Source organism: Abramis brama (genome assembly GCF_963993115.1).
Source record: "Abramis brama genome assembly, chromosome: 19".
NCBI lineage: Eukaryota > Metazoa > Chordata > Actinopteri > Cypriniformes > Leuciscidae > Abramis > Abramis brama.
This window is the reverse complement of record NC_139981.1, coordinates 5,434,058-5,578,236: the sequence shown is the minus strand read 5'-3', so window position 1 is coordinate 5,578,236 and position 144,179 is coordinate 5,434,058. Positions and strand designations below refer to the sequence as shown.

The 144,179-nt window shown below is 36.1% G+C and overlaps 4 protein-coding genes across 14 annotated transcripts; 2 read left to right on the top strand and 2 right to left on the bottom strand.

Annotated features, from left to right (window-relative positions):
* The first annotated feature begins 6,737 nt into the window (after window positions 1-6,737).
* Window positions 6,738-13,513, top strand: dact2 (dishevelled-binding antagonist of beta-catenin 2). The gene is made up of 5 exons (XM_084093660.1): window positions 6,738-7,685; window positions 7,817-8,082; window positions 10,420-10,552; window positions 10,778-11,065; window positions 11,227-13,513. The coding sequence occupies exons 2-5, from the start codon at window positions 7,828-7,830 to the stop codon at window positions 13,065-13,067; spliced, it is 2,517 nt and encodes an 838-aa protein (XP_083949786.1). The 5' UTR covers window positions 6,738-7,685; window positions 7,817-7,827; the 3' UTR covers window positions 13,068-13,513.
* Window positions 13,514-41,186: 27,673 nt separating this feature from the next.
* ablim1a (actin binding LIM protein 1a) lies at window positions 41,187-90,263 on the bottom strand. 10 transcript variants are annotated; one of them, XM_084093470.1, is made up of 25 exons: window positions 83,399-83,642; window positions 70,543-70,677; window positions 65,507-65,690; window positions 65,272-65,384; window positions 63,868-63,994; window positions 63,686-63,779; window positions 60,716-60,803; window positions 58,552-58,610; window positions 58,241-58,285; window positions 56,711-56,788; window positions 55,598-55,753; window positions 53,229-53,273; window positions 52,745-52,771; window positions 52,475-52,601; window positions 51,694-51,777; window positions 51,322-51,369; window positions 48,576-48,704; window positions 47,898-47,983; window positions 47,705-47,813; window positions 47,296-47,357; window positions 46,887-46,947; window positions 46,683-46,690; window positions 45,359-45,433; window positions 43,005-43,085; window positions 41,187-42,900 (listed from the first exon to the last, which is right to left on the bottom strand). In XM_084093470.1, the coding sequence occupies exons 1-25, from the start codon at window positions 83,625-83,627 to the stop codon at window positions 42,787-42,789; spliced, it is 2,364 nt and encodes a 787-aa protein (XP_083949596.1). In that variant the 5' UTR covers window positions 83,628-83,642; the 3' UTR covers window positions 41,187-42,786. The 10 variants fall into 10 exon arrangements, with proteins under 10 accessions (XP_083949596.1, XP_083949603.1, XP_083949604.1 ...); XM_084093477.1 differs by lacking the exons at window positions 41,187-42,900; window positions 43,005-43,085; window positions 45,359-45,433; window positions 58,241-58,285; window positions 83,399-83,642 and adding an exon at window positions 90,026-90,263 and having other exon boundaries at window positions 46,502-46,947; window positions 65,266-65,384; XM_084093478.1 differs by lacking the exons at window positions 41,187-42,900; window positions 43,005-43,085; window positions 45,359-45,433; window positions 58,241-58,285; window positions 83,399-83,642 and adding an exon at window positions 90,026-90,263 and having other exon boundaries at window positions 46,502-46,947.
* Window positions 90,264-95,137: 4,874 nt separating this feature from the next.
* On the bottom strand, window positions 95,138-108,958 carry fhip2a (FHF complex subunit HOOK interacting protein 2). The gene is made up of 17 exons (XM_084093330.1): window positions 108,615-108,958; window positions 106,954-107,032; window positions 106,694-106,863; window positions 105,604-105,708; window positions 105,399-105,521; window positions 105,023-105,265; window positions 104,743-104,939; window positions 103,662-103,776; window positions 103,406-103,482; window positions 103,069-103,261; window positions 101,896-102,068; window positions 100,733-100,876; window positions 100,546-100,636; window positions 99,790-99,933; window positions 99,367-99,507; window positions 99,027-99,130; window positions 95,138-98,206 (listed from the first exon to the last, which is right to left on the bottom strand). The coding sequence occupies exons 1-17, from the start codon at window positions 108,657-108,659 to the stop codon at window positions 98,095-98,097; spliced, it is 2,256 nt and encodes a 751-aa protein (XP_083949456.1). The 5' UTR covers window positions 108,660-108,958; the 3' UTR covers window positions 95,138-98,094.
* A 976-nt stretch (window positions 108,959-109,934) lies between these two features.
* On the top strand, window positions 109,935-119,901 carry zfyve21 (zinc finger, FYVE domain containing 21). 2 transcript variants are annotated; one of them, XM_084093112.1, is made up of 8 exons: window positions 109,935-110,102; window positions 111,802-111,852; window positions 113,376-113,544; window positions 115,074-115,149; window positions 115,477-115,568; window positions 117,860-117,910; window positions 118,284-118,414; window positions 119,192-119,901. In XM_084093112.1, the coding sequence occupies exons 1-8, from the start codon at window positions 109,977-109,979 to the stop codon at window positions 119,225-119,227; spliced, it is 732 nt and encodes a 243-aa protein (XP_083949238.1). In that variant the 5' UTR covers window positions 109,935-109,976; the 3' UTR covers window positions 119,228-119,901. The 2 variants fall into 2 exon arrangements, with proteins under 2 accessions (XP_083949238.1, XP_083949239.1); XM_084093113.1 differs by lacking the exon at window positions 117,860-117,910 and having other exon boundaries at window positions 109,937-110,102.
* The last annotated feature ends 24,278 nt before the right edge of the window (window positions 119,902-144,179 follow it).

Here is a 144,179-nt window from a genome sequence, read left to right as displayed (position 1 = left end):
ATCCTTCAGAAATCTTTCTGATATGCTGATTTCTTATTATTTTCAATGTTGGAAAACACATTTTTTGATTTTTTTGTAAAAATGTAGAAGTATTTATAGTCAGTTTTGATCAATTTATTTTTGATAAAGAAAGATGTGCTATAGTGTGGAAAGAAGTGATTTTCTGTGGGAAAGTGTTTGTGTGAGTCTCTCAGAGGTTCTGAAGGGATTCGGGAATGTTTTTAGGTAAAGAGAAAATATTCTTTGATGTCTGAAATCCCATATCTGTGGTTTTGTTAGTGAATAAAGCTTAGAGACTCAATCAGACAACCAGCATGGGAAACCCCTCATGACAGGAGACCATACACACACACACACACACACACACACACACACACACACACACACACACACATGCACATACTCACGACAACTCCCACACACATACCAATAAATATACAAATACTTTCTTTCTTTCTTTCTTTCTACAAAACTTTCAGATGATTTTTATGATTATCTGAACATGCAATATATCAAAAGAGCCTCTGCTTTTAAACAACAGCAAAGAACAACAAACATTTTGAATAAAAAGATGAGAAAATTCTATTTTTGTTAAAGACTTTTGGTATGGGATTTAGATGATCAAAACATAGCAATCAATATTAGATGATCAAAACACAGTTTGAGTAGTTCAAGTCCATCAACACCCCCAAAGATTCAGTCCTGTCCCTCTTCCTGGGTTTGACATTTCGGTAACGTTAAGATGTTTTCACTGTCTTAAGGTAGGGGTTTTATTACGCATCTTATAGAATCTCCAGAAGAAGTAAAACAAGCGAAGAAGTAGCAGAAACAAGCAATAGCGAAATAAGATTGCTTACACACATGATTATCAGACATTAAACAACATTTATATCAACATTAGGCAGAGATCTCAATATAATCTCAAATATTTCTCATTAAATTCTTCCAAGACCAAATTATCTGAGCTGCTATATACATTAAAGGGGTGGTATAATGCCCTTTTCACAAGATGTAAAATAAGTCTTTGATGTCCCCAGAGTGTGTATGTGGAGTTTTAGCTCAAAATACCCCACAGATATTTTTACATAGCATGTTAATATTGTCAATTTTTGAAGGTGAGCAAAAACGCACCGTTTTGTGTCTGTTCCTTTAAATGCAAATGAGCTGCTGCTCCCGGCACAGAGGGCGGAGCTTCAACAGCTTGCACTCACACAGACATGCACTGAAAATTTGTGACAACATGTAGAATGAATGGTTAGTTGATGAATTTATGTAGCTTATGTGTAGTTATCTTCTAGTCATTGATTAGCATATTCTTGATAATCTATAAATCGTGTTCCGGGGGCGGGTTTATGTAAATTTTAGGGTTTGTGATGTCACTAACCCCTGAGGAATGTCGTGTAGTCCCTACCAGCCGTTTGTTGTAGTCCTTATAAAGTGATTTCTTTAAAAGCAAATATCTCCCTTTGCTTTGAACTTTGAGCATTGTAACTTTGCAGATGTTGTTTATGCTCAAACAGCAACATTACACACTAACTAAAGTTAGAAAAGTGAAATCATAATCAACCACCCCTTTTAAGGGATAGTTCAACCAAAAATGAAAATTCTGTCATCATTTACTCATTCCAAACCTGTATGAATTTCTTTCTTCTGCTGAACACAAAAGAAGATATTTTGAAGAACATGGGTAACCAAACAGTTGATGGGCCCAATTGCCTTCCAATTGATTTCCAAAATATCCTAATATGAAGCAACAATAACATTTGCCCTTGGGTTACAGTAAATGTATATTTTCAGAAGAACAATCCACACTATACACCCAAACAAAACTCCATTAAAAACAAAGCACACACACACACACACACACACACACACGGTATACACATCCAGGAAAATACCTAGTGCATGATATCAGATGCTGGTGGCTTGAAGGCCGCGAGGCTTGCCAACATGTTTGTTTTCCTGTGTTCATCACTCACTGTCTCAGCTTCACATATGACAAGAGATTCCTGTTTACCTTTCTCTCCCCCTGCTGCAGTTCCTGGTGTTTGTGACCTGTCCTTTATTGTCTCACAAATACAGGTACACCTTATCACCGAACGCTCCTTTCTTCTGCCCTCTCACATTTTCCGATCCTTTAAAAGCTCTGAGCAGCATCTCTGTCTGTCGCTATGGTTGTGTTTGGAGGCCTTTGTGTCTCATTTGGATGGTTGCATTCATGAAGCTGGATGAGAGAGAATGAGAGATAAACAATGAAAAAAAAATTACATGGAAAAATTGAGAAACATATTGAAGATAAAAGCATTGCATTAAGGAGTAGAGATGAAAACAGAACTGTTATCAAGATCTGTTACTTAAAAGAACATTGCTGTACAACACGCCATGAGCAAAATCTTTTGGTGTCATTTGTTTTCACTCCTATGGCAAGCCATTTTAGCTTAAAATGTTCCCAGCATTACTTGTCGAAATTGCATGTTTACTAGTAAGAATTAAATTAGAGAGCTCTACAATTCAAAACAATTATGATTAGAGAGCTCTCTAATTCAATTATTACTATAACAATTCCCATTAGTATGGAAGCTTGTTTCTGCCAGAAAAAAAAGAAAAGAAAAGGTAATTAGGATTTTTTTATCTCACAATTCTGACTTCTTTTCTCTCGTAATTGTGAGTTATAAAGTCATAACGTAATTGTGATTTATGAAGTCAGAATTGCGAGATATAAACTCGCAATTTGGACAAAAGAGTCAGTCTTTTTTGTCCTCAGAATTGGACTTTATAACTCACAATTCCGAGTTTATATCTCACAATTCTGAGAAAAGAAGTCATTGAGTCAGACTTGCGAGAATTTTTTTTTTTTATCTTTTAGCAATTATCTTTTAAATTGTTTTAAAACAAGCTTCCATATATACATTAGGGAGCTCCACAATTGAATTTTTACTAGTCATATGTCTCCATTGAGCTCTGCAATTGCATTCTTACTAGTAACAACTGAATTAGAGAGCTCTCTAATTTTATTCTTACTTGTACAAATGCAATTACATCTACACTGCGAACATTTTAAGCTAAAACAGCTTGCCATACACTTCTGATAAAAGGCTTAAAAAAGGCTTTTGCAGTATTTATAGCAAAGCAATATGTTTCTTTATATGAAATTACATCAGAATGTAACTATTTTTTTTTTTTTTACACCCTCATTGGTATGCATAGAGGCCGTGAGGACACTGAGTGATCAAAACCATCATGACATCACTATATGGAAGTGCTTTGAAGGGGATAAGGGCACAGGGACGTCCAGAGAGGACAATGTTAGCATTATTATGTCCACTGGACCTGTATCATTCAAGATTCAAGGCAAGACAAGATAAGCATCACTTTCCTCTTACGCGCTGGTTTACAGTCCGAGACCTCCGGCTCACGCTGATCAAAGCAAACGGCTGAGACACTCACAGCACTACAGCATGACATTTTCCCTCAGCCAACGTCACACATACGAGATAAGTATTTTTGTAAACATCCTTATTACAGATCATGTATATAGTTCAAAGTCTTGGCCAGCGATTTCATATTTGCAACAATTATTTTGTTTTGATTTTGGTTGAATTATTTAAAGGTAGGGTAAGCATTTATAAACACTTTTTGTTATACTAGTTTAAACTCTCTTCACATCCTGATGGCAATCAATATTAGAAGTGGTCTAAATATTAAAACATGTGCATATATCTTCTGTGGAAGTCTCAGGACCAAAAAAATTTTGCATTTCTATACCTCTGCGCACCCTGCTCGCACAGACATCACACGTCATCAGCGCGTTCGAGGCTATGCAGAGTTGTACACAGACAGTCACCGAGAGCCATAAACAAACAGCAGCCGCCTTCTACAGTTCCTCCTGAACCAAAACAACAAGCTTATGCTGAGTTCACGCCATCCATGTCGTGACCGTAGTTACAGATTTATGTGTTCAACACTATCAACTTCGAAATGAATTGGAGCAGTCAGATGGTACAACCAGAGCTCTGTAAGTTGTTCACGTTCATTATTATTGTAATGTATGTGCTTTGAGACATGAGGTAGTTTAACGCCGTCTCTCGTCTGAAGGGAGGGTGGGATCTTATGCTTTCAAAGCTAGCTTGCTATTGTTATAGCTTCTCCGAAATTGCCTACCCTACCTTAAACATGACATTCTGAGATTTCACTCTGTGTAAGAGAGTAAATTTCATGAAACCTGTCAATAACACATCCTCATAATATTTTACTCCAAAATGAAAAGAACGTCTCATTCTTATTACTGTAATGCAATATATATATATTGATTTAAATGTACAAAATCATTGTATAATAGTACTGTAAAGCAGTTTAAAAATACTATATCTAATGAAAATCACCATTGAGAATCATAAGAATTATTATAAAATGAATTAAAAAAATAAAATAAAAATGTTACTTATAAAACAAGAAAATGGAAACAATATCAATAGGGTGACGTGTGACCATGTTGTAGTGAGATTCACACAGGGGGTCAAATACAGCACTTAATGCTTGTGTTATAGCGCCACCTGCTGGTAACATCACATCTCTTCTTTGTAACACAGGACAGTGTCTCCCTGTGGGAAGTTTATGTAAAACACAATAGCAGGTATATTAGTCATTGTCTCACATAAGATTCTGTTTCTGTTTGACTTCGGCAATGTCACTGTATGGACGAATCTTTGTGCGATTCATTTGTTTAGATGGTTGACTCAAAAACCTAATCAAACCATCTCATATTTTATAACATTGATAAAACATTGTAGGCTATTTAGGCTAATCTTGATCAGATTTTGCATTCTCTGGCTTACTCATAGAAAGGTTTGTTTGTTGTATGTATTTTTGTATCTCTCATTGTATCTCACTTCCTCTCCCACATCTTGTGGCTAACAGAGGTAAACTTATGCAAGCTGTAGGGGAAAGACAGTGTGGTACAGTCTGACTTTACCTCACAGCGCCACTGCCAGCGATGAGGGCTCGAACCCTGATGCTATCGTGCCCTGTTCTCATCAACACACGTTTCCTGTGTGTAGGCCTACATCACAAAAAATGCACATGGATTCCGGATACTCTCAACATAACTTTGCTTGATGCATGACATGGTCAACATAAAAAAAAAAATATATATATATATTAATTTTTTTTACCTTGAGCTTTTGTAAAGGAATTATGCAAAGTGATGCACTATATGCCTAAATGTCCAAAACCTCGATAATTGCATGCCAATAATGGGTATTTTATGTCGATCATTTTGAGGTTTTCAGGTTTTCTGTCAGTAATTTTACGCAAGAGGGCGCTAGTGGCTAATTGTTCAAACGCAGATGTATTTCTTTATTGGATAAGTACATGGATAAAAGTACAAACACATAAGAAAAGGTATTCAGTTTAATGCGGATTAAAAATATAACCATTTATATGTTTTGAATTGGTGTTTGATAAAAAAAACAAAAAAACAAAATAAAAAAAAAAACAGTATTTTAAGTCCTTGTATTCATATTTTTTCTAAGACACAGGGTCTTAAGTCTTAAAGGGGTGTTTGGTGTTTTTAGCCCCCAACGGCGCCTTCCAGGCAGCGAGGGGATGGGTAGGTTTAAGGTTGAGGTTAGGGTTAGCTGCCTGGAAGGGGAAGGAGCCATTAGGGGCTAAAACCACCATCGAGCTCTTAAAGGGATAGTTCACCCAAAAATGAAAATTCTTTCTTCTGTTGAACACAAAAGAAGATATTTCGAAGAATGTAGGTAGCCAAACAGTTGATGGCACCATTGACTTCCATAGTATGAATAAATAAATAAATAAATAAATAAATAAATAGGCTATCAACTGTTCGGTTACAGGCTATGAGACAGTGTGTGTTTGTGTGTGTGTGTGTGTGTGTGTGTGTGTGTTTGTTCAGCAGAAGAGAGAAATGCATACATGCAGGGCTGGACTGGGACAGAAAATCGGCCCTGGCATTTTGGCCCAGACTGGCCCACTACATATGATCATAAACACCACCCATCTTTGCACGCCTTTGAATACGTTTTTGTTCAACTCCTATTCATTAAAACCACTAATATGTAATGAGTGAGTATAAACGAGTGAGAGTTAACAGATGAAATAAGTACAAAATTGTAATTTATTAATACAATTGAACTATAAAAAAAAACAAGCTATAAGCTGCATTGGCATAGCAATACCAGTGTTTCTCACAGGAACTTTGGTAAAACTGTGGTGGTTGAACCTCAGTCCTTCTAGGGGGGTTTGGGGGCATGGTCCCCCTAAGAAAATTTTGTGCATTTTAATGTTAAATTCATCAATCTGGTGCAGTTTGAGGGTTCAAAATTAAAAGCTCCAACCCATATTCAGTGTGCAAATATAACAAAGAAAAAATCAAACCTCTTTTAGTAACAGTGTCTGTCTATATTACACTACTACATAATAAAAGTTATAATATTAATCTCATGATAGTAGCCTAATAGCCATATATTGTAAAACAAATGCACTGAAAAATAAAGAAAACTTTCATAATTAGTTTTGTACTAATTTCTATACTTGAAAGAGATGAGCACATGATCTTTTATTTTGACGGAAACTGCATCGAGCTTTTATTTTGGCGGAAAACATGGATAAAAACGCATCTCATTAAACTTCTAGTAAATTTCTGTAATCGTCAACTATGCAGATGTGTGGAAATAATCTGTAACTGGGTTATGGGTTCCTACACTCATAGCCAAAGTGTTTTGAAAGTAGTTCTGCTTACCGCGGACTCTACACTTTCTCATCTCTGTCCTTATCCTCCTCACTATCCTCATCATCAGCCACTGGAGCTGATGAAGGTCCTGCTGCTGCAGAAAACATATATATCTTGACACATTTTACAGCGTCTGCTTGAAGGGCCTGTATCTATTTTTCACGCTATTTCTCTGCACATTCCTTGCGTTTCTTCTCCATCTCTCAGACTATTTTGACAGATACACACTTGACACTGCACGCTCACTCAAAGCCCAAAGGGGGAGGTGTTTAAAGATGTGATTGGGCCAGCCCAGTGTCAATCAAGAAAACAACCAATGGGCCGCTGATCTACGCGTTTCATGGGCCGGTCTGTCAGTGGAAAAAAAACTAACGCTTACTTTTTTTTGACCAATGCATTAAACCGGCACTAACCCAGCGCCGTCAATTAAACAAAACAAAACGAATGGGCCGCCGATGTACGAGTTTTATGGGCCGTTAAAAAAAAAGAAAAAAAAAGTATGATGTATCGGCCCAAAAGCACGTCGGCCCACCGGGCATTTGCCCGGTATGCCAGATTACCAGTCCAGCCCTGCATACATGTTTTGGAACAACTTGAGGGTGAGTAAATGATGACAGAATTTTTATTTTGGGGGGGGACTATCCCTCTAAAAGAAATCTACGTGACCGCCAGCGATTTTACAAATCCTACGAGACAGAGCAATGTTAATGAATATTAATTTGTTCACTTTTTTTCTTTTTCTTGATTAACTGCTTCGAGAATTTGATCACGTAACCTCATTAAGAATAATATCCCAGACATTTACCAAAGAAGGATTGGCAAATTCACTGACCAGCCTCAGCCAATGTCCGCCCATCAGCCAGCGAGGGGCGGGGTTTTCCACGGTCAGCGCGAAAGTGGGCGGGGTTGCTTTGTACACCGCCCCGTACAGGTACTGTATACACAGTCACATGCGCTTCGTTCAAACACAATAGTTGTTTCACACTGGGACGCACTTTGGACAAGCTCGGTCACATAGCGGATCTCATTATTTCCCTCGCCTCTCTGGATATGTCTAAACAGCACGTCTGATAATGTTGGGGAGAAAAACATCTGGATCAGGTGTGCTGAGCGCAGCCGCAGGAATGGACCGGGGAAGGACAGGAGAGAGGCTGCACGCAGCGCTGGCCGGACTGCAGGAACTGCGTCTCCTCCGGGACAAACAGAGTGCCATGGTGCACTGGGCTCTGACCCTGAACAGAGAAGAGTCCGATACATCAAAACATGAGAACGTGAGCACAGAAGAGCTGAGACTGGAGGCAACACTTACTCTGCTAAAACAACAGCTGGTAAGACATCTTATTAAAGACAAGGTGACAATAATTTTGATGAAAGTATGTGGTTCATTTTGATCACAATTGTATACAGTGGGTAACTACGGAGTAAAAAATAAGCTATAACAGGCAATTGTGGGCAACAAAAATGTAGGCTATATGCAAGTATAAACACGTATTTATTTTTTACTTTTCATTTAATAATGATAATAAAAAACCACTAAAACCGGGCTTTGTGTTTTCCAGCTGGCTCACAATTGTGACCATTGACATGTTTACATGTGAGTTAAAACAAACCTTTTAATATAAAAATAATATTCAACAATTTATATAAAATATGCATCATATATTATCTGTATTATGCTTTAACAGCTTTTATTTGGCTTACTTTTATAGAGCTTTGACAAAGATATCATCTTAGAGAAGCAAACTGGATTAAACAGCTATTCTTGTCTACTCTAGTCAATTCTAGTCATATGACTATTTACACCAGCTAAGTAAAAAATGTCCAGGACATCAAGACAGTCTGCACTTTCATTTATAACTGACAAAATCATGTAAAAAACATTAACTGCTCGTTGAAAAATCTTCAGACATACATTTTAGTTACAAATGTCTGATGTGATCATTTTGGATGAATATGTAGATAGATCTACCAGATGTTTTCTGTGATTTAGTCACTTCTTTTGCATTAGTGTGTGTATTTTCTACCAGCAAATGAGAATCTTTGCATAAAGCCTACATTCCTGTGTGCTCTTACTGTAGGGGGGATTCATTGGTGTATTTTGTGCATGGTTTGGCAGTAGGCTTGATGACTGAATCCAGTGCTGAATCACAAGCTCAGCTGGGGGTCATAGTGAGGGGTCATAAATCAAGGGCTCTGAGGGGGGCCGGTCCGTTTCTGATGATTAACCCAATTTAATGAGAATGGCAACAGAGGAACTGTGGCTCGGTCGGCGACACAGATTTGACCCCACAGCCGATGCATGTTTGAACCTTTTGGACTTTTGTTGAACCCTTCTACTACTCGATAGTCCAAGTGACTCTGGTCTATAGACATATAAGAGACTGGCATTAGTGCTCTTACACCATTTCAATTAATTACGAAATGATTATTTATTTCCAAAGCACAGGGAAATTGCACAGTTGATATCATCTGCAATAAGTGCTCCGCCAATGTAGAAGCATGTGTGCAGATTCTGATATTCTGTTTGTAAATCCACTCCCTAAAATTAACAGAAAACTAAACAAAATAGCAGTTAATTTTGATTTCCAGGAAAATATATATTTTTAAAAGTCATGGAAATATTTATAGTGAATTTAATAGTGAATTCTAGTCATGCTCTGCTCTGAATTATTTCATCAGCCTATAAATTGCTTATTGTGAACACTCTAAAAAGAAAAGATTCATTAGTCAAATCTCTAGGAACCCTGAGAAAACATCTGGCGGATCTGACTTCATATTTATCCAAATGTCAGTTCCCAGATGCAACAAACCCTCTTAAGTTAAGAAAACCATTAGTTATAACATTTAGGGTATTATCACAAGGATTTTCTGAATTTTAAGTGGTGTGTTGCAACCGGTTACATTATCCACACAACTATAGTTTACGGTTATACACTCAGATAAAATTGGATTAGTGTTCCTCATTGTTCTCTTTCTAACTGGCAAGTACAAAGACGATAGATTAAAGTATGCGTTGTCAGAGTTTGGCAAAGGTGTGACCCTTTACTTTGCAAAGATGGTTTACTGTCAACCATTATAGATGTTCTGTATTTGGCATGCCATTTCCTCTTGGACCCATACATTTGGTTTACACAATAGTTTGTGCTCCTCTGCAGGAGAGAGTTTAGTAATCTTACAGCACTTCCCCCAGGCTACCCTTTATCCTTGCCTAGTTAATAGTCAACCGCTCTCCTTTTTTATTTGCTTCCTCCTTCTGTTTTTTTTTCTCCTCTTGTCTACATCGTATAACAGCAGGAGTCATATCAGCCATTAAATGTCTGGAAGCATCTAGTTTTCAATGTTCTTCTGTGGTTAGTTTGGAATGAGTATGAATAGTAGCTTAACAAAGAACACTTAAGTTAGTTCTTTTGTGCATGACTTACAGTTTATTACACTTACACTGTTCTCAAACTTTCAGCTTAGTATTTGTTACATGAAAAACTGTTGAATTTATATACAACTCTGCTCATGTGGTTCATAAATGTGCTAAAATTGCATGATGTATCAGATATCTTGTATGTAATATTGAATGATATGTGATGTATTTGCAGTTGCAGTTAGGATGCAGTTGTGTTGCATGCTAACATGTTGAGACTGATATATGTAAATGTGTGTTGTACCTGCAGACACGTCTACGCAGACAGGATGTTGGATTGAAGACTCATCTCCAGCAGCTAGACCAACAGATCAATGAGCTGAAACTGGATGTGTGTAAAGCATCCACTGAACACCTAGAGAGTGACAGCAGACCCAGTTCAGGTGACTAAACATACCCATTCACATATCACATACTTCCTTTTTCATTTGAAGGTGAAGAGTGTAATTTCTCTTCCATTTATGACACCAAACAGACATAACAAGCTTCCCCTTTAAAGACTTAAAATTTACACCAGCTTCCAACATTTCATTTCAGACGTAAATGACAACATCAAGCATTTTTTGGTACTCTGCATTGCATCTAATAGTGCTAATTTCTACTTCCAGGGTTCTACGAGCTCAGTGATGGTGGTTCAGGCTCACTGTCCAACTCTTGCACCTCTGTTTACAGCGAGAGTCTCTCCTCTTCATCTCAAACCAGTCTGCTTCCACTTCTCTCCAACTCATATGTGCCACATGGCCGTAATGGTTCTAGACAGACTGGTGTGTCTCGACGTTGTTCTGCTGATGAGAGCACTGGCCAGTCTGATGCACCACGTTCAGGAGTGAAGCTCGGTAGCAGTTGTATACGAACAGCAACCGCTCGAGCAGCAAGGCAAAGACCTGTTTCCACAGGTGAGCATGAAAATGTGTTCTTAGGGTAAAGTTTGTGCAAAGTACTACGGCATGTACTATCAGAATATGTTGTTTCTTATTGTAGTCATTATAGTCATAACCAGCTTAACTTCTGAAATGTAAAGTATCTTGATCAAATTTTTCTTGGGTTCTTCTTTCAGGGGACCTCGACCGAATGATCGCACCTGGTTTTGGCTCCTTCAAATCCACTGATGTGAAGAGCTCTAAACCCTGTGCTAGCCTCCAAAACCCCTCAGTAGACCCCAAATACCAGAGTAACCTGGTGTCTAGCAATGGGACAGAAGTGTACTGTTACCCCAGTCCACTGCATGCTGTGGCCTTACAAAGCCCCATCTTCAGTTGCACCGGTGATCAGGGAAGTGCATTAGCACTTGATGGAACGCGTGAAGTGAGTCTTGAAGAAGAAACCCAAAACCCAATCGAAGGGTTCACAAACTCCAGGTCTGCTGGATACATTAACAAAATACTACAGCGAAGCTCCAGTAAGATAAACCTGTTAAACGGCATAAGAAGAAATGATACTGTTAGCAGTACACAGGAGCAAAGACCCAGATCCCAGGAAATGACCTATGGACAGCTCAACGTTCCTCAACTGCTGGGATCCCTTCAACAAACAACAATGCCCTTAGAAAATGCACCGGAGACTGGAAAAAAATCTTCAGCACTAAATCAGCAACAGAGGAACGCACCTGGTTTGGAGCCCAATTTCAAAGCAATTGTGGTCCAGACGTCGTGCCATGGCACACACTCAGCACCTTCCATGGATCTCCAAAATAATTACTTACCCATAAGGAATGCTACAGGCAAGACTGGTGCCGAGTCTGACAATGGACATTCAGAAAAGGGGAATGGACATTTTCCCAAGGAGTCATCTATGGTCCCAAAGCTAGTAGAGAGGAGATCAAGTTTTACCTTCAGAAGAGAGGACGGTAGAGTTTCTTTTGATGATAAGGGTGGTACACCTCCATCAGAGTTTGTCCATGCACAGTTTGTTCCTGCAGGGTCTCAGAGGGTGAAAGTGCGTCAGGCAGACAAGAAAACTAAATCTGTAAAACTGAAAAAGAAGAGCTCAGAAAAATCTTCAAAGAAACAGCAGCAAAAACACTTGTCTAGAGAGTTCTGCACCAAAACCCGAGCTGACTTAAAGCAGTCCAGCACATGCAAAGGGAAAATGACAAATCTGGAAGAGTCCCAGATAAATTCTTGCTCAGATTGCAGTTGTAATGGACATTTCAACTCACACCACATCCAAAACAACCCTCACCTTCAACAGAGTCAAACCTCCAAGTCCACAAAGTCCCGTAAAGCCCCTGAACCTGTGCACCTTCCTCTGGATCAAGCCAAAAAGAAACAGAGTTCTCGGAAATGGCCTTCCGCTTCTGAGATCCCGTTGCCCCCAACTCTCCACACCCAGAGATCCAAAGAAGTCTTGAACTCTCGAAAGGTGTCCATGGTAAGGAGTGTTAGTGCCAGACCTCGCTCAGGTCATTGGGGCTGTCCTCCACGGGCCCTTCCTCACTCGCTCTCCACCTCCTCTTACTTCAGTTACTTAGAATCTAGATATCCCGCAGCGCCGATCTCTAGCCGCTATCCTCCTCGTTGTGAGTCAGAGTTCTCTGAGTATTCTGCCGAGTGTGCGTCACTCTTTCACTCTACTATCGCAGCAAGCAGTGATGGAGAGATGAGCAACTACACCACAAACCGTTTTGGGGACAGCGAGTCCAGCCAGGGCTCTCAGACGGCCTCAGACTCGGACAGCAGTCTCTCGGTGGATGAGGAGGACCTGTTGGAGGAAGAAGAGGAAGATGAAGGGGGGTTAGTGTGGGCTCAGGCAGCGATGGGGACCACGGCAGCAGGGTTTTCTCTTCAGCAACAGCATCGCTCAGAACCAGCGGCCTGCCGCATCAAAGCTTCCAGAGCACTGAAGAAGAAGATCCGCCGCTTTCAGCCAGCGTCACTCAAGGTTATGACTTTGGTGTAGCTTCACTAAGGTTTCAGGTGGATTTTGTCAAGTAAACCTTTAGCTTCACCTGAAATTTGGGACTCACTTGGAGCCCTTTTTACCAATCTTAAAACTGGTCATGGTTCATTTACACCTGTAATCCAAACAACCTGTAACTTGTAAAAGTATTTGGAGGGTTGAAATCCAATATGTCATATGTTGTAATTTCCACAACTGATCACTGAGGTCCAGCTAACTTAAACCCAAAACACTATCACCACTATCACAAGACTTGAGCGATTCAGTCATATTTTTTGCTGAAAAAATTTAGCTTCTCGACAACACTAACATCCTCTGTTGATATGTATATGTATACACTGTAAATAAGGTCTTTGAATATCTTGTAATCAAATGTGAAAACTGCTTTTGGGACAAAACTGTACTTTATGTAATTCAATAAAAATCTGTTGCTTTTTCCACGTTAATTTCAGCTATGCATATTATTTTTGAATGGAGTTTCCCTTTACTTTCTTATTCATATTGTCTATGTTAAAATTATAGCGCAGGTAAAACGAACATAACTTTCAGTATTAAGTGGTCATACCAGATAAGCATTCAAGAGTCCATTGTCCCACCTCAGAGTGTGCTTGTATCTGTGCAAGCTTTTTATCCATGCAAGATCAGATCCATATACACCAGCCAGGAGTTCTATTGCTTTCAATTAATCTCTGATTGCTATGGCTTTATCTGAAAAAGGTGAGAGCTTTGAGGCTGCAAGTCTGTTAAGGAGGTGAAAAAATAGTTAAAGCAACAATCAATGAAAGATGAGCATTAAAACCAAGAGAAGAATAGATGTCAGACATCAAAGAGTAGACAAAATCTCTAAATCTCATTCTTTTACTCTGTCTTAGAATCTATTAAAATTCCTGTAGTGTCACAGAGGTTGGAATGGGGTTTTTGGTTTCTGAATAGACTCAACACAGGTGAAGACCAGATGGTCCTCGGGCCCCTGGATGCGTTTTATCTTTGCTAGTCTGGGTTGAAAGGAGCTTAACTCTCTTAACAGACTCTAGAATGTCATCAACTTTTACTTACAATTTACTACACTGCTTGGTCTTATCACCATGACAATGCACACACACACACCCCTTCAACACAATTGACCATGTATTTTAAGACTGTTTCTGGCTCTGGGAAGGGGATTTATATAAGAAGCATAATTTACAGTGCCTGTTAAGCGAGCACTGCATTGAAATTCCTCTTTATCCAACTTTAATCAAGTTCAACTATTAACTTGCCTTAAAATGCAACACTTATGGCACAAAATATTGAAACATTAATGATAGTTCTTGCAAAAAAAAGTAATTTCTTCTAAGTGCATAGCATCATAAAACCCCAAAATCATGTGTAATAATCGTGATTGTGTCAGACAGAGTTGCATCTGTGTCTGAGAACATCAAGCAAATCACGAGATTATAGAGAGCATAGGTCACTCTGCTTTTCTTTGGCGCTGGGTCAAGGCCAGCAAGCCTGACCCTGTGTTTGCATTCACCTTCACCAGCTGTCTAGCTGGATCATCCCACACTCCCTGATGCCTAGTCAACAGGTTCAACATAGAGGTCATGACCACACACTCCCAAACCTTTCTTTCCCAGCTTGGCCTCAAGCCTTGACCTTCCTTTGCTTTTAGTTGACTAAATTAATTGCATTGAAATGGCTGCATTTACCCCTTGTTTTAAATTACTGCATGATTTGTTAAAACATTTTACACAAGTTAAACTGTCAAATGATTCAGATATGTTATAATCATTGGCCCAAAAAGTATTTAGCTTGTCCAAATATTTTTGGGGCCATTGTATGTGACAAACCCTAATTCACTGCTTACTTCTGTGTTTGCGTGTTGTAAAATTAAGCATATTAGTTCTATTTAAAAATTATTTAAAAACATTATGTTTGCAAGTTTTCTATCTGGGGAAGTTTGAATAAATCATGCCATGATAGCACACCTTGACCCAGTTCTCAAATATGAAGAAGTCCACAAATTCGAGAACAGCTACTATCCCTGCATGCCTTTTTCATTGCGCTGTTCACCTTTAACATGCCCATTTAATCACATAAGATCTTATGAAACAGTCCTATTCAACACTAAAGCATGGATAAACAGCTTTGAACATCTTGTTGTTTCAGAATATTTTTAAATGCATGACATTAAACCAATTAAGTTTAATTACTTGAGAATTAATGTGAAGGTCATGTTAACGCCTTAAACATTGTTCTTTTATCGGATAAAAGTTAAATGGTCTAAGCAAAACCTGACTGACACACCTAGATTTTTGTGTATTACCGCAATGTCGCTCTGCATACTTGTGAGCGTTTTGACATCAAAACTGGAGAGAAATGAACCTCAAATTCAGCTTGCTTCTGACATAATAAAACAATCATCAAAAGAATGCTTAATGTAGTAAACTTGGATGAATATCAATAAAAACCCAACATATGACCACTCTAATGTTAATGAGTATAACCTGGGGATTTCACACTCTTCTATAGCGTAAAATTAACTCAGAGGATGGGAGAGAAGGGAAGGGAAGGAGAAACAGAGAGGATCAATACACATCAGGAAGATGCTTGGTAGAGAGAGAGAAGCCAGAATAAAGACAGGTGTATGGCATGAAAAACAAACCTAAAGGAAGTTAGACATGCAGGACAAAAGATGAAGAAACAGACAGACGGCTGGAGTAGTTGTGAATTTTGGTTATCCACAGGAGGCATATTACTCTGAAGGGTTACTGCTGTTATTAGGGATCTCATTATGGCTCAAGTCTTCCATGCACAGTCAACACCCACTGGGACTCCAGCCTCCTCTGACCTGGACAGCCTTTGAAAGATTTATCCACATGGATGACTCGGTGGTTTCAACATGAAGAATGATTCCTTAGAGGTGATTTTGATACTCATGTTTAAATAAACTGATACCATACAAGAGTTGGATATTTAAAGATGCACAATGCTTAAACAACTGCCAAAGTATTATATAGTATAGTATAGTATAGTATAGTATAGTATAGTATAGTATAGTATAGTATAGTATAGTATAGTAGTAGTATTAGTAATAGTATATGGTAATAGCATTAGTATGGTATTATATAGTATATAAACCAAAACAACATGTAACACAAAACGGTTTCCTGTAAACTGTACCACTGTATTTGGCATCACTATTTGCTGATACTACTGTGTTGTGTTTAGTTTAAAAGTGTGCTTCTAACTGCTCTTTGTCAATGTCACATCTCTAATGCAATGTTAACGTGACAGACAAGTGAAACAGGGTTTTTAATGGGGGATGAGAGATAGAGAGAAACCACAAAGGAACAGTGGCCATCCAACAGACGGGTGATAATTAAAGCCAGGATGGAGGGAGGGAGAAAAGCAGAGAGGATAGGGGGGGATGCAAGGGTCTCTGCTTTCTTTTAGTGATGAGGTAATCCTCAGTCCAAACACATGGCTGCCCACTGTCATCTGTGTCACAATTCACTGAGCTGTCCCCCTGTTCAACAGATGTCCCCCTCTAGCAATGCTACAAGTCTCTCTCCATTCACTCGGCCTGTAATTTGGTGCATGCACAGAGCATGAAACTTGGTCATTGTTGTTTTGCAGCAAAGCTTAACAAGAAGACATTTTCATACAGTTCTGAAAACCTTTTCATACGTAGATGCATTTCCAGGAATAGGGGTCTGAAATAAGGTTTGTATTGAATGTGTTGACAATGAGAACGCTTTAGGTTACTTCTCAGAAAACCAACACGCATGCTACACATGCTAAACCTGCCAAACATGTCACGTTTTAAACCTAATAATTTAGCCAAACATATCATGGATTCAATATCTCAAGGATGCAAGATCTTGTGAATAAAACTGATTGCATTTCCTCAAATAACATTACATTCCCGTACACCTCAAGTCAAAAAGTTTGGACGCACCTTTATGCATTCACAAGTCTACATTATATCCTCTCATGCATTGCCTGGGATTCAAACCTATGACTGTTAGCATTTCTAGCACCATGTCCATTTTTCACATAGAATAATACTAGGCTAAAGTCATCAAAACTATGAAATTGTTTTGAAATAGTTTCTGAGGGATCATGTGACACTGAAGACTGGAGTAATGGCTGCTGAAAAATCTGTGTTTTCTGGTGTTTTTTAAACACACACACACACACACACACACACACACACACACACACACACACACATATATATATATATAGCATATATATGCAGCTTTGTTGAGCATAAGAGACTTATTTCCCCAAAATTTAAAACATCTTATTGACCCGATAAATTTGAATGGTAGTGTAGGTGTTATGTAGTGATCAAAAATCGTACACAAACAAACATGATCATGAAACATAAATTCAGTCAAGTGTGTTCAAGCTTTTGACTGGGAGTGTTTATGGCCGCAAAGTAATGCAATGTAATCACTGTAGAAAGCTGACCACAGAGTGCTCATTTCCTTACTACACAGATGCACATACACACTTCTAATAGCCAGACCTGCTCATCAGGCTGGTGTCCTGACTCCATTCACATTCATGAGTTCAGGGGTTCCTGTCCCTGCCTGCATCCATTCATATGTACAGTAAACAGAAGGACAAAGGGTACGACTGCCCCTCCCCCCCCGATTGTGTGTGGGATTGTGTGATGCCAGAGAATGGGGGCTGAGGTTAGGGAGACACAAGACACAAGAAAGGACATTGTGAGAAAAATTATGTGGTCTGTGTTTGTGTATGAAGAGCAATGATGGTAAATGTAACTAAATACACTGCTTGTTGTTCTCTCAGGCTCTTATAGGATTGATGCAAGTACAAGTTAAGCTCTAATTACAGCATTTGATCAATTCCCATAAAAAATGCATCTTTTAAAGCAAAAATCAAGGCTATATTTACGTACAATGGAAGTTAACAGGGACCAGCATTCCAGTGGGTTCAAAATGAGAAATGTGAAGTTTATTTGTTTGAGCTGCAACGTTGTCTAAATCTCATTTTGAAATGTGGCTTCTTTTCTGAGCAGATACTTAAATTTTTTTGGCCATGTAAATAGTCTTGTTCTACACTCTTATAAGGCTACATCTACATTAATCCAGAAATATTTAAAAACAGTGTTTTTGTTTCAAAATGCTAACCGTCTGCTCTAGCATTTTCAAGTGTTTTCCAAAAGTTGCTCATCCACACTGAAACTGAAGATGCTTTAATGCATAAAACATAATAAAAACTCATGAGATGATACCGAGAGAGCAGACATAATAAACTTCTCACGCTATTCTTCTGGCATGATTGTTTTATTAGCAAAATATCCCACCGCTAACTGTTGCGTCCAGGTTGCATTCAAAACCGTATTGTCTAAAATGCAATTTTGCTGTAGGATAGCAATTGCAAGTAAACTTTCTGTCATCTTTTCAGGAATGCAAAATGAAGAATCTAAAAAGGAACATTTATCTTTAATGAATGTAAATAGTACACTCTCAGAAAAAAAGGTACGAAAGCTGTCACTGGGGCTGTACCTTTTTAAAAGGTACATTTTTGTACCTAAAGGGTGCATATTGGTACATTAATGGTACATATTAGTACCTAAAAGGGACAAATTAGTACCTAAAAGGAACAAAAGTGTACCTTTTGAAAAGGTACAGCCCCAGTGACAGCTTTCGTACCTTTTTTTCTGAGAGTGTAGGTACAACAATGCCAGTATAACCATAGATATCTATTGGTACAATATGTGTCACATGACTAAACGTGTCATCGTTTTCGAATACCCCAATGTTGCCGTTTTCAAATTTATCCACTTTGCAGAGCGTTTTCAAAAAGCTCCGTCTTTGTTGACAAAAATGCCATCTACATGTGGACGGAAGGCCAAAACGGAGAGAAAAAGATGTTTTTTCAATTCCATTTGTCCGGAATGGGATGAATCTGCGGATGTTGAAAGAGTGTGATTCTCTATAGTCTCAAAACACATTTAACGTTTAATCATAATGTCTGCACTTTTGAAACCGTGAATATTTCAGAGTTCATTGTGGCCATGTACATTATTACAACATTTTTTTTTTTGGTAATCATTATTACAACACAAATGCCACCGGTTACACGCGGAACACAAACACATCAACAGTGACTCTCACCAACAGGATATTGTTTAAATAAAGATGCAATGTTTGCATGTTGTCTTCCTCTTTCCTTGCCTGTAAATATGGCGTTTAGTAGTGAGGAAGTTGAGTATTATGTCAGAGCACATCCTCCGTTGTCAACAGCTCCAGACAGGTGGTGTTCTCCCCCCGACAGCAGCCGTCCCAGGCTCCTAACCCTCTTACTGCCCTGGAAGGAGCTCCAAACAACCTCCAGATGTTTCTCCACCACTTCCTTTAAGCCTTTTAAGAATAACAGGAAATGGATTAACTAACCAGCTCTATTCTCATGCCAATGTTCAGTAGTGGTCAGACTACTTCCCAGGATCACCCATAATCCCAGCTCACTCCCTGGGAACTGTCTAGTCAGGAATCCATATATGTAACATATACAATTATAAATGTTATACTCTCACAATTGTCTAGTTAAGCTTAAAAACTACAGGATACAAGACTGGTGTGCTTGCATTTTCCCTTATAAACAAATAAAACTTCAAAATGTCTTAAATGTTAGACTTGTTAGAATAACATTTCATGTATTAAAAGCGAATATAGCATCTGAGCATTTAATTCTGCATATTTTATAAATGGCAGATAGACTAAGGAAAACAAAATTCTTTAGAGAGCATTTGATTGGACAGAAATGTAAATGCCCATGAGTGCAACATGAGTCATCATTATCTGTCAGTAATTACTCACCCTCATGTTGTTCCAACCCCATAAGACTTTCGTTCATCTTCGGAACACAAATGAAGATATTTTTGATGAAATCTGAGAGCTGGCTCACTGCTTCATAGGCTTCTCTGTAATTTCATCTGCCAGCCCAAGTTAGTAAAGACATCGTTAAAATAGTCCAAGTGACTACAGTGGCTCAACCTTAAGTTTATTAATGGACGAGAATACTTTTTGTGCGCAAACCCCCCCCAAAATAATGACTTTATTCAACTATTCATTCCGTGTGGCCCTCTGACGTGAAATGAATGGCTTACCTTTCACGCTTTCCCATCAAATGATCGTGAGCGTCGTCTTCTCAGTTCTCGCGCATGCGTCGTGGCGCTCTCGTGAACTCACTCAGAGGCCCACACGGAAGAAAATGAATAGTTGAATAAAGTCGTTATTTTTGGGGTTTTTTTGCACAGTATTCTCGTCGCTTGATAAACTTAAGGTTGAGCAACTGTAGTCACTTGGACTATTTTAACGCTGTCTTTACTAACTTGGGCTGGCAGTCAGATAACGATTACCTAGCAGCCTATGGAGGAGTGAGACAGCTCTCAGATTTCATCAAAAATATCTTAATTTGTGTTCCGAAGATGAACGAAAGTCTTACAGGGTTGGTACAACATGAGGGTGAGTAATTACTGACAGAATTTTCATTTTTGGGTGAACTAACCCTTTAAGTAGAAAATTGTGTTTATCTGATAAAAATCTACTTTGTGGCTTACTTTTCAAAATGCACCTATAACATTACACTATACCGTTCTACAAAGATGCATTAAATTGATCAAAAGCAACAGTAAAGACATGCATAATGTTACAAAAGATTTCTATTTCAAATAAATGATGTTCTTTTGAATCTATTCATCAAAGAATCTTGAAAACTGTAAATGAACTCAAAACTAATAGACATGGACTAGAAGCCACAAAACTCCAATTTTGATATCATGGGGTCTTGAAATAACGACATATTTACATTTTCTGAAAAGAATGCGATTGGTGCGCTGCGCATGCCATGATGCTAAGGAGGTTGTTGGCTGTTCCTATATCTTCTGTGGGATGAGTTACACACCTAAGTTTAATACATAGAGTTAGACATGTTTTAATCCTTATCCTTGAGTATGTGCAATAATAATAGTGATTCTTGCCTCGAGTTCAGAAAGCCTTTTCCACAGCTGTTGTGGGAAACAGATAAGGCTCATCTCCTAGTGTTAAAATGAGGTTTATGTGCTGGTGTTGACCACATCAAAGACCCTGCAGAAGAACAGATGGTCTTTCCTGTCATCCTAACCACGTAAGGTCTCAAGATACCAGAATACTCAGAGGAAATAAAGGATATGCCCCAGAGAGCTGTGGTTTAACAAAATCATTCTGCTCCACACCGCTTGATGAATTCGAACTGTCTCTGAGGTAATATGGAGAACTGAAGAAAAACAATTAGGATTTCCTCCCAAGCTTCAGTCAGGATTTCCTCTGAAACTTCCCACCACTAATGAACGTGCCACAGAAGTAGCAACAGTTCAGGTAAGGTCATTGCTCTGTCAGGAGTGATAACTAAGGAGATTTTTCTTTTAAAAGCATCTTTAAAGTCATGCCCGACAAAGAGAGACACTGTTTTTACTGAAGCTTCAACACTCCCGGTTACATCCACAACACTTCAGCAGACAATAAGCTCAGACTCAGCAGGAGGTGTCTTTTCATCTCTCTTGAGGAGAAGTGCCTCAGTCAGACACCTCTCTCCTCCCTTCCTGTATCTCCTCCTGCACGTGTGAGAGCGTTTGCCAGGGCACAAGTCATAAAACCATTGGAAGTGCTGTTATGATGACCGCATGAAAGCCAACTCGAGTCCTAATGGACTTTGGGGCTTGTCACCTATGAACAATGCTTTTCTGGTGAAAATAAAGTGTCGGAATTAAAATTTGACATATTTGTCATTCCTACTTTGAAAAAACAAAAAACAAACCTTTCACAAAATAATGTGAATTTGGAACGACTGCAAAGGTGACTGCGTGGAATAAATCATTCTTTATCACAAAATAAATAATTTAAGACTCCTGCACCTTTTTTAGGGTCTTTATCGCCCTGTTTGGGTTAAAAACATTTATTTTCTTTTTTTTAAATGAAAGGAAGGAGTGTATAGCAATACAAGCACAGTTTAAAGGTCCTAGATAATGTAATTTTCACAACTTTCAACTTTGTTGTTAACTTGACTAAGGTCTATTGGGGTTGGATGGCACAGACATGCCTCTACAAATCCCAAGAAGTCCTTACTTTTGTCCCTTTCAATGGAACATTACCACTCAATATCTTATGGCTTGTCTCTGTTTAATATATGGAGAAAGCAAATCTTAATTCATATGCATTCTAGACAAGCTGTTGAGAGTTTAAAATGCCAGTGAGGTGAATGACCGATAACAGGAATCTTATCACTCTAGATCATCTGAGAAACCAGGCTACTTAAAGATCATAAGCAACATTTACAGATAAGCCTCATAATCACCGACACATTATGTTTGATGATTATACTGATATCACCAGATGTACTTGTAAGGGATGCCAAAGTGACAGGATCATGCGCGGTGCTATTCAACATAAAATACAATGTACGTGACAAACCTGAGGCCAATAAAACATAGACAGATATACACTAAAGAACCACATTTATAAACATATTTAATTTAAATGGAATGAAACAACATCTTACTGTTAAAAATTTGTTCAACAATAATAATAATAATAATAAGAAATGTTTCTTCAGCAACAATTCAGCATATGAAAATGATTTCTGAAGGATCATGTGACACTGAAGACTGGAGTAATGATGCTGAAAATTCAGCTTTATTATCACGGAAATAAATTACATTTTAAAATATATTAAAGTTGAAAATTGCTATTTAAAATTGTAATATTTTACAATATTACAATTTTCACTGTGTTTTTGATTTTAAGAAAAATCAGCCGTGGTGAGCATAAGAGATTTCTTTCAATAAAAAAAACATATGTAATATGTAAAACACAGTACAGTGTATATGTATGTGAAACAATTTTTAGCATCATACTTCCGTTGTTTATTTGCAGACACTTTATGGAGTTTAGAGGATACAAAAATGGTTAAGGGTAAAAAACAAACAAAAAAACATGGCAACAACAAAAGAAGTTTGTGAAACAAAACTTCATCCCTACCAATGATAAAATTGAACTTATGCCATCCTCACAAGCTCTCAGAGCAAATACCGTTTCACTGCCGTCTCAGTTTGAGATGAATCTGAGTTCTCCTCCCACTCCTCCAGACACCACTGAGCATCATTACTCTGTTTACTCGAAGGGGAAAAAAGAGTAAATTCTATTTATCACCTTCAAGGAATAAGTGAACCAAAACAGCTTGACCTACAAGCTCATTGCTCAAACTTTAGGGAATATCCAATTAGATGTTATATGTAGTGTTCTGTGTTTAGTGCTTGTTATAGAGGAAAACATCATCTCCTCTGGGTCCCAGATCTCTCTCTAGAATTGGTTTTCAGTGTCTCACTGGAGGAGTGCAGCATGAGTGGGCATCTTCTTACCCAGACTGGAACGTGTTGGTACATGCCCTGATTTTGGGCTCTTGCTCGCTGTTTAGGATCCCACTCCTGTCAATACCTCACCTCCCAAAAATAGAAGCACTGTGAAAGGCACAACTTTGCACATTCACGGGGAATATAACGGGGAGGAAATGGCTGCTGTTCATCCTGTTAGCAATCATGCTGTGACATGACTTTCCCCTGTTAATTGAATATTTTTAAATATTTTCCCCTGTTAATTGTAGATGACAATTGGACTTGACAAACAAATTATATTATGCTAATGTGAACTTGTTAAGGATGTCACTTCCTTTTCAATGTGTCATTTAAAATGTCATTTCACTATTGTTATAAGGTAGGCTACAGTAAATAAGTGGTGTGACAGGGAAATAAAATAAATTCAGGAATCTATCATTATTTTTGAGAAATGTGATCGATCTTGCAAAAAAATATCTTTGCACAATTTTGGAGGTGTTTCTATACTGTTTTAAAGAAATATTTTAAATTGAATTTCTATGACTGATTATACAGAAATGCATAGTCTTATATTTTACTTCATATTTTATTTCAATAAGTTTTTAGTTCATTTTGAGTTAATACATTATTTAAGCTTGCAAAAAAATACTACCCCCTTCATATGCAGTAGTGGTCCAAAGTTATGTCTTTTCACATTTTCACCCTTTATTCAAATATTAAATTTTCTTTTTTTACGATTTTGTATCGTGTTGTGCTTGGAGGCAGTTGTTTTAGTTGCAACACAATGAAACATGCCAAATTGTGCGGGAATTTTTGGACAAGGTATCATACAAAGAAATTATAAACATGCAAAAACACGAGAGAACCAACTCAATATTAATAACTGATTGTGTTGTTATAGTCAATGTATGCCTTTTCCTGTGAGCCTTTTATTTTTATGCATATTTAAATAGAACCTGTAGCTGCAGTTTGCCTTATTTTTTGCCCAATAATTTTGACAGATAAATACCATAACCAAGTTTAGTGTTTTGTTCTTCCCTCATATTTAAAATAATAAAAAAATTCCTCATATTTTGATGGTTTAATCGAACTTGTATGGTCATTAAAAACAAATATCCCCTTCCGGACATCACTCTAGGCCACTATATTCACTATGGCTGTCTATATGTAATGTCAAAATATTTAAATATTTAAAGCAATTATGTTTTGACGATGATAAAATCCTGATCTAAATAGAAAACACTGCAGAAGTCTTACAGTATATGGTCACTCACCCGCAAACAAAATTTCTGTTTGCAAGTGGCAAAAGAAATACACCCAGACCAAAGCATTGCACCCGGGAACAATACAAGTGGACACCATAATGACTAAAAGTTTGCTAAGTAGTATTTCCTACAAAAACAAGGCGTTGACTCTGGTAACCATATTTATAGCAGACTGGTGGTGCATTATGGGTGTTGAAGTTTTTTTGCTCCAAAATAATGAATCAACAATAATAATATTTTGAAAATAAATATTCAACACAGCTTGTTTTCCATATAACGACAATTAGTTATTGTAGTGACCATGGCAGCATACTGATTTGGAGCAACATGAGGGTGAATAAATGATTTTTTATTTTGCCTAAAAAATTCCTTATGAAGACACAAATTCAAAAACTGCAGGTATGATAGACAGCTCAGAGACTAGCTAGCTTAATGAGTTTATTGCATGTGTTTTTATCCTCCACTAGCCTATCTGTTCATCTTTTTCTCTGCTAATGTCATTTTGCACTAAAGTGAGTGTTTGAAGACAGATTGATAAGTTTGTATTTGACTTTTTCATTATGTCTCATAAATTCCTGAGGAGATAGCATTTTGTGGATACTTTGCTCCGGCCATAAAATCCCAAAAGACATTGCCATTAGCAAAGTGTTGGTTGACATGAGGCATGTGACAGCTGATGGATGGATGTTAAAAACACGACACGCTGGAGCAGTTGCAAAATGAGAACGGCGAGAAAAAGAGAGACAGAGAGAGTTAAATAAAGACAATCCACACTCTCTTAGCAGCGGATAAGACGTCTTTGTTCTCTGTTGACAGTAAAACACGTGAAAGACTTGAAGAGCTGCATGGGTGGGAGATTCAAAACATGCCGGCAAATCTCCCATCATCCCCTCAAAACAAAACCTCATTAGAATTACGCATCACATCTGCTGCTACACATTAATCCAGCTCAGATGGGATTCTCTCACAAAACTCTGTTGTGATTTGAAGACAATTTTGTGGTATTATGATAATTACCAGACTTTTGTTTTATCTGAGTTATATGCGAGTGTTGCTTGCCTGTGCAAAACCCGCAGCCATGATTTTGAGGTGCTCTGAGTTGTTGTTAACTTGTTGAGAGGTTGTTGCTAGGCAGTTTGTGGTTTCTAGGTGCATGTTTTACTGTCTTCCAGGCAAAAATTGTAAGTTCGATCACTTATAGAGTTGTAGCAACCTTCCACACAAGCCACAATTTGAGGAATCTATCAGATTATCGAATAGATAATATTTATCTAACAAAATTATATGACAAACTACAGCTACAGGTTTTATTTTACCATGCAAAAATTGCATAGAAAAACAAAAAGGTCACGGGGAAAGCATACATTGACTATAACAACATAATCAGTTTTTAATATTTCGTTGGTTCTCTCCATTTTTATTTTGGGAAATATTTATTTTTACTTCACTGCATTCCAATATCTTACTTTTTATTCCACTACATTTCACAAAAAAATATTCCTCATTATTACAAACTAAAGAAATCGACATCCAATACCCAACCTGAGACAAAATAGCAATGTCCGATTCGTGAATGAGACAATTCTTTCCAAAGAACCTGTTGAATTGGTTCACAAATCACGAATCTGACTGATCCGATTGCAGTAAATGATCTGGTCAAAATGAACTCGGAATAGAGCAAGAATGACGTAAAAAGTAAGTTAATAATGCTGATTTTTAGTATTGATTATTACAATTGAAAATCATGACCGTCTGTTATATGTGGACTGTGTAAATATGCTGTGAAAGTGTATAATCAATATAATAATAAGTAATGTATGATAAGTTTTGGTAATAAAATGAATAAATTAAAATTAAAAGACTTTTTGTACTTTTACTCAAGTAATATCAAAAATAAATACTTTTACTGGAGTTACATGTACTCAAGTACCTGCTCCTCATAGTCAATAATGGAACCGATGCTCCCAAGGGAACATTTATTCACGACTTCCCTTTTCCGATCGTTTGGTTTCATGTAGCTTTCTATGCGTGCACGTTGACTTCCCGTATCATATGTCTTTAAGGGTGGTTAAACGTTTTATTGCTCTATGATACAGTGAAATGAATCCTCAAAGGTTATAATAAAGGTTTATTGAGGAACATGAACAGGTGCAGAACAGCTGTGGAATAGGTTCTCTAGACTCAGAAAAGGTTCTAAAACACATAAGGACATGCAATGAAATTAGCAGACTATAAAACATACAAGACAATACCCTCAGCTAAGACATTCATGGACAAGACCTTCATTATCATAGACATTTCCATATGCATTTACGTTTGTATAAATATTAGCAATGGTATAAAACATACACTAGTTTGATTAGAAGGCTTGTGCTCAATGTATTTATGACTTTAGAAACTATGCACTTAAAGGTATAATTCACAGTAAAACACACACACGTTGAGTTTAAATGTTTTATGGAGACTTAGACATACTGATTTTTGTACTGTACAAACTGCATATTCTTTGCATATTGCATATCTTATGCATATTTTTATTTTAGGGACAAAAAAACACTTTTCATAATATCTTCTTTTGTTTTCCACGGATGAGAGAAAATGTGTTTTGTTGTTGTTGTTGTTTGTGGATTTTGAAGTCATACTTGAAAATGTCTGGCATCTTATGAATATTTAGAAAATGTTCTTTATATAATTTTAAACCTAATATTTTAATATTAAATGTTTTACTAAGTCTAATCGTGTTATATTTCATTCTAAAATTCCACTTATTTTGACATTTTGTTATGTAATGCAATGACATTTAAAAACTTTTGAATAATACCATCGCGTACAAGAGCTTTTTGTGGCCACTGTATTGTAACTAATATTAACATTCTGCATAAAAAGGTTGATTTGAATATCCTGCACTTGATTAATGTTAACTCAGGTGTTATCAAAATGATTATGCAACAATGTCTTCAATCTACCAAGAATGCACCAGAAGCTTTATTGCCATTGTTCTTTGTGTATTGCTGTTTGTGTGAGTGAGCAGTTAGTAAACACACCGGGTGAGTCACACATCTGGAGTCAATTATGCTCATTAGACAGAGTCTATCCATCATCACATGCAGTGGTTAATGGCTCTTGGATTACAGTGTGTGTGTATGACTTAGCACTGTAGCACACACACCCTCAATGAAAGCCATTTCCCATGGAGCTCAATGTAAACAGTAATCCTACCGGATCTCAGCAGGACGGCGTCAGAGCGTCTCCCCAGCATGACCTGGCATCAGGCCAGCGGCCTCCTCTAAACTCTACCAGTCTGCTAGAGTAATCGAAAGATAAATATCAATGGGCATGATCAATAGCATTGACAATAAATCAGGCATTTAAAATATATGTTGCTATTCATATGAGCTCATCATCCAACAAATGGAAATTCACCCAACATTGATCTCATCTCCATGTGGAGACACCGATTCATACGAACCACATGTAGTTCTGCTTACAGGCACTTAATCATTAAGATTCAACATTGAACACATTGCACAAATGTATTATTACTCTTATCATGTGGTCTTTAATGGACAGAATAGCAAATTATTGACATGTTCAGTTGTTATACATTGTTTGGATTTACACGGTTTGGATTTAAATAGGCAAATGCTTAAGAGTCTATGATTGGATCATTATTGCAGTGATTATTATGTTTCTAGCATGTTGTTTGGCAACAGTTCTTCTAACCCTAATTGATGGAGTGTGTAGCTTTCATCATGGCCATATTCCAGCATGACAATGTCAAGATTCATCAGGCTCAAACTGTGAAAGAATGGTTGCGAGGAGCATGAAGAATTATTTCCACACATGAACTGATGCTCCTCTGAGTCCAGACCTTAAATTCATTGAAAGTCTTTGGGATGTGCTGGAGGAGACTTTACAGAGTCCTCGACTCTTGCATTGTCAATACAAGATCTTGAGCAAAAATGTATGCACCTCTTGATGCCAATAACATCACAACATTTAACAATTTCAGCAAAAGTAGCAGGGTTACTACAGTTATTTTTACTCTTGAAAAATGAATTTCACAAACCAATCAGCTGTTAGTTTAAGTAGACGTCAACTACATTTGAAAACTAGTCAACTAATCATCTTAAGGGAGCCCTGTATAATTACGCTTCAAAAACAGCTTAATGGAGCACAAAGAAATGGATCAGAATGCAAGGGATTGTTAAAGTCCCCCTGTGGTGAAAATCAAGCTTTATATGTCTATGTGGTGTTTTTAATATGCTTTAAGACAAACCATATGCAAATTCATGTCAACACCATTGCCATTTTCTATTTTTTCTCTATACTTCTAGTATTTTCTCCATAAAACTGCAGTGAACTAAGGACAGACTCAAAAACATGGTTTGAAATCGCTGGTGTTTCTGAAGTCACAAACTACCTTGTAACCAATCAGGTCCACATGATGCGAGTGGAGGCGAGGCTAATTTCCATATTCATAGAACTGCGAATACTAAATGAGGCAAGGGTGAAGAGTTACATTCAAGCTACTTTAAGGCATAAAGAAAAAAATTTTCAAGGAAAAAACTTTAAATATGTAATTTTGGTGATAAAAGATGAGTTTTAAGGGATACAATTATTGACTACAGTGGGACTTTAAACGTTAGAGTGTTTTCAACTTGACTTTTTAAAGCCATCTTAACACAACGCTCCTGAAGGCGCTAGATACATTTTTTAACATGGAGGTTTTCAGAGAAGGAAAGTAAAATGAAAATAGATTTATTTAAACAACCAGTTTACCTTACTAATTGACTATTCGGTTGTTGGACAACTATAACAGATTAGTCGACCATTATGACCCATCCCTAATTGGTATAAAAATGGACTTTGCAGGTTATTTCAGAAAACCAAAATATGTTAACATAATTTGTAAAAAAAAAAAAAAAAAAAAAAAAAATTTTTTAAATCAAATGAGAAACAACATATCCAAAATAAAGTCGTAGCCAAAACAAAAAGAATTGCATGTATGGTATTTGTATATAAAATAATTATATTTCACTTGAATGTGGAAAATATAGTTCAGTAGCACATCAAAAAAAAGTAAAGCACCCCAGGTATTTTTCTGAACACTAGCGTTATCATGTAAAATGCTGGTAAGAGTAGTAATTTCCTCCACAGCATTACCGCATTTCCTGTTCTCACCTGTACTCACCCTCCATTAGTCTTTAGTGGTCAGGCAGACTACGGTCCAGACAGCAGGTGACTCATCTGAGGAAACTATCTCAGAGAGTAATAGAAACCAGACAGAGGTCAAAACTCTGGTACATCCTGAGGGCGAAGGGCACGTCAGGTCAGTTATACTTCAGTGTTTCAGAACCATGTCAGTCTGGCTGATGGACATCTTTACTTACAACACAGCACAGCACAGCACGCACGCACGTATACACACACGTATATATCCTATTTATTTTATCCTTTAATAGACTTCAGTCAGGGTATATGCCTATTTAATGCATATTTAATTTGAGTAATATATATTAAGCTTCTAGGTCAAATTTAGCCTACTTTATTTTTGTACGTTTTTTTTTTTTTTTTTTTTTTTTTGAGTGTTTTTATTTCGTTTAGAAATATCCTTAAAACAAGATCAATAATAAAAAAAGGTTTTTTTCATAGTGTATGTTTGTAAGTGTAAGTTATATTTTTCTTACCACACTGGCAAATAGTTTTTTCTTGTCCTAAGCAAAAAAAAGTAAAAAAAAATTGTTTTGATTTTCTTACAAAAAGAGAAAACAAAATTGTGAATTGAGTATGAAAAATACTACTGGCCTCCAACTTAATTTAAGAAATGCATACCTTCTGAATATTTGATTTTGTTAAAACTGATTGAAAAAAGTTTGTTATAAACTTCATCAATACTCAGTGAACAGCCTCAAAGCCTCATGTGCTTGAAATGAAACATGGTATCTACCCTGACTGAAGTCTATAGAGAGGCGCGAGCAGGTTTGAGCATTTCATCCGTCAGCATGTGAAGTTCCACATCAAGTGCATTTCAGACTCGTTCTACACCTGTCCTGCGGGAGGGAACTTTGTCGAGGGTAAAGACCACTGACCTCATAGGGTGGGGTTTGGCTGTAAAATCCTGTGATGACCTCAGACTAGTACCTGCAGGGTGTAGTGGGAGTTCAGGTCACAGGGTCATGAGGGAAGAGCTCTCATCCATCAACTTCCTGCAGTCTTTCTCAACATGGGTTTCCATTAGGGTCACTGCCTATCACACACACACGTGGATACAAGCACTCAAGCACTGATGGATGGATAACAAAAATGATTTGATTGATAAGGCAGACGTTTGCTGTTTAATGTATCAGTCAATGAAAATTGATGTCTACAGCTATGTACAACATAAAACCTCTCTGTACTTGTAGACAATGTCTATGAGATGGAAGTTGTGTGCAGCCGACAGAAAAAGTCTTGCTTGACTGAAGTGGAGTGTAAAGACAGGTGTGTGACAACTGCGCTAGAAGCAAATATATAATGCAGAAATTCAATGTTTTATGATGGTAATCAGACATTTAAATCTTAACTACAGCATTCTGCCTATTACCTGCAACAATACATTACTTTTGGCCCTGTGACTTAAACTCTGCTCTCAACACTTTTCACACTAAATAGTTTTTTTTTTTTTTTTTTTTTTTTCACTAATATCGTCTAATTTGTTTAATTTTTGTCAAACACATTTTTGCTGCGTTTTCCCCTAAACCATCATGAACAAATGTTCAGCCACATCTCAAATCAACTTTTATTTTGTGATGGACATGACCACATTTTAAACATTAAATTAAAAAGGTCAACTTCTTGTCTTGCTAAGGCTATTTCAAAGCTAGTATTTTTTTATGTACACTATAAATACAATTAAACAAAATTAATTTGAACAAATTATTTTAACATTCTAAATATTGATGTTTTTTTTAGATGAAAGATGATGATTTTCATATTTTAAGTTAGAAAAGGGTCTGAGTCAAGGGTAAAATAATAAAATCTACACATAAAGCATTTGAAAAATATCAAAAATAAATGATGAGACATGATTAAAAAAATCTGCTTAATCAAACATAAATAAAAGTGCACAATAGTAATAATAAATACAATGTATATTAAACAAATACAAAATATTTTTTTTTTTTATCATTTCTTGTGCAGAGTTTTGCATGATTTACTTGATTTTACAAAATTATGGTTACCGTTTAGATCATCAACATCCATATTATTATAAGAGATTTTCATATTTTAAGCTAAAAAAAAAAAAAAAAAATATATATATATATATATATATATATTATCAATCTACACATAAAAGGCATTGGAAAAATAGCAAAAAAAGTTCAAATATTTTTGTTCAAATAAAAATCAACTACTGTTACATAAAAGTGCCTAATATATGCCTTTTATATTTTATATAATATTTCCCCAAACTGTTATGTCCATGCATGAATGTCCCATTCACTTTTCATACATCTGGCATATTCTTTCATCACATATATAAGCAGGTACAGTCAAAATGTTGACAGCGTTGCATGCAATTGGATTTGGGAGAACACAGTTCTTACTGTGAAAGTCATTAGAGCTAGAGTAAAAACAGGCCAGAAAGAGACTGACAGCTGATTAACCTCGACTCACCCGCTGTTATTGCAATTCCATCTGCTGGATGTTGGTGTATAAGGGAAACCGTGATGCTAAAATCCCACTATTCCTTTCTGTAATATTCAAAGGAGATTTAAATAAGCCAGAGACCTTGTAAGAAGGGAGACATAAAGGAACCAATACAGTATTTTGTTCATCCAGACAGTTTGTGTAGACATCCGTATTCATGAACAGCTTTGTTCTCGCATGCGTATGAAGCGCAGTAGTTCACATTAGGTTACAAAGTCGTTCACAGAGACATTTGGCATTCATACATTTCTACTGAACAAAGAACTTGGTTTTCCTCAAATTGTAGGCGCTGCATTTACATGTTACAGTGAATCTAAGCATGGCACTACGCTTCAACTCTCGCCTTTGTAAGTGCACTGAAGCTTTTATTCAAAAGGTGTTTGGAATCACAGCTTGTCCCCTCAGCGGGAACCCCTGTCCAAACAGTCAGAGGACAAATCCCCTCACTTCCTGCACCATAAGGCACATTCTCCACGGTAACCCACAATGGAGGCTTTAGAGGAGCACATTTACAGAGTGCTAAAGGCTAATACAGTCTAGCCTAAAAGTATAAAGAATGCTGAGAATTAGGTGTGAGCAGACCAAAATCTAGATCAAGGAATTTGAATTTTATGACATGTTAACATTTAGGACACATTTTGCTCTATATTGTCTCATTAATGTATATCTTCACTCTCACATCAGTAAAGCAATCGATAAAGCAGAATGTCTACCAGTTTTGACCAACTTTTAAAAATCATATATATATATATATATATATATATAAATCATTGCAACAAAATACATTTACTTGAAAAGAAACATTGCATAGGATATAAGGACTTTAAAATAAATGTAATTTTATTTCATTCAAATTTAACTTTATTTAATTAATTCTCATTTATTTAAATATGAGTGTACACTGAAAAAAATTGTGTAAGATTCACTTTGAAACAATTTTCACTTTGAAACATTTGTAACACAAATAATTACAAAGAAACAGCATGTAACACTGAATTAAATGTGTCATTTTAAAGTAGAAAGACTGAAAGTACTTCCTTGTAAAATGTACTCCAACTCCAACCCTGACCCTAACCCTTTCCAACTTTGAATTTTTTTTTACAGTGTATTTTGTCTTACTGCAATAGCATAAAATTATAAAAAATGAGTTAAGTTAAAATGGTTAAAAGTTAAGTTAAAACTACACAATAAAATCATAAAATGCAGTGTTGCCTCTAAAGTATATTTATCTTGTTTTAACTGAAAAAAAAGTCTAAAATTGTTAGTATTTTAAGGTTTGATTTTACTTTTTCTACAATGAAAAGGTTTGCATAGTAATCAGTTCACCAAACTCTCATTAGTCTAGCTTAACTAGTAGCCTAATAGTTTAAGTGGATTTGGTCACTATAGTACAGTTTATTTATATCCGACTATGCACAATCCTGTACATGCTTGCCTTAATCTGGCCTGATTTAGAATAAATGCTCAGCTTGAGGTGAGATATCCTGTAGCCCAACATGTCAGGAGCATTAGCTACCATACATAGGTAACAAACCGTTAATGAGATCAGTTTTAAATGGCAACAGGAGGTCAGTGTTGTAGACACAAGCAAAAACACTCATTAAATCATCCACAGCTCTTTACAGCATACACCTCTCACCTGGCTATAAACTGGGCGCTAACTGGCTGCTAACATTTTCTTCCAGGAAAGATAAACAGAGATGATTGCAGAGGTGAATACCATTCTAAGTGGAAACAGCAAGGGTTCAGTCACTGGTGGACATGTTGAATGGGTATTTTGTATATATTTCTCAGTTGATTGATTCTTCAGAGTTTTTAAGTGACCTCTTCAATCTGATTATGTGAAAACTACTGTATCTGTCTTCATGCACAGATGAGTTTGTGTACAGCTGCCATAATAATCTGCAATAGTTGTCCTGCTAAATACCAGAAGATGGTAAATGGTGCCTGTTGAGCCCCCGTGGCTTATACCATCGGCCACTTTATTAGCTACACCTGTTCAACTGCTCGTTAATGCAAATATCTAACCTGCCAATCACATGGCAGCAACTCAATGCATTTAGACATGTAGCCATGGTCAAGACGATCAGCTGAAGTTCAAAAGGAGCATCAGATTGAGGAAGATGCCTTGTTGATGCCAGAGTTCAGAGAAGGTATATGTCTGATGAAGGTCATGAGACCAAAACATTGCTAATAAAATTTTGTTTTTTTGGGGGTTTTTTTATAGTTCAAAGAAGAAAAGCCAGACTGGTTCAGCTGATAGAAAGGCAACAGTAACTCAAATATACACTCGTTACAACCGAGGTCTGCAGAAGAGCATCTCTGAACACTCAACACATCAAACCTTGATACAGAAGCAGAAAACACACTTGTGCCACTCCTGTCAGATAAGACCAGGAAACTGAAGCCACAGTTCACACAGGCTCACCAAAACTGGACAATAGAAGATTGGAAAAACTTTGCCTGGTCTGATGAGTCTCGATTTCTGCTGCAACATTCAGATGGTAGGGTCAGAATGAAAGCATGGACCCATCCTGCCTTGTATCAATGGTTCAAGCTGCTGCTGGTGTAATGGTGTGGTGGACTTTTTTTGGCACACTTTTGGCCCCTTAGAACCAGTTGAGGACCGTTTCAACGCCACAGCCTGAGTATTGTTGCTGAACATGTCCATCTCTTTATGACCTCAGTGTGTGCTCATCTTCTGATGGCTACTTCCAGCAGGATAACACACCATGTCACAAAGCTCAAATCATCTCAAACTGGTTTCTCAAACATAACAGTGAGACTATTCTCAAATGGCCTCCACAGTCACCAGATCTCAGTCCAATAGAGCACCATTGGGATGTGGTGGAACGGGAGATTCGCATCATGAATGTGCAGCCGTCAAATCTGCAGCAACTGTGATGCTATCATGTCAATATGGACCAAAATCTCTGAGAAATGTTTCCAGCACCTTGTTGAATCTATGCCATGAAGAATTAGGGCAGTTCTGAAAGCAAAAGTGGGTCCAACCCACTAGCAAAACTCAAATAAAGTGAACTCAGATTATCTGTGTGACTATTTGTATTGGTGCTGGCCTCGTGCTAGTATATGCTGGCCTTTTTAGCAGGGAAATATCAATCCCAAAATGCTAAGTGGCAAGGACTGAGTAGCTCAAGTAGGCTTGAGATATGGACCCAGAGAAGTGACCGACCCCATCTGGCTGAAGGATATATTATTGTCAGCTGTCTTAGTCATGTATAGAGGCTTAACCATGTTTGTGTTACTAGGGAAATGAACTCTCGTGTCATAACGTAAAAGCCTCTTGTTTTACAGGTGACCCTTGGTTCAGTCTCACTAATTAAAGATGCCGTAATTTAAAACAGCAATAAAAGTCCGATCATGGACATCAGATAAAATCAATACAAGAACCAATTGCGTCTCAACTATATCCGTTTCTTTTTCCTTTGTGACTCTACAAGCTTTTCTGTTACAAGACGAGCTGCACGTCAGTTCTGCTTTATGGAAGTGACGAAGTGACTATTTCTGTGTTTATGTGTTTGAGTTTAATTTGTGTAAGCAGCTGTTTGCATCTTCCACATCCAGAATAATCAATAGCACTCAAAAGACTTCATGAGTACTTCAGTGAAAAGTGCAGTCTAATATTTTATTATGTGTTCAGCAACTATATATTTAAGTGTTGTTTCCATATTTCAATATGCTGCACAGCAAAACCTGCAATCATCCAGTGAACACAGTATACCTCTCTTCGTTATCTGTACAACTACTGTATTTTTTTTTTTATATGAAACAATTTATTGCCTTATTCACAGTAATTGTTAAATGTTATTGCCAGTGTGGACTGCAAAAAAAAAAAAAAAAAAAAAAATAGTAGTATGAAAGCCTATTTCAAAGCCACATTATGGGAAAGAAAATGTAAAGCAGAAAGTTTATATATATATATTTATTTATTTATTTTAAATGTGTAATTTTTTTAAATGTGAAAGACGTCTTTCATGCCCTCCAAGGCTACATATTTGATTAAAAAAATTAAAAAAAAACAGTGAAAAAAATACTATTGTGAAATATAATCAAAATGTAAAATTACCGTTTTCTATTTGAATATATTTTAAAATTAGATTTTTAAATATAATATATATATCTTATTCCTGTGATGCAAAGCTGAATTTTAGAATATAATTCTTTTGTAACAGTATACATGTCTTTACTAGCACTTTTGATCAATTTAGGGTGTCCTTGTTGATTACAAAATATTAATGGGACTGGATTTAAAAAAAAAAATTGAGTGGAAACAGGACTGGAAAATCACATTTGTTCCTGTTTACAAGTGCAAATCTGCAATCTTCTCATCGAATTACAATTCACAGAAATAACTAGACTTTTAGATCACCGTCAGAAGGATCTCTCCTGCAGTGCCACATTATTATCATCTGCTCCTTAAACACACAGCCACATACCAAAGCAGTGTTATCAGATGACCCCACACTGAGGTGCAAAGGACAAACATGACAGCTCTTCACCCCCTCAGAGAGAAAACAAGCCAACTGACAAACCAGAAACCTGCGTTAGGGATTCTGGAGATAATCAGCTCTGCAAGCGGTTTGAGTGAGTCACAAAACGTTTTGGACCCTGTTTACACACGTATTTAAAGTGAAGTGGGATATTTCTGCATCACTAGCGCTACCAAACAGAATAAAAAAACAATAAACCCAACACGTAGTCCTGCTCCAAATTCAGGCTATAGGTTTATTATATTCTAAATTTAATTTAGCAACATCGACACTGTTATTGAACTGAACTGAATCAACATTGAACTGACTCAAAGTGAATACAGAAGACACTGTTGTCTTCTGTAGAGCTGCTTATATGAATTGAACTAATTTCATAATTGATGAGCTTCACGGTTATTGAACTGAACTGAATCAACACTGAACTGAATTGAGCTGAATATAATGACACTATTGGTCTTTTTTAGAGCTGCAGAACTGAATTCTGCTTGCATCATTGATCATTTGTTCCTGTTTATTACTGTGAAGCTGCTTCAAAACAATCTGTGCTGTATAAAAACAAGATGACATAGATATATTGCACACTTTACCTTTAACCGCAGGCCTGTGCGTGACACTGTATCACTTCTTCTATGGGTTTCAGACAGAAATAATTTCTGGACTCTTACCTCAGTACTGGAAACAAGTCAACAAGTAGAAACAGGACATAAAGTCATCAGTCAAAGGAGAACATGTTAAAAACACATAACAGATCATCTGTGTTGAGGTTAAGACCCATTCAGTGAGACGATAGGATCCTCGTCCGGTTATACAGTTATCATTCACAGACTTGAGTTATGAATATTATAGAGAATAGAGGAGTTTGGGAACGTGGGTTATGCTCCATGAGTTCTGTCTCGAACGGGAGGAAACTCTTTCTGCCTCGCTGACTGTGAAAAGCTCACATGACGCACTGACATTTCATTGGCATGGCCCTTTTTGTCTCTTATGAATCGTGTGGATTTGTGATGTTGCGTAAACCTGTTGTTGATTTCTCAGCCAGTTCTTCCGAAACTAACAATGAAACTAACTAACAGAAACTAACAATGCAGTGATGAATGTCTAATGATGGTATATGACACAAAACCAGTTTAAAAAAATATCTCTGATGTCTAAACTAAATCTAAACATTTTAAACATATATGCTGTGATGTTATTTTGCATTTAATCCAATTTTGCATAACATTTTAACACCAGTCAGTCAGTCTGATCAAATAATGAGGAACTTAAAAAAACGTAATATCTCAATCATTACATCTGTTCTTACTGTAGATTTCAAGCACATTGCATAGCCAATGTCTGATTGAAGCTCATGTTTATTGCACCTCTGTCACCAGATCACACCTGAACTACGGTCAATGTAGGTTCACAATTCACTGCATACGAAAGAGCTGGAAAGAGACTCAGAGATAGATGTGTATTAATAAATATAGAGGAATTCTACAGTAGGGCATCTGCATCTGCATCTGCATCTGCATATCCATATATATATATAAAGCAACACATAAGCAGATATTCAGACGGATACAGACAGAAACACAACAGAATGAGTGCACATGAGAGAGCGGTGTCTGTTGAGCTGGTTTGCTCTGGACAATAAACTCCACCTTTATGACTTTTTATGATCTGTTTGCTCTGTCCTGCTAATCCAGGTCAACATTTGACAGATAACACACAACACATACATACCTTCCAGCTATCAAGACAGACAGACAGACAGACAGACAAACGCACGCACGCACGCACGCACGCACACACACACACACACACGTTGTGTTTTCATGTTTTATGGGGACTTTCCATAGATATAATGTTTATACTGTACAAACTGTATATTCTATCCCCATACACTAACCCTACCCTAAACCTACCCATCACAGAAATTTCACTGCAATTTTACATTTTCAAAAAACATCACTTAGTATGATTTATAAGCTGTTTTCTTCATTAGGACCAAAACATTTCCCCACAAGGAGACACACACACACACACACACACACACACATACACACATAAGTGATCAATCTGGAACACTTTACATTGGCAGCAAAGTGCTTGAGACTCATCAAAAATCACAGTTGATTACAATAGTTGCTAAGCTATTTCTCTAACATTTACAGAGAACAAAAAAAATTAAATAAAAAAATTAAATAAAAAATAATTTTATTTATAGGCTAATCAACATTTTCTCGTTTCATCTGTCATCGTGGATGGAGTGTGTTCACTTTAGGTAAAAGAGAGAGAGAAAACAAAAGTAGGCTGTATTTGCTAAGGGTTATTACATTCCCTGCTGGTCAGCATGAGTTTAATTAAAGACAGGACTGTTTATAGCCCAACCTACAAAGACACACAGGAGGCACAGAATTGATCGCTGTCTGGCACCACACACACACTACATGCACTCTAATGTCATCAATACACAGCATCGACAGGAGAGAGCGTCTCTGCGTCCGGTTTTGCCTACATTATGGAAAATAAATGTGCACAAAAGTAGGCCCAATAGTAAGTAACCTGAAATTTGCTTAAAATACATGGCTAATTTTTGCGTTTTTTGTGTGGGTTTAATCCCTAGCTCATTGTTAAAACAACTGAAGTCGATGGAAATTCCCCACCATGACAGAAAAACACGTGTGTTTATGGTCTGGAAAGCTGTGAAGCTGCCAAGTTTCTCCCATCATAATGCTTTGCTTGCTAAACATCTATTAGCACGAACCGTCATTCGCTGGTAATATTGCAAAATATAATCCAAGATAAATATATGGGTCGGACTGTTTGCTGAAACATCATCACAAGATCCCATTGTGATGGGGGTTTTGAAAGTGAAATCCGTCTGTTTTAAAATACATAGGCTAATTCTATTTTAATGTCACAATTTAGCTAATGGTGATTTATACTTTTTTTTCTAATTACATCAGTGTCTCTGCTGACCTTTATGGCAGTTTTATGAGTTGTGATTTACCATCCTCATTCATGCATTATTGAATTTTTATTTTATATCATGGTCAAAGGATAGGTCATAGGCAGATCCATTGATTTAAGACAGAAAGGTACAATCATTCTAGTGGATTCTTATTTGCACACTATAATACAGAGCTTTATGTGTAGTGACACCAGCAAATACACACAATGCGACACTGTGGCCCTCTAGAGGAGAAATACAGTATCACAATCAATCCTATAAACAGTATGTAGCCTACTACCATTTGAAGCTTTGAAAAAAAATCTATGCTTATGTTGTAATTTTAGGAATTGTTTCGCTAAAGTTATTCAGACCTAACTTTGCAAAAATATTTCCATCATGCCTGACAGAATGGGAATAAACAGCTGAAGTCAGCCACTGCTCCATGAGGGAGTAAATGTTTGGTTAGGCTACATGAAACTGGAGGTTAATTTTGAGATTTTTTTACCATCTGTCATTTTATCAGAGCGGATTGAATGTTTTAGAATGAGACAAATCAACTTAATACTGCAAAACATCACAGAGCTGATCAAATCCATCACCAATACTTACTGAGGTTTGTGCTGTGAAATTCCCTTCAAAATTATGTCACTTCCTGTTGGATGATGCCATCGAGTAACTAGCCTTTTAAAAATGATATTACAAAAGACTTACCAGGATGGAAAGTGATATTAAGGACACAGAAAAAACCTGGTTAAATTGTAATATTTCAGTGCATCATGTCATCCAAAATGACATCTGCTCAAAACTAAATTATTAAAAAATTCACCTGTCTTCAATTTATTGTGATTTTATGATGAAAGTAAACTAATATGATTTTCACCTTTTAAAATGATGAGTGTAATATTTTTGCATTTTATCAGCAAATAGTGGTGGTTACATATTCAGTTTGTCTCTTAGTTATTATACTGAATGGTCATTAAAACGACTATTCTATATTCTGTTACACAAAATAAAAGTATTGTTTACAATAATGCTGGATAATAAAAGCTGCAGTTCGGCACTCTTCCCATATTCATGGGAAAGCTGGAAATCTAAGGTCATTTTAATATGCTTTCCAGCCATAGAGAAAAATCATGGAAATGACAAATGAAAAAATGTAAAGATGTGGAAATTTATATAAATATCAGTAAAACGATAAATGGTCAAAAAGTGTCAACCCTGTATCTAGTTGAAGGACCATTAACTATATATATATATATATATATATATATATATATATATATATAAAGAAATCTGGTTCATAAACATTGACAGCCACTCCTAATATGAGAGAGAAACAGAGGAAGTAGACAATGTATTTCCTCATCTTTTATTCAAACCTGTTGCTGTAGTTGATCATGGTGTTTCATGAGAATGTTTTCATCTGAATTCGTCTTGATTTGGTCCAGCTAATACCGTAATCCTAGTGTACTGTAGTGTGCATTAAGAAATATGTTACACAATAAGACATCAGATTTGATTAATGAGGATGAAATAAAATAAAAACAGCTGTAGACTACAACTCTTTTAGAGCCCGTTCTCTTGTAATGCCTTTGGTTTTACTGAGAGCTGCTCATTGAAACATTTTCATTTACTGTAGAAATACAATTGAAATACAATAAATTGGCAGTGTGAGTATCAGCCCTTTAAAAAAAAAGTCAAATGCAGTTCATTTTTACCTTAAATTTGTATTCTATTATTTAAATGTACAATATACTAGGGACATCAGCATTCTTTCAACAGTTAAATTAGCTTCAGAAAGCTTAAAGGTGAAATGTGTCAGTTCTGCACCACTAGTGGTCTCAAATGAAAAAGATGTAGGTTTGAGAAGCCATACTTTGGCTCAACCAACCCAGCCAATACAAATATGTTCTAAGAATGTTTTGCTAACGTTCCGATTAAGTTATGAAAGCGTTATTTCTGAATGCTCTCAAAACATTTAAAACGCTCAGTTTTTTTTTTTTTAAAAAGAGAACTTTAGAGAAAACATTAAAGTTTTATAATGTTTTATCATTTTACAAGTATTATGTGAACGTTAATTTTGCATGTTTTTAAGTAGCAATGTTTGAAAGATAATGTTTCAGAAAACCAGTCCATGCATGATGTATAAATATTTTTTTGTGCTAATGTTTTAATAGCATTATTAAAGACTAGATAACTTCGAAAGAACATTCTATTAACGTTCTCAGAAGAACGTTTGTTCATAACTTTGAGAGAACCTTGCCAGAACATTCTGAGAACATTCCCTGTTAGCTGGGAATGATATCTGGAGTGTTTTACACCAGTCAATTTTGTATTTTTTTTTTCAATTATGTTTGTTGCTGCTATTGGCCCAGAAATTACACGCTTCACCTTTAATTTTACAGATGCTTTAGAGGCTGGTACAGTAGTAAAGGGTGAATACATGGATATGCTATGGATTACATTTCTTTGAACGCATTCAAAACTTAGATGAACAGGTACAAAGACACAGACACCCACACAGTGTAGCAATCCCTCCCTGAACAAAAGTGACGCAAACAGAGGAGTCTTTACTGGAACACTGAATTAAACGGATTATGACTGCAAATGTACAAAGGTTCAGATGATCAGACCTGCATGAACATGATTTTCCAAGGTATGCAAGAAGAACAAAGAACAAAAAGACAAAGACTCATTTCTGGAAGAGGGAAAATTAAAACAACAGAGACAAAGAGAACAAAGTGTTGCGAATTTTGGAGATATATCTGAAATGCTTGGACCCTCCGTTTATTACAAACTGACATCGTACGATAATATTGCAGCATGGTACTTTCTTCTGGCTATAGTTTTAGCAAGAAACGACAGAAGATTAGCAAACAGCTGTATGATACATCATGTGAGTGTGTGTAGATGTTGAACATCCTGGTTAGAAGAGTTTGGCTTTCTTCTTCAGTTCATTGCGTTTCCACAGAGGTAACCTGTCGAATTCCTTAATTTCCATCCCAAAGATTTCAAAGAACATCTCTGGAGACAGGTGGCGCTAGAAATGCAGGTGAAAATGTATAAAAAGTATAAAAATCACCTAGAGCATCTTGATTATATCATAATGCAGTGTTTTGTGATACATATGCTGTGAGCAGTTACCTCTAGTCGGGTTCTGTCCACATCTCTGGGCAGTTTGGAGCGACCGCGGCTGGTTATCTTCAGCATTTCATATGGATATACCTTTAAAGGACACATATCAATCAGTACAAAAATGCACAAACTCGTTTTAATTGTTTGAAATGTAGTCTAGGGTCAAATAAATCAGGAAAGCATAAAGGCCCGTTCACACCAAGAATGATATCTATAAAGATAACTCTATTAGCGTCCACACCAGCGGACAATATCGTTCTGTTTATTTTAATCACGTTCTGCAGTTTTGCCTACTGCCGCTTTAAATGCTCAATGGATTCTGATTGGCTGTCATGTTTTTAGCGTTTTTTTCAGCAAGAAAAAATCGTTCTGAAAAACGAAATCATCGGTGTCCCAATTCAGAGGCTGCATACCTACGTTTAAAAGTGTAATTTGGCAATTTCTCTGTCAAAAAAATAAAATCCTGTCATCACTGGCAAGCAATGAATTCTGGGGTAGGCAAGGTCGCGAAGGATCCATCTGTTGTATCCTTCATGTCACAGGAAACGAAAAAACGCATATTGAAGCCGCATTTGAAGGAGTCTTCAAACTGGGACAGCCTTCGTCGTGCAGCGGTGACGCAATCCGCCTTCGAATGCGCCCTTCAAAGGATACAGACTCTGAATTGGGACGCAGCTACAGTTTCTCTGTGCCATTATAGTTGTGGTGTCTATTCTTTTAGATTTAGAACTATAGACCTTATGCGCCACAAAAATTCTTTAGAATTTTGTCTTTGACCTTCCGTTTTTGCGGTTTCTCTATATATTTATGTCGAAGAACAATTAGCTGGAATTACTTACTGTTGTGGTCAGAATTATTGGCACCCCTGGTAAATATGACCAAAGATGGCTATACAAACAAATATGCATTGTTGCTAATTTTTTTCTTTTTTATCTCACCTTTCATTGAAGTAAAAGAATTGAAAGTTGGGGGGAAATCACATTATGAAATAAATGTTTTTCTCCAAAACACGTTGGCCACAATTATTGGCACCCCTAGAATGATTTTATGAGTAAAATATCTAAGTATATTCCAATTAATATTAAAAAATGTTAGCACACCAGGGTGACTACTAGGAACATGAAATTGTCTAGCTATGACTTCTTGCACATCAGACTTCATATAGTTCTGATGTGCAGCAAAAGATTGTTGAGCTTCACAAAAAAAAAAAAAAAGTGGCTGTAAGAAAATGGCTAAAGCATTGAAAATTCACATTTCCACCATCAGGGCAATATTTAAGAAGTTCCAGTCAACTAAAGATGTTACTTAGTTTTGTGTCTATATTGTCTAAATTGGTGGAAACAGGGATAAAAAGCACCCCATGCCCCACGGTTAAATATACCGCTGGATCTTTAATGCTGTGGGACTTTTTTTTTTTGCTGGAGGTCCTGGACATCTTGTTCAGATACATGCAGGTATCATAGATTCTAGCAAGTACCAACAGATAAAAAAAAAAATCAAAACCTGACAACCTCGGCTAGAAATGCTATAATGGGCCGTGGATGGATCTTCCATCAGGACAATGATCCAAAATCAACACAAAAATGGGTAACTGTAGACCTGAACCCTGTAGAAGATGAGTGGGGTGAACTGAAGAGAAGCACCACCAACATGAACTTGTGAATCTGAAGGATCTGGAGAGATTCGGTATGGAGGAATGGTCTCTGATCTCTTGTCAGTTATTCTCCAAACTCATCAGGCATTATAGAAGAAAGCTGTTATCTTGGCAAAAGGAGGTTGCAAAAAGTATTTAATTAAAGGGTGCCAATAATTATGGCATTAACATGTTTTGGAGAAAAACATTCATTTCATAATGTGATATTCCCCCCATTTTCATTTTTACTTCAATGAAAGGTTTGATTTTTGCAAACTTTTTTGAATGAAAGATGAACAATGCAGATTTATTTTTACAGCCATCTTTGATCATATTTACCAAGGGTGCCAATAATTCTGACCACAACTGTATTGTAGAGTTAACGAAAGATATCCTGAGCATTGTAATGTTTGAAGCGGATGTCATAACAAATGCCAGTAGACCGGAAAGATTTTAAAACGAGCGGTTCATTCTTAAATCCATAAGATCTTAGCTTCATGAAATACAAACTGGAAGACAGAACACAATGAGGCCAAAGCTGAAAAGGGGCGGGACTACATAAGGTCTATATCTTTATCGTTATAGCTATCGTTCTTGGTGTGAACGGGCCTTAAATCTGGCTGTAGAGTACCATTACATCCAAGTACTTCCTTGGATGTTAAGCAGCCTAATAATTGAACTCGTATTCAATACCAGATAATGTTTTGCTAGTTTAATATGTTACACTTGCTTTTGGTTCCAGCATGTTAGGCATAGACACTCCTCTGTCCATTCTAGTGGCTGTACGGTGGCCATCATGCATGGCCTAGAAACAAATCATAGACAAGAGTGAGAACATGAAGCTACTTTAATGAGCCATGACAGCTGTTTCTTTCAATTTTAATTCACATAATGTTGTTTGAATGAGTATGAGCATGTAGAAGATATTATTAGATTTTTTTTAAAGAATAGGGTACAACTGGGCTAAAGGCGCCTTTGATTTTATTTTCCTCTAAACCACTAAATTGCACAAAAACTTGCCGCAGCATTTTCTACTTTTCTGAAACTTCTGCTTTTCAAAATGCAAGTGGATTTTTGGCTGATCCTTGATGGCATCTACCTATTCTTTGAACTAATATTTGATGTTTTGTACAATGTTGTAGATTTAAGTAGAAAATGAGAATTGCTAAAATCATTGAATATATTTTGAGACAAAGGTCTTCAGTTTTGTTCAAGGTAATTAAACAACAGTTTTTCAATAACGGAAGAATGTGTAAAAGTATGATATTTGGGGTAAAATGCGCCACCTGCTGTTGGGGTGAAAGGCACAATAATTAACATGATAATAAACAGCTAGTTGACACATCCATTCGTTGACATGACATGGTTAGATTCAGATGGTAAATATCATATATTAGGTTGGCTGTCCACCTTAGAGATAATCAACATATTTATAATGAAACCATCATATTTAAAAAAAAAAAAGATATTAATCATATCATATAATATAATTTATTGTTACCACTGTAAATCTATATTAAATTATTATGGGATCTCCTTCAATGCTTTCAGAATTTTACTTTTTAAAATAATTTTGTTCATTTCTATAATTTTAAAATATATTTCCAAATTATTCAATTATTTATTGAACACAAATGAATTCTTTAATTTATCAAAATAAACAGAAAATAGTGCAAACTTTGCTAAAGTGATCATTTTGAACAAGTATTAACTTAGAAATAATTAAAAACATTATTTTAGCTAAAGTACTTGTATAAATAATACAAATGTGGGGTGTGTGGGGTAAAAGGCCCACCTTGCCACCTCATACATTTATAAGGTTTTTAAACTAAATAAACCACTTTTATGATGTATTTCACACAAAATCTGCTGCTCCATAAATGTTCAATACAAACACATCTTTTTTCTGCAATCATACACTATGAGAGTAGTGAAAAGCAATTTTTTCTGCGCCTTTGGCCCCGCTGTACCCGATTTTACATATCAGTTATAAGAAAGCAATAAGTATAAATGAAAACACTGAGTGATTCCAAGAGGTAATCATATCTACGTACCTGAAACTCTGTTAAGAAGAAAATAAAAAAAGATGTTTTTATTTTCATTCATTAAAATTACCAATATGAGAAAAACTTTATTATCCATATGCATTTATACTTCCATAATACATAGACCAATACAGTTTTAACTATTATTTGCTCTCATTACATGTTCCTATATGTAATTTAAGTTAAATGAAATAAAGAGACAGATAAACTAACCTCTCATCCCACCGCACACGTCCCCATAACTGTTGTACTGTGTAAAATCAGTCGACTGAGGCTGGAGGGGAAAAACAACATTAGAAACAGACAAAATGGGTTGAAAACACTAAAAAATCTATATATAATAAAAGTAAATAATAACTGGTGTGGAATTTAGTTTGACAAAATTTCAACTCAGAAATGGCTAATAAATTTCTCAAACGGAGAGTAACACAATTAAACTGAAATAGTATTTTCTTGTAAAAACTACTCCAATAATCTTTGTTTTATTAACAACTTTAAATATAATTTAACAGTTAATAATTTTACAGTGTAATATCTCTTTAATCAATATATTATATTACATTATATTATATTAGGATTAATAAGTAATGTCCCACGGATTCCTCAAAAGAAAGGATCTTACCCGATGCAGTCCATTCCGCCCGTATCCAGGCAGTGAGCCGGATTTAGACGGTGAACTTTGATCTGCAATTGTAATAACACAGTATACATTCACCATGAAAAAATTGGGTCCAATAATATATAATGTATATAATGTATAATATGTACATACTGCATATATATTATTCTTTTTAAAATGTATTTTTAAATATATGTAGTATAAATTTCATTCCATTAATCCTGATTCCATAAATTCAAATTCTGCATCCTATTTACTACCCTCAATAAAAATTCAGTAATTCAGTTGGAATTGTAAATTAATTTTCAGTTCAATTCTGAATGGCTCGCAACCCTGTTTGTCAATCATGAAGAATGTCAAGATCCAGAACATGAATGTCTAGTTTGCAATCTATTGTACTGAGGAGCATTACTGCTTCCATGCTCGTAGCGTTGTGCCGATTGACTCCGTTCATAACTCTCTCGGATCTTCTCTTTCTCCATCTCCTCTTTAAGGATCATTTTCCCCAAACCAGACTGGATCTGGAATCAGAAACATGAAGCCATTTAGACAGGAACAAGTTCTAGAGCTGCTCTTTGTGTTGCATCCTTCTTTCAGTTCCTGACCTTGTTGAGATGTTCCTCCTGAATCTGTCTGCGTTTCTGAAGCTCCTCCTCATCCTCCTCTCTTGACCTTCTCCACCCGTCTGTTCCTGAGCAGCACAACGACAATAAAAACACCTTAGTCAGTCACAAACACCTGAAATCAAGGATGGAGGAGAGAGCTAATGAAAAAGAAAGCCAGTCTATGCTATGCGAAATTCTGCATTCATTAATCTGTTTTCATTTTAAGGAAACACATTTTACATGAGGTATTTAAACCTACTGATACCTACAGAACAGAAATGAAATGATCACTTGTGTATTACATCAAGACAGACGATTACACAGTAACACATGGACAGAAAGACAACACAAACGTTTGAAGTCAATCTCAGTATTCGGTTTTTAAACTTTTTAACGTTGCACTATTTTTTTTTTATGCCAATCCAGCACCACAAGCTGTTTTAATGCAATAATACAATAATTTGAAACACAATGAACAATAAACAAACTTTACAGTACTGCAAGAAAAAAGTACTCTATATAAGATTTCAATTTGATGTTGAATATTAAACTATTACTCAGGAAGAAGCAACTTGCTACTTACTAGCATTAACTGCATCTACGTCTACATCTGCATATATCTATATGTTAATAAATCTGCTTTAAATCTTGAGGGCAAGGTTGTAGTTCCCACAGTACCTAGGGCAGCATGGGAGATCGGCAAGGACCAGCAGTCTGTCTCTATCATTGCTGGGTAGTCTGGACCAGGGGCGTACGCTGAGGGGAATTTGGCCGATTTGATGATGTCATCAGCAGACTTGCTCTGGGCTGCAAAGGCAGCTGAATCTAGATCAATAAACCAGGGGAGCTGGACCATCAGTGTGGCTAGACCAATATCTAACCAACAGATAGCAGAAAAACCACCTGCTGCAAGCCATATGTGGCATAAGAGTTTAAGGCCTCTCCTCATTCACATTCACAATGCTACTATAGAGACTACTGGTTGTTTGCTTGCATGCTAAACATGCACATCTATATCATAAATCGCTCAGCCCAAATAAGCCATGCAGGAATCTGACAAACAAGCACTGGCTTCAGAACACATTGCATGAAGGCAGCGGGATCTGACCTGCTGAATCTATGTCCGAATGACTATACTTTAAAGGGGTCATATCACGAACAGTAATAATCCGGTACAGTAATAGTCAGAAGTAAAAACGTCCTCCCTGATGGAAAAAAAGACAACTGAAACAAATTAAAGGGGCAGTAAGCGATTTCTGAGAAACGCTGTTGAAAGTGGATCGGACCGAGCACCAAGACACATTTGTAGCCAATCAGCAGTAAGGGGCGTGTCCTGTCTGTCTGTCTGTGTGTAGCACCTGCCGCTCTGCATGTGACTCCAAATGATCCTAACATTAGAAACAAGTTTATTTTTAACAAGATCCCTGATCATTTTATGCTGATCTTAATATAATTTAGACACACTTTTCAGTGCAGATTGTCTTGGGATGGAGAAAAACAAACTACATTGAACTCCACAGAAAACCTGCACGTGCAAAAGCATTTGATCTCATTTCACATGCGAAAAGGGCATTTGCATACAAGAACAACAGCAAAAAATAAAAATAAATTGTCAACTTATTTTTTGGCACCGATATTATATACAGTACTAGTATTATAATTGGACCTCAGAGAGAGAAAAAAACAATATTGTGTGATATGACCCATTTAAATACCAATAAACTTTTTTCAATGCTTGGTGAAAAACAATAACAATAATAAACAAGAGTATCAGCAACAAGCTGTCAATGTAATCATTATTTTAAAAAATAACAGATGTTACTTACATGACTTTACATGTTTGGTAATACGGGGTCACTAAATAAATTAGCAGATCTAACTTAAAAATCGTGCAAAATTTATTTATTTTTTTGCAAGTTTTGTTATTGATGAATATGAATGAAAGCTCATCAGGCACTCATCAGAAGACGCTTTAATGATGATTGATTGATCGGTTGGTTGATTGATATTTATAGTGAAATGAGCTCAGTTGAGAAGACTTCAAACAATACTTACATGTTAACATTGAGGTGGTGTTAAATGGCACACAAGCAGATATTAATGAGGTGGAGGGACTCACAGTTTCCAAACAAAAACAGACAAACAAAACACAGAATTATGGAAAAGTGACATACAAACCATACACAGTCACGGCGTGAAATATTCTGAAATTCCATGACCTTAAGATTTTTTCTCAATAAGAATTTTCGACCCTAGCTGAGGTCACCACTGAACTGTTAAGATTTGTTTCTTCATCGATAAGGCCGTAGAAATGCCCTGCTGTTGCGAGGCAAGCAGCGTTAAAGGGAACATGAACGTGCCTGTATCTTCAGTATGCTGTTTTTAATGTCATGCAGATGCTGAATAGGATTGTGTAAACTGACTTGAACAGTAAACAGAACAGCTAGTTGCTCCGCATAAGTGCTTTAAAGCTTGCAATGATAGAACTGTCTAGCCATTTTAAAAAAGTAAAGTAATTAAGTAAAAATAGGCAAGCATTTTAAGAACTAGTTCACTCAGATGCAATCTTCACAATGCAATGCTTAAAAACAGTGATTCCCAACCACCTTATATACACATTCTTCAGCGGGTGCTTAAACATTGCCATTTTGCTGTGTTAAACTTGTAAGTCTTCATCCTATAAGTTACATCTTCTCATAAAAAATGTACCAATGACAGTGTATTTTCCCATGTGTGATATTTTCTACTTGAGCTTCAATAGCATTTCAATTTCAACATACAAAGAGTGCATATTACTTTAAATTTGTTAAATGTTCTACCTAAAGTTTCACTTTATCATAAGGTCTTTCTCAGATAATCTTTTTCTTATCTTCTCAAACTCCTCTTCAAAACTTTACAAATTAGCTCAGGAGTCTTGCTTGGAGAAAAAAAAAAAAAAAAAAAAAGGATAGGAAGGTGATAATTAAGGCCATTTTAAAATGAGTTAAAAGGTTACCCAGAAAGGTAGGAAAGACAAGAACGCCAGTCAGAAATGTATTCTCGTCGCTTCATAAAATTAAGGTTGAACCACTGTTGTCACATGGACTATTTTAATGATGTCTTTCCTACCTTTCTGGGCCTTCAAAGTGTTAATTAAATAGCTGTCAGTGGAGCCCCCCTGGAGCCATCGGATTTCATCAAAAATATCTTAATTCTTAATTATCTTACGGGTTTGGAAAGACATGAGGGTGAGTAATTACTGACAGAATTTTCATTTTTGGGTGAACTATCCCTTTAAGATGGGGCTGTGTGAGTCCATATATCACAAATTGGTTGGGAAACACTGCTTTAGTATTATAAATCAATAGGCATGTGTCCAAATCTAATTTCCTATCATTCATCATTGTAAAAGTTAATGTGTATCAAAGATTCTGAATGACTATACCATGCTGTTTGTAGATAGGGGGTTTTCTGTAGATGTTTACTCCTTGATCTGAAAGAAAGGAAAAAGTAAATGTTTTACATTTTAATTCTTGATATCAGAGTTACTGGGTTTTAAAAAGAATAAACAAAAGCAATAACACATACAAAATGCACCAACGATCAATAAACCAAATTAACATATGATATAAGATCTTTATATTTTCTGAACAAAAATGTGAGTGCTGTTAGCTTGTGCAGAATTTTCGTTTCTAGTTGAACTGGCACTTTAAGATAACCAGATATAGAAAATGCAATGAATTGTGAAAGTGTGCTTAAACACAGGGGCATGCTGGGATTGACACACAGAGGGCCGCTGGAAGAATCCCAACAGTACCTGGCAGGTGAAAATGTTTAGGGGTCAGAGGGAGAGGAGGGGTGCTGGACCCTGGGGAACTCCGACCACTGGACGGCTCAGTGCCTCCAATCAGAAACAGGGTCAGAGGTCAATAGGGAGAATAGCTCAAATTAGGGCTGGGCGAAATAGCTAAAAACAACATTCTTTAATAATCAATATTTAATGTGTATGTGTGTGTGTGTGTGTGTGTGTATATGTACTGTATATAGCCTCAATTTGACTCAAAATGTTTAATGAACAAAGTAAAACGCAGTATTTAAAAATAAATAATTAAGTTAAAAACTAAATGAAGGCATGTTTACACACTCTTTTTTTAATAAATATAAGAAAGATGATTTGATCATTTATATGCACAATATATACACTTATAAATTATATGCACAAATGTAACAATGTCTAGTGATAAATAACAACATTTACATATTATACACTAATGGTAAAAAGCTTGGAATAATAAAGATTGCTTTGTCCTTGCAGGATAAAAAGTGTTAATTTTTATTTTTTTATTTTTACAACTTTTTTAAATTCCCCAAATGTTTGAATAGTAGTGCATCACGGTTTCTACAAGTCCTAGTTTTTAGAGGGGATTTGGAAAGGTTTTCTCTATTCTAAAACTAAATTTGGACACTGAGGGGGTGGGAGCTGTAAATTAGAAAGCTGTAAATAACCCATAAAATATAATTTGATTTGATGAAATATTAAATTGAGTCTTATGAAGACAGCAGACTGATGGTCACTCCAGACAGGGTTCATAGCTCACCGGGTCTGTGGAAGTGCTGTGGTGAGCGGGACATGGGTGTGTAACTGTGGCGGCTGTAAATGGGAGAGCCGATGGAGCCCTGACTCGTCGACCTGTGGAGGATACGTTCTCTCATGTCATAATAACCCTGAAAAAAACATGCAGGAAACAAACACTGTTAAAAAAAATGCCATTCTTACAATTGAAAATATAAATATTCTGCACAATTTATTATGATGTAATAATTTTATTTTTGCCTGCATGCCAAATAAAACTCAAAATCTGACTTACCTCAGCAGTCGGTGTGGGTGACCTGGTCTGAAACAACAGGGCAAAAATAAATAAATGCATACAATGAAACTTTTGTGAAGAAATTCACATTGTAACTGGGACACTATTAAAACTGTGGGGGCAAATCTTAAAAAAATAAATAAACACCTGTCAGGAACAAGAATTTTATCCCAAAGTCAAAAGAAAGAAAAGAGAAGTTATATTTTGCTTTAAAAATATATCTATCTATCTATCTATCTATCTATCTATCTATCTATCTATCTATCTATCTATCTATCTATAAATCCATCTATCTATCCATCCATCCATCCATCCATAATAGGACTTATAAAAAAGTAAAGTAAAACATGGATGCACAGCAGAGAATTTGTGTGGCTTAGTGACTCTTGAGAACCCGTCTGAATCATTAAATCAGAAATGGGACTGCTAGTCCACATACAGTGTGTCATGAGAATGAGTGGAACAGGTCATGTGAATAACTTACTCTGTCGTCTGGCATGGGTGAACACTCTCTCCTGGAGCTCTGCAGCTGTCAACAGAGAGGTGTTGTGTTGGGATAATAAACTCCGGGTGAATGTCAAATAAAGGACTACTGTAAGTGACTTTTACACAAAAAATGTATTAGTCTGTGTTCAATACTGAACTCTGAGAGCTCTGTTTCAAACCCTAGTGAGCTGCATCACTATTTACTACCTACAAATGTACCTTCTTAGGCAGTATCCTATAATATCCTATGATAATTTAATCTGCTGAATGCCCTTCTACGTAGTGATTTTGTTTTTGGGCTCTATAAGAATAGGTTTTAATGCCTTCATGCTTTTCATACTGCATATGCCTTGGGTGGGAATTATTTAAAAGAGGAATATTGTGACTTGTTCGTTCCCAGAAAAAAAACACAAGACTACAATGGAGGCATTTCAGGGAGGCATTGAACCAAACCCATATTAAGTGTTTGCTGCCATAAAGCTATTTTTTTTGTTTCATCTGTCCATAGAACATTTGAAGAGTAACGGGACAGGTTCTATGGTCAGATAAAACAAACAAAAAAAAAGCTTTTTTGGCAGCAAACACTTAAGATGGGTTTGGTGCACACAGGGATAAAAAAAGTACCACATGTGTAAAATGAAATACTCTGCTGTATCTTTAATGCTGTGGGCCTAATTTTCTGCTGGAGGTGCTGGACATCTTGTTCAGATACATGGCATCATGGATTCGATCAAATACCAACAGATAAAAAATCAAAACCTGACGGCCTGTGCTAGAAATCTTATAACGGGTCATGTTTGGATCTTCCATCAGGACAGTGATCCAAAAACAAACATCAAAATCAAAACAAAAATGGGTCACTGAGCACAAAACCAAGCATCTGCAATGACCATCCCAGTCCCCAGACCTGGGCCCGTATCCCTAAAGATTCTGAGAATCCTCTCAGAGAGCTCCTAACTTAACCTAAAAATTCCTTGCCAGGAGTTTTAGCTTAGAAGTGATTCCAGAACATTTTCAGTGAACTCTGAGCAAGGAATGGATGGAAAATCCTATCTTAGTGAGGAGGTGTGGTTGACCCCGTTGCTAGGTATGAGTCATCATTTCAAAAGCTGTGATTGGTTGATCCTACAAGTTTGATGAAAATGAACTTTTGGTGATAATGAGCAAAGGATGTACCCTCAAATCAATAAACATAATTATACACTCTAATCTTATGCAGACTGTAATTGTAAATAATATTTCACATTCAAGAAAATATCTGGAAAATGAATAGTAAGCTGTAGGGGTTATAGCCTAACATTAGAATCTAAAATATGTGAAAACTTAAGCTCATTACACCCTGTTCAAATAATGATTTGTGTCTTATTTGCTCATATTAATATCCTAGCTGGCATATTTTGTACTTTCACTCCCATATGGACCCCATTGAAAACAAGATGGCCTATCTCAAGGGGCTGTCCTTAATGAAGTAGAAATTGCAACGTTACAACTCAGTGTGGTCTTAACGAGGGTAACACGGCTCAGCTTTTATCAATGTCTGTGATTGCTGGCTGGTCTATTTATGAAGGCTTGTTAACAAATATCCTACAAACACATTTTGTGCAGCTGCATAGGGGAACTCCTAAGCCACTAAAAGTCCTCTTCCCTGCTCTTAGCAGATCTCGCCTTAGGAGCCCTTTTAAGCGCTAGGAATCTTGAGGAATAGCTTTTATATTAACTGGGATTTTCGTGTCACTTTTAGGGGAAATTCTAAGAAAACGTCATGACTCTGAGAATTTTCTTAAAATTTGGCCGCTAGGAGCCACTTTTTGCACAAAAATTCTTTAGGGATACGGGCCCTGAACCCTAGAAAAGCGCCAACAGGGGTCTGGGAATCTGAAGGATCTGGAGAGATTCTGTATGGAGAAATGGTCTCTGATCTCTTGTCAGGTGTTCTCCAAACTCATCAGGCATTATAGGAGAAAACTCAGAGCTGTTATCTTGGAAAAAGGAGGTTGCAAAAAGTATTTAATAAAAGGGGGCAAATAATTGTTCCCAACGTGTTTTGGAGAAAAACATTTATTTCATAATGTGATTTTTCCCCCACTTTCAATTATTTTACTTCAATGAAAGGTTAGATTTTTGCTATTTTTGCTATTTTTTTAATAAAATATCAAAAGGATTAACAATGCAGATTTATTTTTTACAGCCATCTTTGATCATATTTACCAAGGGGGCAAATAATTCTGACCAGCACTGTATATATATATATACATACATGCAATGCTGCTGTAATTTGCCTAAACTTCTCATCAGGAGCATGTCACCTATGATGCTGTCTAGACAGAATATGGTTTGGAACAGAGCTTCTTTTTGACGACTTTTTACCTCTCCCACACTCTCTCCCTCCTCTGACTCCTCCAGTGTGGTGGTGTAAAGTGGCTCATAGTGGATTAAATCTGGACGCTCAATGTCATAAATGGCTTTGACTTTGGGAATGGCTGCTAAATCCCTGTAATCAAGGATCTCATTGTCTACTTTTGCCTAGAGAGAAACACAAGCACACACAGGGAGTCACACACATATATGAATTCCGACATGACAGCAGTGAAAATATTAAATTCTACAAACAGCGTCTCCCAGGCTAATCAAAGGCCAAAATCATGAGAATTTAAATAATAAAAAAAAGAAGCAATAATCCATGAGGTTGTATGTTATAGTGATTTTATCATGGTTATTGCTTTAATAAGTTAACTGTTATTTATATTTCAACACTGCTGTCAGAATTCACAATGACAGAAAAGAAAGCTATCTATCAGGACTTCTATTTTAACATCCAGAAAACTACATGACAACACAAATAAGCCAATTTATAATATTGTAAAGTCCAATAAAATGCACAATAATTATAGATATTTGTTGAGTAATCAGCATTAAAAGTACTTACTCTACCTCTTCAAAAGTTTGAGGACGGTATATTTTTTTAATGATTTTGAAAGAAGTCTCTTATGCTCACCCCGGCTGCATTTATTTGTTCAAAACTACAGTGAAACATTATTACAATATATATATTTTAATATATTTTATATGTAATTTATTCCTGTGATGCAAAGCTGAATTTTCAGCATCATTACTCCAGTCTTCAGTGTCACATGATCCTTCAGAAATCATTCTAATATGCTGATTTGCTGCTCAAGAAACATTTATAATTATTATCAATGTTGTGCTGCTTCATATTTTTGTGAAATTTTTCCCCCCAGGATTCTTTAATAAATAGAAAATTCAAAAGAACAGAATTTATTTGAAAGAGAACTCTTTTGTAACACACGTTGTTACGGTCAATTTTGAGCTTTTGATGTAAAATAATTACTTTTGATATATATATATTAGAAAAAACTTTGGGGTCAACATAAATAGCTTTATAGAAAAAATAAACTATGGTATGCATGTATGATACATGCACATATATCAACTCACACAATGATGAACTAATGCACTTACATATATGGTGTGACCCGGTGAGCTAGGTATGCTTGAACCAGGTCTGGAACATATACTCTCGGTCGACGAGCGCATCGGCTGTGGAGCAAACCAAAAAAAAAAAAAAAAAAAAGCTATATTCAACATAAGCTTTAAATAAAAACAACAGCAGAGAAATTATAAAAAAATAAATAATTCATTTGCATCTAAACACCTAATCAGAAGTTCATAATGATTAGTATGATCCATGATTACTCACTAAACTTCCCTTTAGCAGAAGATTTACCTATATTTGCTTTATTGCACATAATCTTGGCCTATATTCTTTCTGACTTGGACTTACTTACATTACATTACACATTAACACATTTTGTAACTGTTGCACATTGTAAAGAGATACACTATAGTGTACAGTAAAATATATAAGGCCAATCAGGGTGCAGAAAGTCAGTCAGCTGATCAATGCTATGACTCACTTATTGTGAGACATAACCAACAAGGCATCCACAACAAATCTGAAATGAGTGCAACATAAATATATTATAAATGCATTTATCCAAATTTTTCAAATGTTCTAAGAAAACCCTTAACTAAAACTAAAACTTTGACCCTTAACTAAAAAAAACCCCAAAACATTTATGTTAATTGAAATAAAGCTGAAATAAAATCAAATATAAATACTAGTTGAAAACAAAAATTATTAATATAGCACTAAAATTATTAACTGGAAATATATCAAAACTAAAACCAACTAAAATAAAACTGAAATAAATATCTAATAAACCTAAATAGCAATATTTAAAAATAAATTAATAAATAAATTAAAATTATTAATATAGCACTAAAATTATTAACTGGAAATAAATCAAAAGTAAAACCAACTAAAACTAAAACTGAAATAAATATCTAATAAACCTAAATAGCAATATTTAAAAATAAATTAATAAATTAATTAAAATTAAAATGACAAAAGCACATAACAATATTACTAAAAGTTAAACTAAAAAAGTCGAGACCAGTGTGTTTTGACCTATATATAATGAAGGCCAGAACTAAATGATGACAGAACCTTTAAAACAAATCTTAAACAAATGAAATCATTCATTTGCTGTCCACACAATGAATGTCAATGGCGATTTCATGTTTCCAATGGCGGGAAATGTAAGGGAATCTGATATTACTCAGCATACTGAAATGCAGCAAGCGTGATTACAGCTGCTTGTCTTGATCTGAGGCCTATGTGGTAATACTGGAGCACAACAACAAGACCGAAGGAATGCGATGCGAGTCAGGGTTTCCTTAAGGTTACACCAATATCCAACTTTTAACTTACTAATCGACTAAACAGAGTAACTGGGATGTTGATTACTATCTGTTCTGTGGAATCAGCGTCTATGAGATGGAATAAACCAGATGTTAATGATGGTTTATGTCTAAAACAGAGCAGGCGGCTTGAGTGTACTGCCAGTGAGGAGCACTGCAACTCTCCACCTGCAGGGGGCAGCACATGGTCATGCGATGCCATGCCGCAGCTGACAGAGAGTACAGTACCTGCCTTTCTGTTTTGCTGAGTAGAGCTAGAGATGCAGGCAATAGCTGTGGAGGAAGACACAGGGGTTTGGTTGGACATCAAACAAGATTCTGAATCACCTAGCCTATAGCGGGGTTCCCGGAGCGATTGTTTGAGCGACACAAGTCTACTAGAGCAGCCAGAAAGAGAAAGTACAACCTCAAAGCTAGCAATGAGATATTATCTGCTTACTTTCTGAAAAGAGTCAGCAGAGAAGAACACACAGACAACAACTATACAGGACAAACATGTAAATACCGGATACAAAAGTGACATGGACAAAGGGCCGTACCCGCTGTCTCTCCTCGCCTCTAGTTGAATGTTTACAGCCTGGATGCCAAACTGTTGATCCTGCATAAACAATGAAACAGAAGGCAAATAAACCAAAGACTACCAGGCTAAGAGCCCACATTTAGAGTGAAGTCATGTGATTTGGATAAATTATTGACAACGCATATAAAGAAGAATTAAAATTAATATGTACATGATTTTGAGGTGAGGTGACCTTTACTATTGGTCAACTACTCATTTTTTAATGAACAATGATAATCTCAATTTCTAGAGCATGGTGGACATATATTATTATTATTTATTTTTTTATAAGTTAATACTTTTATTAAATTTATCAAACGTGACAAAGACACTTATAATGTCACAAAAGATTTCTATTTCAAATAAATGCATATCTTTTTAACTTTCTATTCATCAAAGAATAAAAGAAACAAAAATATTAAGCTGCACAACTGTTTTCAACATTGACATTAATAATAATAATAATACATGTTTCTTGAGAAGCAAATTTGCATTTTAGAAAGATTTCTGAAGGATCATGTGACACTGAAGACAGAAGTAATGATGCTGAAAATTCAGATTTGCATCACATGGATAAATTATATTTTAAAATATATTCAAACAGAAAACTGTTATTTTGAATTGTAATCATATTTAATAATATTACAGTTTTATTGTATTTTTGACCAAATAAATGAAGCCTTGGTGACAAGAGATCAAAAATCAACCCCACACTATTAAATGGTATTGCATTTTGTAGTGCATCATTATCTGCCACCATATACTATACATAAGACAATACAATATAAATAAAAAATACAGATATCATCAAACTAAAAATAACTATTTAGGCCCAAGAGGCATCCAAGTCCGATTTACCCTTCAAAATCAATGTGCTCAACTAAAATGAAAACAAAAGCATCATTGTACACCAAAATAACATACTATTTTAATTTATCTGGCGTTATATTAAGTATAATTATAATAAATACATTTGGTTAAACATAGTCCAGCAATTAAGTAGCCTATCACATTGATGCTTCAAAAAGTTCATAAAAAGATTGTAAAACTAATCCATATGAATTGAGCAGCTTAGTCAAAAATTTCTGAAGAGCTTTATATGATGAACATATTTAATTTAAGCTTTTATTCACATATAAACATTAATCAGCGAACATAAACAGAAGCTCAACCGAACCTGCTTGACGCGCGAGAACAAATCTCATTGGTTCATGCTGAAGCTCAAACCTGCTGCGTAGCACGAGAATGAACCTCATTGGTTCTCGCACGTCAAGAGAACATGATGTGTGAACTGATGAATGTTTATATGTGAATAAAGTCTAAATTAAATATGTTCATCATATAAAGCGATCTTGTCTCTTCAGAAAATTTGGACTAAACCTCTCAATATGGATTCGTTTTATGATCTCTTTATGAACTTTTTGAAGCGTCAAAGTGGTAGTTGCGTAGCTGTCAATGGAGGGACAGAAATCACTCAGATTTCATCAAAAAGATCTTCATTTGTGTTCCAAAGATGAACAAAAGTCTTACGGGTTTGGAACGGCATGAGGGCGAGTAATTAATGACAGAATTTTCATTTCTGGGTATAAAATAAATAAATAAAAAATACAGATATCAAACTAAAAATAACTCTTTAGTCCAAAGAGGCATCCAAGTCCGATTTACCCTTCAAAATCAATGTGCTCAGCTAAAATGAAAACAAAAGCATCATGAAAATGAAAACAAAAGCACCCTTAAATCTTATTTTCTGAGAAATTAATTAAAATTAAGTGTGTTTTGCTGAAAACAAGAAAAAAATATCTACCAGTGGATTAAGAAAAATAATTAAGCTGTATTTCTTCTTACCCCACTGGCAGATTTTTTGTTTTGTTTTAACTCACTTAATTTTGAAGCAATAAAAAAAAAACATACTTAATATCTAAGTAATGTTGCTTCTCAAAAATGTTTAGATATTTGTACTGGGGGAAAAAAGACAAAAATAATGAGGAAGAACATACATTTTTTTTACAGTGTAGTTGAACCAGACAAGTCAAATCATAAAAAAAGAAACAGGGTTTTAACATACAATTTTACTCAATTGACAAAGGTTCCTCCTGCAGAACAAATACATATTATATGTGCTGTCTGTAAAGGCTCAGACTCACCTTGCAGGTACATCTCCTCTCCCTCTGTAAACATCTGGTTACACCTGCTACAGCGAGCACAGCTGGGGTGGTAGTGCTTGTCCCCTGCCTGTGGAGGAACACACACATCACTATATCGATTCGCTTAAAGTTGAACTGTACTAACAACCATAAAGTCAGATAACTCAAACAGACTGTTACAGAGAAACTGATGCTTTGCATGTGTATCATGTGAGACGACATGTTTTATTCAAATGACCAGAACCAATGAGCTTATCAAATATAATACAGAAAGGTTCTGTGTTCTCTCTTTACAGCGCAGAAATCATCTCAAAACCTTTGAACAATATTCATACGCAAAAATCAGTCTTAAGAGAGACTTACAGGCCCTGCGTAGTATTTTGTGATCTCAAACTACTCAAAGTCCTTCATATAGAGTGTGTTATACTCCAGAGCGGCGATGCACAAACACATCCCATTATAACGAACAGGAAAAGCTTAAAGAGTGAAAAGAAAAGGCAAGTGTCTCTCCAACAGCCAATCAGATTCAATTAGCCGGATGAGACTTCCTGTTGCAATCGTCTGCTCTGAGACTGTTGTGAAACTGTAAACGGTTATCTGTGAGAGATCGGATGTGTGTAACGTGCTTTTGTGCTGCAGGTCTGTGTCACAATCAGTGTTTTTGGGTGACACTTCAATTTGATGGACCCCTTTAGGTATTCTGTTGAATATAAGGGTGTGTTCACACTTGCTTGGTTCGTTTGGTCCTGGTCCGCTTAGCGTTCAGATTGGCATTTTTACACCGAACCTAAAAGCATACAAGGCTAAATGCACAAGTTGTATGTGCGTAGCCTATATATGATGGAATTTTGACCAGCTGAGAACTCGTGAAGAGCTTATAAAATGTGTAAAGGAGTCAAAACAGCGCTAGGAAATCTAGGCGCCTCGGTCTGTTTGTTTGGCACGCACCAAGGTTCAGCGTTCACACTTATTCAAATTAACCGTACTAACAGAGCAATTGCACCAGCAAACCTTCCAAGTGTGAACACACCTTCTCATTACAGTATTAGTAGACTGTCTGCTGAATATCTGCTAACTCTTTATTTTGATGCTCCCCAACAGACACTGCACTGACTATAAAGCCCCTTTCACACTGTGCATTGATCCCGGGAAATTGCCGTAAAATTGCTAGAGTGCCTTCTGTGTGAACGCAAACACTTCCCAGGATTGATGCCGGGATGGGGACCTAGTAACATTGCCGGGATCAGTCCCGGAACGCGCCCTGTGTGAACAAAAACCAGGACCAACCTACCAACCCAGGCCTTTCTACAACCTATGCTACAGCATATGGGAAACGAGCCACTCGGCAAACCAAGTGCCGCTACTTGGGAGTATGGACTTGTCTTCGTGTAGAAATGACGAAGAGGAGTTATCAGCAGAACTGATATCTGACAGGAGTTATCACATCCTGACGTCACATGTCTTTATGGGATATTTACAGCATGTGTGTGAACGCACTCACAGATTCCGGAAAGTCACTGGCAGTGTGAATGAACCAAAATGCAAACGATCCCGGCACATTATCCGTGTATTTTCCGGAATCTCTGTGTGAAAGGGGCTTAAGTAACTTTACAAGTACATGTCAACTTATTCTAATATCACTAATCCAACCCCTAACAGCCTAATAATAATCAAACAATTCTCTATTGAGAGTTATTTGACATGTAAGGTGCAACGTTACTTCTAGTCTAACAGTCTAAAGGAGAACATCAGAATAAAGTGTAACCATCTTTTGTTGTGGGACATACAAATGTGTGCTGTCAAGTGATAAATATACTGTTCATGTTGCGTAAGATCTAAAAGAGTGAAACTCAAATGGTGGGTTAGGACACCAAAATGGGTCACAGGTCTGCTCTGAAAAACATTTAATAGAAAATATGACCTAGACTATATTAAATACTTGCAGCACAGATACGGTTTGTGCTGATCAGAAAGTGTTTCATATTGGCTGATGACTGTGTGAAACAACTGAATACAACAAACAAAACAATTCTAGCACTGTGTTGGTTTGCCTGTTTGATGAACGCAATATCCTTTTGCTGTGTTGACATCTTTCCTGTTCAAACAGGAAGTTGGACATATTCTGAGGGCGTTATTTGCTTAAGATTTTACTGTTGAAGCATTTAATCGGTGGTAGGTGATTATAAATCAACAGGACCTTCTCATTCTAGAGGACATTTTATTGAAGAAAAATTGTATATGTCTCTACAAAAAAGATGAGGCATTAATATTTTTGCTGTATTTTCTTGGAATAGAAAGACTGTTAGTTTTTAATGTGAATATCTGTGAATGTTGTTATAAATCACCTCAAAGCCAGTGTTCTTTAAGTATTATTTATATACTATTATAGTATATATTTAATATTTTGAATCAGCTTTTATATTTATAGTTTTAGGAATTTTGCTATGTGCTTTTGTCATTTTTATTAGTTTTTATTGATTTTAAATAATTATATACAGCTTTAATTATTTTTACCCCAGATAGTTTTAGTAATTTTAGTACTTTAACTTTAGTACTTCAAGGTAACATTTCAAATTTTCTTTTAAGTTTTATTTCAGCTTTATTACAACATTTTTTGTTAACAATAACAACATTTCTCAAATGATTTCAAAGGGTCAGTTTATTACCAGTCCAGAAGTTCAAAACTGAGCGTGTGTCTGTTTCGGGTATCCCTATGTTGTGAGGACATGGATACTACAAGGATAGTAAGGATAGTAATGCCAGAAATATTTGATCTTGTGGGGATATTTTTTGGTCCCCAAGAGAAAAACAATACATAATGAATGAATCATACATAATGATGTTTTTTGAAAATATAAAAATGCAGAAGGTTTTCAGCGATGTGTAGGTTTCGGGGTAGGTGTGGAACATGGAACATAAACATGGAAACCCAACGTGTGGGTGTGTGTGTGTGTGTGGGTGTTTTCGTACCTCCAGGACTTTCCCTGTGATGAACTGCTGACACGCCTCACATTGCACTCCAAACTGAACCTGATAATCTTGCTCACAGTAGGGGGCGCCGTCTCTGTGCACATACAGAGAACCAACCAATGCATGCAGTCACCCAACATTTTGGATGGATTGGATGGATTTTGTGTATGAATGTGTCTTACTTGCTGATGTATTCTCCAGTCAATACTTTTGCACAGGCTTTACATTTAAAACAGCCCAAATGCCACTGATTCTCGAGAGCCAACAGAGCCTGACCATTCTTAATATCTCTGCCACAGCCTGCACAACCTGAAACACAAACACAAGAAAAAATGATATGCCAAAAAAAACCCACAAACAGCTCTGGATGTGGTTGTATGCTTCTCAAAGCCTGAGCTTGATAAATATATAAACCAATTTTTTTGACTAGCTTGGGCCATTATTCTTGAGGCAAAATATTTTTATACTTTAAATTATTCCACTGTCTTGATCACCATGTTGTAAATCAGCATTTTCTAAACACACATTTATATGTCTGCTATTGTTTTCTTCTTCACATTTTACTATAAAAGAAGATATTTGGCTTTAGTAGCCAAGCTTATAGACTTAAGAGAAAATAATAGTTAATTATTTATCATAGTAGGTGGATCCTGGCCAAAAAGCCCCCAAACACTCAGAATCAGGGAGGGTCTGAATAATTTATTGTTTCACGTGTAAATTCATGTCAGTGCATCTCTAAGTGGTTTTACAATCACTTTCTTTCCCATTAAAGTTATAGGCTACTGTTGTGTGGATGCAATGTCTCTGTGTGGCAGTTTGTACTCTTACTATAGTTAATTTACACTGATGGTATTTTTATTTCTTTCATAAGTTTAAATGTTTGACCATTAAAGAGGTTGCGATTAAATAAACTGCTTTATAAAGTTTATGCAAGTTAATTATTACAAATTATTCTCTATGGTGATTTACAGATTTTTACTTAAATGTAGCAGAATGTTGGAATAAATGAATTAAAAAATAATGCAAAAATTCAAGTTAACATAACAAATACTACCAATAATATATAATAAATAAAAATAAAGTGTCTAGCGCGTGTTTAACAATAAAGTGTTTATCGGTTAGGGTTAGGGTTAGGTGTAGGGAGGGCGGCATCCATTTAATCATTTTAATAAATATAATCATTTACACTATGCTATTAATGCATACTGTTTAATGTACAACAACACTGAGGTGCAAATAGTATCTTCCACTATTTATAAGTATCTAACTACTATTTACACTTATTGCAAAGAAAATAGGCCTACTTCTATTTTTACATAGTGTAAATAAAATCTATCGCTACAGTATTTTCACTTAGAATCTATTGCTAATTAAACTTAGTGTAAATAGCATCTATCGCTAAGAAAATGCTGCTATTTTCACTTAGTGTAAGAAGAATCGAGTTGCTTTTTACACTTAGTTTAAATAACATCTGTCGCTATTTGCACTGAGTAAATAGCCGCTGCCTAAATAATTTGACTTCAAATGTGTTCATATTTTGTGTCATTGACTCATATGGATGCTGTAGCTTCAGGTCCTACACTCACTGCTGGGTCCGACGGCGTCTTTGGTGTGTCCTGGAGACATGGGCTCTGCACAGTACTGACACAGACAGTCCTTGCCATTGAATGTCACTCTGTCTCCAGCAGGAAATGGTCTCCTGTAGGTCACGAAATATATGATCCCTGTTAAAACTCCTGCCAGTGTTGGGCTTACCATAAACCACAATGTCAGTGACAGCATAATCTCTAGTGTGTGAGTGGGTTTTTCTTCGGCTCTTACTTGCAGATTGTGCACACAAAGCATGTTGGGTGATAGGTCTTTCCGAGTGCGGTCACCACCTCCCCCTCCACAAACTCTCCACAGATGTTACAGCGGGTGCCGTGGATGCGCTGGTAGTCCAGAGTGCACAGATAATCTCCATTCTTCATGAAGAATCCTCCCTGAGCCAGATCGCAGCCACATACTACAGAAAAACACACACAACCGTTTAAATGATGGTTTTTAGAATCAAATTATTATGGCGTGTAATATACATGCATGTACTAAAAATAATAATGCATTTTTCTTGAGCAGTAAATCAGCAATTAGAATGATTTCTGAAGGATCATGTGACACTGAAGACTGGAGTAATGATGCTGGAAATTCATGTCATCACAGGATATATAAATATATATATATATATTTTTGGAACAATAGTTGGTGAGTGAAATTTTTAGGTTGAACCTTGATTTTTTTCAAGGGTTATAATGGCTTCTTTGTGATACATTTCTCTTCTTGTAACATGAAGAGCATGATTGGCACACTAGGAATAGAAGTGTAAAAATAAACCTCAGTGGAGGACAATGGCCAAACCATGATCTTGAGAAAACACAATAGTCAGAAACCTTGAAATGTCTAATCTGAAACACATTTAGAGCTCATTGTGTTTCATTTTAAGCTCTTAAGAGCTCCTTCAGCCACTTTCTGTTTTGGAGTCTTATTGTCCATCTTTCATGGCTTTCCGCACCTCATCCTGGGTTCCCGCGGGGTGAACCGAGGCCGTGACTAATGCAGGATGTGCGTTTACTGAGAGAATACATGAGTGGAAGTATAATAGATGTGTACAATGTGTACGTAGTGCACAGTAAGGCTCCGCAGTGCTGTTGTGTAACAGACTTCAGTGATTCTCACAGCCTTCTTCACGATCCGCTCCGATAAAATGAGTTTATGCACTGAGAAACTTCTGCAGGGGCCGTATGAGGACAACACCACCCTACGCTAGTCTCGTGGATAAAGCGAGAGAAATTTTCATTATAAATATGCAAATTATTCTATTAATAATGAAAAATATTCATAAAAAATACTTTTTACTGTAAAAAAAGTTAGGTGCAACTTTAACATTTAAAACGGTGCAAAAAAGTACACATTTATTTAAAAAAAAATATATTCATCCCAGTATCCTTAAATTAAGCTGCAGCTCAACAACACAACCAATATCAATCAATGGGGAATAAGCAATATTACCACGTCTGCTTTGAAAATGTGGAAATCAGCACTGAATCATTTGATCTGATGAATAAATGAATAAATAATGGACTTGGCAACAACGTCCTTTGACACATTTCCCACAATCTGACTTTCATCTCTGGACGACCTAGACACAAAAGAATTCATTAACTCTCATTCAATGTTATGAGCTGAGCTCTCTATGTCGTAATAGGCATCCTCTTTTTGATAAATTTGAGAGATTGTGTTTACATGCCTTTAAGAAGTAGGCCTATAAGAACGATTATCAAGAAATTTGCTAAATATAAACACCAAAAATAGATATGCAATTGGAAAACTCCAAAACTTTTAATGCATGAACTTAACTTTCTGTGATTTTATTTATTATTTATTTATAAGTTAAAAATGTCCTAAAATGTACATTTTATTTTTCAAAAAACACTTTCTTAATACATGTTGGTCTTACTGTTGTGTGCAGTTTGCCTATAAATGAAGAATATAATGATCTAGTTGTCTGTATGCTGCTCTGGACTGATTAGATTAGATGAACTGATTATAATTACACAGATTTACAGTAAGAATGACATAATCCCTGCAGGGTGGTGAACACAAAGTAGATGATTAGCTCTTAAACTGATTATCTGCCCAGATCACTACAGGTCATGTGCAAATTCAACTCAAATATCTGTGAGGTTCGATCCAAAGTCGTTCGAAAAGAGTTTAATCTCTCATGTTCATTCTCACCTTTCATATTTAAAATTCATAATCTGTAAAACCACTAGTCTAAAAGAGTATTACTCATAGAGTCTCTGTCTGTGATGTATTAAGTCAGTAAGGTCAGAGAATGACATGAACTCAGAATGACATGAACTCAGATATTAAATATTAAAAATATATTTGAGATGTTTCTACGGTTGATGATGAGGGAATCTGTTCTCAACTGAAAACAATACGTGAAATTATGCAATTATGCAAAAGTAACATACAAGTAATGCTACTTTTTAAGTGAAACAATTAGTATTTAATAATGTTAATGTTAATAATTGTAATATTTTTAAAAGTATTCCCCAACCAACATTGCCAACTGCTTCATGGTAACAGAAATAAAGCATTTCATAAATTAAAAATAATCTTTCATTTCATTTCATTCATGCGTTTGCACCATGTCGCAATTACTGTGATACGAGATGACAACCTGTGACGTTCTGCTGTTCATGTCCTTAAACTCGGAATTATGATTTTCTATGGAAACACTATCAATGCCAGAATGAATCTGCACTGGTCAAGTAGTATAAGTCAGAGCTGTACATCTAGTTTTGTAGAATTGATTTATTCATTAAAAATAATCTATGAGTTGGAACAGTAAAAAACAGCTGCCAGCAACTGTCCAGCATACAACATTTGGTCACACTTTAGATTAGGGTCCAATTCTCACTATTAACTATGACTTTTGCCTCAATAAACTCCTAATTACTGCTTATTAAGTTTAAGTTTAGGCATTGGGTGGATTAAGGGATGTAGAATATAGTCATGAAGAATAAGTCATTGATATGTGCTTTATAAGTACTAATAAACAGCCAATATCCTAGTAATATACATGCTAATAAACAACTAGTTAATAGTGAGAATTGTGTTACCCAATATTTATATCACGTTTTGGTCACTACATAATTCCCATACTTCTGAATTGTGAAAAATAGTAATTCTAAAGAATAAGTATGTCCAAATCTTTGACTGGAAGTCTATATAGGGACAAGGCTACTTCCATGAATGAATCCCCAAAATTGTCATGTGCAACATACTACATGTCACTGTCACTTAGATTCACACTGCATTCACACAGCAGATCTGACATCATCATAAATGCTGATTTCCCTAACTGAAGTGGTACAGCAGGACAGAGAGAAAGTCTCTGGGTTAATTGGATCAAAGCTGAGCTCAGTCATGACAGGATTTACTTCGTAGTGTAGGACTCTTATTATATCCAGGTCTGCATCAAGTGCTACTGACAAAATAGTCCACATAATCTTGAGTGTTTTGCTAAAAGCTGATAGATTTGGTGGGCTTTTTAAACAATGGCCCTGAAGTGACATGGTAAATCTGGATATGTCGGTATAAGTTATAAGCAGTGAGAGAATTAAAAAAGGCAGTCTGGGGCTCTGGGCATCACCCAATGGTCTCAAAAGAAACTTTGAATGCAACAAATCTCTGAAAAAAAGGCTTATATTACACAATATCCATAGTCTATAACGGAATATAGCAAACCAAGTTCATAAAAAAGTATTTATTATATATATTTTTTATATATTTTTTTTTAAGGTTACCATTTATGAATTAGAGCATGGCATACCGCAGGACACTACTGAAATCGCTGAAAATCTCATGTTAACTACTGCCATGTCAACAGTGACCAACACTGACCTCACCTGTCCCTATAGAGTTAATGCTATTTAGACTACACACACAAGTGGGTAGAGTTTGTTCTGAAAAACACATGCTAAATAGGTCAAGCCGGAACTCATCTATAACACCCTTAACAATTACTCAGTGATCCTGAATTCTGACTGGAGAGGTGAGTCATAGAAGACTCACACAAGAGGTGATTTATAGGAAACATTCAGCAAACCAGAACGGCAGCATCTCAGACAGAGAGGATTTGACTATGAATATGCAACCAAAAGCTCAAAATCTGTCAAACATGTCAATCTCATAAAAAATGATTGTACCAATGAGATTTTCTGCATTGTGACATTACTTTCATGACAGTTAAGCACATTTCCCCCATATAGCATATTAACTGTATATACTGTATGTATCATATGTATGTATGAATTTATTATGCCCCATTTATGCCAGGTATTAATGCGTTTTGGTTGATCGGATCACAAGTAGACGAGGGAGACTCAAAATGCATCTTAACTCTTTCCCCGCCGTTGACGGAAATTTGCGTTATTTATGAGACAACGCTTCCCTGCCATTGAAGGAAATTTCAGGCTTTCCGTGTTTTCACTGTTATACTGTAGGGGGCGCTATGACAACTTCTGAAAGAGTACTGAATCTCCTGATCAAAAGACATGTGAAGAAGAAGCAGAAACATGCGATTACGTAAAAGTAAGAGCAAGTTATGTAAAATAATGTGATCATCAACATTAAACAGCATAAAATCAAAACTGCCTAATGTTACCGAATGACATGTCGACCCAGGACGAGGTTTAGGACTGTGAAGCTTTGGTGGTGTTGATAGACTCGATCTACTCCATCTATGTTTCGATCATCATTCTAAATCTGATCCGGACGCAGTCTTTGACAAAAACACGTTTTTCTCAGCTATTTGCTCAAAATGTTGCTTTTTTTTATGAAACTTGTCCACATTCAAGTGTTGATAAAAAAAAGACTGCTTTTAAGCAAACAAACAACAAAAAAATAAACTTTATTATAGCTTAATGCAGAGGCCCTGTCATATTGCATGTTCAGCTGGTGGGGAAAGAGTTAAAACCAGGTGTAAACAGGGCCTTAGTCATATTTCAAAAAACATTCTTTTTTTATGCTTTTCTTTTGATGACGTGTTTTTAGATTTATCGCTTTTTTTTTTATTTGCTCTCAGTTCAAAAGCTAAACCAAACAGACAACAGTAAAAGCACAGTATACACCTCTCCTTTCCCAAAGACTAATAGATTATATCTCTGAAGATTGCATACATATCATAATTCGAATGTACAGTAGACATCCATTCCTCATTCAGAACTGGTCTTCACGACACTGAATGTCTTGTATGTAACAGATATCATGGTTTGTATATGTGCATAAGTGACACTGATTCACTCACTCACCTTTGCACGTGAAGCACTTGATGTGGAAGTGTTTGGCCTGCACTCGTAACACCTCTCCCTTGCACACCTCTCCACATTTAGCACAGCGTATCAGAGGCTTCTCCGTCTGGTGGTGAGATTCCTGTGTATGGGCCACTGCATTGAAGAAAAAAAAAAAAAAGTTTTATCATGGGCTGTAACAGTAACAGACAGTGTAAAATTATGGGATTAGTAAATATTCCATTCATCAAGGATGCATTAAATTGATTAAAGGTGACAGTAAAGACATTTATAATGTAACAAAAATATTATATTTTAAAATAATGCTGACATTTCTATTCATCAAAACATCCTGGAAAAAAAGTATCACAGTTTCCAACATTGATAATAATCAGAAATGTTTCTTGAGCAGCAAATCATCATTATTAGAATGATTTCTGAAGGATCATATGACAATGAAGACTGGAGTAATGATGCTGAAAAAACAGCTTTGCATCACAGGAATAAATTACATTTTAAAATATATTCAAATAGAAAACAGTTATTTTAAATTGTAATAATATTTCACAATATTACTGTTTTTACTGTATTTTTGATCAAATAAATGCAGCCTTGGTGAGCAAAAGTAGACTTCCTTCAAAAACACGAATAAATCTTACTGACCCCAAACCTTTGAACGGTAGTGTACATCAAAAAACAACGATCACTGCACCTTAAGTCATCATGAAATGGCATATAAAAAAGGATATTCAGCAAGAAATCAAATTGCAATCAGTGCCGAAATGTGAAAGTCAGACTGTATAGATGCACGTCTCTAGTTCGTTTAGTATTCGTACAGCAGATCATGTACTTTAAAATATCCCTTATAAAAACATCAGCACCTCACCTCAGATGTCCTCGAAACCTGATTATCAATTCAGCACTGAGCAATACGGCACGAACGAGCATTTCTCATTCCTTTAGAAACACACAAAGCTTTTACTATTATTGATCTGCATTTGTTTTCCATTAATCTTGCATTAGTTTTGAGCTTCACTTTACCCAAAATATCCTCTACAATTGTGAGTGTTTGTAAAATGGGACAGCGGCGGCTTTAAAGGAATAGATCATACAAAAAAATATAGAATAATGACTTAACATTATTTACTGTCATTTTAAACACATTTGAACTGCCATCCATCCATCCATCCATCCATCCATCCATCCATCCATCCATCCATCCATCCATCCATCCATCCATCCATATATGTGACCCTGGACCACAAAACTAGTCATAAGTCGCACAAGTATATTTGTGGCAATAGCCAACAATACATTGTATGGGTCAAAATTATCGATTTTTATTTTATGCCAAAAATCATTAGGTTATTAGGTAAAGATCATGTTCCATGAAGATATTTTGTACATTTCCTTCCATAAATCTATCAAAGTTATTTTTGTGAGAGGATGCAGCAACATCGAGGACTTCATTTGGACAACTTTAAAGGAGATTTTCTAAATATTTACCTTTTTTGCACCCTCAGATTCCAGATTTTCATATAGTTGTATCTCTGCCAAATATTGTCCTATCCTAACAAATTATACATCAATGGAAAGCTTATTCAGCTTTCAGATGATCATCTCAATACATTTTTTTTTAAATACATTTATACCCACAAAACAGAATGTGAGCCAAGTAGTATGTCTGAATACAGTATTCATAAAACAGGCGAAAAGTCCCTGGATGACCTACTACTTCAAATAATGATTTAAATAAAAATTTGGACGATCTGTTTCTTTAAAGTCACGATGAAACAAAAGCAGCTTTTTCTTTTGTATTGTGACAGATCTGAATGTGAGCTTGCAGTCGATTGTAAGAAAGGGACGGGGTTTACAAATGATTGTTCAGTATACGAATTAGAATTATTTTGTCATTATGTCAAATTATGACATATAGATGAAAAATCACCAGGTAAAAACCATGACGGATGGATGAGTTGTAAGATCAATAACATGCATTTCGAAAACAGATGTGAATTTTCATTTCATACTGACAAAGACTTTTTTTTGCCAGTGGTACTGCAGCTGCAAATGAAGAATATCATATCCACTACAGAGCAGTGCACCCAAAAACCTTCTCAAAATCTCTGAATTAAGGCAGCATCTCTTAAGATTCCAACCCATCATTCCCTCTCTCCACGGTGTCTACACTAATCCAGAAGGAGCGACTCATTCTGTCTGGAAGTGTTGAAGATCAAACACAGACAGTCCCTGCGCTATTGAATCAGCATCACAGGGAAGGGCCGGGTGTGTGTGCATGCGTGTTGGATTGTACGAGTCTCGAGGGACATTCATTTCGCAGACGTAGACTTTTTTCATACATATTTATGCGTCGACTCTCTTCCCCTGCCCCCTTTCCAAACCCTCTTCACCCTCACGTCCCAGGCTAAACAAAGCACTGTAAAGTGGGATCAGAGCCGTATCTCTCACTGCCAGAGCTGAAGCATCATTATCCATTATAAATATATTCAGCATATCAGTGAAAGTATATTTAAAAACATTAAAAAGTGGAAGAAGTACAGTGAAATAAAATGTAAATGAACTGTCTAAAATGTTTCCTCGCTTTTATATGATGAAAAATGTCTTCATACATGGATAGTTCACCCAAAGATGAAAATTGTGTCATGATTTACTCACCCTCAAGTTGTTCCAAAGCTGTTTGAATTTCTTTCTTCTGCTGAATATAAAAGATATTTTGAAAAATATGGGTAATCAAACAGTTGATGGGCCCCATTGATTTCATAGTATGGAGAGAACAAATAAATAGAAAATAATACGGAAGTCAATGGCTTTCTCAATGGTTTGGTTACTGATGTTCTTCAAAATATATTTTTTTGTGTGTTCAAGAAGAAAGAAATTCATACAGGTTTGGAACAAGTTGAGGGTTGAGTAAATGATGACAGAATTTTCTTCTTTGGGTGAACTATCCCTTTAAGATATGATATGAAGTCGTGTTTTCTGGAAAAAAAAAAAGATCAAAATTAAGTGAGTTCATGCTTAAAACAAGAAAATATATGTAATGGAGTAAGAAAAATTAATATCTTAAGTCATTTTCAAGTAAATGCATCTTGATTTCAAGTCACCATAAAATCAAAATGGACAGTTCTTTTTTTTTAATGGAATATTGCAGTATTTTTTATAAATGATTTATCTGTGCACATATGTTCTTCTTTCATGTGCTCTAACTTGATCTAATAATCTTCAATCAAAATAAATTCCCCTCCCTCTTGCAGTGACATCTCTTCTCTTCTCTGATGACGTGTTTACTGGCGTGAGGGCGGGGCAACCTGTCACTCACATGAGATCCCACCAATAGCAAACCACAACCATCCAACCATCCAATCAATACCTGATGGACAAAATTAAATCCCGCCTGTCAATTTTCTTATTCGAGAAAGTGTTTCACTTGGATTTACAGTATAACTCTCATATAACGGTTCTCTGTCTACATGGCATATTAATCACTCACTGATGAAAAAAAAACTTTACTGAGGGATCTTACATACACAGAAAAAGAGAATGAGAGTTGTAATAATGTGGGAGACTAGATGACAGCTACCGTACTTCAAACTCTTTGTGAAGCTTTATAAAACACTTCCTCCAGGCATTTGCTGATTAAGCTCTGAAGTGGCACAACAAGATTAAGTGGGCCGGTCAGAACAGTTAACCTCCAGCTCTGAGAGCCCAGCATTACTCATATTACTTCAGCTCGATGGACTCGCTCTACTGTCTATAGACAGCTGCCTTTACTGCGGTGAAGCGTGATTAGTGTATGTATGGAATGCAATTCATTTCAATAGAGTTTTGCATTGCCAGACTGCTAAGCTAATGGCACAATACTCTAATAAACACACAAAGATAGGGTAAAATATAGATTGAACTATTTTTACCAATACTTACAAAATTTGCTTGGATTCATCTATAATTTTGGATTTGTATTTTCTCAATTGCATTATATGATTGGCTTCTCTATAACGGGTACATGCAATGCCGCCTTTGGACAAGAAATACCACGGTATTAACATTAAATATACCATGTTTTTTGGACACTAGAATTATGGTAATTCCATGGTATTCTTTGAAGAACTTAAATTCCAAGTTACACTATACTGTTTTTAATTTTTTATTTAATTAAATTTTTTATTATTTTAATGTTTTTGAAAAGTCTCTTATGCTCACCAAGGCTGCATTTATTTGATAAAAAATACAGTAAAAACTAGATTTTTGTGAAATATTATTAGAATTTAAAATAAAGTTTTCTATTTAAATATATATTAAAATGTAATTTATTCCTGTGATGCAAAGCTGAATTTTTTAGCATCATTACTCCAGTCTTCAGTGTCACATGATCCTTCAGAAATCATTCTAATATGATGCTCAAGAAACATTCCTGATTATTATCAATGTTGAAAACAGTTATGCTGCTTCATATTTTTGTGGAAACCATGATACATTTTTTTCAGGATTCTTTGATGAATAGAACGTTCAAAAGAACAACTTTGCTGAATATAAGTATTAATTTCTTTAAAACAAATCTTTGAAATGTAATATATATGAATAATGTAATGAAAGAGCAGTGCCATCTGTTCTCACAACGTCGGCTTTATGGGAGTGCAAGGACCAAACAATGAAAAATGTGAATAATAAAATGCAACTAACCATATAATCATTCATATAAATGATAGCAAAATAAATAAGTGGGGGGATGTTTTGCTGATTGTGTGTCAAATCAAACATTGGTGTAAATTCATCCGTCACTTGGTAGAAACTGGCCAAATTAGACCGATGCCACCATGGGCAAGTTGTGTAACATGAATAAAAGTGCACAAGGTAAAATAATTATGGGTAACACTTTACTTTACAGTGTCATTGTTCCATATGTTACATGTAGTTACTATAGTAATAACTATAAATTATGCATAATAACATGTAACTAACCCTAAACCAAACCCTAATCCTCCTAACCCTTATAGTAAGTACATGTAGTTCTTTAATATTACTCAGTACTTAAATGTATAATTACAGTGTAACATGGACACCTTAAAAATAAAGTGTAACCGAATAATGAATCGTTCCTTTGAAGGACATTTTTGTTTACTTTTACATGATGATTTTATTTCAACAACTTTAGAAAAGTTGCCACTTGATGTCTACAGTAAAATATGGGTCCTGAAGCATAAGCAGTTGAGAAATACTAGTATAAAGTCACAGTGACATCGCCATAAGATAGTACCTACTACAAAAGTACTTTTTGTAAGAGCATGTATATTTCCGGCATTTTTATGGAACATCCCAAGGTATCACTTTATTTCTGTGGTTCAGTATAGATATTCTACTAACTATAAGTAAGTTTGCAACTACATTGCTACTAGCAGTCATTACAGTATTAGTAGACTGACTGCATAACACTTTATTTTGATGCTCCCAACAGACATTCTACAAACTATAAGTAACTTTGCAACTACATATCAAATTATTCTACTAACCCAAACCCTAACCTAACAGTCTAATAATAGTCTACTAATACTCTAATGAGAGTTAGCTGACATGTAGTTGCAAAGTTACTTATAGTTAGTAGAATGTCTAAAGAGGACCGTCAAAATAAAGTAACCCAATACTGTAGTTTCATAATATTGCATATTCTCAAATGACTGTAAATCAATATTGAAAGTCTATAAGGATTTAAATCAGAGAACACATCTTAAAATACTTAATGTGGTTCAATTGCATGTAAATGTTTGTGCTAACAAAGATGCATTTTACATTTTACACCCTCTGTAGTGTTGGAAAAAGACCTTAATAAATGTCCCATTCTTGATTAGTCAAAGACACAATGCAGGAAATGAGCAGAAACTGTGCGTCTCTGCAGATGAACTGCAGCAGGGATGAGACATCTTTAAACCGAAAGAGGCCACTGCAGGCGAGACACAACAATGGACCCTACCTTCCTGTCAGCGTTGCTATGGCGACGGCTGCGGGCTTCGCGTGTGTACCTCACGGTTCTGCATCCCATTTAAAACTGCAACACAGCCGAAACAACGGCGATGACAGGAGACATGCCGCTAACTCAACCCCACAATGAAAAGACCGACGGCTCTGATCCAATAACCTGAGGACTTGAGAGGTACGACTGCAGCACAAAGGACGCTTTCAATTATATAACAGTTCCTGTGATTCAAATAGCACAAACACAACGGCTAAATCCAAACAACCTGGACATAAACAAAGATTATCAACCTATGTTTAACAAATGAACCACAAAATACCATGTCAGAATCACCTTAAAAAAAGAGGTGAGATCCAACCTGCACCTCTGCAGATAAAGCATTATGGGACTCGGTGAAAGAACAGAATGTAATGAACAAATTCACACGTATTATAAACCTCTCGAAAGGCATAAAAGTGACTTTTCTGAGATTATAATGGACTATTTACTCTTAAAAGTGTGCAACGAGACCACACTAAGATATAAAGATGGTCAGTAACTCTCACTAACACACACACACACAATTACCTTTCTTCTTGACCATGACCATCAGTGATAAGTGGATATGAATCAATAACCAGCCCTGGTGGAGTCGTATCCAGTGAGATTCAACGCCGCATTCAAAAAGCTATAAGCAAAAAATCCAGTGAACTAATACACATGAATATAAGAGGAAAATGTGAGTAAGAGAAAGCTTAAATGTCTCCTAAAACAACAGAGGCAGTCCGGCGTGTGCCTGCTCCCCTGTACCCCTCTGTTCTCTTCTCCTCCTCCTTCTGCCCCCACCCCTCGTCCCATCCCCCTTTTCTGTCTCATTAATCCGAGGACTCGCCCATCTTCCTCTGCAGTCTGGAAGTTCCCGGCTCTGCCAAGCCGAATTTATGATTGTAGTGGCCAATTTGGCTTGATTAAGCTAGAACAAGCATTAAAAAGGTTCATATCAAACGGGTAAAAAACTTTTTTTAAGGTAATGAGGTTCATATGTATTAAAATATATAAAAAGGGAATATTCAAACAAATACTAAATGATTCAGAACGCTGCAGCTTGTCTCGTCTTCAACGAGCCGATAAGGGCCCACGTCACTCCTCTGTTCATCTCTCTGCACTGGCTACCACTCGCTGCTCGCATCAAGTTCAAGGCATTACAGATCTATCACAGGGTCAGCTCCCTCCGACTTTCACTCACTCCTACGAGTCTACATCCCTACCAGAAGCCTACGATCAGTCAATGAGCGACGTCTCGTGGTTCCATCACAGAGAGCCACAAAATCACTTTCCAGAACATTCTCATTCACGGTTCCATGCTGGTGGAATGATCTCCCCACCCTCATCCGGAATGCAGAATCCCTGACAACATTACAAAAAAAAATCCTTTCTTTTTCCCTTAATCCTCCCTTGTCTGGCTTATGCTACTCTGAGCAATGCCTGCACTTTGTATTTTGAGCACTTCTTGCATTGTTTTTGCCTCTTCACGATGACTCGCTTATTTTAGTCCTAATTTGTAAGCCACTTTGGATAAAAGCGTCTGCTAAATGACTAAATGTAAATATAAATGTATTGGTTGAACAAACTCACACCTTAGGATGCTCACACAGAGCTGTCAGTACTTTTACAAGCACACCAGAAAACTGCTGCTTTCTGCTAAAACCCTGGAATAAGTAGTTTTCTGAAATGCGTGAAAACATCAGTTATCACAGTGTTGACATTTTTCAGAGGATTCAATATGAAAATGGTTTCCGCATTTAAAAATTTGATTTGATTTTTTAAATGTCATACATTTCACTGAAAAGTCTGAAAAAAAAAAAAAAAAAAAAAAAACAATTCGCCGATACGCTGCGTGAGTATGTAAGACATGCTGCACAAATAGCATTTATCAATCATCCCTAGCAGATTTATACAGGTGGTGCTGGGGAAGATGGAGGGTTTTAGATGAATTTTGAAAGCGTGTGCAAACTGCTATAATGAATGGTAACCAGCCATTTAAAGGAGCTGTATGTAAGAAATGTATTTCAATTAATCATAAAATGGCCCTGATATGTCACTAGACATTAAGAAATCATGTTCATTTCAAATACTTATATCACTGACAACAACAGTAGTCCGGCCAGGATATTGTCATTTAAAAAGTGAAGTTGCAGCCCTCAACTGATGTTGATGTTGTCATGTTGTGTTTTAGCCTGAAGCTCCACCCTCCACCTATCTGCCAATCACGAAGTCAGTAGTGTTTCGGCATCCGGGTTGCCAGCTCTGCTCTAGTTACCACAGCTGCCGCTACAAACGTTCGTGCTGGATCCTGCAGCATATCTGGCAACCTTGAGTCAGGGGGGAGGGGGAGGGGATACACCACTCTACAGCAATTTGAAAGTGATTGCAGTACCAGTTTTGGCCACAATCTTACATACGGCTCCTTTAAATATTGAGCAGAAAGCTCATTGGCTGCAGATGCGATGTAAACCAATCAGCTTGTGCCAAGAAGTTAACGCTGTAAATATCGTCAGTTTGTGCCATCTAGAGGCATATATACTACAAAACTCATGTGCTCCGCCCGTCCTGCTACTCATAAAATAACTAAACTGCAATGTCAGCATCTTTGCTGAGAAAGGCCAGCCGTGCCGCCTTCACCTGTTATATATCATTACATCACACAGGTTTGTCTGGGATCATGACAGCAGACAGGACATGATCTTGTTTAATCCACTATAAATATCCCTGTGATTAAGCTCTGACAATCCTATTAATAGACACAACAGAGACTAGTCACAAAGAACTACATGAGCAGAAAGTCTTCTATACTATTCTGTGGACAGAAACACTCCACCGAGTTAACTCTACTCAAAAATAGCTGTAAATTCTGACAAAATACATCAATAAACAAATTGCAAGCAACATATAAATTCCAAATATTTCAGTATTGTGAAGTTTTACCAGTGACTGATTCTTTTTAGACAGATCTTAAAGGACTTCTCTGCCTTTCATTTTGTTCATTCATACATGCAGTTTTGAAGGGTTTTATCAGAAATAGCTGACACCACAATAACAGAACAGCAAAAACCACTCAAACATAGCAGTATGATTCACAACCACCTATACACAAAATAAAGAAGAAATGAGCCGAAATGTGTGTACTTTCTGATCACAATTTCTCTCAGTAAAAAATTAGCATGTACAAAATATTTCACAAGCTCAAAAACAAAGCAGAATGCACATTTCTGCTTGTCAATATCTAGTTAAGTGACACTGTAAACAAATCTAATCAAATCCTAACCCTATAATTAAAATAATTAATTGGTTTGAGTGAACTTAAATTAAACAAATTAGTTCAATTAGAGTATTTAGAACTTTCTCAAAACAAATGGGTCTCAAAAGTGAAAAAAAGTTCAAGACACATCTTAAGTAATCTAAATTGTTTCATTGTTTTAAATTCATGAACTCGTTTCTTTAAATTTTAAACAAACTTAAATTGAACTGAAACTTGGCTGGGATTTCCATTTCCCAGCATGCTTTGCCATGACACCTGAAAGGGAGAGTAGAAATCCCAGCCCAGTTTCAGTAAAATTTAAGTTTGTTTAAATTAAAAGAAACAAGTTCATAAAACTCAAAACAATGAAACAATTCAGATTTGCTGCTTAATATTTTTGTGGAAACTGATATTTTGGATATAGTCGGGATCAGAGGTAACCTGAGGATCATCAACCTGAGGTGGCAGCGTGACCTCACAACACATTGGAGAATGGGAGATCTGTTGTTGAGGCATCTAAGGTTGAGTCTGGATCGGCGGTAAACTGAGGATCATCAACCTGAGGTGGCAGCGTGACCTCACAACACATCCTTGAATGGGAAATCTGTTGTTGTGGTCTCTTGAGTCTGGATCAGAGGTAACCTGAGGATCATCAACCTGATGTGGGAGCGTGACCTCACAACACATCCTTGACATGCCTATAGCATCAATGGACACTTTTCCATATGCAAAAACTTACTTTACCTAATCATAGACTGGTTTAGTGCATTGCGGACACATTTCTAAACACTTCTGGAGAACTAAATGTATGCGACTGGTGCTAATGTGTCACTCAAATGGTTAAGTTTTGCTTTAGCAATGCCATGGGCTTGATTCCCAGAGAACAGGAGGTCAAGTTTTGGGGTAAAAGCATCAGCCAAATGCATAAATGTAATGGAAGATGTATAGTTATATTAATAATCTCTGCTGTAGATTCAACTTGCATGATGTCAACATAACATTCAGAATCAGACAGGATGGGCTAAAACATTCAGCATATTATTTTCATTATATTGATCATCATATTTAAATTTGTGCAAAAAATAGTTATTTTTTTTCAACAATAGATGACTAAATCTATTAGCCAGGGGCCTATTCTGAGGTCCTGGGGCATCTGCTCCGTTCATAATCCAGCCCTGCATCTAATTTCGATTTTAAAATAGTTTCACATGCATCAAACTCGGTGCAATTTGTTTTAATCACTGTGCAATAGCACTGCACTGCAAAATTATTACACCCCTTTGTTATTTACATAAGAGCATTTTCATTGATTTGTCATGCCATTATCTTTTCCAATAACACTGCTCCACAGTTACTGACTCTCTGCCTTTCTCAGATGACCTTGTAAAAGCTCTTAGTTCTCCACAGTAATGTCCGGAAGTAAACGCTTCCAAGCAGATCTATATGGTACATTATGGAATTCCAGGATGAGGGAAATGCAACTTAAAAAAGAAATCAACACATATGCAGTTAAACAGAACACAGACATTTCGAGAGTTGCTTTACTTTTAAATTGATACGGTGTCCTAAAACATTAATGTACATTTAGCTGTGCACCTGGTTGTGTCCTTTTTACTATATTTTCTACAAGCGACATAAACACAATTGAAACATCTAATTTTGGGGTTGATAAAAGATTTTTAAATGAGGTCTCTTACGCTCACCAAGACTGCATCAAAAATACAGTAAAAAAATAAATAAAATGATGTGAAATATTATTACCATTTAAAATAACCGTTTTCTATTTGAATCTATATAAACATGTCATTTATTCCTGAGATCAAAGCTGAATTTTCAGCATCATTACTCCAGTCTTCAGTGTCACATGATCCTTCAGAAATCATTATAATATGCTGATTTGCTGCTCAAGAAACATTTCTCATGTTGAAAACAGCTGTGCTGCTTAAGATTTTTGTATACATTTTTATCAGGATTCTTTTATTTAGGCATTTATTAATCTCAGTTAATGCTAATTTCAAAATTTACAAATACAATTTGTTAATATTAGTAATTTCACTGTGAACTAACATGAACTAACAATGAACGAAATACTCTAACAAATGTATTGCTCATTGATAGTTCATTTTAGTTAATAAATTAACTAATTTTAACAAATGAGACCTTATTGTAATGTTAAAAAAAACGTTTTTATTTTTTTTAAAACACCACCACAAAATCTTACTGACCCCCCAAATTTTAAACGGCAATGCACGTAAAAGCTTCTTCTTTCAAGCCAAATTAAGTTCCTTTCCCACAAAACCGCTGTAATCTGTTTGTGTAAATCTTTACCAAAACAAGAGTTTACAAGCAAATCCCAAGAAATCTGAAGACTGCTGATGGAGGAAATCTGACATGCTGGATCTGTCCGATGGTCTAATACGAGTAAAGCCCTTTTGGTAGATTCAAGCATCCTTGTAGAAGTTTACAGTTACATAAAACTCATTTTCGAAAAGCAGCAACCATCATTTTTTGACATTAGTGTACTGATTAATAAATTGCATAATGCTCTTTCCTCCTCATATACACACACACACTCACTTAAATGAGCACTACCTCTTGATTAACATAATTAATTGCTTCCATACCATTAAAAGCATGTAATCCCTTTTTAGCAACTGATATATACGTAAAAGGATTCATGTTTTGGAAGCTGTTGGAATATTCATAAAAAATATTTTCCATATGAAATTATATGAATACTAATGAGATCATGTTGGCGACAAAGACTCAACATTACTAGGACCAGTGTTGGGTAAGTTACACTAAAAAAGTAATTAAATACTATTACATCTTAATTAGTGTAATAAGATTACTGTACTTAATCCCTCTCTTTAAAAAGTATTGCATTATATATTACAAATTACGGTTGAACAATACAAGTATACACATGAAGCTGCTCTTTTAATTCTTTCAAATAAATATTATTTAATTGCATAAATTATTCTTGAACTGACTAGTGTTTAAAGGGAGGTGATATTAAAAACATACATTTTAACATTAGACGTTCAATTCTGATGTTAACTCCACTATTGTTTTATATACGTTTATATATGTTTATTTGGTACTTTATTTTACAGTCCTTTTTCCGCATGTACTTACTATGCAGGCTACTTATTACAGTGATTACAATAACCGGGTAATAACTAGGTACTAACCTAAACCTAACCTTAACCGATGTAGTTGCCTTATATAAGTACACTGTAAGCACGCATACTGTAAAATAAAGTGCAATCAATTGTTCCATAGACTATACAGTATTTATAAGTAGTAACTAATTAAATAACAGAAAAATTAAAGAGTAATCCCTAACTTTATTTCGAGGGAAAAGTAACTAAATTACAGTAATTAAATTACTTGGTAATGCATTACACCTAGTACACTAGAACAATGCTGACTAAAGTTTCCTAAAAATGAACAATTGAACTTTACAATTACCATTGCTCAGTTGACCATGGGTCTAAATTTGAAAACTAATCTAATAGTGTCTCTTTTGTAACAGTATTATGCAATGAACAAGAGGTGTGCAATGCTAGGTCTGAAGCACAATATAAAGCACAACCCACTACTGTTCGTACCGGGTGTCAGGCTCTCGCTCAGGTAGTAGTCGTCCGGGTTGATAAACGGCAGCTGTTCCTTCATGGACTGTTTGGGAATGAGGTACAGCACTTCTGCCACACGTCCATCCTCTATGACAGACATGCGTTTGACGGAGTTTGTGCGTTTGATCCGGGTGCGATCCACCTGCTGACTGCGTCCAGAGCCGCACAGTTTCCCCAGGCTGTTCAAAGTGGGAAGGGAAGGCATGGCTGTGGTGCACAATAAGTCCTTAAAAACACACAAACTTGGCCAAAAATGCTTTAGGAATAAGTCTTCTCCACAACTGACTCAATATCCAGATGGTGACCGGTGATCCGGTTCCACGTTCCAGCAGGTGAGTCTGCAGAGAGCACCAAACTCCAACCAAAACTCTCTGGTCTTCAGATTAACAAATCATAAATCTTAAATTAAATGCTTACTCGTCACAATTTAGTGGTTGCCAGATGCAATGTTTCTACTTCTGTCTCAGGTGAAGACCACAGGTTAACCCCAATCCAGAGTGGAAAGTAAGAAGTGGCTCGAATAGCTCCTTTCCTTCCCCTAAGCGGATTAACCCTGACGTCTGCCCCCCGATTATCTCTTGGACGGGGTTTGGCGACGCCACCAGAGCTGCTGCACAAGCTCCTTGCTCAGAGCAGTTTAACGACACAACTAAAAATACCCTGATCTTGATCTAAATCAAGTATGGTCATCTTTGAGACAATTGGCAAGCCTTTATTTGAACAGTTCGATTCTGTTTTTAGAAACTGCAGTCCATTTTCTATTATTGAAATGTAATGTACGAGATTAGCTGAAAACAGATACTCAGAGATATAGATTAGTTATAATCCAACAAACTCCTTTAAATCTTTAATCACAGGATTTTCTAATTCAGCCAAAGAAAAGCGCCGTCAGAATGAAACAATCTGATGTAACAACGATAAAAAAAGGATTATGATCATGGCAGCAATAATCACAATGTTAATTCTTCATATATGCTCGCAGAGTCTGTAATCTTGAGCAACACATTTTGTGATATGCTATTATTAATATAAAGGCAGCTGTCTGGCACAACTAAAATAATCAAACTGTTGTGGTTTAATTAATGTCTTATGAAGATTAAATTAGAGGTGTAATAACCGTAACAAGTTCATTAATCCACCCAAACCTCTCTATTTGTTCCCTAACCTCTGGAGGAAATAGGTAGGCCTAATATCAAATGGGCATAAATAAGCACAGGGACATTTTCTAATTAAAATCAATAAATAAATAAATAAAATAAAAGAGGAAAAAAGAAACAGCAGTTATTTATATAATTTTCTAGAGAATGTATTTAAAATGTCCAGATAAGAATATATGGGATTGCCGAGTTTCACACCGCTTTTCATTTATTTTGACCTTCATCAAATATTGTAACTACAGCTAAATCCTCCATTGTGCTGCCTGGTGAAACCTCATTATGGGTTTTTGGGCTTTCTGCCAATTTTCTGGGTGGTTAGTAGAGTTGGCATCCAGCCAATGGAAAAAAAGAAAATATAATAATTAAACAAATTACATAAATGATAAAAAAAATAAAAATTAAAAGAAGAGTAAATAAAATGTATTATAATATTAAGATAGATTGACATTATGAAATTAGCATTAAGATATAATGATAATATAATGATATTCAAATATAATTATAAAATAATAAATTGTAATACATATTCAGTAAACTACATGACAGAGTCCAGTAAACTACATGACAGAAATTAGTAATTATAAATCAAACATTGTTTAGTAATCTAATGCTGTTTGAAGAGCAGTGTTGGGGAAGTTACTTTTAAAAGCAATTCATGACAATATTGTGTTACTCCCTAAAAAAGTAACTAATCGCTTTACTTAGTTACTTTTTATGTAAAGTAATCCATTACTTTTGAATTACTTTTGCTCACCTGGACTGGCCTTGCTTGTTTGTTTTTTAATAAAAAAATAAAATAAAATAAAAGGTTCTATTTTGGCAAATGTAAAGGCCCTTTCACACCAAGGGCCCTATTTTAACGATCTGAAACGCAAGATTCAAGCGCAAAACGCAAGTAACTTTGTGGGCGGATTTCAGGCACTGTTGCTATTATACTGGCGGGATAAATCACTCTTGCACCCGACGCAAATCTAAAATGGGTTGGTCTGAAGTAGCTTCATTATTCATAGGTGTGGTTTGGGCGTAACGTGAAATAAACCAATCAGAGCGTCATCTATCTATCCATCTATCTATCGTAATAATGTATGATTTGCAAAAATGATAACTGCTGCGTCTGTGTGTAGATGAGGGAATCAAAGTGTGCACACGCTACATTGATTATGGCCCTTAAAATAGCATATGAATAACATGCGCAACGCGCCACTGACTTTAAACTGTTTTTTTTTGGTCAGTGGCGGAATTGTTTTCTAAACCTGTAAAATAGCATGAGGGAACGTTTGCGCCGGAACACGCCTCCTCTTTGCGCTGAACCGCCCCCGGGAGCGCAAGTGTATTTCTTAGTTAACCGACGTGCGTCTGTGGAGGGAAAAGTCCGCTTTGCGCGGGTGCAAAATAGGAATGATACATGCGTCGGTGTACAAAGTCAATTGCGCTGGGTGCAAGATAGGGCCCCAAAAGTGAAATGAATGACCCTCGGGATGAAGAAAATGAAAACTCACACCTGTACAGTAGAGGGCGCAGCTCAAACAAACCTTTCAGATATTTTCTAGCAAATTTAAAAGTAATGCATTACTTTATCAATTACTTGAAAAAGGTAATCTGATTACGTAACTTGTAATGTCAAGGAGTGCTTTAGTCGCTGTCATTGACTGACCGAGATAATTCACCAAATGATGACAAATCGTGGAGAAAAGCACTAACCTACTGCCGTTATGAAATTACAGAGTAAAGAACGAGATTTAAGAGACATGTGATGCTCTGCAGACCCCACAGAGGGTCTTTCTGCACTCAGATGCATTAGAGAGACCGTGGCTCAGCAGTTTATACTTATTAAAGGAGAACTCCGGTCAATTTTAACATTGAGCTCATTTTTTTGTAAATTTGGAGTGCTGTAAATACAGAGAACAACGACAAAAATCGGTGTTGCCTACACCATGTTATCCTCTTTTTAAAATTTGCACCCAGTTGACTTCAATGGGGCAAGTTTTAAACCTGCTTTTAGCCTCTTAACATCCTTGATGTGTCATTACAAGTGCCCAGCCAATGTGAGTGATTCCTTCAGAGTGAACACGGGTGAATCTGACTGCAGTAGATGTGAAAGATATGAATAAAAATGATGTTATTTCAGCCAGCGCACCTACCTATATTTACATCCTTTTTTTGGTCGAAGTCCACAGTAGTCGATTGTCGAGTTCACGCGCATAGGTTTAGTTACCTATGATCACGCGCGTGAACTCGACAATCGACTACTGTGGACTTCGACCAAAAAAAGGATGTAAATATAGGTAGGTGCGCTGGCTGAAATAACATCATTTTTATTCATATCTTTCACATCTACTGCAGTCAGATTCACCCGTGTTCACTCTGAAGGAATCACTCACATTGGCTGTGCACTTGTAATGACACATCAAGGATGTTAAGAGGCTAAAAGCAGGTTTAAAACTTGCCCCATTGAAGTCAACAGGGTGCACATTTTAAAAAGAGGATAATATGGTGTAGGCAACACCGATTTTTGTCGTTGTTCTCTGTATTGACAGCACTCCAAATTTACAAAAAAATGTTCTCCTTTAAACACACAAAGGCTCTGTTCCAAAACCTTCAAAGATGTATATGCTAGCAATATTTTAAGAAAGGTTGTACAGAAAGGTAATTATCTTTCATTTCTAAGATAACTTATTTTGGACAAACTGCTGCATCATACTTATCCTTTACAGTGAAGGTTATAAGATAATGCAAAAAATCTGGACACATACACATACACATACACACACATACACACACACACACACACACACACACACACACACACACACACACACACACACACTCTATTTAATAGAGTTATTTAAAAACTTCTATTGAAGTTTTTTTTATTTAATTCAATATTTGATAGAATATGGACTTTGATAGAATTTATAACAGACTGAGGCAGATTATAATTATGCATGTAATCTTTAAACTGTCAAATGCTGAACATAATTTACATGTTAACTGAAAATGAGATTTTAAAGGGAGGGGTGAAGAGAGTTGTAAAGAGATGGGTTTAGAGTGACAGAGAGATGAACTTGTGTTCTCATGATCTTCCTCTGCTTCTGAGTGATATAGGGCTTCATGAATAATAGAGCTCTGCTGTCTCCGTTAAATGAAGCTCTCTTCCGATCTCTCTCAAGGCCCTTTCACGTGACTCATGCACTGCTTTGACCTCAACATGAAAAGTTGAAGATGACACAAAAAGGGCAATTTTACAAGATTGTTAGGTAGAAAGATAGTGGGAAATGTACCATAAATGCTAAAAAACATTTGTGCTTAGAACAGAAAAGGTCCCTGTATAACTGCTTTGATACATTGCAGAAAGGAAAAAAAAAAACTTGCTGAACATTGAACTTTACTGACCGGGTGATCTTGGTGAATTTAAATTAGTTCAAGAAAGAGTTTCAATGCATTGGACTATGTTGACGTGAAACAGTGAAAGGGCCTTCAGGCTAAGTGGTTGACCGATATGGGTTTTCAGAAGCATTAGACAATATACAGAGCTTATTTAGCCAATCTGAAACTATGTACGTCTATGGTTTTGTGTATTTGGGACTGCTGGCATAAGATTTGACGTGTCTTTGGAGAGCGAAGTTTTGGAAATAGGTTAGAAAAATTTCTAAATCACTTACAACACCTGTAATTACCGCAAATTAAACTAGACATTGTAGGATTTAACACTATTTTAGACCATTTACATAACAGTCACTATAAATATGCATTACTTATTATCGTTTATTATTATCAGTGTTGAAAATTATTTTTTCAGGATTATGTGATGAACAGAAAGTTCAAAAGAACAGTATTTATTTGAAATAGAAATCTTTTGTATTATACACTACTGTTCAAAAGTTTGGGGTCAGTAAGATTTTTTTTTGGAAAGAAATTAATACTTATTTAGCAAGGATGCATTAAATTGATCAGAAGTGAAAAAGTAAAGACATTGCTAATGTTACAAAAGCTTTATATTTATATAAGCTTTATAAAAAAAAAAAAAAAAATGAACAACTGTTTTCAACATTGATAATCAGAAATGTTACTTGAGCAGCAAATATTTTTATAATTGCATTATATAATATATACATATACATATATATATATATATATATATACACATATATATATATACACATATATATATATATATATATATATATATATATATAAACAGTTATTTTTAAATTGAAAAAATAATTCACAATATTACTGTTTTTACTGTATTTTGAATCAAATAAATGCAGCTTTGGTGAGCAGAAGAGATTTATTTTTAAACAAAAAAAAAAAAAAATCTTACCGATCTAAGACTTCTGAACGATGGTGTATATATAGAGTGCAAAATATATTAAAAATAATATAAATAGATATGCATATAACACACACACAATTTTTGATCAGTGCAGTATTACAACTCCAAACCCGCTGTGATCCTAAAAATCGGCAAGTGACTTCCACCTGTTTTTGTTTGTGGTCTCCGAAGATGCCAAAAACTGCTGCATCATCTTAGACTCTACTCCACTGAAACTCAAACTCTGAAAACATCTTAAACATGCCTCAAACTTGACATGAACTTGGCATAGAAACCGCAAAAGACTGAAGAGTTTAACATGCTCTTGTGCGCTGAAATCATTCATCCACTGATATCAGTTAAAGGGATAGTTCACCCAAAAAATGAAAATTGTCATCATCATTTACTCATCCTCAAGTGGCTCCAAACCTGTATGAATCTCTTTTTTCTGCTGAACACAAAAGAAGATATTTTGAAGAATCTCATAAACCAGACAGTTCATTGACTATTTATTTTCCATACTATGGAAGTCAATGAAGCCCATTAACTGTTTGTTCACCCATATTCTTCAAAATATCTTATTTTGTGTTCAGCAGAATACATAAATTCAAACAGGTTTGGAACAACTTGAGGGTGAGTAAATTATGACAAAATTTTAATTTTTAAGTGACACCCTAAAAGCATCTCCTGTGATATAAAAAGACCACAGTGAATGAATGAGCAGGACAACATGTCCTCTTCATATATGTTTTAGATACCATCGACGTTAATGTTTTATCATTCAGATTTGCATTTTTCCTTTCACTCACTCCCATTGAATTTAATGTTCTCTACACACATGGGACAGACGAGTTTGCTGTTTCTTATGTGAAGTGAACCATACAGCAAATTAGCTTAGCACAAACTAACACAAGTTACAGTGGGAATAAATCTCTCTGCTGCAGAGCAAACCTCCCCGGTTCACCTCGCGAAAACTGATCCAGCTCCAGCGCACATATCAGAGACAACTCCCTTACAAAGGAAAACAATGAACACAAATCAAGCGTAAACACAAAGCCCCCCAGCCTCCTATAGAGATAAACCCATAAATCACATAGAACAAGACACTGGGAAGTCTGAGACAGTGCTTACCATCAAGTCCGAAGCAGGAGGTAATTTTTTGGGCGTAGTTGCACAGTCCATCGTAAGGAGGCTGTTTTTGCTGGTGCACTGCACTCTTATCCCCCATCTCTACTGACAAGCATATACACACTCTCACCCTTTCAACCTCACACACTCACAGGACGGCCCCGGCAGGACATTCTGAAGCTGCGTCCTAATCAATTATTCACATTCGCACAGGGCCACATGCGCACACACGCACACACCAGACTCGCTCCCCCTCGCACACACACACTCACGAAAGTGCTGAGGCGGTGTGTCCTCACTGCATGCGTTCTGGTGTCCGGACTGGGAGGAAGTGGAGGAGGAGACTCAGGTTACCGCGGTACCGGTTGCCAAGGATAGGCCGGTGATGCCGCAGTCTAACAGGTAGAAGTCTGATGCCCTGGTGCAGAGGCAGGGCGGGGCATTTACGGGATGCTGTCGGACACATGCAAGAACACACACACACACACACACACACACACACACACACACACACACACACATCCAGTACGTTGTTTAAAAAATACTCTTCCCTAGTTGTCCTGTATTATTCAGCTAGGTTTGTCAATCACTGTCTGATATGGAAGTAGATTTCTGTCACAGGTGATTAAAAATTGTGATTCTGTTTTAATAATGAGATATTAAGTCATTATTGTGAGTTATGTCTTGTAGTATTTTTGAGAAATCATTATTATGAGGTTTCTCATTATTAGCAGATATGAAGTCATAACAGGAATGTTTCTCATTATCATAAAATATTAAGGTTTAATATCCCATTATTATTTTCTACAGAACCACAGATTTTTTCAGCTGGGATGAAAAACAGCTTCCATAGCCTGCAATAGCGATCAGCTGATATTGTTTTTTTCTCATGGCTGATGCTGTTATCTAGGGTGGAAGGTTGACGATTTAATGCTAATAACGCGGATCAGTAAGATTTTTACTCTCTTCTTTTATTAAGAAAGGATGGATTTAATTGTTATCATTGTTAGAAAAGATTTCCATTTCAAATAAAAGCTGACTTTCTATTCATCAAAAAATCCTGAAAAGAAACATAATTACAGTTTACACCAAAGGATTAAGCAGCACAAGTGTTTTCAACATTGATAATAATAAGAAATGTTTCTTGTGCATATTAGAATGACTACTTAAGTTATTTTAAATTGTAATAATATTTCATTGTTTTTACTGTATTTTTGTTCAAATAAATGCAGCCTTGGTGAGCATAAGAGACTTCTTTCAAAAATATTTAAAACAAATCTTACAACCCCAAACGTTTTTTTTTTTTTTCAAAACGGCTTCCAGTGAAGATGTGAAACGAACAGCAGGATTAGATTAAAGCTTAAACCACTCTTTTAAATAAGATCACAAAAAAGGTTTTGGTTCATTTGAAAATTTGTAAAAATGGGCATCTGTGTACATATTTTATGTCACCTTTAATAAAAGTGGTAACACTTTAGTTTAGGGTCCAATTCTCAATATTAACTTTTTATTTACATGCATATAGGATATTGGCTGTTTATTAGTACTTATAAAGCTCATATTAATTCCTTATTCTGCATTACCATATTCTACATCCCTTAATCCTCCTCAATACCTAAACTTAAACACTACAAAAACTACCTTACTATTAATAAGCAATAAATTAGGAGTTTATTGAGGCAAAAGTTGTAGTTAGTGAATGTGTTCCCGATACTAATGTTACCATAAAAGTGAACATTTTCTCAATTCTAAAGTGAACATTTCATGTTTTAAGAATGTTTCGATATTTTTTTACTAAAAAAATAACTACTGATTTATCAATACTAGAGTTTTTGCAGTCAGGCTCTTTGCCAGTTTGATTATGGTTTCCCATAGGAGGAGATGCTAATAAAGTACGGTAAGAAAGTGATTGCTCGGGCGTGGAATGGTGGTAAGCTGCTTCACTCCTTCACGCTCTTCACTTGGGAACATGGCCAATGCTCAATAACACACTGTTATATTGATTTACATGAGAGCCACAGCATTAAAACGACAAAATTCTGATATGTGGGAAATGAAACCACTTGGACATTCTGCAGACCTCAGATCCATTAAACACTGCATCATTAATATGTTATTATGTGTATTTAATGGTTAAGTGTTTTTCTTAGTGTCCGTGCAGAGATCGAATCCATGACTTTAGGCTTGGTTGCACAATGCAACAGAAAACATAGAAAATACACTTATTTTAGGCCAGAACTACACAGATATGCTAATCCTCATCTAGACAACTTTCTCAGATAATGACCACCATTTAGTGTCCAATATCAGGAAAAAAAACGAAAAAAAAAAAAAAAACACCACATTAACACTATTTTGCAGCCAAGGCTACACCATCTGCTTCTACAGCAACTGTCTTTTAAATCCTCCCCACAAATTCCATTTCATCTTGTATTGATGATGCTTAGAATGACCAGTCATTTTCTCAAACTCAACACTGATAAAACAGATTTACTTATTTTGGTTCACCTCAAATTACATCCAGTTTCTGTGTTGACAATGTTAATATTGCTGGAGTTTTGGTTCAACCTTCCACCACTGTCAAAAACCTTGGTATAATCTTTGATTCCTCTCTTTTCTTCCTTCCACACATCTCCTCGCTCACTAAGGGCGGGCGTACACGGTGCGAGTTCGGACACTCGGGAGGTCGTGAGATATTGCACACGTTGCGAGTCAGTTTAACTGATAATCGCGTCAAAGCGGCTGGTACACGGCACGACTGTCCTGCACGAATTTTATCCCGAGCCGGCAGCAATCACGTGAGCTTTCGCGCTAAACACAGAGACCGTCAATGTTGAATGCAGGCAACGCTTCAGATAGAAAAATGACAGAAATGTGTGTGCAAATGATTTGTTGAAAAGCAGAGAACAGTAGCCATTCTCTCATTATGCTATACAAATGGTGCCATCTGTTGGTTAACTAAAGAAAGTTTTGTTTTTTCTCTTCCTACATGCAGTATTTGTGTTATACTTTTTGAATCCATGCAATTCATTGTTTTTTTACATCTTCACAAAGAAAAAAAAAAAACATTTTGTCATTAAATTATGACAGACTTTCAGTTCCTTATCGAGTTGCAGCAATTATTATACTGTATATTATGGATGAGACAGTTCTCTTGAAGATGGAAACAGATTTTCACACTGCATATTAACAAAAAAGTCTGATAATAAGTGCTTAAAGGTTAGTTCACCCATAAATAAAAATTCTATAATTATTTACTCCCCCCTCATGTTGTTCCAAACCCGTAAGACTTTCGGAACACAAATGAAGATCTTTTTGATGAAATCTGAGCGATTTCTGTCCCTCCGTTGATATCTCCCTCCGTTAATAAAGAGATCGTAAAACTAATCCATATGAATTGAGCGAAGAAGAGACTCAATTGCTTTATATGATTAACAGATAGAATTTAGGCTTTTATTCACATATTGAATATTCAACCCAGCACAATGTAGATTGGTATTTGATTTTATTTGTCATAAATTGATTGGATTTTGAAAAGTAGTATGAAGTGTGATTCATCAGCTCACACATCAGTTGTGGTAAACTGAAGCTCAAGCATGTTCACTTGACGTGCGAGAACCAATGAGATTCATTCTTGTGTTACGCAGCACTTTTGAGCTTCAGCAAGAACCAATGAGGTTTGTTCTCACGCGTCAAGCAGGTTCGGTTGAGCTTCTGTTTGTGTTCGCTGATCAATGTTTATTTGTGAATAAAAGCCTAAATTCAATCTATTCATCACATAAAGCGATTGAGTCTCTTCAGAAATTTTGGACGAAACCACTCAATTCATATGGATTAGTTTTACAATCTCTTTATGAACTGTTTGAAGTGTCAAAGTGCTAATTGCGTAGCTTCCAATGGCTACTCTTCATCAAAAAGATGAACATGGTCCTGCAGGAAAGACACTTCACATGTCTCTTTAAGAGGCTAAGCTTGATTGCAATTAGTAATTATAATGATGCCATTTTTAAGCACTGTAGTTTTTATATTATAAAGTTATTACATAGGCTATTACACATATTAGGCCTAATGTCAAACTTAAAATATCAAAACATGTCAGCAACTAAAAACCTAACTTTTACAGTAAGACAAGTAGAAGGCAACATGAATTAAAGTTAATCGAAATGGAACAATATACAAATATGTTCCAATTTTTTTTTTTTTTTTTATCATTTGATTACATGGTCAACATGGAATTAAAATTAACTAAATACATCAGTGCACATTAATGTTTTCCTTCATAATCATTTTTTTTTTCTTCAAACTCTTTTAATTGTGAAACATCTTTTTTTTTTTGTGGCTGTTGTGAAGATAACCCCTCTTCCTTTTCAATTTTCATTTTCACTGGCCACAGACACAATCTATAGTGTTGAGAGTGAAAATTTGCAGGAATAAAGGTCTAAACTCGGCCCATGGGTCATCTGTAGCAGCCTGAGAGATTTTTAAAAGAGAACTGGCAAGCCAGTGAGAAGTGAAGTTCATAGTTTGAACTGACCGGGTGTTGCCATCTTGTAACAGCTAAATACACCAGCTCCACTACCTTCTTTTCTTCAGTCACCACGAACTTCATCCACTGTCAGAGTTAAACAAGAGTTCAGAAAACATTAGGGCTGCATTCAAAATCACACTTCCCTACTATATATAGTAGACGAAAAACAGTATGTGTCAAAATAAGTATGTCTGAATTCACAGTACTCATAAGAAAGTAAGCAAAAAGTACTCGGATGACCTACTACTTCTGGTGAGATTCTGAAGTGTGCATACGATGAACACTTTACTATCCCATGAGGCCACAGGAGAGGATTTTCTGAATGGCAGTGAAGCGAAGTAACTGATGCTGGCAGGTCACATCATAATGAGTGCTTCCAGATTACATTCATACTATATGGAATGTACTTTAAGTAATTAATATTCAAAATACATACCTACTCAAGTATGCGATTTCGGATGCAGCCTAGATTTCCACTGGAAGACACACACATCTCATCCTGAAATGAAATATTAGCAATATGCAATAATCCAAAAACATTCTATTTAGTCAGAATAAACTGCACTGCAAAACTAATTCAAAACAAATTTGAAGAAAGCAAAATGTTTTAATTGGGACGGAGTTGAATGAATTAAAGTAAGCCACAGGACAGAGCAAACCTCATTACAGAGATTTCCTGGCAACGGAGATCACATGACATTGCATCCCGAAAATGGTAACCGGTTAACAACTTTGTTCTCCTAAAAAGTGTCACACATTGTGACACCATGGCAGTGACACTCAAATTCAACAGAAGATATGTCCTGACACGTCTGACATTTGAGCTACATCTGTACAAGAAATGGGAATAAATCAGTCAAGCAGAACAGTGAGAGGGTCTAAGCAGATGAATTACATATTTAGAGAGAGAGAGAGAGAGATAGAGAGAGAAGAAAACTTTACAGGAGAAAGCCGAGAATCTTTTTTTAACCGATGGAATACATTGCTTTACAACTTTTAAAATAGACACCATTAAAACAAAGACCAATTTATCTTAGGCATTTAACTCAAAACCAAGACCGCAGAGGTTATAGGCTATAACCGATTACTGCATTTAAAATAAGGCATTACAAATATCACCATAAATAAGCAAAAGTATAGAGAAAAACCTGAATGGAAGGGTAGTTAGGGAGGTGATTTGCTTTCCTTTGCTGCATATTATCAAATATGACCTTGCATGCATTTCACACCAGACTTCACTACTGTTATAACTGTACATTTGTATATACACAGTTCAGAACTTGGTATAAAATGTGCATGATCAAGAAAAAAAAAAAAAAAAAGCAAAGCATTATTTTTTTCTTTCTCTCTGAAACAGACACGCTGCTCCTATACGACGATACATCCTTTGGTTTTTAAAGAAAATTAAATTAAAAAGACAGACATTTAGCTTTTCTGCACATGTAAATTGGATAAATAGACACTAGTGTGCAATTCTTCAAAATAAATGCAAACCTTGACGTGACACAGCTTTAAACATACACTTGTATTATGGATGGAAAAATGCAAGGTAACGATTGAGATACATAAATCTGAACCCTGTAAAGATAGTTAAACAAAGCCACGAAGCCAAGGCATCCAGCTCTCCAAAAATAAAATAAAAAACCCAACCCTATTTCAAGCTGTGCCCCTTCTTTGCCAAATGTACACAGTGTGCATTAAGCTCAGAATGTCCTTTACAAAGAGCAGGAGCAGATGAAGAGAGCAGCCTGATGAATAACACTATTGCTGGTATAATTACACAATGTCACATATTGCAAAAGTATAATTTTAAAGATCCCTTATGAGGAAGCAGATAAACTCTAAAGTAGTTTTAAAAGGAATTGTTCACCTAAAAACCAACATTTTGTCATCATTTACTCACCCTAATGTTGTTCCGTTACATTTCCCACTTTTCCAGTATTATAAAAGTGATCCATATGACTTGTGCCCTATGTTCCAAGCCTTTCAAAACCATACAATATCTTTGTGCCAGAACATATCGAAATTTGAAATTCCATTCACTGAAATCCTTTTGACTTAAACGGATAGTTCACCCAAAAATAAATATTCTGTCATTTATTCTCACCCTAAAGTTGCTCCAAACCTGCATGAGTTACTTTGTTCTGTTGAACACAAAAGATGATATGTTGAAGAATAGCAGTAACCAAACAGTTGCTGGTCCCCATTGACTTCCATAGTATGAAAAAAAATAAAAAATAAATAAATACTATGGAAGTCAATGGGGGCAATCAACTGTCTGGTTATCAACATTCTTCAAAAAAATATATATTTTGTGTTCAACAGAACAAAGAAATTCATACAGGTTTAGAACAACTTGAGGGTGAGTAAATGATGACAGAATTTTTATTTTTGGTTGAACTATCCCTTTAAGACTTAAATGTTTCCCTCTTAGTTCACACAAATCTATCGCAATGGCTTCAGCCGACTGTCTGCACAAGTTATATGCACCGCTTTTATGGTACTCTTTGCATAAATCCTCATTCATATTTACTGCACGGAAAATTATGTGATCGAACATTCTGCCTTTTCAAGGAACAAAAACACTTTTTTGAGTTTTTAGGTGTATTTTAGGTGAACTACTCATTTAAAACTATTTTTTAAATCAATAATAAATACATGATGATACAGGATGAAGGACACAGCCACTGTCTAGCTGGCACCAAGGCACACACACATAACATGTCAAGTTAAACAACTTAAAATGGTTTAGGAACACTGTCGGGAACACAAATGATGAACAGCTCTCTGGAAATGCACCAGTGAAAACTGGTTTGAGTGCAAAATGTGCCCAGTCTCAAATCAATCCAGTCCAGTTCCGGTTCGCTTTAAAAGAAAAGTGTCGGCAAACACTACCGGAAAGAAAAAGAAAAAGAGAGGATTTTTTTTTTTTAAAAACGCTGCTCGTTGTCTAGTTCTCCAATTATTTAAAAACAGCTAGACTTTGAATCCTGAGTTATTGCAATGTTTCATTACAAATTAACTTATGTTGCATTTGACATTTGTATTCACACTATTTTTCCTCAAAAGAACAGAGAACAGATGACAGTATCTTTGATACTGCAAATGACAAACACTAATCAATAATTAAATATTTAATTGAATTTGAATTGCACTATTTGAATCAAATTTAAGTCAATTTCCTTTTTTCTACATTTGAACATAATTTTTTGGCATTACCATTCTTTCGTTTGGAAGTTATAGTTTATTTTCTTTACATATGAATGCTACAAAATCCTCTCTCTCCTTTCCATATGGGCTGTTCTACGAAAGTCAAAATCCCTTATCAAAATTCTCCTCTCCGGTGCCTTTAAAACAGTACGCTCAGTCATAGTTATGGAAACATCCCAGAGACAACACGAATGAAGCATCCTTGAATGCGAGTCCTGCCGCAGGCAGCAGTCTGTGCCGAGGGATGAGTACAGTTGGGTTTGTCGTTCCTATGTCATCCGCCCCCTTTCGTCTGTTTATTCATCTGTTTGTGTCCGGTGCACAACTGAGATAATCAGGGGGAAGTGGAGGCGGACGCATGGAACTTCACAAAAGCGATAGCCGCGAGCTCTTTGCAGAATTCCTCCAGAACAATAACCCCCTCGAGCAAAGTCACGTGATCAACGCTGTAAGACAAAGTTGAACCTCTTTATCACAGAAAAACAGACACACAGTAAAGAAACAAGTCTCTGATCAGGCTGCACGACAGGGCTAGGCATTGCCACACATTTCAAAATTCACATTCACAAGCTTGTGTTTCGATTAATTTCAGATCTCGATTTGATTCAATATTTATTCATTTGGATATATACAGTATCAGGTAAAGTACATGTAAATGTTCTCAAGGGGGAAAAAAACCTCTCTGAACTGACACTGGAGACACTGGAGGCAGGTTAAAAATAATGTTTAGTGTTCATGAATCAACTAAAAAAAGACCACAAATATAGATTCTTGGGTTTTAAGAATCGATATCAGTTCATCAAAATGGGAATTGATTAAAATCAAGAAATCGATATTTTTTTACCCAGTGCTACTGTACGATATAATATATATATATATATTATATATTACAATTATTGGCAAAAGGAATGTTTGGAAATGTAAACTGATATTTCCTACTGACACACTACCGCAAAAGATATAAATAACTTGTTTAAAGCCATTTTTTCTGGTGAAAATACTAACGTGCCTAAGTTTTTGCACAGAACTGTATATACTATATATAAATATTTATATATGCTGGATATAAATTGTATATTAAACATGACACAATCGATTTATAAATGGTCTGCTTCAATGATTTAACAAAAAAAAAAAAAAAAAAAAAAAAAAAAACACTTTCACTGTAGGGCCCTCTATGGCATTTTATGCATTCATGTTGGAAAATTTAATCTTTGCTCATGATTTTTGAGCAAATACACATACATAAATACATCCAAGCCTTACCTCATCCCCTCTGGCTCTAGTCCCAGCAGTCTCTTCCTCACCAGGAGGAGTTTAGGGGTGAACTCAGGGATGCGGTGAGTTCGCAACATCAGATCGCCAACCACCTGATCAAACCATCAATACAAACAGTGGGTTAAACAGTCTTTGAGGTGTCTGAATTTAAAAAATAAATAAATAAAATCGAACACTTATCCAGTCATTCAAACTATCCAACAAAAATGCCAGTCATATAGCGCTACACTAAATGACACATACAGTCTAACAGACTATATGAAGATGTCCATTAAAATGGCTAATAGTGTTTAAAATAGGGATTCAGTGTGGAGAACAGCAGACGCACCCTGACGATGACTGAGAAGAGAGACCTGCAGCCCGGCGCCAGGTTAATGTACGGGTCCAGCAGGAACTCATGAAGATGAGCATGAGGCAGCAGAGACAGTTTAGACAACACAGACGTCACCTGCAGGTTTACATCATACGGCTGGATGGAGACAGTGAAACAAGGAGAGACATCAGGAGGACATCCATCATCCAAAGATGGTTTTAATAAAAATGTAAAAAAAAAAATATTATCTATGTAAAGAAAGTGAATGAGCAATCTAAAATGACAAAAACACCATTCAAGTGTTATAGAAGCACTAAATAGAAGTCTTCTGAAGAAATACGAATGTATCTAGATTTGGGTTATAGTGCATAAGTCGTATGTTCAACTTTTGTGGTGTTTTTTGTCACGTTGAGAGCTATCACACATCAGTTCACATACCTGATCGAGGATTCGCCCCATTCTGTCAAACAACACTTTGAGGAAGTGTCCTTCGAAAAAAGGACTGTCCAGATTACACTTCTCAAAGGGTTTCGGACTGCTGCGCCAGTCCCACTTCTGACAAACTCCACAATAGTCCCGAAACTGTCAACATGCAACCAAATATGATGAGAATCACTCCAATGGTTGTGTCAATGCTAGTATGTTGTACTGCATGCTCAAATAAACAGAGCAATTTACACATTTTATTCTATAATTTATTATTATAAATCTTATAATAATTGTAATGCACTTTTTGCCAATTTCATAATTCGGTAATTATTTTATTTATTTAAAAATAAACCTTATTTATATAACACCTTTCAGACAAAGTTCTTTACACAATCAAAAAATTACAATCAAATATCAATTGCAACATCCCATCCAATAAAAACAAATACATCAAACATCAAAAAGGAAATCAAATATCAAATGCAATCAAAGGAATCAAACACAACGTCTGTAAACTGTCAAATAAATCCCATAAATGAATAAAACAAAATATATACACAACTCAAAAAAATACAAATACAAATCAAGTAAAAAAATTAATAATAAAAATATATGCTGTATTAGCAACGCCAGTGTGTCACTTCAAACGTGTTTGGGTTATGCAATTAAATAAATGTACTTAATTTAATGCATCTGTCAACTAAAGCTATGGAATACATTGAATATTCACTACATTTTGTTCTATTTATTTTATTTCTTCCTTACCTGTCTGTGTGCATCTCTCAAGTAGGTGTCATAGCCTGTGCCCTCAACCTGATTGGATGATTTTGCCTCATCAGGCACCAAACACAGGAAACTACAGGGGGAGAACGCAGAATTATTATATGGGAAGTTAATATTTATCACAAAATGATGAATCTGGCATATCACAACAGAGGGTATCCTGCGGTACCTGTTAACTATTTTGTGAACCTCCGTCTTCCCATCAGGCTTTGCATGTTCTGTGCTTGGTGGCGGAGAGCAGCTTAACCAATCAGGGCTGGAGAGTCTGTTATCGGGTGAAAGATCTGAGAACAGCGGGTCTTCTTCCAGATCTCTGGGGAAACAATACAAATCAATGTAATTAGACTATTACATGTATACTACATCTCGCAGAAATATCTGTTATGATCTCTGAAGATTCACAAGAGATGACCCAAGAACAAAAAACTACAGTATAAAGCATCACTACAGCAAAATTTTTAAAGGAACAAATGTGTATAACTACAGTAGTGCAACACCACCATTATATAGTCCCATTTATTAGAACGAGTGATTATGGATTTGTCTGGCACATTTTTTATTACTCAGACCCATTACTTAAAATGCCTCATTAACGGATAGTGAGGCAAACAGTAAGGCTTACGACCAATATTATTTGGTGGAAGAATTGTTTATTCAGATTATTACTATGAATAAATGGAACTATTTATTGAACATTGCTGTTGTCAGTGTTTTATAAGTGCAATAAGCAACATTCCTCTGCACTTGTGCACTCTGTGATTCAGCACAATATCTGAATCAGTTTAATTGTATTAATGTGTGTCCATTTGTTTAACATAGGAATGAAATGTTGTTGTATGAGGCATTTATTTAAAGGTGGTGTGTGTAATTTGTCTGTTGTCAGACAGGTTTCCCCACTCCCCTTGTTTGCCATTGATCACCAAACAGACAGTGCTGTCCTAAATTCAATGCATTGGTTGTGAAAATGTTGCACTGCAAGCTAAAACAAACAGAGCAATTTTTTTTATTGCCACAGATACCGACCCAGTGTTTCACTTTTTCAGGGGAAGTCACCCTAAATTATGTTTTCTGCATATTAAGATCAAAAAGTATTTGTAACATAAAAAATTATAATAATAATCACATTTCACCTTTAATTACTAATTAATTAGTATCATTATACAGCAACCAAACCAAACACATTTAAAAAATATTACTTTGGTTGACTTGCATTTAAGTTTTATTCATTCACAAATTGCAGTGCATTTATGATTTTGCATGTTCTAGAAGCATGCAGACGCATTGATCAGAATGATCTGGAAGTTTAGCAGCAGTGGAGACAGCAGCTCTTACACGGCATCATGTGGTTGGCCGTTCTCCATGTGCTCGCGCTCCTCTCGTTCCTCCTGCTGTTTGTTCTCCATGTAGTTGCGCTCTTCCAAGCAGCGCAGCACCAGGTTCTGCAAAATGTGCTGACATGGTTTCTGCAGCAGATGCTCAAAGAGCCGTAGAGTCATGATGCTTATCTAGAACCAGACACAGAACCAGAACTTCATGAACATAAACCTTAAGAATTGCTGCAGTAAATCTAGAATGCATTAACATCCAATGACTGTGTACGACACTCGTCTTTTATTCTAAATGTAGATCACAGTACAATTAACATATGGAACCACAGAAGCTTTGCTAGATCAGGGGTTCCCAACTTTTTCATCAGCTCTAAACCTCTATAATATATTTCTCATACTTTTTAACACAAATTTCCAAGACTTCACTATAGAATTTAGTATTTCCAGTTACTTTGTTTTCCATGATTTTTGCAGTTCTGGAAATCACCATTTTAAAAATCCAAATTGGTAGGAACATGATTTAGAATTAAAGAGGCGTTCTAACCATTCAATAAATAAATTAAGGATGCACCGATATAAAATTTTTGCCAGATACTGAAAACCGATAATTCTTGATATTTGAAAGCCGAAAACCGATATATTGGCCGATAAATCTACATCCAAATTTTTATATAATTTTTGAGAGCTAATAACAAAAACAAAAGTCTCATCATTAAAAGCCATGTCCCAAGCACACAATTATAATGTTCTCATTATAATTTTATATAGTCTATATGACAGCAGTGAAGTTTGAAGTGATTCCAATCATATTTCAAGCAGTTCAAAACCATCATGGCGAACAGTGCGCATCTGAAGAGTCTCAGCTGAAGGAAATAATCCATTGTTTATTGGCTTTAATATATCGGCCAAATTTTCTTATTAGGCCGAAAACATTATAAATGAACATATACCGGCCGATACCGATATGGTGGATGATATATTGTGCATTCCTAAAATAAATAAAAGCTGTATTGAATATACAATATACTGGATTCTAATTTAATAATAACAATAAATGCATAAATATTTTGTATGTTAATGTTTGACCCTGCCTTTAGGAGCTCACAAAACCTTTAGATCATCTGGTCAAAGAAGGATGAAATGCATTGATTAATGCAGTCATGGCAGCCAGGGTTACCTCATCTGACAAGTGGTCACAATGTTCTATGAGTCTGTGTCTCAGGGGATGCTGGGTAATGCCAGCAAGTGTCTCTGGCCCCGTTCCCTCTCCCAACAGGAAGTAAATGGTCTCCTGAAGTAGGGCTTCTGACGTCACCTGTCTGATGATCCTGTTTAACAGGGCTGTGGAAGTCAGAATTCCAACCTCTGAGCTGGAATGAGACAAACATGAAAAGAATGAGAAAGCGTGAGAAAGAAAACTCATATTTTCTGTTCAATTCATAGCTTTGGGTTGTAGGTGCAGTTTCAAAGTCTGTGAGACTGGTAAACAAACCCGAGATAGCTTACATACTTACGTTTGCATCAGCTGAGGCTCCATTACAGTAACAAAGAAGCGCTCTCTCACGGTCCGGGCCAGAACTGCAGCAGCCGTCTGACGTTACAGAGGAGCAAAACACAAATATTTTACCAAACACACACCTCAATATGTGAAACTGCCCATCTGATATGGACAAAAATGTTTATATTTTTATATATTTTCTTGTAATTTGTAGATTTTGAGCATGATTCAGTATTTACCCATCTTCTGGTTTTTGATTAAATTGTCTTTACCTTCTGAGCCTCTTTGATGAGCTGATCACAATAGTCCAGCCATGACAGGAAGGAAATGAGGGCACGTTTGCCCACAAAAGCAGCAGCATCCTCCTTTAGATTATACACATCCAGCCTACAAATACACACGCTCTCAATAAACATTCAAAACAGTTTCACGTATCTCTGGGCAATAGAGTGAATGTTCACGATATATTTGTGATGATTTTACTGGTAATAAAAAATATTTTTTTTAATTTAAATTAAATGTATAAAAATATAGAAAATAAACAAAATTTTGTAATATATATATATATATATATATATATATATATATATATATATATATATATATATAAAATAAGTCACTGTCAGGAGGAAACCTTGTATGTCCACAACCGCTACTTTTCAGAAAATGGAAGAAAAAAAAAAGCTGTATTTTTTAAATAATTAAACTGTGTTGCAAAGTTGATATGTGGCTTTATATATCACTTGCATGCACCATAATATTATTTAATACCTAAACTGAGTTACGAGGTTTATGACCAGCGAATGTTGGACATACGCATTTTGTTCATCATTAGAACTGCAAGTCATGGTCTGAGGTAGTCATCTGAGGTAGTAAGTGCATCGCATTCAACTTACAGAAAATAAAGTTTACTGTAGCTATGTGTATATATATATATATATATATATATATATATATTATATATATATAGTGTTTCTAGAGTAAAGAAAATGCTGTCTTTATTTACCCTTGCATTACAAAAAAGCTGAGACTGTCCAAACTGGTTGTGGCACTTCATTCACGATAGAGGCGGGTGGAATTACAAGGTTTGACTGACAGTTTGAGGAATCAATGGAGTTACGAGGTTTAATCCCAAGCTCTTTTTCATTATTTTCATTGGTTAAATATTTGCAAAACCCACAGATGGACATAAAGGGTGACCAATAGAAAAAATATGGAAATGGCAATATGGAAATATGAGGTTTCTGCCTGACAACAACGATATTTATAAATGTAAAAAATTCCATTCATTTTGGTATTCATTTTGCAAGTGTTAGCAATATAATATAGGTACTGGATTAGATAGTCATGTACCCCCAGTTTACGGACTCCACAGTTTCAATATCTAGAGGGTCCATGGACTGGGGAAGGGCCCGGTAGAACTGCGCCAGCCGGTCCGTGAGGAGTTGACTGAGCTCAGTGTTCTCTGTGAGGCATTTGGCTGCAGCTGGCTCAGGCAAACTGACTATCAGCATGAGACCTTCACATGCCTTCACCACAATACGCCCATCCTGAGAAAGAGAAAAGATCAGTTAACACGCAAACAATCAAATTCATCAGGATGGCGAGTTTAGAGACAGAGAGACGCACTTACTGGACTCTTAGTGAGGTTAAGCAGGGAACTGACTAGGTTGTAGTTGTCATTGTTTGGCAGTGTAGTGTGGACTGAGGACGGACTTGCTTCCCCTGGGCTTGTGGCTTGACTTGCTGCACCTTCCTGTGCGGATGTGACCAGATTGGGATTTTGGTTTTGATTCTGTCCTGTATCTGGAGAAGACGGATCTTTCACCAAATCAGCTCCACCACCTTTAGCAGCATCCAACTTTTTATTCTTATTCTGCAGAAACACAGGGAGAAATTCAAATGTTAGATATAGCCATGTGTGTTAGAAGCATGTCTTAATATGCTTTCTACACAGACGGAGCCCATCTTAAAAAGTCAAACTACTACACACATCCTCCAACACTCACTTCCAGGAAGAAGTTGACGAGGTATGGGTCCTGCTTAAGTTTGGCACAGACGGTACACAGAAACTGGATCTCTTCGTTCTCTGTAGGAGCAGCTAGAACTTCCCCGCAAAGGCGGACCAGTTTCTGAGGATACATCATGGATGGTCGGTTAAAGATTGAAAGGATTTTTCTCTGTTTAAAGTGTGAAGACAGTAATTCTTATCACCTGTACAGGTCTGTGCACGTTGATGTGAGGCAGGAGTGGTTGCCGAATTCGACCCAACAATTTGGTGTAGAAACTCAAAACCTGCTGTTTCATTCCAGGAGGGCACTAGGGAAGAGCATACAGGAGGAAAAAAGACAGATAGAATGTACTGGTATATTGATTAAGATCAAAGAATCACAGGTATTAAATTAATAATAGTTTAACTCACACTACCGTTCAAAAGTTTGGGGTCTTTTTTAATGTTTGAAGGAAGTTTCTTACGCTCATTAAGACTGCATTTATTTGGTCAAAAAAACAGTACAATTGTGAAATAGTAATACTATTTAAATACAATTTAATATTGTATTCCTGTCATTTATTACTGTGATGCAAAGCTGAATTTTCAGCATCATTACTCCAGTCTTCAGTGTCACATGATCCTTCAGAAATCATTCTAATATGATGATTTGATGCTCAAGAAATAATTCTTATTATCAATGTTGAAAACAGTTGCGCTACTTAAAAATTAACATTAAATTGGAAATATTAATCTTTTTAAACATAATAAATGTCTTTACTGTCACTTTTGAATAATTTAATGCATCCTTGTTGAATAAAAGTAATAATGTCTTTCTTTCTTTCAAAAGAAAAAAAAGTGAATCAACCCAAACTTTTGAACAGTAGTGCGTGTCAAAACATTAATCATTATATATACAGTCTCTCTTACTAAACATGACTCACAGTAAATGAGCAGGTCTCTACTGGCCACAAATCATTTTTACTCTTAGCTTTCTTCCCAAATCCAGTGCACTGGCTGTATAGGCAGCAATTTTAGGCATTATAAGCACACAGGCAGTTCTAAACGTTAGCCATAATTATGCTAATCGAAAACTCTTCTGAAACAAACTGTTGAGTGTGTGAGCATTACAAATCTGTCACTGAGATTTAATTTGAGTTAAGATGCTGCCTAAGAAAGTTTTGAAACAGAGCCTTATTCTAAACATAAAAACATTCAAATAACATTCCTACAATGTACAAGTCATACTTTAAAACTTTGATTATGCAATTGACATAACCAGTGGAAAGCACTACTTGTAACTAAAACACTGACATCTGCTTTGCCTAGGGTGTAGAGCGTCTCCAGGATCTTGTGGTGGAGAAGATACTCCATACAGGGTCCCGTCTCTCCTGACTCTCTCTCCCTCTCCTCCTGGGTCAGAATATCCAGCATCTGCTCCAGATGGGAGGGAATGTTGGTGTCTGTCACTGGGGCTTTGTCATCTACAAAAACATGAACAGAATATGACGTTTGGTTCTTTGGTAATAAAGCACAACAAGCGAGATTGACTATCACTGCAGGTGATCTCTTACCTGAGGTTTCTATGTAATAATGTGTGATAGCCTTCCAATGATAGACAAAGTCTTCTTGCAATGGCAGTGATGGTGCAAGCTGAAAAATAGAACGAACTATCATAAAAATGAAATGCCTAGTTCCTACTATATGATTTATGCACTTTACAGCAACATAATGCATGTAACACATCACACCATTACAATCCAAAAGTAATTGGACACTTAAGTTAAAAACAAAAATCAACTGTCCTCTGCAAACAAAGAAAGAAAATGCATGTGTAACTGTATAATGGATATGTACATTAGCTCTTAAAGTGACAGCAGCCTAATAAACCTGTTGTAGTCATTAATGATAGTCAAACAACAAATGACAAAGGAAAATCACTCACTGGTCTTGACTGAATAACTTAAGTAGCCTTAATAGGATTAATCTATATTTAATGTGTACACTGTACAATAAGACTATGCAGTGTTATTTTACATTTGATTATTTGTTTTTTGTTGTTGTAAGCTATTCCTTATCTGAATATCACCATTAGTACACCTTCCTGAAAAACTTAAAACACTGTTAAACACTTGTTCTTGCATTATTTTGCTGACTGTTTACTTGTATTGTGTAATTATTTTGAGGACCTTTTTCTTACATTAGATAACCTAGTATTCATTTTTGCTGAAGTATTGATAATTGTGACATTTCACTGAAATGAGACTTTAATCCTATTGCCCACCAAAAAATGTTAAATACTCGAGATTTCAACATTGACCAAAAAGAACTGTGATTATATATCTATTGTTCAAAACTTTTGTGTGAAAAATGTTGCATGTAAAGAGGGTTTGTGATATCCAACTTTAAAATAAGTGCTAATTCAATTGACATTTTGTCATTATTTTAATTTGATATTAATGTATTGAATGACATAAAAAAAAAAAAAAAAAATTGTGAATGTGAATTAAGGGTTTAAATGCTTTTTTTAATGTATGTAACGTTACATTAATACAATGGAATGCACGCAAGTTATATACGTTATGACTGTAAACAAAACGGCTGTCACTATGACACGCGTACGAATCAAAACTAATGTACGATTGTCTTAATATTATTTTATTATACACACACATGCATTTAGATACTACCATGTAAAAATGTTAAGAAAATCGTACATTAGTTTGGATTTGAACGCGTGTCCTAGTAACAGCCGTCTTGTTTACATCCTGCAAATGAGCCGCTAGCATGCTAACTGGCTATCACGGATTCACCTAATGTACATTTAACATTATACAGGCAGTATCTCTCCTAAAATGTGATAACTGTTACTTTGCATTGATTACAATCCCGAGAGGCTCGCGTACATGAAGACCTTTAACCGAACAATCCACGAATTGCGCAAGATTTAGCACAGCTGCTAAAATACTCAGCAAACAAAGGCTTATAATGTCCAGACCAATAATAAAAACGCAATAAACCACAATCGAGCGGATTCACACCCTTAAACACGCATGGGGAGATTGTTAAAGAATCAGAGGTTTTGTCTGTCATGTGTTATTTACTACATAAGCTGTTAGCTGTTAGCTAGCAGGCCTTCAGCACATCAACACTGACCGACTCTCACTTTCCCATTTCTAATTTCCATAGTCAAGCAGTCATATAAATGTGGTCAGATAGTTTAAAAAGCTCTCACCGCCTCGACGGCGTGCTGCAGGATGGAGGTAAATTTGGAGAACATGTTGTTTTTGGACAGGAGGAGTTTTCTGGAGATCTCCTCTCTCTTCCCTCCTTTGCTACTCCTTCTGCGGTGATCCAGATTGAACACTTACACTAAAACACACTGGACTACATATATACCGATAACGCGATAGTGTGTGTTTACATGTCAACACACACTGTAACGTAGGTGAAGCAAATCAAGCACAGCTACAGTGAGAGAATAATGTAGGGTTGTCTTTTTAAGGCCACGGTGGCACTTTCATTGCGCTAGAAGAAACTGAACACAGATTCTGAGATCACTGGTCGCTCTCTTCTGCTAACGCACATCAGACGCCGGCAAAACTGAAATACTGAAAGAAAGAAAAAAAGAAAAAGAAAAATGATCAGCCGATATTCAATTAAATGTTGTACTGACATTGTGTTTTATATGGTGATTTAAAAGCTTTGATGATCTTTCAAAAAAGCTGAAACAAATTAAATTGTAAATATAAGCCGATCGAGGCATTGCACAGTTCTCTGAAAATATCACATACATTTCAAAACTGTGTATTTTGCTGTTATAATAATATTCATATTATTATTATTAATAATTATTATCAAGAGGATAACATAAAATCAAAAGGACTCTTATTGTAAAACCAAGGACTCATACGTTTGTACTTTCTGTAAATCTTAAACGAGATTATTTTATATATATATATATATATATATATATATATATATATATATATATATATATATATATATATATATATATATATATATATATATATATATATATATATATATATTATTATTATTATTATTTGAAAGGCTCGCTTAAACAAAACATTAGTATGAAGTATTGGTTTATTTTAGTTTTGCAATTGACAGGAATACGTTGGAATGCATGCATTTTAATTGTGCCCTAAGTGCCCAAATACTTTTTTTTTTTTCTTTTTTTTTTAAAAATCCATGGTTAGACAATACAATACTCTGTGAGTATTTGGGAAAATGTTAACATTTAAGGTAGTGTAATGACTAACATTTGTAATAATAATAATAAAATCCAAAGGACTCTTATTTTAAAATCTGTAAATCAAAGATAACGATTATTTATATATATATAAAAAAATAAATAAATAAAATAAAGGCTCGTTTAAAATAAAACATTTGCAATTGCTTAATTTGCAGTTGGCAGGAAAACTTTGGAATTCATGCATTTTAATGGTGCCATAGGTGCCCAAATGGTGAAAGGAAGGACTCTTATGCTGAAGGTGTGCCTGTGTGAGTGTTGTGCTGCTGATGTCTGTGCTGTTCTTCTCAGAGCAGCAGCTGCGCACTCATAAACACAAATATGTCCGCGGTGCCTGACGGCAAAAAGCTGGTCCGGAGCCCGAGCGGACTCCGTATGGTACCGGAAAACGGCGCTTTCAACAGTCCGTTTTCCCTGGATGAGCCGCAGTGGGTTCCGGATAAAGAGGTAATGAATCTTGATCACAGATGAAGATGATGCTGATGCTGTGGTGGTTGGTCAATGGTCTGTCTCTGTCTTTGGGCGTTGTTTACTCAAGGCAACAAGATCCAGTAGGAAATAGTTTGCAAGTTTCCCAGATGGTGTTACAAAGAAAAAAGATGGCTAGTCTTGGATCATTTGAACAGATATTATCTCAGATGCATGGACATCAATGCATCTCTGTGCTTTAGAGTGTGTATGCGAGCAAACATCCACGACTGTGGACCAAAACACTGGACAGCAACAACTCTTCATGTGTGTTATTGATTGATTTTTGGGGCATGTGCTATGAAACAAACTTTCTTCAATGATTCTGTATGGCGTAAACGCAAGAGACTGTCAAATGTTTAGCCACGCCCATTCATTATATTATGCTGAGGCATGCAGAAACAACTGCATAATCTTATATCTGTACGACACATTCCGTGTTATTCTCGCATGAAATTTAAAGGAAGAAACAACTGTCGAAGAAATTCCCTGCATATTTAACCCGTTAACAGGAATGTTTTACAATACTTTGAACAAATAGATTAGTTAAAAGGATTTGTTTTTGGGAGGAGTAGATATTATCGAAACTGTACTATATTATGTAAACATGTTAATAAATTATACAGCTGAGCTCATGATATTTAGAGCTTTGTTGGTAAGATTATATATTAAAGGGATAGTTCAACTATTAATTACTCACCCTCATGTCCCCATAAGACTTTCAACTACCACTTTGATGCTTCAAAAAGTTCATAAAGAGATCATAAAACTAATCCATATGAATTGAGTGATTTTGTCCAAATTTTCTGAAGAGACACGATCGCTTTATATGATGAACAGATTCAATTTAGGCTTTTATTCACATAAACATTCATCAACTCACACATCAGTTGTGGTAAATGGAAGCTCAAGCATGATCACTTGACTTGCAAGAACCAATGAGATTCATTCTCGTGTTACGCAGCAGGTTTGAGCTTCAGCAAGAACCAATGAGGTTTGTTCTAACGCATCAAGCATGTTCGGTTGAGCTTCTGTTTATGTTCGCTAATCAATGTTGAAAATGTGAATAAAAGCCTAATTTCAATCTGTTCATCATATATAAAGCGACGAGTCTCTTCAGAAAATTTGGACTAAACTGCTCCATTCATATGAATTAGATTTACGATCTCTTTATAAACTACGAAGTGTCAAAGTGTCAGTTGCGTAGCTGTCAATGGAGGGACAGAAATCTCTCAGATTTCATCAAAAAGATCTTTATTTGTGTTCCGAAGGTGAATGAAAGTCTTACGGGTTTGGAGCGACATGAGGGTGAGTAATTAATGACAGAATTTTCATTTTTGGGTGAACTAACCTTTAAGTGTTTACATGAAACTGTGGTCAGACCTGAACTGTTTTATTTGACTCAAACAGGCTGTTTCTGGTTTACTGTGGCCGCTGTCAGATAACATTACCATAAATTTTGCCTTAAAGGTTTTGGCCTTGATTGTATTGCTGCTACGCACAGATATGAGAACTAAATTCAGCTAAAGTGAGTCTCTAGGGCGTTCTGCCACACTTTCCTAATGAAATGTCATCGACTCTTGCAGCAGATAGAGTTATACAGGTGTCTGTTCTTCACTATATTTGTGTTTTAATAAAGAGCCTTTAAAATTCATGTTTCATTTGTGTCCTCTCTTAGTGCCCCAGATGTATGCAGTGTGACACTAAGTTTGACTTCATCACCAGGAAGGTAAGCATGTGGACTCAATTTCGTACAGAGTTATGAATGTTCGCACACACAGGACAATAGAGGTTGCTGTATTGTTGCTAATAGAGATACCCTTTATGAATGTCTTCCTTTCAGTTTGATTTGTTCCTAAGTGTTTTTGTGTTTAGTTTTGCAATAGGATGTCATTGCAAGTTTCCCTTCCTGTTTCCATTTTTCTTTTTGCTTTCCTGTTACTGACTGTTCTTTTAGTGTGTTTATATCTCTGTCTTTGTGGTTATGTGATGATATAGAATTTTAAGCCCTAACAGAAAACTTTTTTTGTAAATTAAAAACAATGTTTTGTTTTTTTTAATATCTTTTAGTTCACATCCATTATGTTGTAAAACTCCTTCCCCTGAAATTAAAACGAATAACTATTGTAATATACTGTTACCATGATATAAAATTACTCATACCATGATTTTGGTCATAACACTTACCTTAGCTTGTGTGCATGTACACTGCCGTTTAAAAGTTTTGTTTTATTTTTGTTCTTTTTTTTTTTGTCAACAATTATTTTTATTGAATAATCGGGTCTCTTATGATCACCAAGGCTGCATTTATTTGATTAAAAATATTGAAAAACAGTAATATATTTTAAATATTATTTCAATTTAATATCACTGTTTTCTATTTGGATATATTTAAAAATGTAATTTATTCCTGTGATCAAAGCTGAATTTTCAGCATCATTACTCCAGTCTTCAGTGTCACATGATCCTTCACAAATCATTATAATATGATGATTTGCTGCTCAAGAAACATTTATTATTATTATCAATGTTGAAAACAGTTGTGTACAATTGTTTTTCAGGATTCTTTGATGAATAGAAAGTTCAAAAGTACATCATTATTGAAATATAATCTTTTGTAACATTATAAATGTCTTTACTGTCACTTCTTTGTCCTTACTTAATAAAAGTATTAGTTTCTTTCCAAAAAAAAAAAAAAAACAGTTACTGACCCCAAACATTTGAACAGTAGTGCATAATGTTATAAAAGCTTTCTATTTCAGATAAAAAAAAAATTAAATTTTTTTTTTTTTTTTTTTTTACTTTCTATTCATCAAAGAATCCTGAAAAAAAACTATTTTCAACATTGATAATAATAAATGTTTCTTGAGCAGCAAAGCATCATATTAGAATGATTTCTGAAGGATCATGTGACTCTGGACACTGGAGTAATGATCCTAAAAATATAGCTTTGACATCACAGAAATAAATTACATTTCATAATAGAAAACTGGTATATATATATATATATATTTTTTTTTTAATCAAATAAATACAGCCTTGGTGAGCATAAGAAACTTCTTTTAAACATTAAAAAAATCTTACCGATCTCAAAATTTTGAATGACAGTGTATATTTGTTAATTTGACATTTAACAATATTGATATAAATAATATATTGTATTGTGTATATATATATATATTTGCTTTCACTATTTTGTAGCTATTGTGTGTTTGATGTAATTGCAATAAGTGTTTCCTCTTTGTATGTCAGCATCACTGCCGGCGCTGCGGTCGGTGTTTCTGCGATAAATGCTGCAGTCAGAAAGTGTCTCTGCCCAGGATGTGTTTTGTGGATCCGGTGAGGCAGTGTGCGGAGTGCAGCCTCATTTCACAGAAAGAGGTGGAGTTTTACGACAAACAGCTTAAAGTGCTCACTGCCGGTGGGTTGAACAAACATGCACTCAAATGCTTTTAGCTTGAGACCACTGACACGATTATTCCCACTTTTGCATTCATAGACTCTGTTCAAAGTTTATGATGTTGCTATTATAGGCCATGGAGAGCGAATGTATGTTACATAACTCCTGTAGGTTACTTCAGTGACTTAATGAGTTATCCTTTACCTGACACTCAACTTTACTGCTGCTGGAAATATCACTTAGCTACTCTGTGTTTGCATGAGTGTGTGTTTGGCAAATACTATTTTGATGGAATCAGGAAAAATACACAGTTCTGTGATCACAACTAAGGATGCAGTACTGTATATCAATTATATATGGGCCGAGCCTATATTGAATATGTAATTTTGCATGCTCATTTGGCCTATTTTAATATTTGGATCACCTTTGTTTTTATCTAAAACACACTTAAAGTTCATGTTTAAAAACACAAATAATTCAGCAACATTGTTAAATATTAATATTCAGCAATATTACTGTTTTGACCGCACTGACACTGTTAGATGAAAACTCATCTTAGCTGAGTGATGTCATCACTGTTTTCTGCAGAGCTGCTTTTTAGCTGAATTGAACTCATTACTCATACAAAACAATCTGTATTGTATAAAGCTCTATCTATCTATCTATCTATCTATCTATCTATCTATCTATCTATCTATCTATCTATCTATCTAAATAAATAAAGGTGACTTGACTTGAAATGGAATCTTTAGCACATCTCAAAATGATAATGCAGTTTCATACTGTATATTATAATATTGTCATACCCAAGTTCACTTGAAGCATGTAAAACAATTGATTTATTTGATTTATTCACCCTGAAAATAATTCGCTTAGCAGTATCAGCCAGAATTTTAATATCGGTGCTTTCCTAAAATGTTTCCTTAATAGCACTCGTTCAAAAGTTTGGGGTCAGTAAGAATTTTCTTTTGAAAAGAATAAATACTTTTATTCAGCAGGGATGGAATCCCACAAAAATATTAAGCAGCAGCACAACCTCAACACTGATAATAATAAGAAATGTTTCTTGAGCATCAAATCTGTTACTAGATTTCTGAAGGATCATGTGACACTGAAGACTGGAGTAATGATGCTGAAAATTCAGCTTTGCATCACCGGAATAAATGACATTTTAAAATAAATTCAAATAGAAAATGGCTATTTTAAATTGTAATATTATTTTACAATATTACTGTTTTTAATGTATTTTTGTATCAAATAAATGCAGTCTAGGTGAGAATAAGGGACTTCTCTTATGCTTGTGTTCAAGATTTTTCATCTGGATGTAATTGACTTTAGAGCTGTCTCATAATGCAAGTCTAACAGTCTGTTTTGAATCTGAAAACACTGATGTTTGAAGATGTTTATTGTTGCAGTGTGACTAAAGAAAATGGCTACTTGGAATTTTGGTACTGTAAACACTGAGATCTTTTATTTATGTGGAAAATGTTGTCAAATACACCAATAAGTATTTACACTGACAACCTTACAGCCTTTTTCCTGTATTGTAGGAGGAACTTTCGGGGTCAAAGTGGGTTCCTCAGAGAAATCAGAGACCATGGTCTGCCGCTTGTCCAATAATCACAGGTATGCGTGTAGGCACCCACAAAATTGACTTCTTTAGATGTGAAGTAGCATATCTTAAAGGGATAGTTCACACAAAAACTAAAATTCTGTCATCATTTACTCACCCTCAAGTTGTTACAAACCTTTCTTTGTTCTGTTTTTGTTCCTACGATGGTAGTCAATGGGGGGCGAGAATTGCTTGGTTACAAACATTCTTCCAAATATCTTCCTTTGTATTCAGCAGAACAAAGAAATGTATACAGGTTTGTAACAACTTGAAGGTGATGACAGAATTTTCATTTTTGGGTGAACTATCCCTTTAAAGTCTATCTTGTATTGCTCTTTTAGATATCTCTTCCTAGACGGTGACAGTCATTTTGAGGTGGAGCTGTCTCGCATTTCCAGTATGCAGGTGTTGACTGAGGGCTCGACTCCGGGAGGTGAGGCTTTGAGGAGAAACCTGTCAGAGCAATATAAACAATTATTGATTTTTGAGACTAATCACTGGACACTAGGTTAATGTAATGACTGTAAAGAAGAGCAGAGCTTTGTGATCTTCATTGAGGACAGCCTTTGAGGATGCTAAAACCTCTTTGTTTTTAAATATTAAAGGTCCCGTTCTTCGTGATCCCATGTTTCAAACTTTAATTAGTGTGTAATGTTGTTGTTAGAGTATAAATAATATCTGTAAAATTATAAAGCTCAAAGTTCAATGCCAAGCGAGATATTTTATTTAACAGAAGTCGCCTACATCGAACGGCCCGTTTGGACTACATCCCTCTACTTCCTTCTTTAATGACGTCACTAGACCAGATTTTTGACTAACCTCCGCCCACAGGAATGCTCCCTCAACTCTACCGAAATTCGTTTATACTTGCGCACTTCTTATAACTTACTGTGTTTACTCAGCTCTTTCTGAAGTAAAACTGACGCTTCATCTTTTGTGTGATGTACAATAAACTTTATTAAACTCATCAGTATATGTTTTATCATCATTCGGACCTGGTCCGAAACAGCAGACTTGTAGGCTATTAATAATGGATACATACAAGCAGATGACAAATACGTTATAATAACCGTAATTAAACTACTAAACTATACCTGTTCCATCTCTATACAGCACTCTGACACTGTAGGCATTATTGTCCGACTCGAAATGAACACCGTTACTGAGAGTTTCTGATATTATCATCATTCCGTGAGATGAAATTGACCTGAGAGACTGAGCGCGAGCTCATGAAGCTCCGCCCCCTGGGCCGCCCAGCAGCAGCTTATTTGCATTTAAAGGGCACACACTAAAACAGCGCGTTTTTCTGAGCCCCAAAAAATGACAATTTAAACATGCTGTAAAAAATTATCTGTTGGGTATTTTGAGCTGAAACTTCACATACACACTCTGGGGACATCAGAGACTTATTTTATATCTTGTGAAAAGGGGCATAATACGGGACCTTTAATTCTTGCATGTATATAAAAGGATATGATTATGAGCTGAGATTTATTCTATCACGTCATACAGACGGGAAGCATGGCCTTATCTGATAATGGGATATACAGAGATTTCTTTGAAAGCTTCACATATTATGACACAGGAAGCTTCAAATAGTCACATGACTACATGAATGCTGGATTGATTTCTGCTTTAACTGAATGCTGATGGCTATTAACATCGCACTGTAGTACTGAGTGAAATTAACTCTATACAACGGACATATACACACTATACAGTTGCCCCAAGTAGTTTTTGGACACTTAAATCACACTTAAAAATGTCATTGCATTAGTTATAAAGTATCAAACCTTTTCTGCTCAAGCTTTTCTTTTGACTAACTTCACATTTCCGAGACATTCTTTTTTGCCATCATTGGCTTCACTGTATTGGCTGCACTATCATACAACCAGGCGCGATGCAAGTGTGTTTTGCTAGTTTCAGCCCGACGCAGTTATCATTTTCACGTCCTGCGCCACGTTGTTTAAATAGCAAATGCATTTGTGCGCCCATGGGCTGCTCGTCTGAAAACGAGGTGTGTTCTGGCGCGTACATAACAACTAGGGGGGTACACAACGCACGTACACTCTGCTTATTACACACACAGGGACGCGCAGCATCACTCAAACATGCCAAATATTAAAAATAAAAGGATTACAATGTAAAAGATTAATATTGTGTACATAAATATATGGTTTAATCCGGCTTGTCCATTAGATGTTCTACTTGCGTGCTTTAACCTTGTGCACAAGCAGATCCGTTTCTTCTCTGGTGACGCGTTACGTCTTTCCACTTGCAAATTTCACCATGTAAATAGCAATCCACCATGGCGCGAGCGCAACTGGCTTTTAAAGGGAATGGGAGATGAGACTCTGATTGGTTTATTTCACGTTACGCCCAAAACACACCCATTACTCATTAAGAGAATAGGGACAACCCTTTTAGACCATGAGCCTGGTGCACCAACCATTTATCCCATCATTAAACTAGCAAAAGTGGATTCGGACACACCCTGAATGCACTTGTGCCGGGCGCTTTAGACCATGCGCTTAGATCGTTAAAATAGGGCCGTTAAAATATAGACATTTAAAGCATGACTTGCATGTTCAAATACTTGTTGGGGCCAATTTATGTGCATCTAATTGCAGTGTGATGCATACCTAAATCTTTTTCTGTTGGTTTATATTTCTTTCCTTTTAACTTTCTCTTCTTTTCTTTAATTTCCTTGTTCTCTGCATTAAGAGAAAGATATATGCTCGTACACGAGCTTGCTGGACAATCAAATATCTGAAGGTCAGCGTCCCTCTATCTCTCCTTGCTGTCTATTTTGTTTTTCCTTGTCTAAAATGTGTGCCATTTAGTTTGTTTTCCTTGTTGTTACCGTCATATGATAAGTGACCTTGCATGACCTCATTTCCTGTGACCTCGATGTCAAAGCAAGGCAGTCTCATGAAAGGCTGCATGTGCATGTTTATTGTGACGCTGTGATAGACCCTCAGACTTCAGCACCATTTTGCTGTCGTATTATGCGAGTCACACATCTAATTTGTGCATGTACAAATTACAACGATTAACTACATAAGGAACATTTGTCATGGCAAACTCTGAAAGTTGCCTTGACAAAGAATTGTGTTGAATACCACCACTGACCTTTGACCTGTTTTAGGGGGTTCTCTCCGTGCCAATGGCATGGTGCTTCAGTACAAGCCACCAGGATCTCAGAACCTTCAGGATCTCTACATGGACACTGCTGATGACAAGCGCGTTGCATCTGCCTGGCTTGTAGCCATGCACAAAGTAGGTGTGAGTGGAAGCATACATTGTAAAAAAAAAATATATATATATATATAATTATATATATTTATATTTATTAGTATTATTATTTTTATTATAATGTTTTATTAATTTTAGGGTTATTTTAAGGTATATTTTTTTAATTTGTTCTGAAATGGGTGGCATGGGTACATTATATGTATATAATATATATAAATATAAATATAAAAAAAAATAAAATAAATAAATAAATATATACACACACACACACACACTCATATATTTTATATTATATTACATTAGATTGTGTGTGTGTGTGTGTGTGTGTGTGTGTATATATATATATATATATATATATATATATATATACATATATACACATTATATACATTTCTTAATTCAGTGAATACTTTTTTATGATGGAAATAGTTTTTTTATCAATTATTTGAAAGGGACAGTTTAAACTGATATAAGAACCTACTAATCATTTTTAACTGGAGTCTAAATGAGAGGTGCTTTTGAAATTATTAATCACAATTTTGTTTAATTTTATATTGCTTGCAAAATCATTAAGTACTCTGTAAGGCAAGCCTAAAATATATTTTGAGTGGGAACAAAATACTTATGTTTTAATAACATATTTTAACTAATAATAATGTCATCATAGCAGGACTTCCAGTCCTACAGCTAAGCACCACAATTTCACCCAGCCATAGTCGTTACTATGATTCTGTGTTTTCTGAACTTCAGGACTCCTCTATATTATAGTAATATTATGTTTGCTGTTCCCTGCTTGTCTAGGCTGCCAAACTGTTGTATGAGTCAAAGGACCAGTAAAGTGACAAAGGAAACAGCACGGAGAGGGTTGGACGGAATAAAAACAAGGAGAGAGAGGGAGAGAGAGAGAGAGTGTGAGAAAGAGAGATCAAAACCAAGTACTATATGTCATTCATTTTTACATGTACTCTAAGATGCTTGTATGATTTCTATTCAATATTTTACTTCTACTCCGTTGAGACAGACCAGATTTACTTACAACTTCTCCGTCTGTGCCAAGGGGAGGACCAAGTTTTCCAACGATTCTCGTGCAATATGGACATGTATGATAATATATAAACGCACCATTTAACAGATGCTTTAAGTGTAGTCTCGCGTATCAAAGTTTTGTAAACAAAATATATTTTGTCAGATATTCTTATTTTAACACAAAATGCTGTGTATCTACTTTTTACTGCCCGAGTATTTACAATATGTAGTGTCTTTTTTTTTCTTTCTTAACATATTTGAAACACTTTTTGGAATTGTTTTTCCTACACTACAGAATGATGTTTGAGGTCTTCATTTGTTGTAACGTGTTTGCGTCTGCAGAGCAAGATTTCTCTTTTTTTTTAGAAAACTGAAATTAGATCAGCCAGATTGCCTGGACTAATTTTAAACTTTGTTCTAGGACATCAGGTTTCGTTTGCTAATTTTCAATGTACACCAAATAAACATCTTCAGTCCACAACTGACCAATTAATGTCTGTGCTAATTTACTTTCCAGAACACAAACACATTTCAAATTTTGACCTTTTTTAGGGATAGTCACCAAAAAGATCTTAATTTGTGCTCCTAAGATGAACGAAAGTCTTACGGGTTTGGAACGACATGAGAGTGAATAATTAATGACAGAATTCTCATTTTTGGGTGAACTATCTCTTTAATTCTGATGCAGAATCTTCCTTTTTACTGACAGGTTGCACGTTTCATTCCTCCTCACAGGGCTTAAGTAATTTTCGTAACTCTTTCTTTACTCATTTGAGCGGAACGCATTTTGGACAAAATGGATTAGAAATGCAAATAAATAACCTTCCAAGATAAACTGGACACCAGTCACTGAATTGTCATTCTTGCTGAAACATGTTGCAAAATGCATTCTGCTTCACACACTATTCAAAAATGGTGTCAGCTTACAGTAAGCTAGTATCCATTTCTGTACAGCCATGATCTTTGTTCTGATGATGAGCTGCTGCCCTCTTGTGTTCAGTACACAGCTGAACAAGACATTGATTATATCACTTTTCTAACTTTAGTTAGTGTGTAATGTTGCTGTTTGAGCATAAACAACATCTGCAAAGTTACAATGCTCAAAGTTCAAAGCAAAGGGAGATATTTGCTTTTAAAGAAATTGTTTTTTAAGGACTACAACAAACAGGCTGGTAGGGACTACACGACATTCCTCCCGGGTTAGTGACATCACCAACCCTAAAATTTACATAAACCCACCCCCGGAACATGATTTATAGATTATCATGACAGAATATGCTAATCAATGACTAGAAGATAACTACACATAAGCTACATAAATTAATCAACTAACCATTCAGAAATGTCCTGTTGCATTCTACATGTTGTCACTTCTTCTTGAGTCTCTCCATCTTTGTCTGAATCCGATTTGAACATAAAAGGCTAAAAGTTTTTGAAATTTTCAGTGCATGTCTGTGTTGAGTGCAAGCTGTTGAAGCTCCGCCCCCTGTGCCAGGAGCAGCAGCTCATTTGCATTTAAAGGAACAGACACAAAACAGTGCGTTTTTGCTTACCCTAAAAAAATTAAAATATTAACATGCTATATAAAAATATCTGTGGGGTATTTTGGGCTATAACTTCACATACACACTCTGAGGACATCAAATACTTATTTTACATCTTGTGAAAAGGGCATTATACCACCCCTTTAATCTGCCATTAGAAACCAAACAATGAGTAAGCTAAGCATTATCAAGCCATTACACTATTAGAGCTCTTCTAACACAGATATTGTATGTGAAAGAGGATTTGCTGAATAAATTAATTTGGTTGTCATAAAATGATAAAATGGAACACCATGTGGTCTTGTGGACAGACATGCAGTGGAATATTTGGGACAAGGCCTATCAACCTTTTTATAATCATCACTCATGGTCTAAACCAATTTTCCACATTGTAAATTCATTTCTGTTCATTTGCAGTTTTTCGAACTAAACTAAATTAAACCAATCTCTCTTTTTGTTGTTGGTTATTGCCAGGTGCAGCACAGCGAGGCTAATGTTTGAAGTTTATGTTGATGCTGTTTTGAGCTGTTAATGGATGTTAATCACTTTTTACGTCCCTCACATGTGATCTTATTGAGTTTGTCCACATGGAAACAGCAGTAAATAGCTGTTTATGAGTCAGTTGTCAGCAGGTTTCTACAATACGGATATGATGTTGGGGCTGTATAATAGCATGTTATTATCTATAGGAGAATTGATGAGCAAAACTCACAAACTGTGGGGCCAAACTGTGTAGTTTTTTTTTTTTTTTTTTGCATCTTGTATTTCAGTGGAAGCTACAAATCTGACTAGTGGGCCTTTTTTGACCTTTTTTCTCGTTTTCATTATTTTCTATTTAAAAGAAATAATTTTATTGAAATTTACTCTATTTGACTTATCAGACTACAAGAATTTCAGATAGCATTATTTTTAATAAATAGCATATTTATTTAACTGATAACTGGTTCAACTCGCATGCAACTTTATGAGGTCATGCGACATACTGTTTGTGCAGAATGCTTGTATACTGTGCAGCATTCAGTGAGCTAGTTTGCGAACATAGCCAATAATATAGCATCTTAAATCATAATCATAAGGAAACAACTTAAACTTCAAAATCAAATCTTTCTGAAGGGCACTGTTGTGTCTTGTTTATGAGAAATATTAAGAAATAAAAACATCTGCATCTCTGTGCACTGTAATAAGAAAATGCATTTGATTGGCTGCACTGTATTCATCAAACACATTCATGCACGGACCTGCAGAATATCTTTAGATCAAATTTAAATTACATTTTTATGTTAAGGTAAAAAAAAAAAAAAAAATCCAGCTGTAATGGAAAATTGTTTTTCAAATGAACAGTAGAGGAGAGTCAAGTTCCATGAAATCCAGCAGTATGCAGTGTGCATCTCTGCTGCCCTCTTCAGGAATATAACAAGGCAAGCCTCATATGAAATCACAAATATGGTTTGTATAATCATAGATTCATAAAATATGCATTTTTAACATACAGTTACTTTTAAATATCAATAAATGGATATCTTTACTGTACCTGATTCTTCACAGAGGGTAGTGTGTTGCCTCTCTTTTCCTCCACTATCCTGTTCCAAAAAAACCCCTAGATTTTCTAAAAACCCTTTTCTTCCTTCTACTTCTCATCAGCTTCTAATTCTCTCTCTCTGGTCTGTATTCTACCTCTCTCTATGGCTGTTTGTTCCTCAAGGGATCTTATTAGAAAACACAAATGTTTTATAGCACCTGTTTAAATCCTCACTGTGATCTCTCATAACCTTGGCACTGCTGTGGAAATGGCCTGTACTTTCATCAGCTTAATGTTAAACAGCAGGGCAAGGAGTTAAACAAACACACACAAAAACACACTTGAACTGGTGGGCCATTTTTTTAGTAAACACTTTTTGTTATACTGGTTGAAACTCTTTTTTCACATCATGATAGCGATCAATGATAGAAGTGGTCTAAATATTAAAATATGTACATATATCTTCTGTGGAAGTCTCAGGACCCAACAATGCTCGTCCAATCATTGCATTCGACCCAAATGCAATTATACGCTGTCCTACTTGCCTGTCAACATATATTTCCATACCTTCGTGCAAACAACAAGCTTATGCTGCTTCACGCCATGTCGTAACCGCAATTACGAGATGGCAAGCCGTGACGTTCTGCCCGGAGCTGTTCACATCCTCAGACTCAGATTTATGTGTTCAACACTATCAATGCCAAAATAAATCTGCAGCAGTCAGGTGGTACAAGTAAGAGCTCAAGTTGTTTATGTTCATTATTATTGTAATGTTACGGAGCCCCTAAAGGGACATGGTGAAGAAAAAAGTATGAGATGGGAGAAAAAATTATTTGCCAATGCTTTTGCATTCTCTTGCAAATGTTTTGCGATCCCCGAGAAACTTTGCATTCACTCGCAAAGAACACAAAAGTTTTGTGAGGGAACGCTAACGTTTTTGCAAGGGAAGGCAAAGGTTTTGCGAGTAAACGCAAAGTTTCTCAGGAGAACGCAAAAGCATTGACTTATTATTTTTCCTCCTCCCATCTCATATTTTTTTTCCACCAACATGTCCCCTTAGGGGCTCCGTATAATGTGCTTTGAGACATGAGGTCAATTTTTCTCGTCTCGTGACGCTTTGCAGACTCTGACTTTGGAGACGCTCTGGAGACGTTCTCATGCTATCAAAGCTAGCTTGCTATTGCTAGCCTCTCCATAATTGCCTACCCTACCTTTAAAGTCGCACCTAGTGTCACAATCCTGCTTTCCATTACAACAGTCCACCTAGATGCAGAGTCGTGTTTATGCAATGTGCAAGTTAAATTTCTTGTTTGAAATTCCACCTTGTTTTCTGAGCATTATTTTTTTCCATGACTGACAGAAAGCGGTGATAGTGCTGATTCTTTCAAATATATGCCATTGGATATTTTCTCATGAAATTACTTTTTTTTTTTTTTTTTTAAATGTGACTTAAGTGTCTCAAAACTATTTTGGGGGGCTGACAGTGTACTCGATCTACCCACTAAAAACCCTTCCCCCTTATTACTTTAAACATAGCCAGACCACTTTTCATCCCTAATCTGGCTTTGTGCAGCGACTGCTGTATTGTTTATAGACATAATTCCTTCTCTACTTGGGAGAAATAAATGATATTGATGGTGAAAGGCCACCAAGGCCCCCACCTCCGCTCAATGAGGGGGGTGGCTGTTCCACACCTCTCATTTTGATGTATATTGCCCCAGCTTCAAATAAGCGCCTGGGCGATGTTTTATCTCCTGGAAATGTTCCATAATTTATCATTATCAGATCCAATTATGGGCAGCAAAGCACAATGCAATATCTCTCTACCTAAGCTAGAACAAATAAACACCCCCATCAACTCATATTCTCATCCTCACTGTATTTTTTTCTTCTTCCTCTCTCTCTCTCCAGCACTTTTGCACTCTAGCACTGATTAATAAATGTAATTAAATTAAGGCATGAAACACATTCATAATGGGAGTCTAGTTGTAATTACCACAACCAGTATTCAATCTGTGCAATAAAGTAGAACCCATGAAGACTTAATTAGGCAGTGTGTTTACAAGCAGCCATTTTCAGGGTGAAAGGCCCGCCCACTCAGTCACATGAGATTTTGGTAATAGTAGAAACAAGATAAAGATGAGATGCAATGAACTACGCGTGGGCGATAGATTAACCTGTAGAAATTTGTCAACCGGTAGAGGACTATTGTCTCTATTGCGGTTACACTCATGTGACGTTGCCGTACTGCGCTTATTTTTCAGCGCTCATTACAGCATATGCGCACGCTTTTGGAGCGCACTCGCACATAAAGCCTCTGCTCATACAGATTGTGAAAACGGAGTTATTTTTGGCGCCTTATTGGGGTTGAGCAGTCAAAATGCCCATCTTTGTGTAGTATCCTCGTAAACACAGTCGTTTATGTGTAAGTGAACGTGAACAGTTGAGAAAGAAAGCGCATGCGTATCAGTATATTAGAGTGCATTAGCCGTTGTTAATCAAATGTTGATCAATCTCATTGCTCTTTACTGAATCGCTTTTGTGACTTTAAATAATTTACACAGTGAAGATTATGCAGTGTTTTTTTTTTTGTATATTTGATTACTTTATACAATTTATGTTGTATTCTATTTATAGGCCTATCTAGTGCTTGAAGTTTTTCAGGTCTATTTAATTTGCATCTTTGTTCTATTGTAGTTTTTGAGTTTTATTGCTTGTAATCAATTTTTTTGTTCCTATTATATCACTGACTGTTTACTTAAAGTAGTATTTGTTTTTTTGTGATATTGAAATTTGGTGATGAGATTTATGAAATTTCATATTATCGTGAAATAAAATTACCCACCCCAACAAGGAATCATAATTTAGAAATTAATGTTAAGAGTAAGTGGTCCATTACTCTCTGATACACAGTATCAACAGAATTTTCTCTAATGGTATTGCTTTGTACAACGGGCAAGTAAACACAAAATTCGTATTGAGCAATTTTTTGAAAAAATATTACCATTACATTTGTCTGATTTCGAATGAAAATTCTTGTCACCACCAAATGGAGTAACTACGTAACTTGCAGAAAGAATCACTGAAAATCTTCGCCACTAATTCATATTAATTGAGCATACCTGATGGACATGTTAATCCAGCAATCGACTTAATTATAATTAATAATGAACCAATGAGCATCAACACTTTGCTTGCAACCATTTGCCAAAATTCTTTAAAAACATACATAGCAGGAACCTCAAACATTTGGAAAGAATCCAGTGACAAGTTCTTTATTACAAATAATAGCAGTATTAAATGTGCCAGTTATTAAAACACCAGAGGTTTCTAACACTGAAAAATAATTTGGAGCTAGAGGAGGATTAGGGAATTGCTGTGAAAGTAACTTAATTGCATCACACTGGCATGTGGTTCACCAATCACATAAACACCAGTAAGATCACAGGATGCTCACCCAACCTTATTTATCTGCTATAAGGACTTTGATTTGTGTTTCAGTGGTTCACATCAGCCTGCTGTGATAAAAGTTTGATCTTAAATCAGTGGAAAACTGTACCATTAAATGTACGGTCAGCCATGACTTCGCCAGCTGATGGGGTGTTTCCTAAATCAAAGGCTTTTCTTTCTCTAAGGTCTTTTTCCTCACTCTGTAGCTGGGGACATCACTCAATCAAGAGATGAAGGGCTGATATAGAGAACTGCAAAGCTTTGATAGTGTTCAAGGTCAGATACAGGCTTTCAAAGACAACGATATAACACTTTCGCAGATCAGCTAGAATAGCTCACCCAAATTATGAAATTTCTGCCAATATTATGTCACCCTCTTTTTTTTCTTTTTTTTTTTTAACATACAAGTCATAGCAGCCCCAAAGTGGATCAAAAGACAATATAAAATAAGCATAAAATTACATATGACCTCTTTTTTTCTGAAGTAATGTTAGACTGTCACAATGTCAGTGCTCAAGTTTACAATATTAATATGAAATGAAAGGGAAGGGAAGATTATTTATGTTTATGGTTCAATTTCATTGTGTACCCCATGCAAAGCTATCATATAACTTCATAAGGTTTGCAATATTATATGCATAAGTCGTATAGACTACATTTATGGTCCTTTCATGGTGTTTTTGCTCTTTATGGAGCTTGACAGCCATGATTTGTATTAGAAACATATACATCACACACAGATCCCATGTTTCTTTTCTATTTGAGAAGCACAAACAGAGTCTAAATTGCTTTACTGAGGTTTATTTTCGCAGGGACTCTCATACTGGTTTAGCAGAATAGCACAATGCTGGAGATAAATGCATGGCTTGAGATTCAGGGGCGAGTGGTTGAATTTACACGGTGTGGTGTGACTCCATTTGTTGGTTGTTCAATAAGCCTGCTGGAATTGAAAAGTATCAGGTTAGACAATCTGCAGAATTACTTTTGTAAAAGTTTTCTGGGTGTGGGATGGGACTATGTGATTGTGTCACCAGGTGATGCTTGCCTCTGAGTTCAGGTGTTATGCTGGAAACACTTGGGCCTTCCTCTTTCTTTTACTGTCTCTATCTCTCCTAACATATTTATTTTTAGTTCTTTGAAAGTAGTATTTTACAGAAGTACACCAATACAGTGTCATGTCTGTTTTTGGTTTGGTTTTATGGTCTGGTCTTCGTCTTCTTCTTTTTGTAGTAATGGCGGTTGGAAAACCGACTTACCACCACCTACTGGACTAGACTGTCTTTTATTTTGAAATTTTGTTCCTGGTTTCTTGTCATGTGACTTTCTTGCCCTCATGTGATTATAGGCTTGTTCGACTTGAACCGTCGCTGCACAGACCAATCGGTGAATGACATCAAAGTACCGCGAGAGCGATTAGAGAGCAGACGGCTCGTATGCTTTTGAATCGCACTCATGGTACTTTGATGTCTTAAACCGATCGGCCTTTGCAGCACCGGTTCAAGTCGAACCAGCCTATCTTTTTCTTCTTCTTCTTCTTCTTGTAATTTCCGGCAGGCTAGATGCGAACAAGCCTATCGTCTTCAGCTTCCCGTGTTTATGTGTCTTGTTCTGATTGGTTGGTTTGGTCATGTGTTTCTTCAGTTATGTTCTCATTGGTTTGTCTTGTCATGTGATACTCTGCTCTGTTTCCTCATTTGCTCATTGTTTGATTGCTTCCAGGTGTTCCTTGTTATGCGATTACTCCTTGTGTATAAATAGCCCTCATGTTTCTTTGTTTTCTTGTCTAGGTTTGTCAATGTAACATGCTCTTTGGACAAAAGTTTGATTTCTGTGCCACTAGTGTCTCCAAAACAGATTTTTGGAGACAAAATTTTTATGTAAAATGTTGTCTCTGCATATTAAGATTGCATAGGTGAAAGTATTTTAATATGACATAATTCAGCTTTAATATACTGTAATAGTGCTAACAGAGTTTTCATATAAATGAGATTTGTCTAACAGGTGGATACTTCAATATCCAGAGCTAAGTTATTTATAATAATAATAATATAGTATATTTACAGTATTTTTTACAATACCATTCTCTTGCAGTAAAGTCTTCCCAAGTTTTTAACTTGAAATAATGAGCCCTGTTGTTTCATTATCTCCTGGATGTGAAGTCCAACACCTGTCTTTTTAACTAACAAGCATTATCTCTGCGGTAAAGTTGCTGATAAAAGTTGTTTATCATGTATTACATGCGCTTGCTGATTGTAATGATCCTAATAGCAGTGATTGTTCCCTCTTTAATGGGTCCCTCCTGTTGTTTTTCATCTTCTCCTGTCTATTTGTTCATTATTAATTCCTTACTTCAGCTTTACCAAACCACAAATCACATCCTCTTTGTGTCCTAGTCTGCATTTATACTGCAGGATGCTGGATTGATTCATACAGTGGTAAAGATATGATATGGCCCTATGCAGTGTTTATCGTCTCTTAAAGTAATGCTAAATCAGAGCGATTATTCTGTGCTGTAGGCAGGTAAGTATATGCCTTGTACATTATATGGATGAATTTCACTAAACGTCACATTTCAACCCAAAATTAAAGGAAATATGAGAATATATATATATATATATATATACAGTGAGGAAAATAAGTATTTGAACACCCTGCTATTTTGCAAGTTCTCCCACTTAGAAATCATGGAGGGGTCTGAAATTGTCATCGTAGGTGCATGTCCACTGTGAGAGACATAATCTAAAAAAAAAAAATCCAGAAATCACAATGTATGATTTTTTAACTATTTATTTGTATGATACAGCTGCAAATAAGTATTTGAACACCTGAGAAAATCAATGTTAATATTTGGTACAGTAGCCTTTGTTTGCAATTACAGAGGTCAAACGTTTCCTGTAGTTTTTCACCAGGTTTGCACACACTGCAGGAGGGATTTTGGCCCACTCCTCCACACAGATCTTCTCTAGATCAGTCAGGTTTCTGGGCTGTCGCTGAGAAACACGGAGTTTGAGCTCCCTCCAAAGATTCTCTATTGGGTTTAGGCCTGGAGACTGGCTAGGCCACGCCAGAACCTTGATATGCTTCTTACAGAGCCACTCCTTGGTTATCCTGGCTGTGTGCTTCGGGTCATTGTCATGTTGGAAGACCCAGCCTCGACCCATCTTCAATGCTCTAACTGAGGGAAGGAGGTTGTCCCCCAAAATCTCGCAATACATGGCCCCGGTCATCCTCTCCTTAATACAGTGCAGTCGCCCTGTCCCATGTGCAGAAAAACACCCCCAAAGCATGATGCTACCACCCCCATGCTTCACAGTAGGGATGGTGTTCTTGGGATGGTACTCATCATTCTTCTTCCTCCAAACACGTTTAGTGGAATTATGACCAAAAAGTTCTATTTTGGTCTCATCTGACCACATGACTTTCTCCCATGACTCCTCTGGATCATCCAAATGGTCATTGGCAAACTTAAGATGGCCCTTGACATGTGCTGGTTTAAGCAGGGGAACCTTCCGTGCCATGCATGATTTCAAACCATGACGTCTTAGTGTATTACCAACAGTAACCTTGGAAACGGTGGTCCCAGCTCTTTTCAGGTTATTGACCAGCTCCTCCCGTGTAGTTCTGGGCTGATTTCTCACCTTTCTTAGGATCATTGAGACCCCACGAGGTGAGATCTTGCATGGAGCCCCAGTCCGAGGGAGATTGACAGTCATGTTTAGCTTCTTCCATTTTCTAATGATTGCTCCAACAGTGGACCTTTTTTAACCAAGCTGCTTGGCAATTTCCCCGTAGCCCTTTCCAGCCTTGTGGAGGTGTACAATTTTGTCTCTAGTGTCTTTGGACAGCTCTTTGGTCTTGGCCATGTTAGTAGTTGGATTCTTACTGATTGTATGGGGTGGACAGGTGTCTTTATGCAGCTAACGACCTCAAACAGGTGCATCTAATTTAGGATAATAAATGGAGTGGAGGTGGACATTTTAAAGGCAGACTAACAGGTCTTTTTTTTTTTTTTTTTGCATTGTGACATAGTTTTAATGACTATTAAGCACCCTTCCTCTAATACTTCATTACTGTTTTGTATCAGTCTTTTTGTCATCATTGATTCTCATTATTGTAATACAGTGATTTTTTATTGAAATTTAAAGCAACATAAATGTAGTAGGCTACAACATATAATACCATGATGCAAACGTACTTCACAATTATTATTTTTTCCAACATTACGTTAATAAAAAACATATTATTTTGCATTGTGTTACTATAATGAGAATTGGGGATGAAAATATTCTTAATTTTCATATATTGAAATCAATATGATCACAATGATCCTAAAAATAGGCTCCATATTTTGTTAATTTTCAGTTTGATGTTCTTGACAGGTTTAGTGAGAAATGCTGCTCTCGGGGGATCTTGATTTATTAAATGTTTATTTTGTGTATACTGTATATCTATGACTTGTATAGGAGTTATATGGTGGTTGAGGAGATTCCCCCCTTCCATGTAAAGCGCTTTGAGTACCTAGAAAAGCGCTATATAAATGTAACAAATTATTATTATTATTATTAAACATGATGTAGCATTATGCAGGGTAACACGGCTGGATATCATTTAGAGGAGACAGTAACCATAGAAACAGGGCATTCTCAGTATTCCAGTACACTCTCAGTTTTGTCATGTCTTATAATATTCTGTTTTCGTAATTTGCATAATTCTATTTTCAAAACTTTTGACTACAACTTTCCCTGCACCTTTAAGCTATGTTCATCACATTTGGCCTAGCAATCACTGAAAACACATTAGCAACTGCCTAGTAACCACTTAGAACACATTAGCAAGAGCCTAGCAACACCATAGTTACCACCCAGACCACCTTAGTAACTACTCTGTCAGTTTAAAATGTTCAAAGTATGATTAAGATTCTTTTTCTAATTTTCAAGATGGTCAGTTTAGGTCTGCAGTTGGACTTTTTAATCATTATTTTCATTATTTGAGCCTGTTATTTAAAATGTTTGAGGAGAATTTTTGGCTTGAGTCTAGGGAATATTTGAAGTATTACATTAATTTCAACATTTCAACATACATTCAACATTTAATAATACATTATTAAAATCAAAAGTTGTATTTGTTAACATTAGTTAATGCACTGTAAACTAAACAGCTGTATTTTTATTAACTAACGCTAACAAAGATGAACAAATACTGTAACAAATGTATTGCTCATTAGTTCATGTTAGTTAATACATTAACGAATGTTAACAAATGAGACCTTATTGTAAAGTGTTACCAAATAAATGTGATTTGTAAAAAATAATAATAATGTGAAAATATTTTTTTTCATTGGGAATCTCCTTTATTGTGACCCGGGGCTAACTATTATTTTTTTAATGTCATTTTTAATTTTTGTTCCTTAAATCTGGGGGTGAAACACTGTCATGGTTTCATAAGATTCACCCATACAAAAAAAATGTATGCGGTTTGCAAGTATTCAGTCTCTTAAATGTTCAATGGGATACTGAATACTGAATCATAAACCGTATGAGGTTCTTTGCAGGTTTGTTCTGTGACTGAGATTTTACCTGCCAGAGCGTTGAAGAATGCAGCACAAGGCCATTCATTCTAAAGCTTTTAGTGGATCTGTCACTAGTGTTATACTCCAAGGCGAAAGAACGTGCCTTTGACAGAAAAGAAACCAAATACTATCTCGTGGCCAGCCAAGCTGGTGTGCGGGTGTGTGGCTTTCGTTCAGTTTTCCACCCTCCTGTCCTCAATCTATTTCACAGCCTCATCTCAGAGTGACAGCAGAATGCTGAAATGAAGGCGTCTGATCGATTGCCTAGCAGAGACGTTCATGGTAAATAACAGCAGCTTAAAACGCCACTGACAGGAACCTGTTTAAAAAGCTATTAGACTTGTTTCCAACTCTTTCTGAAATAATACAATAAAGAAGAGAATGTGTAATGAAATAAGAGCCCTGTAATCCAATTGCGCTGTAGATCCAATCACATTTATAAAGTCAACAGAGGTTTAGTAGATTCATAGAGACTCTATGAATTCATCTCTCTCTCTCTCTCTCTCTCTCTCTCTCTCTCTCTCTCTCTCTCTCTCTCTCTCTCTCTCTCTCTCTCTCTCTCTCTCCTTTTAATCTCCCTGAGTGATTCCAGAACGTTCTCGCACACAATCCTCGCGAGGGAGAACATGGTACTTTCTGACCCCTCCATCCCCTGCTATCTCTGTATCCCAAGGGCTCAGTATAGATGTTGTGCTTGCACTGAATTACAGGCAATATCACTGCAATTTTTCTTCATTTTGACCACCATTACAGCAGTTCTAACTGGGGTCTTTGGTTTTCTCTGATCAAATCAGATGCCTCGTCGGCTCCAGGCCACAGAGAACAAACTGTGACATACTTTACGTAAATACGACGTGTTGTGAAAGACGTGTGCTGTGGTTGCAAACATTAGATTGAAAAGGTGTTTAACATAAATTAAAACCTACAGTATTCAGCTAGATAACAGCTGACAAAAAAATCTAGAGACATTAATACATATTATTGTCGGCTCATTACAGATAACTGGGAAAGTGAAAGCAGTACTTTGTAAATGGCACTTTAAATGTTCTTTTTGATTCATATAATATGAGCAAAAAGCCTGTTTCTGCACTGATGTTTTCAAAAGTAGTCATTGTATTTATTTTTTTAGGATATTAAGATTTTTTCTTGCTTACACAACAAGTTTTGTGCAAGTCCCCCTGTGGTGAAAATCTTAATGTTGTTAAATGTCTAGTGGTGTTTTTCATATGCTTTAAGACAAACCATATGCAAATCCATAAGTCCACACCATATATTTTCTCCTTAAAACTGCAGTGAACTAAAGACAGTCTCAAAAACGCGGTTTGAAATCACTGGTGTTTCTGACGTCACAAACAACCTTGTAACCAATCAGGTCAACGTGTGATCGTCAACGAGTGGATCTTGGAGCTGGTGTGAGTGAGTGGAGGTGGGGCTAATTTGCATATTCATAGAACTGCGTATACCAAATGAGGCAAGGGAAGAGTTACAATAAGGCTATTTTAAATAAATAAATGAAAAAGTTTAAATATGTAATTTTGGTGATCAAAGATGAGTTTTAAGGGATACAATTATTGACTACAGGGGGTACTTTAAATATGCCAATCTATATACTCTCCTTTGCACTAAACCTCACTCACTGTATTCATCATTTCACACCTCTCTTTTTTCATTTCTCATTCTTTTTGTTTCTGTTTTTCCCCCCTCCTGTGTCTTGATCATGGCTGCATCCGAAATCGGTCATGTGATAAGGGCAACATGGCGATGAATTTAGTATGTCGTACTGTGACGTAATTACTTATTCAAAATAAGTACCTACTCAAGAGAGTATGCGATTTCAGTCATCAGATTGTTTTAAGCACAATTACTAATATCTCACTAAACATTTGTCTTAAAGGGGCCACATAATCTATTTAATATTTCATTTGGATTAAAATTTTTTGTAATGATTAATTTGATTAATTTACTGATTATTTATTTAATTAAATTATTTTCTATCACTTTACTTATTTTACTTAATTTACTTTCAATACCTATCAGGTGCAATACAGTCTCATGGCAAATCATAATAATTTGTGTGAGTTGAGGAAATTGTTGATGAAGTAAGATGTGCATTGTACAAAAACATGATTTTTATCACTTTTTTCCAGGTTTAGGGGCTGAGTTTTATGGTTTTAAATTTTGGTTGCAGGTGTCATTGATGCATCAAGGCCCCGATATACTACAAGCGAATAGTTTGTTTTGGGAGTTGGAATCAGCTTAAGTGAACTTTTCAAGAAAAAGTTCACTTACACAATTTGCTCAGGCTGGTAAAAACGTTCAAACTACCATTGGTCTGTGGCGATTACGTAATAGGTAGGTGTGGCTCTGAGGCTCCGCCTTCTTTGACATGGAAATCTTCTCCGGTTTATTTCTCCTGTCATGGTCAAAACATTATCACGCTGGAGAGCTGCTTTATTGTAAAAATTGACATTTTAATTCTAATTGAAAGATACACTTTTTTCCCATATTTAAAACTGTAAAGCTGCTTGCTTTTAAACAATCTATTGTATAAAGTGCTATATAAATAAATGTGATGTGACTTTACTGGAGCAGTATGGGCGGCGTAAGGATGTTTCGCTAACAGTGTACTAATGTATTTCGAACTTCTTTTTACCACTAACCAAGAACGCTTCTTTTTACCCCTTTGCCGTGAGTATCGGGCCCTAGGAATTCATGCATTCAAATAAGTTGAATTTTTCTGAAACATCAAAATGAGCTTACATTTTCATATGTCAGTACAGTACTCTTTTCGTTCCTCATGATATATTTCAGCGGTGTCACTTAAGACAGTTAAATAAGATACCAAAAATGGAAATAACTGTGCTCAGCCATTTTTTGTTGTTGTTGTTATTCCAAAGCAGATTGTCTTGGATTTAGAGCGTTTCTGTAATGATTGTAATCTGCCATTGACACAAAACATAAATCGGTCATAGTGATAGCCAATCTTCACATCTTGCTTTGTCTCCATGCGGACTGAGAGCTCTCAAGATGTAATAATCTGCCAGCGCTCGGTTCTGAAAAATGCCCCAGCAGGGTCTCTGTTGGCCTCGTGTTGCATGGAATGTTGGAAATTGGTTTCTGTCCATTGGAAACTGAGCAATTTACGCGGCTCGGTCCCCTGCCCCTCTGAGAAATTTTACTAATTTCACGCCTTTCCTGAGTGAGTCTGTGTCTTTCTTCAACATGCATCAACATAACTGTTCTCCATTACACAGGTACTTAAAGAGACAAGACTCTAAATGTATGGGAGTAAATTAGAGGTGAGAAGAAATAATAAGGCTCTTTGCCACTCGGTCCCACAGCATTTCTCGACACTGTCTCTGTGATCTTGATCCAATCTACAGTGACTCTCACCTGGAGACACTTTTGCTGGTCTCAGGGAGAACACAGAGAACATTTCAAAGTAACCTCCACTAGTTGTCTGATGTGTTGTTTAATATAATGAGGTTGTGTTTGAAATGGCACTGTGTGCTGCTGGGCTGGACTTAAAGGGATAGTTCAGCCAAAAATGAAAATTCTGTCAATAATTACTCACCCTCATGTCGTTCCAAACCCGTAAGACTCTCATTCATCTTCGGAACACAAATGAAGGTCTTTTTGATGAAATCTGAGTTTTCTGTCCCTCCATTGAAAGCTACGCAACTACCACTTTGATGCTTCAAAACGTTCACAAAGAGATCGAAAAACTAATCCATATGAATTGAACGGTTTAGTCCAAATTTTCTGAAAAGGCACGATCGCTATATATGATAACCAGATTGAATTTAGACTTTTATTTCACTCTTCAGAAAATTTGGACTAAATCGCTTGATTCATATGGATTAGTTTTAAGATCTCTTTATGAACTTTTTGAAGCGTCAAAGTGTCAGTTGCGTAGCTGTGAATGGAGGGACAGAAATTTCTCAGATTTCATCAAAAAGATCTTCATTTGTGTTCCGAAGATAAACGAAAGTCTTGGGTTTGGATTGACATGAGGGTGAGTCATTAATGACAGAATTCTCATTTTTTGGGTGAACCATCCCTTTAAGTTTTTCAAAGCTCTGAGAGACTAAATGTGTCTCAGAGGGATAAGATGATGGATAACCATCCATCAAAATGTAAATATTCATTACTCACCTGGCACAGAAGACGGTTACCATGACAGCACAGGGATTTGGGCTCTCCAAAACCTAGACTTGACAGCCTTGAAAGCCCACAAGTACTAATGGCAAATGAGAGATGTCAAGTGGGAACAGAATATCACACAAAGCCATCAAGTTGGCAGTGTATATCCAGTGAAAGTTTGTATAATGTAGGTTCACCAGCCTTATTCAAATGCAATGACTCACCTTTAACTTGAGATTCTTGCACCCTAGAGCTGAAATAAAGAGGCCTTTCATCACACAAAATGCACTGCTAAACGATCAAAACCTGTGAACCTGAAGGCGTTTATGCAAACTGGTTACTGTACATACCAAACCGCATGTCTGAAGGGCTCTTCGAATACTGTAGGTGGTTTTGCTGTGCAGCTCACCATTAAGCTTTGAGCTAGCACAGGAAAAAAATGTCTTTATGATTACTCCTCCTGACACTATCAGCAAAGCTTATTCTGGTTCTATTTTATTTAACAAGGTTTGATTTAAAAAAAGAAAATTATTAATATAAAAATATTTCCCTAGCATGTGTTGTTGGTGTCCGCATCAGGCAATTTGACTTGCAATACATCTTTAAATGTGCAGTAACTGTTGATATTTGAAATCAACCCCAAAAAACACACCCCTTCCTTCCTTGCTCCGCTTAAAGGCGGGCGTACACGGTGCGGGTTCGGACACTCGGGTGTTGATTGCACACGTTGCGAGTCAGTTTAACTGATAATCGCGTCAAAGTAGCTGGTACACGGCACGACTGTCCTGCACGAATTTTATCCCGAGCCGGCAGCAATCACGTGAGCTTTCGCGCAAAACACAGAGACCGTTAATGTTGCATGCAGGCAAAGCTTCAGATAGAAAAATGACAGAAATGTGTGTGCAAATGATTTGTTGAACAGTAGCCATTCCTTTCACATAAAAACTTGAGAGAGAGAGAGAGAGAGAGCGAGAGAGCGAGAGAGAGAGAGAGAGAGAGAGAGAGAGAGAGAAGTGTGTGTGTGTGTGTGTGAGACAGTGTATGCGCACGCTGTATGGTTGCTGCCACTTAAGTATAGCCCCATCGACGTGGTTGTGTATGATTTGGCAATAGGGGACAGCTGGTGAAAATCGGCCGACTCCCCGAATTTTTTAAACATGTTAACTTGTAAATGTAACTTGTAACTTAACTTGTAACCATGCGAGCATCACTGATTCCACTCGAGTTCTCCTGAGTGAAAAAAATCATCTGCGAGCTCATAAAAACAGTAAAAATCGCACCGTGTACGCCCGCCTTTAGGCACTGGAAAGATTTTCTAATAATAATTCCTGAAATCTCTTGCCTGATCATATTTCTTTTTTGTAATGTCTCTCAGCCATCTCTCTTTCTACAGTCTTTCCTCTTGCTCACTCTCTCTCCTCCCCCATCATGAGTGGACACGCTGATTGACTACAAGTGTGTTGTGGTTCTCGTCTGTTCCACTTTCAACAGCATTTCTCAGAAATAATTGAATGCACCTTTAAGCTCAGGATGCACAGGTATTATCAGTCCTGCAGGAAACAATATTCATGTCATATTTAAAAGGTACCTGTTGATATGCACACCTCTATGGGAGAACTTGTCAGGCTCTTTGAATTGCCAAAGTTTTCAGGTTGTTTGAAAGATATTTATAGATTTTGTTTTAGTTAACTTTATTACTGTACTACAAACTAGATATTTATAAGCAGAATTGTACATTTTGCTTCATGTAATACATAGGTCAGACATGAAGCGCTGCTTGGTTCTTCCAACGCTGTGGCACCAGCCAATCAGAGGTACCCCCCTACCATACACCACAGATTTTTTTTTTACATTTTTAATAAAACATTGTTTTTTTTTTTCTCATTACTTTTTCCTCATTACTGACATCACACAACAGTGTCTGTCTTTGATCAGGGCTGTTTTGTGTGACGTCTTGTGAAGAGTTTGATCAGCTGTGTGTCTCTGTTCAACATTCTGTCTTCCTTAAAGATCCTTTAGACTTTCAAATACAGAAACAAAATGAAACGAGCCATTCAAAGTGACGAATGGAAAGCCAACCGCATATATATAAAAACAAACAAACCAAAAAAAGCAAAAAACAAAATCAAATGCATGAGGATGCCATGGCTATGGTCTAAAAGAAAAAAAAAGAGAGGCTGTCAGAGGATAAGACGAGTGTTGTTTGGATGCGCCTCAGGGTTTACACAGGTTCTTTTAACAGACAGAAGACAAAGCCAATGTTGGATTATATAGGAATAAGAACACAGCACACAAACAATTAGACTATTTTGTATTGGATTTATAATTTTGATGTTTTTTTTTTTACTTGTTCATTTTTGCTTAATTCTTTAGCTGATTAAATATTTAAATGTGTGATTTTTTTTTTTTACAAGCAGAGTATATTTCTATAAAATAAATACGGAAATAAACACATACGCTGCATCCGAAACCGCATAGTTTCTGAGTAGGTACTACATTTGAATTTTAAATTACATTTGACCTTGACGACCATTAAAAAAGTATGTTCTATATAGTATGAATGTGTGCAGCATGAATGAAATTTGGACATACTACATCCTCCACTTTGTTACTGTCACGTGACCTACAAGCGTCAGTTGCGTCGCTTCAATGCCATTCATAAATCCTCTCCCGTGGCCTCATGGGATAGTAGTGTCCATCGAATGCACACTTCAGAATCTCACCAGAAGTAGTGAGTTAATTGGGGGACTTTTCGCCTACTGTTTTTCAAATACTATGTATTCGAACATACTCTTTTAGCGTACTGTTTTTCGCATACTATATAAGGAAGTATTTTTAATGAATTTGATCAGTTCATACTGAAATCGGACTTGTTGCATATGACATTTTATGACGTTGATCCCTTCTGAAAGTCTAGGACACACATTCATTCTCGCAATTGAGATATTACGGAGAATCCATTTTTGATTTTATTTTTCTCTCCTACAGGCTATGTTTGCTGTGTTTGTGGTGTTCTCTCATACAGACAAGTCTCTGATATCACTGTTTGACCACTGGCTCCTCATATTGATGGATAACTCTGTGATCTCTCGGTCCTCCCAAATCAAAATAAGATCCAACCAATATTTTTAGCTCGGAGTCTTTCATTTGGAGAAGATTTAATGGGTCGTGGAGATTTCTATTACCACCGTGTCCTGTAATCTCACCATGAATTTGTGCACTATATCTGTGGAGTTTAGTGAAGCCCAGGTTAAAGTTTACAGATAATTTTAAATGAGGTCAACAATTAGTGAATTGTTCCATTTTGGACAGTGAATTCTTTTTGATAAATTAGTTGTTGTTTTTTTAAACACGGAACTGTGGCACATGCGCTTTTTATGATTTTATTTTAAATAAGTTTACTTTATCATACTTTTTAATTTCTATTGTAACTGCAAACCTGAAAACTCAGTGCTTGAATGGACATTTAGAGCCAGGATCTTTCGGAATTACTTTAATATATTTCAGGACATTTTCTGCATGTTAATGATTTCCAAAGAATGATTTAAAGTAATTAAGCAGCTTTCAGTAAAAAGCTTTAATGATTGAGGTGACTCAAGCAGAATCATTTGTGGAAATCACTTTCGGAAATAAGAACAAATTAGCCATTATCAGCTTCTTTACAATGTGTGAATAAAAATGGAATATTATCTTCAAAGAAGAGCTTTTAAAAGACAGATAATGAAAAAAAAATCAAGAATAAAAATGAGATAATTTAGGGCTGCCAACAACCTGACCCAATTTTATTTAATAAGGAAATTAAAACCATTTTTTACAAAAGGACTGATGGCTCATTTAAACATTATTACATTATCCAATAATGATACAAGGAGGATGTGAAGTGAATGAATAAGCTCTTAAATTCAGAGCACACTGAAAGGTAGATGTTTATTGACTGTAATATGTTAAAGCTGTCTTTTTTGACCAAGCAATAGGCACTTTAGATAATGTACGATAATGCACACACACACACTGGTTTACTATCTTTGTGGGGACACTCCATAGACTTAATGGTTTTTATACTGTACAAACTGTATAGTCTATGTCCTTACACTAACCCTACCCCTAAACCTACCCATCACAGAAAACTTTCTGCATTTTTACATTTCCAAAAAAAACTCATTCTGTATGATTTGTAAGCTTGTTTACCCATGGGGACCTCTATTTAGGTCCCCACTGTGACACAAGTCCCCATGAGTCTGTGTGCATTCAGGTTGAAGTCCCCACCGGGATAGAAAAACATGAACACACACACACACACACACACACACACACACACACACACACACACACACACACACACACACACACACACACACACACACACACACACACACACACACACACACACACACACGTAGTGTTTTCATGTTTTATGGGGACTTTCCATAGACATAATGATTTTTATACTGTACAAACTGTATATTCTATTCCCTTACACTAACCCTATCCCTAAACCTACCCATCACAGAAAACTTTCTGCAATTTCACATTTTCAAAAAAAACATCACTTTTTTGATTTATAAGCCGTTTTCCTCATGGGGACCAAAAAATGTCCCCACACGAACAAGGATTTCGGATATTGCCATCCTTGTGGGGACGTTTTGTCCCCATAATGTAGGGTTTACCAGGCCACACACACACACACACACAGACACTTTCTTAGCTATCTAAATGGGGACATACCAGACTTTTAGCGTTTTTATATAATGCTAATTATATTTTTAGATTATATAGCTGTTTTATATTATTTTTAAAATATGAAAAAATACAGTTACTGTTTTTGTGAGTTTTTGTTGAACCAATCTACTGTTGTAATTGATGATATATATAATTATTTCTTGATTGCATATTTTCACTTTATTATTTTTAACTTTAGCAATAGCTCATGTAGATTCAGTTTTCCTGTTCACACAGCTCAGATTATTGCAGACTGACACTCCCAAGAGAGAAAACCCCTGCTGTGATCTCTCATTGCGTTCTTATCACGATGACGGTTAAATGCCTTATTTGTATTTCAAAGAACCGCGCTCCTAATGACATATTTTTAAACAGAGGAGGTGTATTTTGAAGGGTTTTTGTACAGACGCGGATGGATAATTAATCCCAACAAAGTTTTCACAGAGCACCTTTTCATCCTAGTTCATTAGCATCTAATTGCATTGTAAAAATTACAACATGTCGTAATCTTTAGCAAAGAAAAATAAAGACGGCCCAGCCATCTGTCCCTGTGACCGTAGGGACTACGCTAACGCATTAAAGCTCCGATTCGTATCGCTGCCAGTCGGGGATTAAAGCGTTTCCTTGACTATTCTGAACAGGGATGAAAGCAGCATGCGAAGGGCCGAGGCTGATTAATATTCTGTTTTCTTGGAGAATTTAAGAGGCTCCGAGAAACACAATCCCTCTTCCTGTGATTAATTAAATTGTGGGGGAAATGTGGGCCTAGCTAACCCCTTCTCGTTGAGCAAAGTCTTGCTCTAGCTGTTTAATTCAGTGGAATTGAACAGTAAATACTAATATATGCTTAGCAAATTGGCCTGGGAGAGAGGAGATGAGGTCTGGGTTTGATTTAAAGTGATTGTGTCTGAGAGAGACCTTGTGTGTGCTCTTAGGGCTTGCTGTTCATTAGTAAGTTTTCAAAGGGAGAGAGCTAATTGTCGCCTGCCCTGAAACAAAAGCCGCGCGTAGTCCCCCACAAACCTAATGAGTTTCTGTTTGTGATGAGACGCTTACTGTGATCGGATTTTCCACAGTCCACAGATCAATAACGCACCCAACAAAAACGTTATCTCATCTGTTCGTTCACTCTTCGGCTTTCAGTGGCGACTCATAAAAACATCTTGAACTCCAAACCCCGGCGATCTCTCCAGCTCAAGCTATTACTAAAGCTCAACATATATTTTGTCAATGGTCACTTTAATTGTCTGCTTCAGACTGGCCATAACAAAGTGACAAGATTGGCTGGGTGTCGAGGGCAAATGTTTTTGATCCGTTTTGCTGTGGGAAAACATAATTAAACTAATGAGAAAAGTTTTATAGGTTGTTTGTTGCTAGTTTATTAGAAGTAGCTGGTTTATTAGAAGAACATTTAGAGCTGTGAAATAAAACTACACAATGAAACTTTCAGCCCTCTAGTAAAAAGCAAAACTGCTTGCATTTTGCAGAAGAACATTGTTTTGGTTTTGCTTCGGCTCTGCGTGACTGCGGATAAAAATAGTTATCCTACTGCTCATAAAACATTCACTACTAGGCGTAACAGATATAACCAGTTTAGATGGAAAGGATCTCAAGCTGAAGACGTTGTAGCTTTTCTCAATAATAGACAAGTACTTCCTTCAAAATTAAGTCCAGCACAGCACTACAACAACCATAATGAAATGACCCTTCACAATAGATAATGCTCTTACAGGGCTCGACATTAAGCCTTTTCATGTGCTTGTCCTTTGGACAAGTAAATCTGTCATTCACTTGTCCGAGTAAAAAAAGTTGCTTGTCCGGAATTTTTTTGGTGTGTGTGCTGTAAATATAATTTATTCTGAAGAAATATCCTCATCTGTGTTCAGTCAGCTCTGATATATTTAAATCTGCATATTGTCAGATTTAAATATATCCTCCCCCAAATCTTATTAAGTGTATGCTTCATCTTTAGTTTTAAATTTTATCAATAGATTAAATTGGAATAGCCTAATAAGATAATATAGGGCTGTTGTTACCCTAGGTAGGGCTGATCAAATTAAATCATTTACACTGAAAATTTACAACTGCATTAAATAATGTTATGCATTTGAGATCGTTTTAAATATTTTTGAATATACAAATAAGAAACGTTGGAAAGAATGATACTTTTAAACATGAAAGTAAACCGCCAGTAGGAGGCGGCAGGCAACCGTCTTAATGAGCGAGTCATTGAGTCATTCATTCAAACGATTCGTTCAAACAACTGATTCATTCAAGAATGAGACAGATGTTTATGAATGGGTCATTGAATCTTTGACTCGGCCAATTCGTACACAACGCTGAATCATTCAGTAATGAAAACACGGTTAAGTGTTGCTGTGAGATGCTTTACGGTTCTGCTGTGATCTTTGTTTGGAACTATTTTTGCTGCTGAAACAGAACAAAAACAGTCAATATTGTGTTTAAAATGTAAGTGACTTAATTTGAACTGTTTATTTAACTGTTGTATCAAAAGCAATGTCACATTTTCAGTCGTGATGGTAGCCTACTCAAGAAAACAGCACTCATCGTGTGAGGTTGCTAAACTGTATCATATGTTAAAAATATTAAAACACATTTTGAATTTTGGCACTGGCAGTATGTTGTTAACTGAGTTTAAACTGAGTTTACATTTGTTTGGATTTCTCCTCGAGAGGCTCCGCGAGGCTCAACAGCGCAACCTTGTTAGTAATACATTTATTATCCACTATCGATCGCAACTTACAATAAATATAATACAATCGGAATCATTCTCTCATTTTAGTGATTCCCTAGTTATTTTTTTGTTATTGACGTTTAATCAGGCTACTTGTCCGGTCGGGCAAGTAAAATTCTCTTTTACTTGTCCCTTCAAAAAATCCACTTGTCCCGGGCAAGCGGACAAGCGTTAATGTCGAGCCCTGCTTTTACTCTGTTAGAGAGCGAAATATGGCAATTTATCTGTTCAATAAAATATCTTACTCACCTGTTGAATAATAAAAACGCCATCTCTGCGTAGCATTTATATTTCAAATCACTCAGTTCTCTCCATCTCCGAAAAGCCAAGCCAATCTTGATTGTCGTTTTATTACGAGCTCTGTCGCATTCTCTATTTGCAAGCAAAAGCTTCTCTGTTCGGCGTTTTCACTCTTTTGTCTAAAACTATTTAGCTATTTTATATGAACTTCTGATAGGTCGATCATTAACGATTCGTTCATTTTGAAAGAAACTTTTATATGGCAATATAGTTCACCTTTTCTTCTCTGGACAATTACGGTGACCGGGAGGGCACATGTTCGGTTCACTTAGTTTTGTCGTGGCCACAACATATAAACTAGTGGGAACGTCATAATATCTCGTGGGTACGAGATCGTATGTTGAGGGAACGGCATCCGTTTCTCGTGGCCACGACTTAATGTGTTGAGGGTATGACATCCGTTTCTCGTGGCTACGAGTTTTATAACATGTGGGAACCGAATCTTCACATGCAACACGGGCTCCCCTTTTTACCCCGGTCATAATTTACTTAATTATATGTTAATTTAAGTTTCTTATAATTTGTTTTTGTTTATTGCCTTAAACGGGACTTTATTCGTGACCCGAGTAGACCTATTTCATTCAAGCCAGCAAATTTCTGACGAAAAAGCCCATTCAACTTAAGAATGCGCTTCAGCTGTCTTTCACTTATAACGTACCCATGTCTTAATGCCAGAGACCGCACTATATCTTTATATGACATTCCTAATTCAAAGTAAAATGTTATTTCATCAGTCATCTCCATCTCCGACTGCTGTATATGGT

Coding starts and splice junctions, on each gene's coding strand:
- ablim1a (XM_084093470.1), bottom strand. CDS start 83,627: ATGCCTTCCCTTCCCACTTTGAACAGCCTGGGGAAACTGTGCGGCTCT. Junction 60,804..63,685: donor TCACAGGGAAAGTCCTGGAG/GTACGAAAACAC, acceptor GTTCCTCCACAG/GCAGGGGACAAGCACTACCA. Junction 58,286..58,551: donor GAGGCGAGGAGAGACAGCGG/GTACGGCCCTTT, acceptor CTTCCTCCACAG/CTATTGCCTGCATCTCTAGC.
- zfyve21 (XM_084093112.1), top strand. CDS start 109,977: ATGTCCGCGGTGCCTGACGGCAAAAAGCTGGTCCGGAGCCCGAGCGGA. Junction 111,853..113,375: donor TTGACTTCATCACCAGGAAG/GTAAGCATGTGG, acceptor TTTGTATGTCAG/CATCACTGCCGGCGCTGCGG. Junction 113,545..115,073: donor GCTTAAAGTGCTCACTGCCG/GTGGGTTGAACA, acceptor CCTGTATTGTAG/GAGGAACTTTCGGGGTCAAA.
- dact2 (XM_084093660.1), top strand. CDS start 7,828: ATGTTGGGGAGAAAAACATCTGGATCAGGTGTGCTGAGCGCAGCCGCA. Junction 8,083..10,419: donor CTCTGCTAAAACAACAGCTG/GTAAGACATCTT, acceptor TTGTACCTGCAG/ACACGTCTACGCAGACAGGA. Junction 11,066..11,226: donor GCAAAGACCTGTTTCCACAG/GTGAGCATGAAA, acceptor TTCTTCTTTCAG/GGGACCTCGACCGAATGATC.
- fhip2a (XM_084093330.1), bottom strand. CDS start 108,659: ATGTTCTCCAAATTTACCTCCATCCTGCAGCACGCCGTCGAGGCG. Junction 103,262..103,405: donor GAGCCTCAGCTGATGCAAAC/GTAAGTATGTAA, acceptor GTCTCATTCCAG/CTCAGAGGTTGGAATTCTGA. Junction 99,508..99,789: donor TGGGGCGAATCCTCGATCAG/GTATGTGAACTG, acceptor GTCTCCATCCAG/CCGTATGATGTAAACCTGCA.